This window comes from Hyperoodon ampullatus (assembly GCF_949752795.1).
Source record: "Hyperoodon ampullatus genome assembly, chromosome: 2".
Classification (NCBI taxonomy): Eukaryota; Metazoa; Chordata; class Mammalia; order Artiodactyla; family Ziphiidae; genus Hyperoodon; species Hyperoodon ampullatus.
Window position 1 is genome coordinate 75769948 of NC_136915.1, and position 111135 is coordinate 75881082.

At 39.2% G+C, this 111135-nt stretch overlaps 1 protein-coding gene across 1 annotated transcript; it reads left to right on the plus strand.

Annotated features, from left to right (window-relative positions):
• Positions 1-352: 352 nt before the first annotated feature.
• DNAI3 (dynein axonemal intermediate chain 3) lies at positions 353-87660 on the plus strand (the record flags this gene model as incomplete). The annotated part of the gene is made up of 22 exons (XM_079721235.1): positions 353-455; positions 4660-4698; positions 16596-16777; positions 17372-17476; positions 20034-20183; positions 21239-21438; positions 26536-26652; positions 36496-36686; positions 37444-37568; positions 38980-39069; positions 40920-41006; positions 41879-42007; positions 44445-44518; positions 49525-49672; positions 51043-51130; positions 61447-61574; positions 70532-70595; positions 78276-78406; positions 80070-80274; positions 81771-81862; positions 83346-83468; positions 87517-87660. 22 exons carry the CDS (start codon positions 353-355, stop codon positions 87658-87660), a joined length of 2715 nt encoding a protein of 904 aa, XP_079577361.1.
• Positions 87661-111135: the final 23475 nt, after the last annotated feature.

Here is a 111135-nt window from a genome sequence, read left to right on the forward strand (position 1 = left end):
ATCTAAACTGCCATCATCTCTCTCTTGGATTATTGACTTGTCTCTTAATTGGATTTTCTGCTTCAGCCCTTTCCTTGCTACAGTCTTCGAGACACAGCGGCCATAGTGATCCTTAAAATGTGAGTCAGGTCAAGTAAAGTAACTCCCCAGCTCAAAACCATCCAAAGCTCCCCACCTCGTTCAGAGTAAAACCCAAAGTCCTTATCCAGGACCTAGCTCCCTTGTGGTATATTATATAATTTCCCTTATTACCTACCTTCCTTTTAAGAGGATCACACATTCCGACCCATTCCTATGCAAGTATACATTCTTCTCCCATTATCAGGATTGTCTGTGTGAGTTGCTTGAGCCAATGGAATGTGAGCAGAAAAAAGGACAGTGTGCCAGTGCCAAGGAGAAGATTCAGAAAGCATCACGCGGTTCTATTAGTTCTCACTTTTTCTTCTGCCATGAAAGTAATGTGTGTCAGATAGGCATTGCTCCTTCAGCCTGTGTCCCAGAATACGACTTGAAGCAGCAACTCACCCACAGCCATAATGCAGAATATGGGAAGAAATAAATGTTTGCTGTTGCATGTTACTGAGAGTTAAAGGGCATTTGTAACTACAGCAAAGCTGACTGCAGTGAGTCCCCTACATATGAACCTTCAGGTTGCAAACTTTCAAGGATGCGAACATGCCCCTGTATGCCAGCTGTTGTAGAGTACTACTGTACTTTTCAAGGTACTGTACTGTAAGATTAAAAATTTTTTTATTTTTTGTGTTTGTTTTTTATGTATTATTTGTGTGAAAAGTATTATAAACCTATTACAGTACAGTACTATATAGCCGATTGTGTTAGTTGGATACCTAGGCTAACTCTGTTGGACTTACGAACAAAATTGGACTTAAGAATGCACTCTCGGGACAGAACTCGTTCATGTGTCGGGGCCTTACTGTAATATATACCCCCTTTACCTCTCTGATCAACTTTACCTCCTAGTGTTCCCCTCAGTCACTCCACTCCATCCATCTCATGTTTTCTTAAAAGTGCCAAGCATACTCTTGTCCCAGAACCTTTACACTTACCATTCCCTCTGCCTGGAAATACCCTTTTTTCCCCTAGATATCTGTATTTCTGGCTCTCTCCCTTCTCTTAGGTCTTTGCTCCAACGTTACTTAAGTGAGGTCTTCCCTGATTGTGACCTCCCCACTCCTACACTCCCTCTCCCCTTCCTACTTGATTTTTCTCCTTAATAGTTATCACCATCTGAAGTACCAATTATTTTGCTTCTTTCTTTGCTCTCTCCCCACTAGGGCATAAGCTCTATCAGGGCAGGGGTTTTACCTATTTTTTCACAGCTGTATTCCTAACACCTAGGGAATCATCTGGCACATTATAGTCACTCAATAAATATTTGTGGAATAAATAGTGGTGGTGGGGTGACTGTGTGTGTGTGTGTGTGTGTGTGTGTATGTGCGCGCGCACACATGTAGAGTGGGTTTGGGTGACCTTCACAGTGTTTTTGTGTATTTTAAGTCAACAGCTGAAATAGAGTATGGAGATGGGTATATTGATAAAGAAACTTCTGAGAAAACAGATTAGGTTCAAGGTTTGAAATTACACTAAGTCTGGGAAGTGGGATGAAGGACACTTGACAGGCTCTGAAATGGATCAGAGCCGTCCATTGCACAATGTTTAAAAAGTAGAAATTCCTTAATTGTCAGAATCGTAAAATGCTGATTAAATAATAAAATCATACCTTTCTAGGTAAAGACAATACTTTTAAATAGCTTCATTTGTAATGAAACACAGTAAATATGTATCACTGAAATCCAAGGGATAGTCTCATACAAAGGTTAAGAGCATGGACACTGGAGCCAGACTGCTTGGGATCACACCCTGACTCCACCATCCGCAGTTTACACAACCCCTCAGGCAAATTACCTGACCTCTTGGGGCCTCTGTTTTCACATCATAAAATGATCATGAATATCATAGTATTAATAAAATGCCTATCTAAAAGAGTGGTTAAAATTAAATAAAGAATGCAGGTAAAATAGTTAGAGCTGTGTCAGGCACATAGCAGTATTCCATAAACATGAGAATATTATTACTAAAATCATTATTGCCATTTGAAAAAATACATGTGAAAAATCTGAAGGGAAAAGTGTATATACACAAACACACAGACACATACACCCACACTTAGTCAAGATTTAGTAATCAAGGGACTAGGTATAAAGCAATACGTGTGATATTTTGACTCTGGGCTATGAAATAATACTCCACCTGGGGTTGGCTTATTAAAATGAGGCAAACCAGTCTCAGATGACTGAGTTGATGATGATGCAACTTCTTCTCATTAATTCCTAACACCCTACCCTGTGAGGTAGGTTTTATTATTATCCCCATTAGACAGATGAATACACTGAGGCTTAGAAGGTAAATAATTTGCCTAGGGTCACTAAGCTGGTAAAAAGTAGAGTCTGTTTTTAGCTCATGCAGCTCGCTATCAAAAAAAAACCCAATCAAGAAATGGGCAGAAGACCTAAATAAACACTTCTCCAAAGAAGACATACAGATGGCCAAGAGGCACATGAAAAGATGCTCAGCATCACTAATGATTAGAGAAATGCAAATCAAAACTATAATGAGGTATCACCTCACATGGGTCAGAATGGCCAATATCAAAAAATCTAAAAACAATAAATGTTGGAGAGGATGTAGAGAAAGGGAACCCTCTTGCACTGTGGGAATTTAAATTGATACAGCCACTGTGGAGAACAGTACGAAGTTTCCTTAAAAAACTAAAAATAGAACTACCATATGACCCAGCAATCCCACTTCTGGGCATATACCCGGAGAAAACCATAATTCAAAAAGACACATGTACCCCAGTGTTCATTGCAGCACTATTTACAATAGCCAGGACATGGAAGCAACCTAAATGTCCATCGACAGATGAATGGATAAAGAAGATGTGGTACATATATACAATGGAATATTACTCAGCCATGAAAAGGAATGAAACTGGGTCATTTGTAGAGATGTGGATGGACCTAGAGCCTGTTATACATAGTGAAGTAAGTCAGAAAGAGAAAACAAATATATTAACACATATATGTGGAATCTAGAAAAATGATACAGATGAACCAATTTGCAGAGCAGGAATGGAAATGCAGACATAGAAAATGAATGTGTGGACACAGAGTGGGAGGGGGAGTGGGATGAACTGAGATTAGGATTGACATATATACACTACCATGTGTAAAATAAATAGCTAGTGGGAACCTGCTGTATAGCACAGGGAGGTCAGCTTGGTGGTGATCTAGGTGGGGGGGTTGGGGGGGTGGGGCATGGGAGGGAAGTCCAAGAGGGAGGGGATATGGGGATATATGTATACATATAGCTGATTCCCTTCATTGTACAGCAGAAACTAACACAACTTTGTAAAACAACCATACCCCAATTAAAAAAAAAGTATATTAAAAAAAAGTAGAGTCTGTTTTTAAACCCTGCTGGTCAGACTCCTGAAATCACACTCCTAATCATTTAACAAGATGGGACACAGGTGATCATTGAGGAGATGACAAGGATTTAGTGTCATGGCAGTGATCTTGGCCATACTGTGTCTTGTCAGAATTGATGAGTAATTCCATAGCAAACCTTTAGAGGTATTCTCTGACAGTACAAGTTAGGACACAGTGGTTACATGTACATATGCTAGGACAAAAGTACTATTTAAACTATGTTATTTAAAAATTATGTATGTATGTGTACATGGTGAGTCTGTGTCTGCCCATGGATTTTAAGCCTGTGTTTTTAGCTGGGGCACCTGCCAGGGAGCTGGGCACAAGACAGTGCAAAACAGCTCCCTGGAATGGAAACAAGAGCAGGAGGCAGGGGATCCAGTGTCCTCTCTTGTGGTTCCATGGCAGGGCCCGTGGCGGAAACCTTGAAGTGTTGGCAGGTCACCTCCTTGTGCTTCAGTTGAATGGCTCTGCTGGAATGGCAAGATCTCATTAGGAAGATTGTTGCAATAAACCTGTGGTCACAGAACACCCATTGTGTGAAGATACATGTTGATTTAGCTGAGGGCAAAACTTAGAAAACATATTCTTATGTTTACTAAGTGATAATGCTTACTATTTGGAACTGTAAACCAGAATTTACTAATCATATTCTCTCTTTATGCAGCCTAAGTCAGAGCCATGGCTCCAAAACGTCGAAAACAAAAGAGCTCAAAACGTGGCAAAACTAAAATAACGTTACCTGGTAGGACTGTTTTTTCATCAATGGGATTTTTATGGATTTAGTATTTGTACATATATTAACAGCCAAAACGATCATGGTTTTATGTCTCAAATAAATGTTTTTGCTGTCATAAAGTCAAACACAAGTGGAATTCAAAACACGGGGATTTATTATTATTTTCATTCATTTCATTACAATATCAACTAAATGTCATATAATAAATGTCATAGCAAATATATCACTATGAGATAATTCTGTAAGAAAGACAATTATTCAGTTTCTATTTAATCATAAAATAGCTTAAGTCTTCACTGTGTATTTGCCTTATGTTTTATGTTTTAAGCCTTGGTAGAAGATTGTAGTAAACTAAGATACATATTTGACTCAAAAATGTAAATTTGACATCATTTTATTATATTCTAGTTAGTGAAGAAGCAGAACCTGTGAATATGGAGAGCATGGGTAAGTGGAAATACAATTTAGAATTTATGTCCCCAGTTCTACAACATTTTAATATGCAATGAGCAAATGAGAATATTACAGATTGAAATGATTGATCAAAATGTGCATGGACTAAAGTTGCATCATGTCATTTGGAATATAAAATAAAACTTTTAAAGAAAAAGTAAAAAGTAAGAGTGGAAGAGAGAATTTCAAACTGAGAAATAGACTTGGACCAAGCAGTCCCTTAAAAATCCAACATTGTATAATTATTGAGAGACCTTTTTTAACTGTAAAGTGTGTTGTCTGCAAGTCATTACTTTTATTATAATAGTATTTTTCGAACTCTGATCATGGGCAATATTTATCTGTATGCTATGGTGGGGTTCTGCTATTTCAAGGAAAGAGGCTGATTTTTAAGCAAATAAACTAGAACTTAAACAACCAAACTAATAAGGTTCCTATTTTAGAGGCTAAATAATCTTATTCCAACAACTTTTATTTTTGTTGTTGTTGTTGAAACTTTTTCTCAGAGTTGCTTAGATGATGCACTTCACGTTTAGAAACAGGGGAAACAGTGAGGGTGGGGAAGAGGAATCTCTAAAAGCCTTGCTGGTCATTGTAAAGATTTTGGCTTGTAGGATGGGGAGCTATTGGTATTTAAGCAGAGAGGTAACATGATCTGACTTACGTTTGTCTTTTTTTTAACATCTTTATTGGAGTATAATTGCTTTACAATGGTGTGTTAGTTTCTGCTTTATAACAAAGTGAATCAGTTATACATATACATATGTCCCCATATCTCTTCCCTCTTCCGTCTCCCTCCCTCATACCCTCCGTATCCCACCCCTCAAGGTGGTCACAAAGCACAGAGCTGATCTCCCTGTGCTATGCGGCTGCTTCCCACTAGCTATCTATTTTACATTTGGTAGTGTATATATGTCCATGCCACTCTCTCACTTTGTCCCAGCTTACCCTTCCCCCTCCCTGTATCCTCAAGTTCATTCTCTAGTAGTTCTGTGTCTTTATTCCCATCTTGCCCCTAGGTTCTTCATGACCTTTTTTTTTTTAGATTTCATATATATGTGTTAGCATAAGGTATTTGTTTTTCTCTTTCTGACTTACTTCACTCTGTATGACAGACTCTAGGTCCATCCACCTCACTAAAAATAACTCAATTTCGTTTCTTTTTATGGCTGGGTAATATTCCATTGTCTATATGTGCCACATTTTCTTTATCCATTCATCTGTCGATGAACAGTTAGGTTGCTTCCGTGTCCTGGCTATTGTAAATAGAGCTGCAATGAACATTGTGGTACACGACTCTTTTTCAATTATGGTTTTCTCAGGGTATATGCCCAGTAGTGGGATTGCTGGGTCATATGGTAATTCTATTTGTAGTTTTTTAAGGAACTTCCATACTGTTCTCCATAGTAGCTGTATCAATTTACATTCCCACCAACACTGCAAGAGGGTTCCCTTTTCTCCACACCCTCTCCAGCATTTATTGTCTGTAGATTTTTTGATGATGGCCAATCTGACCGGTGTGAGATGATATCTCATTGTATATATATATATATATTTTTGCGGTACGTGGGCCTCTCACTATTGTGGCCTCTCCCATTGCAGAGCACAGGCTCCGGACGCACAGGCCCAGTGGCCATGGCTCACGGGCCCAGCTGCTCTGCGGCATGTGGGATCTTCCCAGACCGGGGCACGAACCCATGTCCCCTGCATCGGCAGGCAGACTCTCAACCACTGTGCCACCAGGGAAGCCCTCTCATTGTAATTTTGATTTGCATTTCTCTAATGATTAATGATGTTGAGCATTCTTTCATGTGTTTGTTGGCAATCTGTATATCTTCTTTGGAGAAATCTCTATTTAGGACTTCTTCCCATTTTTGGATTGGGTTGTTTGTTTGTTTGATATTGAGCTGCATGAGCTGCCTGTAAATTTTGGAGATTAATCCTTTGTCAGTTGCTTCATTTGTAAATATTTTCTCCCATTCTGAGGGTTATCTTTTCATATTATTTATGGTTTCCTTTGCTGTGCAAAAGCTTTTAAGCTTCATTAGGTCCCATTTGTTTATTTTTGGTTTTATTTCCATTTCTCTAGGAGGTGGGTCTAAAAGGATCTTGCTGTGATTTATGTCATAGAGTGTTCTGTCTATGTTTTCCTGTAAGAGTTTTATAGTGTCTGACCTTACATTAGGTCTTTAATGCATTTTGAGTTTATTTTTCTATATGGTGTTAGGGAGTGTTCTAATTTCATTCTTTTACATGTAGCTGTCCAGTTTTCCAAGCACCACTTATTGAAGAGGCTGTCTTTTCTCCACTGTATATTCCTGCCTCCTTTATCAAAGATAAGGTGACCGTATATGCGTGGGTTTATCTCTGGGCTTTCTATCCTGTTCCATTGATCTATATTTCTGTTTTTGTGCCAGTACCATACTGTCTTGATTACTGTAGCTCTGTAGTATAGTCTGAAGTCAGGGGGCCTGATTCCTCTAGCTCCGTTTTTCTTTCTCAAGTTTGCTTTGTCTATTCGGGGTCCTTTGTGTTTCCATACAAAGTGTGAAATTTTTTGTTCTAGTTCTGTGAAAAACACCAGTGGTAGTTTGATAGGGATTGCATTGAATCTGTAGATTGCTTTGAGTAGTATAGGCATTTTCACAATGTTGATTCTTCCAGTTCAAGATCATGGTATATCTCTCCAGCTATTTGTATCATCTTTAATTTGTTTCAAGGATCTCATTCAGATTTCACGGAGAAATTAAAACCTTAACAGACAAGCAAAAGCTAAGAGAATTCAGCACCACCAAACCAGCTTTACAACAAATGCTAAAGGAACTTCTCTAGGCAAGAAACACAAGAGAAGGAAAAGACCTACAATAACAAACCCAAAACAACTAAGAAAATGGTAATAGAAACATACATATCAATAATTACCTTAAATGTAAATGGACTAAATGCTCCAACCAAAAGACATAGACTGGCTGAATGGATACAGAAACAAGACCCATATATATGTTGTCTACAAGAGACCCACTTCAGACCTAGGGACACACACAGACTGAAAGTGAGGGGATGGAAAAAGATATTCCATTCAAATGGAAATCAAAAGAAAGCTGGAGTAGCAATTCTCATATCAGACAAAATAGACTTTAAAACAAAGACTATTACAAGAGACAAAGAAGGACACTACATAATGATCAAGGGATCAATCCAAGAAAAATGCCTATCTTGATACAGAATAAGCGCTCAATAAATATTTGTTGATTGATTGATTGAATAAATGAATGAATTGCTTTCCCCGTTCTTCCTGTTTAGACAGACCACCAGCACTACCACCCTCCTTAGTTCTATGTTCTATCTCTCACCCTGTTTTCTCCTAGATAGCACTTGTCACCATTTGTCCTTATGTATTTCTGAGTGTATTTATCTATTTAATGTCTGTCTCCCCCTCTAGATTGTATACCCTGGCACTAGCACTATGCTTTTCACATAGTAGCTGTGTAGTAAATATTTCCTGATGAAATAATTAACTGGTAAGCAAATCCATGGACCTGAGAATGGGGCATGGTGGAGAGGTTTCAGCTGAAAGTAAATGGACTGAAAAATAGATGTGAGTATGTTTCTTTAAGGAGAAAAAAAAAGAAAAAGAAATCTCAGCACTTTGTAGTGAGACTTGAGGGTAGGTTTTGACTTAGCATCCCCTTTTTTTACAGCCTCTCTCTCTACCCCCAGACTCCCCTCAGGCAACACCAGGACCCTCTGACTTCCTTGCTGTGGGGTCTGACATTGTCAGCTGTCACTCTGGACTTGTGGCTGTCATGCTGCAGGGGACTAGGTTTCCCTTTCCTACCAAGGAACCAAGGGAGCAACAGACTAGCCAAAAGCTGTCTCCTAATTAAGGCAACGTCTGGAGGTTTCTAGAGAAGAGGTGTGATTTTTACATGTAGTTAACATTTATGGAGCAACAGCTTTGTGCCAGACATACTCCTCTCATCCCTTTACCTCTAGGAAGTAACATTGCTATGGTCATTACAAGATGGAGGTGCTGTGACTCCCAAAAGTTAAATAATTTACCCAAATTATAAGTCACACTTTAATACAGGTTAGAGTATCTGTGGTGTATTAATGGTCTATTGCTGCTATAACAAATTACCACCAGTTTATTATCATACAATTTTAGAAATCAGGAGTCTGAAATTACTTTCACTGGGGTAAAGTCAAGGTGTTGGCAGTGCTGGTTCCTTCTGGAGGCTCTGAAGGGATAATCTGTTTTTTTACATTTTTCAACTAATGGCTCCCTGTGTTCATTGACTCTTGGCCCCTTCCTCTGTCTTCAAAGCCAGCAGCGTAGCATCTTCTAATCTTTCTCTGGCGTAGACCTCTGCCTCCGTGTCACATGTCCTTCCTTGGCATTGACCCTTCTGCCTTCCTCTTATAAGGACCCTTGTGATTACATTGGACCCACCTCAGGAGCCCAGTAACCTTCCCATCTCAAGATCCTGAACTTCATCACACCTGCAAGTCCCTTTTGGCATGTAAGGCAACATATTCACAGGTTTCGGAAATTAGGACATGGATATCTTTGGGGGGATATTATTCTGTTTACCACAAGTGATTAATAGCACAGTTTTTGGAATTAAACACATGTGGTTTGAATCGTAATTCTGCCACTTAATGACTGTGTGACCACAAAAATCTTCACCTCTCTGGGCCTCTGCTTCCTCATCTGAAGAATGAGGTAGTGATACCTACCTCATGAGCTTGTTGCAGAAGTTAAATTAGGTAGTACATGCACATTTCCTTACAGAGGGCTGTCTCAAAGAAGGTTTGCATTTTACTGTTGTTAATATAAAAACAAAATACTATAAAGATAGAGAAATAGGGAATTCCCTGGCGGTCCAGTGGTTAGGACTCCACACTTTCACTGCCAAGGGCCTGGGTTCATTCCCTGGTCAGGGAACTAAGATCCCACAAGCTATAGGCAGTCTACCTGGAAAAGAATTCAGAATAATGATAGTAAAGATGATCCAAAATCTTGGAAATAGAATAGACAAAATGCAAGAAACATTTAACAAGGACCTAGAAGAACTAAAGATGAAACAAGCAACGATGAACAACACAATAAATGAAATTAAAAATACTCTAGATGGGATCAATAGCAGAATAACTGAGGCAGAAGAACGGATAAGTGACCTGGAAGATAAAATAGTGGAAATAACTACTGCACAGCAGAATAAATAAAAAAGAACAAAAAGAACTGAGGACAGTCTTAGAGACCTCTGGGACAACATTAAATGCACCAACATTTGAATTATAGGGGTTCCAGAAGAAGAAGAGAAAAAGAAAGGGACTGAGAAAATATTTGAAGAGATTATAGTTGAAAATTTCCCTAACATGGGAAAGGAAATAGTTAATCAGGTCCAGGAAGCACAGAGAGTCCCATACGGGATAAATCCAAGGAGAAATACGCCAAGACACATATTAATCAAACTGTCAAAAATTAAATACAAAGAAAACATATTAAAAGCAGCAAGGGAAAAACAGCAAATAACACACAAGGGAATCCCCATAAGGTTAACAGCTGATCTTTCAGCAGAAACTCTGCAAGCCAGAAGGGACTGGCAGGACATATTTAAAGTGATGAAGAAGAAAAACCTACAACCAAGATTACTCTATCCAGCAAGGATCTCATTCAGATTTGATGGAGAAATTAAAACATTTACAGACAAGCAAAAGCTGAGAGAGTTCAGCACCACCAAACCAGCTTTACAAAAAATGCTAAAGGATCTTCTCTAGACAGGAAAAACAAGAGAAGGAAAAGACCTACAAACCGAAAACAATTAAGAAAATGGGAATAGGAACATACATATCGATAATTACCTTAAATGTAAATGGACTACATGCTCCCACCAAAAGACACAGACTGGCTGAATGGATACAAAAACAAGACCCATATATATGCTGTCTACAAGAGACCCACTTCAGACCTAGAGACACATACAGACTGAAAGTAAGGGGATGGAAAAAGATATTCCATGCAAATGGAAACCAAAAGAAAGCTGGAGTAGCAATTCTCATATCAGACAAAATAGACTTTAAAATAAAGACTATTAGAAGAGACAAAGAAGGACACTACATAATGATCAAGGGATCGATCCAAGAAGAAGATATAACAATTGTAAATATTTATGCACCCAACATAGGAGCACCTCAATACATAAGGCAAATACTAACAGCCATAAAAGGGGAAATTGACAGTAACACATTCATAGTAGGGGACTTTAACACCCCACTTTCACCATTGGACAGATCATCCAAAATGAAAATAAATAAGGAAACACAAGCTTTAAATGATACATTAAGATCCCACAAGCTGCATGGAGCAGCCAAAAAAAAAGATAGAGAAATAGATCAGTGAATGAGAATAAGGAGTCCAAAACTATATTCACATATATATGGTCAATCGATTTCAACAAAAGTAAGTACGAAGGCAATTCAGTGGAGAAGAGATAGTCTTTTCAACAAATGATGCTGGAACAGTTGGATATTTACATGCAAAAAAGTGAACCTCAATCCATATCGCACATCATATACGAATATTATCTCAAAATGGATCATAGACCTAAATATAAAACCAAATATAAAACTTCTAAAAGAAAACATAGGAGAAAAATCTTTGTGACCTTGGATTAGCAAAGATTTCCAAGATACAGCACCCCAAACTGTAACTCTTAAGAAATCTTTGCCTAATTGATTTTTTCTTTTATGAAATACTAGTCAGAAATATAAAGGAATGAGCTACTGCTATGTGCAGCAACATGAGTGAATATCAAAATAATTGTGCTGAGCAAAAGAAGACAAACAAAAAGTGTTGTGCAAGTTTTAAGGAAATGTGCATGGACTACCTAAATTAACTTCTGCAACAAGCTCATGAGGTAGGTATCACTACCTCATTCCTCAGATGAGGAAGCAGATGCCCAGAGAGGTGAGTTTTATAACTATTCCATAAAAAACTAACTATTAATCTATAGTAATAGAAAGCAGAGCAGTGGTTGTCTGGGAGTGAGGAGGGGTGCTGGGAGAAGGGGCAAGAGGAAACTTTTGGGGATTATAGATGTGTTCTTTATCTCCATTGTGATGATGGTTTCATGGGTAAATGCATATGTTTATCAAATTGTACACTTTAAATATATACAGTTTATTATTTATCAATTATATCTCAATAAAACTTTTTTTAAAGTAAACAACAAGCAAAATGCTAAAAAAAGATATGGATGAAATGCATAGGGCTTATTTACATACTCTGTTTCAATATGCAGTACAACTGATGTGTGGCCTATGATTTATATTGCACCGGGCTCTTCCTTGCGCGCACAGCAAGATTCTGAGCTAGTTAGTTGTGTGGAGCTTGAGTCTGTCTTCAGCTCCTGCTCTACCAGGCTACTAGGTGAATAACTGCCATTCACTGCATCCTATACAGTGTACCTCTCTTACCTCCCTGACTATCTGTGAAGGGGGAGGAGGACCATCTCCTGTGCTCTGCTGTGTTCACACTTTTGAGAGAAAGTATGGCCTGCTAGTTATAGTGCAGGGACCTTGGTTTGGATCCTAGCTCCCCTCTTTCTAACTCCCAGCCCCCAACCTTGGATACCTTACTTGGACTCTGTGGGCCTCAGTTTTCTCAGCTAAAAAATGGAGACAATTATAGGAGCAGCCTCTGAATGTTGTTATGAAGAGTAAATGAATTAATAATCCATGTAATGTGCTTAGAATAGCGTCTGGCAGTAAGTAGGTGCTTCACAGAAACTGCTATAACGAACATGCTGTTATTTACTCACACTGTTATTCATTCACTGCACTGGCCTGGTCCCCTATCCAGTCGGTCTTGCCCTCATGGCAGGCACTCCTGACCTCTGTAAGCTTCAGGAGGCCCTGCAGCCCTTCTCCTCTGCTCCAACATCTTTCTCACCCTCCTGGACCACTCTGCTGGAGGCACAACTGAGCCCAGAGCCCATCTCATTGCTAATCACCAGAGCCTCATTGTTATATACCTACAGTGTTATCTTCAGTGCAGGCCTCCAGGCCTAAATAACAACAATTCTTACACTGAATTTAGCCAAAGACCCTTGGGGTGGCCAGTAGCATCAGGCCTTGCTGTGTTTAGTTTGGCCATTGTTCAGGTAGGGCACGGAGGTACTAGACTCTAGGAGTTCTGTGTAGTCTATTGGCTACTAGTTGCCTGCAGTTATTACTGATTCCCAACACCAGCCAGAAACAGGCTACGACTACTGCTAACTTCTAGATAAAGGAATGTTAGATCCTCTATTAAAGTTGCCTTGGAAAAGCCCAATTAGTGTAAAAGGATTATTTTTATGACAAATATCCAGCCAGTAGGATTTGAAGTATGTTTAGTGGGAGCAGGTGACATAGAACACCATCTTTGTCAGTGTCCTTCCAGTTTCGTGGAGGGTAGGAAGCTTTCTGGCCTTTGTGAGCGCCTCTGTTTATGAAGGGCAGCCACCTCCTTTCCAGCTCCAGCTCAGTGTGGGTCTTACAGTTCCACCTAGTGGTTTTCCAAGACAAAACTCCAAGGGCTCTTATGCATCGGACACTCTACAAATTACGGCTGGCAGTATGATTTTAAAGGATAACTTGCATGTGAATCAAGTCAACAGCTGTTTTGGGGCCGACACCGAGGCTGTGGCTGCCCTGCGTCACCTTCACCTCACCACCAACCAGGATCTGGGCCCTGAGGTCCCCCCGCCCCGAGGGCGTGCTGGGGGCCCTGCTGTGCATGAAGCTCTGGAGACCCCCGCATCCCAGGTGCCAGCACACTGCTTCCTGTCATAAGCACCCCCGGGATCCTGCGTGCCCTCTGGCCCTGGACCATCCCGTACCTGACACCCGGACAGCTCCTGCAGGCACGTCGAGAGCGGCTCATCCCGCCAGCCGCAGTTGCTGTCCTCTAACCCCAAGATCCCCACCCCTAACCCCACAATAAATATGATCTGAAGCAAACAAACAAACAAACAACAACAACAAAAAAAAACAATTGCCTTTGAGCATCCTCTACATGCAGGTGTTAGGGTTAGTATTTTAAGGGGAGATAAAAATGGGCAATTTGTCCCTAATTTATGAACCACTTGTATTCCAAATGTTTGTTTATTATGCCAACTGATTGCAATTTGGAATATATTTCCATACATAATCAGTGTTATGCATAGTCACTAATAATCACCTGAATAATCGTATCATAGAGCTTCCAGGGCGAGGGGTCAATGTTTCTGTGGGAAAATAAGCTCAAAATTCCTACTTGAGAGGCTGCATGCACTTTTCCCCTCGCTGACACACCTGTTGAGCAGTGGGAGGGAGGATGTTGGGACATCCAGGTGTGGGGGGCCTGGAGAGGATGGGAGTGGGTTCTGGGGCTCCCGGAGCATAGAGCTGGGGGAGGGAGTTCTGGGGATAAATGCAGAACTGAACCTGGGGTGGTAGAAGCTGATGGTGATAAAAAGGATAAGAAAATGAGAAGTAGGGTTGAGAGAGAAGATTGAGGCAAAATGATACCTTGTCTTCTTCCATCCGCTGTCCCAGGGCTTGCTGCTGCCCAGGACTGACCTGGGGTGGGGGGCAAAGGGACAGGAAGAACAATAATGGAAGCCTGTTGAACCTCCCCTTCCTCCTCTTTTGAGGGCAATTCTGGGACTGGGGAACCAGAGGAGGGAAGAGGGAGGGGAGGTTCCTCTCCAGTTCCAGGTTTACTAATACAACCTAATTGGAAAGTCAGTAGCTTTAAAGTGTGAAGAACTAGGGCTTCCCTGGTGGCACAGTGATTAGGAATCCGCCTGGCAATGCAGGGAACACGGGTTCGAGCCCGGGTCTAGAATGATCCCACATGCCGCGGAACTACTAAGCACATGCACCACAACTACTGAAGCCCGCTCGCCGTAGAGGCCGTGCTCCTCAGCAAGAGAAGCCACCGCAATGAGAAGCCCGCGCACCGCAATGAAGAGTAGCCTCCGCTCGCCGCAACTAGAGAAAGCCCGTGCACAGCAACGAAGACCAAACGCAGGCAAAAATAAATAAATAAATAATTTTTTTAAAAAAAAGTGTGAAGAACTGAATAACAAGTTTGACTGAAAAAGAGCCCTAGGGAGCAGAGGTACCTATCTAGGGTCAAGGGAAGGTTTCTTTAAAATGGGAGACTATTGAACAAATCAGCATGCTGAGGGCAAACAGCACAGAGGTAGGAAAGGTTGACGGGAGAGGAAGAGTTGATGGGCTGAGAAGGGTGGAGAGGGGCAGGCAAGTCTTCGAACTGGAGGGAAGGGCAGAAAGACGGGGCCTGTGCTGATGAGCTGGTGGGCAGGGCTGCGGGACATCCCAGGATTCTTTGCTGTACAGACACAGAATTTTCTCTGTGAGAGGAAGCAGGGTCATCTGATGAGAGAGAGCAACAGGTGAAGGGGTGAGGGAGGAGGTGTTTTAGGAGAGCAATACAGGTTTGATAGAGCCTAAGATGGTGATAATACCTTTGAACCAATAATTTCACTTTTAAAACCTCTCCTGGGAAAATAATTTGAAAAAGAATAGATATATGTATAACTGAAAAAAAAATATGAACTGCTATTTTCAACTGTCATTTAGGCCATTTCTGTACATTCTCATCATATATAACTGTCTTGGTTCTTATACTTTTGTTATTCATTAGATCTTAAGTATTAGTTTTGAGAATTTGACCTTTGTCTTTCAGATTTAAAATATAATGTTAAACCACACACAAAAAATTTTTTTTTAAACCTAAGAAAATAATTTGAAATGTGATAAAAGTTTATAAACTATATATTTGTTTGTAGAGTTATTTATAATCACTAGAAACAAATGAGAAAAAATGTAATGCTTACCAACAGAACAGTTAAAAATTATGCTATATAATTACATTAATTTAAAATGATGCGGGCTTCCCTGGTGGCGCAGTGGTTGAGAGTCCGCCTGCCGATGCAGGGGACGCGGGTTCGTGCCCCAGTCCGGGAGGATCCCACATGCCGCGGAGCAGCTGGGCCCGTGAGCCAAGGCCACTGAGCCTGCGCGTCCAGAGCCTGCGCGTCCGGAGCCTGTGCTCCGCAACGGGAGAGGCCACAGCAGTGGGAGGCCCGTGTACCACACACAAAAAAACAATAAGAAAAAAATAAATCAAAATAAAATAAAATGATGCATTAGAAAAATTATATAATGTCATAGTAAAATTCTAGTGACATAATAGTAAGTATGAAAGGCAGGATTTAGAATTTCATTTAAGATACTATATATGGAGTGACTGGAAGGAAATAGAGCAAACGATTAATAGAGGTTCTCTCTTGAGAGATAGAATTATGGGTAATTGTTATTTTCATCTTTTTGACATTAAAATTTTTTTTAAATTTTATATTGGAGTATAATTGATTTACAATGCTGTGTTAGTTTCAGGTGTACAGCAAAGTGATTCAGTTATACATATACATATATCCTTTTTCAGATTTTTTTCCCATTGAGGTTATTATAGAATATTGAGTACAGTTCTCTGTGCTATACAGTAGGTGCTTGTTGGTTATTTATTTTAAGTATAGTAGTGTGTATATGTCAATTCCAAACTCCCAGTTTATCCCTCCCTGCTGCCACATTTCCCCTTTTGTAACGATACGTTTGTTTTCTAAGTCTGTGAGTCTGTTTCTGTTTTGTAAATAAGTTCATTTGTTGACATTTTTTATAATGGATAAACTTACTTTAAAAATATGAACAATGATTTTAAAGTCTTTTAAAATTTTAACCAAGGCAATTATTTAAAGCAAACAATTGCATGTTTCCTAGTGTTAATATTTTAAATGGTTATATTTAATGTCCAAATTCCACTTTGCCTTTCCCAGGTCATCCAGAAATTTATCCTTTAGTGTTAACTAACAAGACCCAGGAGATATTTAACTGCAGAATAGATGAAGATGTCACAGATGAACAACCTTATAAACTTATCCAAAAAGAAGATATTTTTGCAGACTTTGAAAACAGAGCTGCAGTATCTGATTTCTACCCAGTCAAAAAAATTATTCAGGTAAGTACAGTATCCCTCTTTATTTTTCAGTTCTACCTCAAGAGGTTCCTGATACATAATCACAAAAATTGGAGAGATTTCTGAGTTCAAATCTGGCATTTCCCATTACTTTGGGCAAATGCTAGCTTGCCCATCCCTCCTTGGGAATCCTTCTTGATGACCCTTTGTGAAAAGCAAACTCCTATCTGTGACATTTTGTCTTACTCCACACCCAGAAAAGCTCATCCTTGCCCAATTTTAACTAGAAAGGGAACCTACCTTTATTTTCCCATACTGCTTTAATTGTTTAATTCATAATTTTAGTCCTGATTTGTCCACAAACATGCTACAGAGCACAATACCAAATAAAATGAATGCTTCCTTTTTTTCCTGTTAGAAATAAAATTACATGGTAAGTTTCCCTGGAAGCGTTGTGTTTTAAGAGCTTTTGTAAGTTAATAAAATAACCTTGCAATTTGGGGTTATTAACCATAGGTTAGCACTGTGGTTATCTTCTATGATTGATTGATTAAAGAAATATTAATTTTGTGTCAGATCTGAATAAACTGAATGACTACTGAACATTAACCTTCTTTTTTGATTATATTTTTGCAGGAATATCCTGGAGATGAGCTTCTCCTTGTTTATGACAAAGACTTCAAATATGGACTTAACTTTTATCTTATTGGAACTGAAGAGGGCAAGGAAAACTATTTAAATGTAAGCACACCCTAAGCAATCTGTTGATTGTCAGAAGGAAGCAGTACCTCTGGGGGAACCCCAGACATGGTCATGATTATTCTTGTTCAGCTCTGATTCCCTGGGGCCTAGAGTAGGTGGGGTAAGGGCGAGCTAACTCATACATCTCAGGGTAGCAGATACTCTACTTATTTGCCCTTCATTTACCCAGTGGGACTGGAAACAACAAATCTGGAGTACCACTGCTATCACCACTCCTTGGCCCATATTCCTGCTTCTCCTCTTGCCATCACCATGACTTTGGGTAAGCTACTGAACCTCTCATCTGCAAAACGGTGGCACCAATAGGGCTGTTGTGAAGATTAAATGGGCCGATGCAGGTAAAGCCCTTTGTATAGTGCCTGGCACAAAGCTAAGTGCTCCATAAATTTTTGCTATGATTATTTAAAAGCAAAATTTTTAAAGGACAACTTGGTCAGTGGGCAGTTGAGGGGAACAGGGTGTCAAAGATAAGCAGAATATAAAAGAATGTTAGTTTCCAAGGAAAGGAAGTCAGTTCACCTTCGGGGTGTTGTGTTCAAAGTGGTCATGAAAGGCAACAGACTTCTGACACTTGCCTTCCGGTCTGGCATCCTCATGGGGAGGTTTGGTCAAACTGAGGGAGACAGAGGGGTTTGTGTGGTTGTCCAATAAGCAAGAAAAATAAAGGAAAGCCATAGCATTTTAAAATATTGAACACTTTTTACATTTGAAATAATTTCTCAGTTAGCCTTAACATTTTCAGTTTTATTTTTATGATTGCTTTTTTCTGTGTTTTAATTTTTTTATTATGGTGAAATATTTCAAGTGTATAGAAAAGCACAGATGATGAAACAAATATCTATACAGTCACCACTCAGAATTAACAAATGTTACTATTTTGTCATATTTACTTCAAATTCTTTTGAAAGGAAATAAAATATAAGAGATAATGTTTCACTGTCTCTTATATCCTCCTTAATTCAATTTTTCTAACTTCTCTCTATAAGGAACTATTATTCTAAGGTTGTTATATAGTCTTCTGTCCATGGTTTCATACTGTTACCATGCATGTATGCTCCACAAATAATACATTTTATTGTTTTATTCATTTAAAATTTACATAAAATTATATTATACAACTTGTTTTGCAACTTTTGTTTTTCACCAAATTGTAAACTTCTAGGATCTATTCATGTTGATACACTTAAAATCATATACATGTAAATTGAGTTTGTTCATTGCAACTGTTTTATGAGATTTTATCTTCTGACTATACCAAACTATATCAACCCTTTTCCCTATTGATATTCATTTTGGTTGCCCATTTTTTCACTATTATGAATAAAGTAGCAGTGAACATCTATATATCTATATCTGTATCTGTATCTATATCTTTATCTGTCTGTATATCTTCTTGTGGACATCTTGGTTTAAAAAACATTTGCTCTTTATAATTTAATGGATATCATATTTATTCATACATATAATCCTCTCATCAGAAAAACATTTCATGAAATCAGAGAAAATTAGTTTTATATTTTATCAAGTTTTAGCATTCCATATTCTTAAAGGCATACAGTAAATGCTTTTTTCTTATCACACATCTTTTCCTTTTTTTCCTCTCCCCTCTTGATTCTTTCATCTTCTTTCTATATCCTTGATCTCTTTCTTTTTTGCCATTCTTCCTTTTTTTTTTGCATAGTTTCCTTCTCATAGTTGAAAAGCATGAACCAACAAAGAAGAAAAATAATAAGGAAGAGCTTAATGAATTTATATAAAAACAAAGTTTATTGCAAAATATACATGTGTAATTATAACCTAAATTTGGTAATATGTATATATATTTGCTGAACTTAACTCTTTTTTTTAATTGAAGTATAGTTGATTTACAATGTTGTGTTAATTTCAGGTGTACAGCAATGTGATTCAGTTTTATATACATATGTATATATATGTATATATATATATTCTTTTTCAGATTCTTTTCCCTTATAGGTTACTACAAAATACTGAGTAGAGTTCCCTGTGCTATACAGTAGGTCCTCGTTGGTTATCTATTTTATATACAGTAGTGTTTATATGTTAATCCCACCTCCTAATTTATCCCCCCCCCCTTTTCCTTTGGTAACCATAGGTTTTCTTCTGGTAATATATTTTATTTTATTATTTTTTTAATATATTATTTTTTAAATTTTATTATTATTTACTTTATTTATTTATTTTTGGCTGCACTGGGTCTTTGTTGCTGCGCACGGGCTTTCTCTAGTTGCAGTGAGCGGGGGCTATGCTTCTTTGCGGTGTGCGGGCTTCTCATTGCGGTGGCTTCTCTTGTTGCGGAGCATGGGCTCTAGGAGTGCGGGCTTCAGTTGTGGCTCACAGGCTCTAGAACGCAGGCTCAGTAGTTGTGGGGCACGGGCTTAGTTGCTCCACGACACATGGGATCTTCTCAGCCCAGGGCTCGAACCTGTGTCCCTGCATTGGCAGGCGGATTCTTCACCACTGCACCACCAGGGAAGCCCTGGTAATATATTTTAGAATCCTATTTATTTTATTGCAGCCTCCAGAAGTTCCAGAAGAACAAGAAGAATATAAAGAGCATATTCCTGAAGATATATATATTTATAAGCCACCTATCTCTAAACCATGGGTTTCTTTGGGCAGTGAAAAAGAAATTGAGGAAGAATCGGTTAAAGAATCCACAAGAGAGGTCAGCAGCTTGAATATGATGTCTAGCCATCACCTCCCTATAGCTGAGCAACACATATCCCCGAGGGATCAGTGTGGTTTGCTGTGTTTGCTGCAGGGATATGGCTTTTTTTTGATAGAAGAATGGTCACTGTCTTAGGGGGGTGTTATGGGCTGGCCTGTGTCTCCCTCCAAAAGATAAGTTGAAGTCCTAAACCCCAGTACCTCAGAAAGGAAGTAAGGGGAGTTTTATCCAATAGGGCAGGCGTCATTATAAGAAGACACTCTTGTGAAAACACAGAGACACAGGGAGAACGCCATGGAAGACGGAGGCAGAAATTGGAGTGATGTATCACAAGCCAAGCAACACCTAGGATTGCTGGCCGTCACAGCAGAAGCTGGGAGCAGGCAGGGAACAGATTCCACCTCAGAAGGAACCAACCCTCCAACACCTTAGTTCAGACTTCCAGCCTCCACAACCAAGAGAGAATAAATTCCTGTTGCTTTAAGCTACCTAGTCTGTGGTATGTGGTTACAGCAGCCCTAGGAAACTAACAAAGTGGCATTCCCAGACCAGCCCCTGAGAGGAGCAATCGTGTGCAAGTGATTTATTATGAAAGGGCCCCATAAGAGAATAGGAAAGCAGCAGGACCGAGACAGAAGCCCTGCAAGGGTGCACTCTCAGGCAAAAGTCTGGCAGAGTGAAGGCTTCAGCCTGGACCTCTAGGGAACTCTGGAGTGTAAATTATACCTCAGAGTTGTCCCAAACAGAAGCAAAAGAGATGGGCTTACATATGTCTCCCACCAGTCCATTGCTGGCCTGGATATAAACTGCCAGTCACTTCCTGTTCTTTGTACCTTCAGGCAAAGTGGTCCTGGTAGCTCTAGAGCATCCTCCACAGAAGAGAGGTAGGTGGCTGGTGGCTGTGGGAACAGAGAGCAAAAGGACCTGGAAAGGTGCACAGAAAGTACACAAAGGGGTCCAAGAGGATGTGGACAGAGCACCCGTATTGTCGGCCACACATCATTTTTCTCCAGAGACTCGATTGTTTCCTGTACTGCTTACATGTGTTGCAGATTACATATATGATTTCTCGAAAACGAAGTGAATTTGGTGCCCCAGTTAAGTTCAGTGACCAGAATGCTTCCAGTGTAAAAGATGCCTATATTGAATGTACAGCCTACCCAGATAAAAATTTTACCCTTAAGCAACTTGAGAGAGATGTTGGCATGCAAGTAGTCCCCAAAATCAAGGACACAAGTACTCAGACAAGATGGTAAGTATGTGATGAATTTATATGTATTTTGAAAGGCAATTGTGGTTAAAATCCAGCAACATCCATGATTACTTTGAGAGATCTGTATAATAAAAACGCAATGACAGTGATGCCAGATCTCCACAGGGTAATTCAGCTCAAGATCTAATTATAGGCAACAATGCCTTTTAACAATCTTACTAGGAAAATGAAATACAAGTATATAAGACTGTAAAGATTATGAAGTGGGAAAATGAGCAATGTTCTTAATAACTATAGTACTGCTCTCAGAGAAGGGGACCTGGTCATCTCATCTGAAATATGACCATCACCTTCTAACTTGTCTATTCTACTGCCTAAGTGATCATTCTTATGTACCAAATCAGATTGTTTTACTTCACTACTGCCCAAATCTCTTCCATGTCTCCCCATCTCATCCAGAGCCATTAGGATGACATATAAGGTCCTCCTTCCTTCATGACAAGGCACTGTCTGCCTGTCCAGCCCTGTTCCTAAGCAAGCCCTCTGTGCTCTAGCCTATGAGCTACTTCCAGCTCCCAGAATACCTGCTCTTCCACGTTTTCCTGCCTTTGCCCTTGCTATTCCTCTGCATAAAATGCCCTTCACTACCTTATCCACCCTTCTTCACCCTTTAAGTTCCAGTTCAGTACCCCCTCCTCTGTGATTTCCTGGAAACTCCAGGTAGAACTTATCACTCTCTCCTCTGGGTTCCCACTAGAGCTTAGAGGTATCTTTATTATAGCACTGATGACCCATATTTTATTCATCTGCTCACCTGTCTGCCTTAGATCCTGAGCACTTGAGGCTACAAATGATTAATTAAATTTGTAATTTAATTAAAATTTATCCAGTGAATGAATTGATGTAAAATTGATGGCTGAGGGAATGCTTTGGGGACTTGAGCTCAGCTTTGAATGTTGTATAAATCTGAAGACATATTTAGCTAACCTATGCATATTTTTTAGGATTAAAAAAAGTTATTTTGAAATAATTTTAGATCTATAAAAGATAAGCTACAAATGTTGAATATGATTTGGAGACATAGAGAAAGGGAAAACATCCCAGATTTTTTTAAATGACCTGACCACCTAGGGGGTGGGATGAACAGAGTCTGCATGGGACCACAAGGAGACCAGCCTGGGTAGCGTGGAGGGAGCAGCAGAGACAAGCAGACTCTCTGTGGCAGACAATAGGGAATTTTGGCAAGGTCTGAAGCAAGGGAGAGGCAAGATTAAAGCTATTAAAGTAAGATGAGCCAGGCAGTATGTATTGGAGTGCAGAGGGAAAAAAAAACCCTGGAGTTGAGATTGGCCAAATGGGAATCTACTGTAACTAAACCAGGTAAAGTAAGGTGGTGTCAGCAAACCAAGAAGAGAGGGTGGAGAGGAGACATGTATAAATACAAAATGCTGTAACTCCCATCATTAAAGCCAACAAACAAAAAACTGTTTCAACCTTTCTGGCTATTAGCTACTTTCTCTGCTTTTTTTTTTTCTTTTTCTTCTTTTTCTTAACAACAAAACTCCTCACAGCAGTTTTCCACATTCTCTAGTTGCACCTTCTCTTCCATTCTGCCTTGAGCCCACTCTAGTCTTAACAAGGTCACCAAAGACCTGCAGTGGTCTGATCGCCTAATCCCATTTTCAGACACCCTCTTTCTCCGCTTCTCAGCGGTATTTAACATGGTTGACTATTTCTCCTTCTTGGCTTATGGGCAATACTCAGTGTATCCCTCCTAACTCACTGGCAGCTCCTTCTCAGTCTCTTTTACTGGATCCTTCTCCTTCCAATTTCTAAATATTAAAGGACCCCAAAGCTAACTCCTTTTGATGTTTTCTCTAACTATGCTTAATCCCTGGGTGAATGTATTCATTCCTGTGGTGTTACCTATTATCTGTTTGCTGGTGGCTCCCAAATCTATACCTTCAATCTCAATCTCTCCCCTGAACTCTACACTCATTTATTGATCTGCTTCCTTAAGTATCTAATAGGTGTCTCAAAGTTAACATGCCCAACAACAAACTTCTGATTTTCTATTTTCAAACCTGAAACTCTCTGAATCTTCCTCATCTCAGTAAATGGCACTCATCTTCTTGTAATTACTCAGACCCCAAACCTTGAATTTTCTTGGGTCTATCTTCAAAACATATTCACTGCTATCACCTTGGATCAAGCCATGATCATCTCTTGCCTGGATTACTGGAATGCACCCTAACTGGGCTTTCTCCATCCATCCTTTCCCTCCTACATTCTGTTCTTCATAGAAGAGCCAGACTAATCCTGTTAAAATGCAAGTCATATCACATCACTGACAAAAACCCTCCTATGGCTTCCCATCCTGAAGGAACCTACAAGGCTTCATGTGATCTAAATTCCATCTGCCCCTCTACCCTCATTTCCCACAATTCCCCTTGTTCATCCATTCCAGCCCCACTGCCCTCCTTGTTCCTTGAATTCACCAAGCATTGTCTCTCTTCTCTCACCTTCGCCTCACCACCACTTAGAACTGAAGCTCCATGAGACTGGAACTTTGTCTATTTTGTTTACTTCTATATCCCCAACTCCTAGGACAGTTCCTGGCACATACTTATTAAATGGAGGGGGAAAAGGAACCAAGGAAGGGAAGGAGGAGGAGAAGGATCAAGTTAAGGAAGAATGTGCAGAGTCACTGACTTGAGTTCAATGTTTAGAGAAGAGCCATGAAATATACAGTGAGAGAGGCTGTGACCAGGAGAATCGTGGGTCCTCAGTGTGGACCATAGTACAAAACATGCTTTTCAGATCTCTGTGAACCAAAGGATCAGGAACCATGAAAACGTAATGTTAAAGTTAGAGCACATGTACATAGATACCAGGGGTCAGGACAAGACACGGGTCAGAAACCAGGGAGGCAGATAGACAGGCCAAACCAAAAGAGATGAAGAGAAAGACAAGGACTGGTAGTCAAGTCTTGGCAGAGAATTAGGACATCAAAGATCATTAAACACCAAGAAGTGAAGGTAAGATGGGAAAGAGAGAGGTGATTCATTAGTACAAAAGAAACTTAGATTTTGAGAAAATTTTCTTAGTCAAGACAACTAGAGATTTCTATTTTTCTACCAGGGTGCAGAAAAGTGAAAAGAATGAGTCAGCCAGGGTAGACACAGGAGGTAGACTCAGAAAAGGAGAGTGAACTTCTAACGACAGGGACCCTAACCACAGGACTCTAGATTTATTAGGCTCTCAATGAATGTTGACTGATAATGATGAACAGTTGTTTCTATGTAGATGGAGGGAATAGATGAGAAATAGCGGCAGGTCTTGACCCACAAAGTGGGGTGGTGGGAGGAGTAAATCAAAGGGAATTCAAATGGTTCAAATCCAGGTGACTTGGGAGAATGCTGGTACCACTTACTAAGATCAGAAATTAGGTGGAAAAGATGGGATATATGATTGTGATGGAAGAAGTAAAAAAACAAAATCAAAGATGAGGATCAAAGAGTAATGACAATGAAAGCAAATGTTTACAGTGTCCTTACCACATACCAGGCATTCTTCTAAGTATCAATACTTTGCACACATCAACTCAATTAATCCTCACAACTGCCCTCTGAGGTAGGCACCATCTCCATTTTACAAATAAGGAAACTAAGGCAAAAAGAGGTTAAAAATGAAAGCTAAATGTTTAGAACATAATTTAAATTTAAAGCAATAATGAATAGATCTGCTGAGGAACAATAAAACAAATCACATTTTAAAAAATAAGAGTGACTCAGTCATATTGCTACTTTGTTGAAACCACCAGGCACCATATAATTTCTTACTTAATCCTACCTGGAGGGTACTACTGTGGGATAGAAAATAAAAGGTGACGCTAAGATCTGAACCCAAGTCTCTGGTTCCAGCACCAACATTCTTTCTTTCCATCACTCTGTCTTCTGCTATGGATACTGATCTAGGCAGGGAAAAAAGAATGAATTGTTCAATTAAATATAAACAAAACTCTCTTTACTGCTCTGTTTGATTACTCTCCATTAATATACTTGCCTCTCAGAGACATTTTCCTGACATTTGCTCAACAACACAGGTTAAATACAACCTAATTTTTGTGAGCACTTAAAATGTCCTAGGCACTGTTTTAAAAGCTTTGCATCTATTAACACATTCAATCCTTACAATGACACTGTGAGCTAGGGACTTTCAGAATTTCTTTTAGGGATGAAAAACCAGGCACAGAGAGGTTAAATTATTAGCTTAGGGTCACATAGCTAGTAAGTGATAGAACCAGGCTTCAAAGCCAGGCAGCCTGTCATCAGAGTGCACTCTCTTAAGGACTTGCCATATGATCTTTCTACAGCCCCACACCCTAAGATCAAGGAGCTCATTCAGTCTAGTGGGTGAGACTGACAAAGCCCAAAGGTACAATACAATGTGTTGTGTTCAAGGGTGGAGGTGAACACTGAGAGCGGACTGGATGGAATAAGCTTTCTCCCAGAGATGGTGCTGCCATTACTGCCAAAATGTAACTTGTTCCAGGTTTTGTATATTTAGAGCAGAGTTTCTCAACCTCAACACTACCGGCTGGATAATTCTCTGTTGTGGGAGAGCTGCCTTATGCACTCTAGCATCCCTGGGCTCTACCCTCTAGATGCCAGGAGCTCTTCCCAGTTGTGACAGCCAACATTGTTTCCAGACATTACCAAGTATTTCTGGATTGAGAAGATGGAACAGGGTCGCACTGGTTGAGAAACACTGATTTAATGAAATGAAGAAAGAATGATACACAAATGTGACAAAATGTTAATAATTAATGAATCTGGGTAAAGAATGTATGGGAATTTCTTATACCCTTCTTACAACTTTTCTGTAAGTTTAAAATGATAGATAAATATTTTTTTACAATAAAGAGCTTGTTGATTATGTCAAAGAGAAATTCAAAAATACTTCAAATGGCAGCCAACATCAGTTGTCTAGGATAAAGAAAAAAATCAATATGTAGAATTTAAGTATAAAATAATATCCTAATATTGTCACAGAGAAAAATATTTGCCCTGTTATGACCTATATTTGCTTGTCTTTGATCTAACTTTTGGTATTCAATGTCTTTCAATCTATTAGGACATATCCCAAAAATGCTACTACACAATATTATCCAAGAGAATTTTCGGAAGAAGAAAAAGAGGCACTGGGACAATCAAAGGCTTTGACTGAGTTTCTCAACAATGTGTCTATAAGGTAAAAATTGTATATTAAATTAAAAGAAAAAACATAAAATGTATATGTTTACTTATAATAATAGGTCTTAAAAAACAACTCTATACCTGGTGTACAGATAGAAAGTATGAAGACAGTTATCAGATACTCATGAGCATGTGACACATTCTACAGATTCTCAGTCTTTCTTTCCCTTCTATTGCTAAGCAACATGGTAGACCTTCTAAGCTAGGACCACACCAAACGGTGTCAGCCTAGAAGGTGTATATAGTTGAACATGTGAGGATGTTTTCCTAATGGAAAATTAACATTTATTTACCATGGTTTCCTTTATTTAAGTCTTTTTCTTTAATCCTCAGTCCCCTTCTTAGCTTCACTGATTTTTACAGGATTACAAAGGTGAGGATGTTGTGGATGTTGAGGATGATCATTACCATGATGATAGGAATTTACAAAAATACCTTTTAAATGAGAATCTGAAGTCAGTTCAGATATCATTTTTGGATATGTCACCCTTATCTCTAATTCCTGTGTTGCTGCCACTCTTACTGGCCCTGAAAGAGAGGTGTTTTTAAAATGCCCCCTACACTCATATTCAGGCCCTAAGCAGACCCTGGGGACTTCTAAACCAGAGAAAGAGTTTGAAGGTCTCATCAAGTTGATATCAGAGTTCAGATAAGTGGAGCCAATGGTGGACATGTCTACCAGTTGTACCAATAGGTTGGTTACCATTTCCTCCCAAAATTAAAGATTTGGTAGACAAGTTCATATACAGCCCAAGTTAAGCTCTTTTATGTTTATTTTTAAGAAAATGTTTTAAGATTAAATGTCTTGAAAATTCCTTGTGATGACCTAGAGGGGTGGGATGGGGAGGGTGGGAGGGAGGCCCAAGAGGGAGGGGGATATAGGTATACATATAGCTGATTCACTTTGTTGTACAGCAGAAACTAATACAACATTGTAAAGCAATTATAATCTAATAAAGATGTTAAAAAAAAAAAGAAAATTTCAACAACTCTCAAAAGTTGTTACCTATGCCTAGGGAGAATCTGGTTCAAAAATTCACTAATTATTCAAAGAGAGCTTATTAACTATTTGCCACTCACTTACAGCATGTGTGCTATAGTTTTTCCTATGTAGACAATTAGAAAGAAACCAGAAAACCTGAGGTTTCTTTTCCTCGTATCAAAATTAAGTAATTATTAAAATTTTTCCTAAGGACATTAAAAATGAGGTCTGTCTATGTACAGTCAATTTCAAAGGAATAAATGGTCTATAGCCAATTCTCAATTATCTACATTGTGTATTATCTTTATTTATTTTTTAAATATTTATTTATTTGGCTTCATTGAGTCTTAGTTGCGGCAAGCCGGATCTTTGTTGCGGCACGCGGGCATGCGGGATCCTTAGTTGCAGCATGCATGTGGAATCTAGTTCCCTCACCAGGGATCCAGCCCAGACCCCCTGCATTGGGAGCATGGACTCTTAGGCAATGGACCACCAGGGAAGTCCCTGTATTATCTTTAGACGTGGGCTTTTATTCTTCCCTTTCAATTGCCAAGCTTATAAGGAGAGGGATGGTGAACAGCTTCATAATTCCCTCCTTGAGATGTGGGAAGGAGGAGCCAGAACTATAAGAAGAAAGAGGAAAATTGATACAGGAATTTTAACAGCATTGGCCAAGAATAAATAAGAAACCACATTTACATCACAACCATGCTTCCCACTCTAGAACTGTTTAAGGTTTACTTAATTTAAGATTAGAATAAGCCTTGTTTTGTTCTGGAAGAGAGCTCTTTTAGAAATGAGTTCTTTCCTTCTCATAGAATTTTGTCCAGAACAAACCTAAGGCAAGCATTATTTGCAAAAGAAGAAAATGATCTGAGAGGAGAGAGAGAAACTTCAAGAGGATTCTCAAAGCAACTAAGAAATGTTCGTTTGGGGGTTAAAAAAACAGTGATACCCATGGGTTTTCACTCAGACAACAAGCTTTGCCAGCCTCCAGTTCATCACTCTCAGGAACCATGTGGTAGAGTGCACCAAAATCAAGAAACAGGAAACCAGAGAAAAGGTGCTGTTTTCACTTCTCCCTTGTGAAGACAGTTCAGGCTGAAACAGAAAGAAATGATTTTGAAAATGCTAACAAATGCTTCTACTTGAAACTGGGCTTAAACCTTGAAGCTCCGGGTTGTTCCTAGGGTTTTTCAGGGTTGTTCAAACACAGGGTTGTTCAAACTAATGTGCGTATGAACCATCTGGGCATCTTGTTAAAATGCAGGTTCTGACTAAGTAGGTCTGGGGTGGAGCCTGCCGCTTTGCATTTCTAACAGCTCCAGGTCATGCTGATGCTGCCGGTCCTAGGAAATGCATCTAGTTTGAAAGATGAAGTACAAGAAGAATTTAGCCCAAAGAGTATTCAATTACGCAGTGAATGGTAGTGTAATGATTAATGACACAGGTATTAAATGGTACCCTTATTTAATATGTTAGGAATATCTATTAGGATACTTACTGCTTATATTTAATTATCTAAATAAAGGGTTTTTTTTCTTATTTTAGGAAATTCATAATTGAAAACCACTTTCAACTTACTATATTTATTAAAAAACCAAGTTGTTTAGACTTTCAGTCATTAGGGTAAAACCTTGGGTGGCATTCTAATTATGGGAAAGCTCCTAGAGGCCTTGGGAGGGGGCTGAGCTTTCAAGCCTAAACATATAAAGGGACAATAAACATTATAGTAACTTATAAAACAGGAACTTGTCAAGCCAAGTTCCCTAGACTAAGAAGAGCACCAAGATTGTTTTTTAAAAGAGCAACGTTGGTATTTTTAGCAGGATAATTCTTCATTTTAGGGGCTGTCTTATGCATTGTGGGAGGTTTAGTAATAGAATTAAACACATTAGCACCTCCCAGACACTGTGACAGCTAAAACCACCACCACCCTCCCCCACACACACACTTCTGAATTCCAAATCTCCCCTTAAGAATGTCTTATTTGTTGTTTTAAATGGTATATAGTATAATTATTATATATATTAATATAATAATTATATATATGTAAATACAATAATTAGTATACATGATCATTTGGTACTGAATATGACTAAGAAAATTGCCTTTTCTATCAGTTTGGAGTTTTCAAAAAGCAAATGAGATCAAGTTCAAAGTAGAAGTTTACTGAGAAGTTCACTGTGAAAAATAAAGGGAAGGGAAGCAAGATTGAACAGGGAGAGCTTCAGACAAACTCTCAGCCAACCCAACAGGGAGCTGCAGAGGAAGACGACCTGTTGGAGGTGTCCTGCCAGGGACAGAACTGGCAGGCCCTTGTGCCCGCAGCGGCCATGCTCAGTCTTTTTAAGTTTTTTTTTTAACATCTTTATTGGAGTATAATTGCTTTACAGTGTATGTTATTTTCTGCTATATAACAAAGTGAATCAGCTATACGTATACATATATCCCCATATCCCCTCCCTCTTGCGTCTCACTCCCACCGTCCCTATCCCACCCCTCTAGGTGGACACAAAGCACGGAGCTGATCTCCCTGTGCTATGAGTCTGCTTCCCACTAGCTATCAATTTTACATTTGGTAGTGTATATATGTCAATACTACTCTCTCACTTCGTCCCAGCTTACCCTTCCCCCTCCCCATGTCCTGAAGTCCATTCTCTACATCTGCGTCTTTATTCCTGTCCTGCCACTAGGTTCTTCAGAACCTTTTTTTTTTTTTAGATTCCTTATATATGTGTTAGCATACAGTATTTGTTTTTCTCTTTCTGTTGTACTTCACTCTGTATGACCAACTCTAGGTCCATACACCTCACTACAAATAACGCAATTTCGCTTCTTTTTATGGCTGAGTAATATTCCATTGTATATATGTGCCACATCTTCTTTATCCATTCATCTGTTGATGGACACTTGGGTTGCTTCCAACTCCTGGCTATTGTAAATAGAGCTGCAATGAACATTGTGGTACATGTCTCTTTTTGAATTATGTCTTTCTCAGGGTATATGCCCAGTAGTGGGATTGCTGGGTCATATGGTAGTTCTATTTTTAGGTTTTGAAGGAACCTCCATACTGTTCTCTATAGGGGCTGTATCAATTTACATTCCCACCAACAGTGCAAGAGGGTTCCCTTTTCTCCACACCCTCTCCAGCATTTATTGTTTGTAGATTTTTTTTTTTTTTTTTTTTTTTGTGGGTACACAGGCCTCTCACTGTTGTGGCCTCTCCCGTTGTGGAGCAAAGGCTCCGGATGCGCAGGCTCAGCAGCCATGGCTCACAGGCTCAGCCGCTCCACAGCATGTGGGATCCTCCCAGACCGGGGCACGAACCCGTGTCCCCTGCATCGGCAGGCGGACTCTCAACCACTGCGCCACCAGGGAAGCCCTGTAGATTTTTTGATGATGGCCATTCTGACTGGTGTGAGGTGAGACCTCATTGTAATTTTGATTTGCATTTCTCCAATGGTTAATGATGTTGAGCATCCTTTCATGTGTTTGTTGGCAATCTGTATATCTTCTTTGGAGAAATGTCGATTTAGGTCTTCTGCCCAAGTTTGGATTGGGTTGTTTGTTTTTTCGATACTGAGCTGCATGAGCTGCTTGTATATTTTGGAGATTAATCCTTTTTCATTTGCTTTGTTTGCAAATACTTTCTCCCATTCTGAGGGTTGTCTTTTCATCTTCTTTATGGTTTCCTTTGCTGTGCAAAAGCTTTTAAGTTTCATTAGGTTCCATTTGTTTATTTTTGTTTTTATTTTCATTTCTCTAGGAGGTGGGTCAAAGAGGATCTTGCTGTGATTTATGTCATAGAGTGTTCTGCCTATGTTTTCCTCTAAGGGTTTTATAGTGTCTGGCCTTACATTTAGGTCTTTAATCCATTTTGAGTTTATTTTTGTGTATGGTGTTAAGGAGCATTCTAATTTCATTCTTTTACATGTAGCTGTCCAGTTTTCCCAGCACCACTTATTGAAAAGGCTGTCTTTTCTACACTGTATATCCTTGCCTCCTTTGTCATAGATTAGTTTACCCTAGGTGCGTGGGTTTTTCTCTGGGCTTTCTATCCTGTTTCATTGGTCTATATTTCTTTTCTTGTGCCAGGACCATACTGTCTTGATTACTGTAGCTTTGCAGTATAGTTTGAAGTCCAGGAGCCTGATTCCTCCAGCTCCGTTTTTCTTTCTCAAGATTGCTTTGGCTATTCAGGGTCTTTTGTGTTTCCACACAAATTGTGAAAATTTTTGTTCTAGTTCTGTGAAAAATGCCATTGGTAGTTTGATAGGGATTGCACTGAATCTGTAGATTGCTTTGAGTAGTATAGTCATTTTCACAATGTTGATTCTTCCAATCCAAGAACGTGCTATATCTCTCCATCTGTTTGTATCACCTTTAATTTCTTTCATCAGTGTCTTATAGTTTTCTGCATACAGGTCTTTTGTCTCCATAGGTAGGTTTATTCCTAGGTATTTATTCATTTTGTTGCAATGGTAAATGGGAGTGTTTCCTTAATTTCTCTTTCAGATTTTTCATCATTAGTGTATAAGAATGCAAGAGATTTCTGTGCATTAATTTTGTATCCTGCTACTTTACCAAATTCATTGATTAGCTCTAGTAGTTTTCTGGTAGCATCTTTAAGATTCTCTTTGTATATTATCATGTCATCTGTAAACAGTGACAATTTTCCTACTTCTTTTCTGATTTGAATTCCTTTAATTTCTTTTTCTTCTCTGATTTCTGCGGCTAAAACTTCCAAAACTATGTTGAATAATAGTGGTGTGAGTGGGAAACCTTGTCTTGTTCCTGATCTTAGTGGAAATGGTTTCAGTTTTTCACCATTGAGAATGATGTTAGCTGTAGGTTTGTCATATGTGGCCTTTATTATGTTGAGGTAAGTTCCCTCAGTGCCTACTTTCTGGAGGGTTTTTATCATAAACGGGTTTTGAATTCTGTCGAAAGCTTTTTCTCCATCTATTGAGATGATCATATGGTTTTTCTCCTTCCATTTGTTAATATGGTTTATCACATTGCTTTGCATATATTGAAGAATCCTTGAATTCCTGGGATAAACCCCACTTGATCATGATGTATGATCCTTTTAATGTGCTGTTGGATTCTGTTTGCTAGTATTTTGTTGAGGATTTTTGCATCTATGTTCATCAGAGATATTGGCCTGTAGTTTTCTTTTTTTGTAACATTCTTGTCTGGTTTTGGTATCAGGGTGATGGTAGCCTCAAGGAATGAGTTTGGGAGTGTTCCTCCCTCTGCTTTTTTTTGGAAGAGTTTGAGAAGGATAGGTGTTAGCTCTTCTCTAAATGTTCGATAGAATTCACCTGTGAAGCCATCTGGTCCTGGGCTTTTGTTTGTTGGAAGATTTTTAATCACAGTTTCAATTTCAGTGCTTGTGATTGGTCTCTTTATATTTTCTATTTCTTCCTGGTTCAGTCTCAGAAGGTTGTGCTTTTCTAAGAATTTGTCCATTTCTTCCAGGTTGTCCATTGTATTGACATATAGTTGCTTGTAGTAATCTCTCATGATCCTTTGTTTTCTCTGCAGTGTCAATTGTTACTTCTTTTTCATTTCTAATTCTGTTGATTTGAGTCTTCTCCCCTTTTTTCTTGATGAGTCTGGCTAATGTTTTATCAATTTTGTTTATCTTCTCAAAGAACCAGCTTTTAATTTTATTGATCTTTGCTATCATTTCCTTCATTTCTTTTTCATTTATTTCTGATCTGATCTTTATGATTTCTTTCCTTCTGCTAGCTTTGAGTATTTTTTTGTTCTTCTTTCTCTAATTGCTTTAGGTGTAAGTTTGGGTTGTTTATTTGAGATGTTTCTTGTTTCTTGAGGTAGGATTGAATTGCTATAAACTTCCCTTTTAGAACTTCTTTTGCTGCATCTCTTAGGTTTTGGGTCATCGGGTTTTCATTGTCTATTGTTTCTAGGTATGTTTTGATTTCCTGTTTGATTTTTTCAGTGATCTCTTGGTTATTTAGTAGTGTATTGTTTAGCCTCCATGTGTTTGTATTTTTTACAGATTTTTTCCTGTAATTGATATCTAGTCTCATAGCATTGTGGTTGGAAAAGATACTTGATACAATTTCAATTTTCTTAAATTTACCAAGGCTTGATTTGTGACCCAAGGTATAATCTATGCTGGAGAATGTTCCATGAGCACTTGAGAAGAAAGTGTGTTCTGTTGTTTTTGGACGGAATGTCCTATAAATATCAATTAAGTCCATCTTGTTTAATGTATCATTTAAAGCTTGTGTTTCCTTATTTATTTTCATTTTGGATGATCTGTCCATTGGTGAAAGTAGGTTGTTAAAGTCCCCTACAATGATTTTGTTACTGTCAGTTTCCCCTTTTATTGCTGTTAGCATTTGCCTTATGTACTGAGGTGCTCCTCTGGTGGGTGCATAAATATTTACCATTGTTATACCTTCTTCTTGGATTGATCCCTTGATCATTATGTAGTGCCCTTCTTTGTCTCTTGTAAAAGTCTTTATTCTAAAGTCTATTTTGTCTGATATGAGAATTGCTACTCCAGCTTTCTTCTGATTTCCATTTGCATGGAATATCTTTTTCCATCCCCTCACTTTCAGTCTGCATGTGTCCCTAGGACTGAAGTGGGTCTCTTGCAGACAGCATATATATGGGTCTTGTTTTTGTATCCAATCAGCCAGTCTGTATCTTTTGGTTGGAGCATTTAATCCATTTCCATTTAAGGTAATTATCCATATGTATGTTCCTATTACCATTTTCTTAATTGTTTTGGGTTTGTTATTGTATATCTTTTTCTTCTCTTGTGTTTCCTGCCTAGAAAAATTCCTTTAGCATTTATTGTAAAGCTGGTTTGGTGATGCTGAATTATCTTAGCTTTTGCTTGTCTGTAAAGGTTTTAATTTCTCAGTTGAATCTGAATGAGATTCTTGTTGCGTAATCTTGGTTGTAGATTTTTCCCTTTCATCACTTTATATATGTCCTGCCACACCCTTCTTTTTTTTTTTTTTTTTTTTTTGCGGTATGTGGGCCTCTCACTGTTGTGGCCTCTCCCGTTGCGGAGCACAGGCTCCGGACGCGCAGGCTCAACGGCCATGGCTCACGGGCCCAGCCGCTCCGCGGCATGTGGGATCTTCCCAGACCGGGGCACGAACCCGTGTCCCCTGCATCGGCAGGCGGACTCTCAACCACTGCGCCACCAGGGAAGCCCCACACCCTTCTTATGGGGATTCCCTTGTATGTTATTTGTTGCTTTTCCCTTGCTGCTTTTAATATTTTTTCTTTGTATTTAATTTTTGATAGTTTGATTAATATGTGTCTTGGCATGTTTCTCCTTGGATTTATCCTGTACGGGACTCTCTGTGCTTTCTGGACTTGATTGACTATTTCCTTTCCCATATTAGGGAAGTTTTCAACTATAATCTCTTCAAATACTTTCTCATTCCCTTTCTTTTTCTCTTCTTCTTCTGAGACTCCTATAATTCGAGTGTTGGTGTGTTTAATGTTGTTCCAGAGGTCTCTGAGAGTGTCCTCAATTCTTTTCATTCTTTTTTCTTTATTCTGCTCTGCAGTAGTTATTTCCACTATTTTATCTTCCAGGTCACGTAACCGTTCTTCTGTCTCAATTATTCTGCTATTGATTCCTTCTAGAGAATTTTTAATTTCATTCATTGTGTTGTTCATCCTTGTTTGTTTGCTCTTTAGTTCTTCTAGGTCCTTGTTAAACGTTTCTTGTATTTTCTCCGTTCGATTTCCAAGGTTTTGGATCATCTTTACTATCATTACTCTGAATTCTTTTTCAGGTAGACTGCCCATTTCCTCTTCATTTGTTTGGTCTGGTGGGTTTTTACCTTGCCCCTTCATCTGCTGCATATTTCTCTGTCTTCTCATTTTGCTTAACTTACTGTGTTTGGGGTCTCCTTTTAGCAGGCTGCTTGTTCGTAGTTCCCATTGTTTTTGGTGTCTACCCCCAGTGGGTAAGGTTTCTTCAGTGGGTTGTGTAGGCTTCCTGGTGGAGGGGACTGGTGCTTGTGTTCTGCTGGATGAGGCTGTATCTTGTCTTTCTGGTGGGCAGAACCACGTCTGGTGGTGTGTTTTGGGGTGTCTGTGAAGTTCGTATGATTTTAGGCAGCCTCTCTGCTAATGGGTTGGGTTGTGTTCCTGTCTTGCTAGTTGTTCGACATGGGGTGTCCAGCACTGTAGCTTGCTGGTCGTTGAGTGGAGCTGGGTCTTAGCATTGAGACAGAGATCTCTGGGAGAGCTCTTCCCAATTGATATTATGTGGGGCTGGGAGGTCTGTGGTACACCAATGTCCTGAACTCAGCTCTCCCACCTCAGAGGCTCAGGCCTGACACCCAGCCGGAGTATCAAGACGCTGTTGGCCACTCGGCCATGTACGTTGTGGGGAGCTTCTAGCCTTTTGGGAAGTCTGAGGTCTTCTGCTGGCATTCAGTAGGTGTTCTGTAGGAGTTGTTCCACATTTAGATGTGTTTTTGATGTATTTGTGGCAAGGAAGGTGATCTCCACGACTTACTCCTCCGCCATCTTGTAGGTCCCCCCACCGTGCTCAGTCATTGACTGGGATAGAGCATGACTGGGAAACTGAGGCAAGTTATGGTGATACTAGAGGCTGTCAGCTAACAGCTTCCTGGCACTAGAAGATGTTCTGCGTAGCACACTATCTTGAATTTTTTTTTCTCTTAAGTCATTTATTTCACACAGGATTAATCATTAGTTACCAAATACAATTGAGAATACTTTTTCTTTCAGTATAAATGAAGCAGGAGGAGCTGCTGAAAGACGTATCACTGAATACTAAAATCCAACGTCTTGATTCCTTTTTTTTCTTTTACAAAATAGTGTTGAAATAGCCCTGCAGCAAAATGAAATCATGAATACATTTATTAATGACTGGAAAAGCCTGGCAGCAGAAGAAGGCACCTTTGGGGACAAGACTGATACCCACCTGAAAGAGTACCAGTCCTTTACTGACCTGCATGACCTAACAGAGAAGATGATCACCTGTGTCTCCTGGCATCCGGTCATCTATGGTGAGGCAGAATCATGACAGGGATTCCATTCTGGGGTGACATTGAAATAATCTGTTGTTTTTATATGTAGAATTGCAAACTAGCTCACTTTCCATGAGACAACTTCCATTCCTGAGTGCAGGCACCTGCCAAGCACTTTCTGCACCTTCTCTCCATCATGTGTCCTCCCAGCTACCTTGTGGGACCACATTGTGGTCTCTACTTTATAAGGAGAGGACCAGAGCTCTCAGGAAAGTGACAGGCTCAGGTCACCCAGCTGGTGCAACGCCAAATCTGGAACTTCATTCCCCCTGACTCTCAACTTACTGGGCAGGATAGGAGATACACCTCCTTTAAAGAGCTCAGCAGCCAAGGGGATAGGAATGTGTGAGGGTGGATCCATGGACAGAGCCATCTGTGCCCTCTTTCTTCCTCCTTTCCTGCCCAACATTGGCCCTCTCCTCACAAAAACAAAAACAAAAAAGAAACACAACACATCTTTTTTTCTTGCTAAGTCTTCAACGTTCACTGTTTATTTTGTGAACATCTCAATTTGGTCCAGCCACAGTTCAAGTGCTAAATAAGCGACACATGGCTACTGGCAACCAACGTATTAGACAGCAGAGCTCTAAAAACACTCTTGGTCTCCTGTAGAATATTTTTACACAAGTTTCATCAAAATGGAAATGAACAGTGACTGTGTAGGAAAACAAAACTTAAAAACACTTCTCCATGCACAGTTGTTGCAGATTTTAATTTCTAGTTGTGTTTCTATCAGGGCTAATAGCTGTGTCGGTGGCTGTACGACTCTCCTTTGAAGAGAGGGTCCACTTTTCTGGTAAACTATTGCTGCAACCATCACTGATTCTTTTCTGGAGTTTCTCCGATCCCATACATCCTCAGGTAATGAAGGAGAGTCATCCACATGTTCTAAAAATTTTAACTACTACTTTCACACATCTTTAGCAGTTTTAATTGCAAAATACTTTATAATCACTTAATGTTGTAAACCCCTATAAAGCTAGGCTTTCTTCAATTCAGAATTTGTCATCATTCAAGTTGAGCAAAATTTAAGTTTACACTTAGTTTATTGAAAAGATATATTGAACAAATCAACATGTTATTAAAAAAAACATTGTAAGAGGAATGTTCAATTGATTTTAAAGAGCAAACTCTTTTATGGACTTTATTTAGGTACTAACTGTTCAAATGCAAAGAGATTTTAGTTTCACATGGATTTCCTTGATTCCAAGGATCACCAGTAGGAGATGGTAATGAGTAAAGATGACTGTGTGGGAGACAGTGGGGAATGGTGGGGACTGTGGCCCTAGAGGGTACCCAGCCCATCCATGGGGACTCTTCTGTTCTCCTTGCCAGGTGGTCCCACTTGTCAAGAGAATCCAGCAATTTTGTGTGTGATCTCCCAATTTTTAAATAGCTCAACTAAAACCAAACCAAAATACGGCAGTCCAAATAAAATAAGGCTAAAGGCTGGGTTTGCCCCCGCAGTGTTCAATTTCCAATATCTGCTCTAGATGAGTTCTGCTTAGGGGCAGGGTGCTTTATAGTGTTAGATTAATAAACCAAGATAATTCACCTCAATTCCAATTTGAAATCTTTAGCTCAGTGGTGGCAAACCAATGGCCTCTGGGGCCTGTATTTTTGGCTGTTATGTTTAAAGAACGGCAACCATGCAAGTGTTTAGCTTGGTGGTAACACAGTAGCTCAGGTGCTAACTATGGTTAGTATATCTATTTCCTCACACTGGTGTATTCCTTGCAGGACTTCCTCCCTACCCTCCAGGCTCTTGATTTTGTTTACCTTATGGGTTCTGAATTATTTTAAAATTTGTAATATTATCGCTGGCAATGCCGCTGTCTTCTCTTTTTCAACGCATTTTATTTTTAAGTGCTCATCTCTGTGCCAGACTAGGTATATACAGCAGGGAAAAAATCATACAAATATCCCCAGAGCCCCCAGAGCTTTCTCTCCACCCTTTTCAGAAACACTGATTTCATAGTCTTTTTATTTATAAAAAATTATAACATGCCCCAGCAATGACCCACAGAGGGGAGAGGAGGGGAGATTGGGTCCCCTTGAGAAACTACTTGCTCTCATATGCATGATCAATGTCCAGAATAAAATTCAGCAAAAGCAGCTTCCAATCCAGAGGTAGAATTCTGAGAATGGAATTCATGTGCATGTTTCTTATAAATAGCTATAAAATTAGACTTTTGACTTTATTAATATTATTTCTAGCCATGATCTTAATAGATTTTCTCATTCTCTCTTGAATTTGGGGGGTTTACCTTAGTTAATGCTGGAAAGCCCAGATGACATCTTCTGCTTCCAGTTCTGTCCAAGTGACCCTAATATCATTGCTGGAGGGTGCATAAATGGGCAGGTACATGTGGCTTTTTTTTTCAGTTCTTTATTAATTTAGACAGCATTCTGTAACACATTTTGACTGGTAGTTTTTTTAACTTAAGGGCTCAACTCAGCAGAGGGAAGGCATGTCAATTGTATGCCAGTCACCATGCCAGGAACTGGGGTATGAAGATGTGTTAGACATGGTATCTGGGCTCAAGATGTCCACAGGGTAACCCAGTTATGATAACTGGAAGAAAACCAGGTCAGATCTATTTGTGTTGCTGGGATAGAACCACGCGTTGTACAAGGTTCCAGGGAAGAACAAAAACCATAAGCATAATACCTCTTGGTCAAGAGCCCTTTTCTGAAATTTCCCTAGAGGTAGGAGTTAGGGAATGATCCAGAATTTAAACAGAATTCTCTGGAAAACATACCTATATCACTGAATTTATGTGTGTATAATTTGGTATCCTATTTGCTTTTTTCTCTTTTAAGTTATCTAATTTATATAAAATTTAGATTCTATCTTCCAATTGCCTGTTTCTCCAACAGAGCAAAACAAAAATCTTATAGCTATTTTATGATCAAAGTTTAAATTCATTGTGACACAGTGAGTTTGACCATTACCAGGGTATAACGATTTTTATCGTGTGGCTAGGAAAACTTCTAGGTAGTTGAAATTTAAATGTCTGCATCATCCATGCCCACTTATCCAGAACCAAAAACATCTAAGAAAACTAATTTTTTTCCTCGGTTTTATTCAACAATAACTGGTGATCTAGTGAGGACTCAGAGCACATCCTCCAAGCCCCACAAATATTGCCGTTTTTACTCATTAAGAAGGTGACACAACTTTGTTTTAGAATATTTTAGAAAAGCAAATGCTGAAAATAAAATTACTCACAATTCTGTGCTCCTGTCATTTTGTTTACATTTTAGTGTACTGAAATGACTTTTAGTCATTGAAAATTATTCTAATTTAGTGTTGCATATTCTGCTTTGTTCTGATTTTTCAAAAAATGACCATCTGTGTATATGCAAATTCAGAGTTGGCCATAATATTCAATTAAATAGAAATCATCATTTCCTAGCCTTTAGAACAATTTTGGGTGTTTGTACTATATTCTGGAGAACAGAGTGCTTTCTCCTGTGTCTAAAGCAGCTGTCCCCACATTCCCTAAAAACAGAGGAAGAACTCTTCCCAAAGCAGAGAGAACTGCATTATGCCTATCTTGGATTTAAAAAAACAGAACAAAAAAACAAAAAAAAACCCACTAGCATTTATTAACACAAGCACAAAAATCAAAGTGCTGAAAATTCTTTTAAAGAGAAGAAAACATTATTAAGAAGAAGGGGAAATTCCTGAATAACAGGATGGAGAAGTAGGGACAAATTAAGAGTAACAAAGTTAATAAATGTATGTGTAGCTCAAAATAAATAAAAAATATATAAAGCCAAAAACATAAATAAAGAGAAGAAAACATTTTTTATATAAACTTTAAAAGTTGCTGACTCACAGGGAGATCAGCTCCCTGCTTTGTGACCACCTAGAGCGGTGGGATAGGGAGGGTGGGAGGGAGGGAGCCGCAAGAGGGAAGAGATATGGAGATATATGTATATTTATAGCTGATTCACTTTGTTATAAAGCAGAAACTAACACACCATTGTAGAGCAGTTATACTCCAATAAAGATGCTAAAATAAATAAATAAAGATAAAAAATAAGAGTTGCTGATTTACTTAAGATGTAGGCTAAATTTGATTATCCTCCCAAGGTAGTTGATTTATCAGAGTGCATGCAATACCAATAGGTTTTTTTAAATGTTCAAGATGCAATTTGCTAGTTCCTGAAAGTATGTTGTAATAACATTTATTTCTGTTTTAGATTGTCATGTGGGATATTACCGCACATGCAGATCGAATAGAAAACATCAAGGCAGGTGGTAGTAGAAGTAAAAATGTCACACTCAAGGTTAGCTTTTTATAACTTTTCACTTGCAAATTTTTTCCGTTCAGGAGTTTATCAAAAAGTACACAACAGGGTTGCCAAGCTAAACAGAGACTCGCTAGAAAAAAAAAAGTGTTATTTCCTAATTCTTCACATCTGCTGTGGATCTGTTTTGAATCACTTTTATGTAGGCCCTTGATTAAAAACACCACTAAACAGGTTGTACTGTCTATCCCAGGGGTTCTTTTTTGTTGTTATTGTTGTTAAATAAAATGAAGGGGCCAAGGGATTGCCTAAAGTGATGTAGTTGAAAGAGCACTGGATAGAAGGCCCATGCATCCAGGCTTTAGATCACAGTCCTGTGAGTTTGGATGTGTCCCCCATCCGCTCAGCAAGCATCAATTTTCTCGTGTATAAAACGAAGGGGCTACAAGCCTTCTGGGTAATAAGACACTATGATTTGTGAAGCTGTGGATTCTGCCAAGAGGTCTGGGAAGAGATTCCTCATCTCCCAACTCAGTACTCACCACCATTTGCACATCTTCACCCCCAGTCCTTCAATCTGAGCATCACGGGTCTCTGACCAAGAAACCATGGGATGTGGTTTTCTGTGCACTCACAGAAATACTCCTTCAAAAATGGAATCTCATTGGTTCTTTAGGGAATGGGTCAGTCATTCTTGTTAAAAGTTTAGAGATAAAATCTTAGACTAAACTGAACTAGAAAGAAGATAATCTTATTATCTAACTATGTAATACATAGAAACACTAATTTGTGTTTTTCCTTGAACTGGTATTTCTCCAAATTATTGATTTTAATTGGAATGATAAGTAAAGTATGAGTTGCTTAATCAGCTCTCTGAAATTAGCACATAACTTTCTTGTAACATTTTACAGCCTATGTTTCTCCTTGAACCAGAGACTAATAAAGAAGCAATGTATATCAGACACTGTGCAGTCTCCTCAATAGAAAATGGACATAGGAAAGTTATTACAGATATACATTGGCTGCCTGACACATTTGAGGTGAGTCTTGATGGCTTCATACTTTTCTCCTGCTGGCTTGTAAGTTTTTAGAAAATTTTATTCAAAGAGGATGTTTGAAGTCAACAATTCATTTGCATTTTAATTGTGAAATAACCAGAAACAACACATCACACAGTTGTGTCACTGTTGACAGACCAAGATCAGACTTAGGGATGAGAATAATGCCAATGTGTCAACTTCAGTGGTTTATAAAAATAAAAAATGTAGGTGGTATTAACACTGATATAATACAACAGTGGAGAAAATGAAGGTTGTAAAAATAGAGTGCAAATATTTTACACCCTTAACCTTTGCAGATTTAAAGTTTATGATTTCAACTATTTAGAGCATATAACCTTGAAGATCTGCGACATGTAGTAATGCATCATTTTGCAAGGCAGTCTTGAATTGAGTGCGTCATGAGGCTGGTAGGTGAAAACTATTTGTGCAGTGAGTGAGCTCAGCTGACTGCCTAGCATCTGCGCTGCAGTGTGGCTTTGTGGTTCTTTACTTGACCCACAACGGCTGGTGTTTGTGAATTTGAAAACTAGTAAGCTTCCCAAATGTTTCCCTCCAGGAACTAAGAGTCTACAGAAATTAAAAGGTCAGAATATCAAAGAATATTCTGAAAACTTAGAGTTATGAAGGGTGATTAGCCCTTCAAGATATTCAAATGGATTACGCAAAAGCACAATTACTTTTCAAAGTTATAATGGACCAAAATAAATACAACAAATCAAAATAAAATATCGTATTTCTGGATTCTGTAGTTTTCTAAGCTAATTAATATTGAAAGAAATTCAAAACATATACATGTAAATTTTTTAATTAAAAAATAAAGAGTAAGTAGCAAAATGAAGAAAAATATTTGCCTTAAATAGGGTAAATACAAATTTTCCAGTAAATAAGCTAAAGACATATACTGAAAAACGATTAGTAGATAAATAGGAAAATTATTCAGACTTTCTAATATCAAATAAATTAATAATAAAGGAACAATAATGTACTATTTTGGACCTATTTGATTTTTTTCTTTTCCATTGGACCTATTTAATTTTTAAATGAAATTTACTAGTAATTTCCCATTACTAGAAAGGATGAAATGGTGAAATCAATAAACTCCAAAATTACTGGTTCCAACATAAAAGTTTTAGAATACAATTTAGTCAATGTAGTTCTTAAATCATCCAAATTTTCAAAGTTTTTGACCAGTAATTCAAATTTGGGAAATTTATGCAAAGAACTAATCCAATTTGTGTCCTAAGACATACAATCGCATGCATACCTTGAAAAATCATGTCAAAGTGTATCCATTAAAAAGATTGGAAAAGAATGTAAGGTAGAATTATATTTGATTTTAAAACTTTCTATTTTCCAAACTCTATAATGATGTGGAGTTTTTTTTTTAATCATTAAAACATAAAACTCCAGAGCAAGCGCAACTCTGGAGTCTTGAACTTCCTACAACAAGGAAGCCTTATTAGAGGGAGAGGAAAGATGGGTTCTGGATTGTTTATCAATCACAGTGGAAGCTGGCAGCTGTTAAGTGATCCTGACTGGGCTCAGGCCACAGCAGTGTCAGCCAGGTTTCTAGGGTCCTAGCTCCCGTGATGCCAACAGGCCTTACCACTGCTGCACCTGTATTCTTCCTCCCACCCCTACTTTTACTGTTTATCTGCTGCTGGAACCCCCACCTTTGTTTGACCTTTTGCTCATCAATCCTACCAAGTAGGTAGGGTATTGGGGAAAGTCATGTTTCGCTATTGATTTGAGAGTAGCAGCTTCATAGGTTGCCACAAAACCTTCCACCTCCTTTGAGAGCTAGCTGGTTGGAATCTTGGACCTTCTAGGACTCTAAGGAGCCACTAACACTCCTTGGACTCCTCTGTTTGCTAGCAGAGTTGTGCCACTAATTACTAAAAGAATACAGGCACCCCAGCATTCACTGTATGCTGTAGGTATCTAATTTAACACCAAGTCTCTTTTCTATTGATCTTACCTGCTTAACAATCTCATAAAAGCTCGCATGTTCAGCTCCACAATTAATAGTGAAAAACAGAGTGCCTACATTTCTAATAATAATGGTAATGAAATTATGATACATCATCTATATATTAAAAAACAGAATGATTTATGACTACATAGGTAAATGTTCAAAGTATATTAACTGAAAGATCTTAGGATGGAAATTTATATGCATACTAACTAAAAGTAATTTTAAAATGTAAAAATGTTTCTGTGAAAAAAAGGCTGGAAAATATGTATAGGAGAAGTATATTTGATTTTGAAACTTTCCAGTTTCCAAATTCTGTTTGTGTTGTTCTTTTTATAAAAATTAAAGCAAAGGAGAAAAAAATCTTTAGCGTAAAAAGCTTTGAGAAAAAAGCCATTACTGTCCTAGGTACACAGAACTTACTTCCAGCATTTTTAAAAATAGATTAACAGATTGGGATCTGTCTTTGAAAATCGAAGTGGAATATCCTGTCAACTTGTCACTTGTTCGGCAGACTGGTATGTCTTATTTTAATCATTACCTAATATGTTTTCAAACAATATATTCTTTTTTTAGATGCTTATAAAATCATTGTCCTCTTCTGTTCCTTAAATAATCTTTGTTGTAACAATTAAACCTAATATAACTAAAGGACAGAATGTTAGATTGTTGCTGGTTTTAAAAAAATATTTTTGTGGATAAGAATATGTTGTAAAAAGAAGAATTAACTAGGTTTCATGGTTGGTAATGTTGTATAACATTATCCATAGTTATTCAGTTTCTTCATATTCACATATTTGTAAATTTTTAATATGTGTTGTTTACATTCAATTTTATCTCACAATTATGAAGATGACAACGTTTAATTGGGAAAGTTTCTTTTAAAAAGTGGAAGAGTTTTACATTTTTTTATTGCATATTTATTACAAGTGTTTTTATAAGTAATTCAGTAACTATGTTGAAGAATGTTTATTTTTAAAAATTGTATCCCCCAATTTATAGAACTGAAAATTCAGAGTGAAGTAGGACATAAGAAGGGTAAGAAGGGCAATACTATTATCTAGCATCCAAATACTGGCAAAACTTTACCACTCCAAGTAGCTTTGACCCCAATAGATATCATGACACCGTAAGTTTTAGACAATGATTGCAGCAGAAGCAGCTGTGGAGTGGCAGGTGAAGGCATAAGTAACATTAGCAGCAGCCATGGGCAGGGGGTTGAGGAGACATGATTAATCCTGTGGGCACGTATTAGGTAAGGTTCTGCGAGTGCAAGCAACAGAAATTAACTATAGTTAACTTAAGGGGATAAAATAAATTTATTGGAAGTTTATGCCAATACTGTACTACGTGCTTTAGCAGGTTAACTATTTTTATATTCTCAACCCTGAAAAATACGTATGGATAGAGGAAATGAGGCTTTGAAGGCAAATACATTGTCACCTATAGCTCACTGTATACCTAGTGAATGGCCAGAATGAATGGCCAGCCCCTACCATCTGAATGGATCGGTTCCAACAATTGTGTCACTGTTCAAGATTCAGAGTGACAGAAGAGAATCCGACTGGCTTCTGTTACATCATGAACTCACGCCTTTGGCCAGGGAAGGAATGGCAGAGCACCTTGAATGACAGTTCCAACCTGACTGCATGCAACGGGGAAGGGGCAGTTCTCAAAAAACCAATTAGAAGGCTCTTGCTAAAAAAAGGAGGGGGGAATTGCTGCCCAGGCAAAATCAACACATAGCACCTACAGGGTCATATGAAATATTATGCAACAATTAAGATTGTATTATTATTTCATGGAAAGATGCTTATGGTATAGTGTTGATTATAAACAACAGAATGGAAAGCTATACTATTCTTCAGTGGCCTTGGAGAACATTCAGAAGCTCTGAACAGACTTAAAATATTACATGTTATATGTTGAAGATACAAGTCCTTGATTGTTGTTTATAATGATGGCCCTTGAATTTGGAAATATTCTGAAATATTCTGGAAATAGTTCCTTCAAAAGTTGTTAAAGTAAAAAGGAAAAGTTTATGCATTTAGAAAGCCCAATTTTTAGCTATCCAGAAAATCCATCAGTTCTAGTCTTTATACTTTAGCCATACTAAGGGTCTTATAATACAGAATAAGATAAAATAGGGTTCTGCTAATTAAGGATGTGTGATTGATTGATGCAGAAATTTCAACTGAAGCTATCTGTATTTAGCAAAACCATTTTACAAATAATGCAAATTAATGCTGTAAATGAGATTTAAGGAGAGCTATGTAATTTGGAAAAACAGGTTTAAACCAACTATAATTATATTTTAAAACATTTTATTATGTCATCTGTGGTATTCTACCAATGATTTATGTTTTGACCATTAATATGATTAATATTTTTATTAATTTTATTTATCCATTATTAAATGAATAAATAATAACTAATTCACATAAATGAATAAAAGTTTTGTTAGTCTCAAGTTACCATCTGTTTATCTAAATACTTTAACTTACACATCTAAATTATTTAATAATATCTTAAATTTATTAATCTGTTTACTCATAACCTAAGTGATAGAAATTATGGAGCTAATGTGGCATATTCTTTGCTGTTCTTATTATGTTTTCACATAATTACTACAAAGACATTATATACTGAAGTACTGAACAAGTATGATTATAAATTTTTATCCAGTTTATTGTGTTAAAAAAAACACTCGGGCTTCCCTGGTGGTGCAGTGGTTGAGAATCTGCCTGCTAATGCAGGGGACACGGGTTCAAGCCCTGGTCTGGGAGGATCCCACATGCCGCGGAGCAACTAAGCCCGTGAGCCACAACTACTGAGCCTGCGCGTCTGGAGCCTGTGCTCCGCAACAAGAGAGGCCACGATAGTGAGAGGCCCGTGCACTGCAATGAAGAGTGGCCCCCACTTGCCACAACTAGAGAAAGCCCTCGCACAGAAACGAAGACCCAACATGGCCAAAAAAAAAAACACTCAAGATATACATTATCTCATTTGATATTTTATTTTATTATTATTTTTTTATTTATTTTTTTGTGGTACGTGGGCCTCTCACTGTTGTGGCCTCTCCCGTTGCGGAGCACAGGCTCCGGACGTGCAGGCTCAGCGTCCACAGCTCACGGGCCCAGCCGCTCCACGGCATGTGGGATCCTCTCGGACCAGGGCATGAACCCGTGTCCCCTGCATCGGCAGGCAGACTCAACCACTGCACCACCAGGGAAGCCCTCATTTGATTTTCGTAATCAACCTGTGAGGAAGGAGAAATAAGAGGAGAAATGACACTTACTGTATGCCTACTATGTACAAAGCACATTAAATCCAACTCTGTGTATGTGTTATATATATATATATATATATATATATATATATATATATATATATACACACACACACACACACACACACACATATAAAACATATATAGACTCTTGTATGACACTAAAACAAGCAATAGGGCTTCCCTGGTGGCGCAGTGCTTGAGAGTCCGCCTGCCGATGCAGGGGACGCGAGTTCGTGCCCCGGTCTGGGAAGATCCCACATGCCACGGAGCTGCTGGGCCCGTGAGCCATGGCCGCTGAGCCTGCGCGTCTGGAGCCTGTGCTCCGCAACGGGAGAGGCCACAACAGTGAGAGGCCCGCATACCGCAAAAAAAAAAAAAAAAACAAGCAATAAAAGAAAAAAGATAAATTGAACTTCATCAAATTCAAAAGTTGATAATGCTTTTGAAGCACTATCAAGAAATTTTAAAGGCAGCACATACAATGGGAGAAAATATTTGCAAATCATATATCTGATAGGAGATTTCTATTAAGAATATATAAAGAACTCTTATAACTCAACAATAAAAAGACAATCTAATTTAAAAATGAGCAAAGATTATCAATAGACATTTCTTAAAAAAAGATAGGCAAATGTCCAATAAGCACAAGAAAAGATGCTCAAAATCATTAGCTGTCAAATCAAAACCACAATGACACAAAATAGCCAAAACAGTCTTGACAGAAAAGAACAAAGTTGGAAGACTCACACTACTTAATCTCTAAACTTTCTGAACAGTTACAGTTGTAGAGACACATACTGAGAATGGCTTAAGGATAGACATATAGATCAATGGAATAGAATTGAGAGTCCAGAAATAAACCCATATATCTGTGGTCAATTGATTTTCAATAAGGGTACCAAGACAATTTAATGGAGAAAGAATAGTCTTTTCAATGAATGGTGCTAGGACAAATGGGTATTCACCTGCAAAATAATTACCTCACACTCTATACAAAAATTAATTGAAAATGAAATAAAGACCTAAATATAAGAGCTAAAACTGTAAAACTTTTAGAAGAAAACATAGGCAAACATAAATGTAAATGTTTATGACCTTGGATTAGGTACTGATTTCCTCGATATTACCCCAAAAGCACAAGGAAATGAAAATCAGAATCACTTTTGATGAGATACAACTTCACACCCACTAGGATAGCTAAAGTTTAAAAAAGACAAAAAATAGTAAATGTTGATGAGAATGTAGAGAAATTGGAATCCTCAAGAAAAAAAAAATAGTACATTTGGTGAGGGTGTAGAGAAATTGGAATCCTCAAAAATGATCCAGTTGCTTTGGAAAACAATCTAGCAGTTCCTCAAAAGATTGAATCTAGGTGTTACCATATAACCCAGCAATTCCACTCCTAAATATATATCCAAGAGAAATGAAAACCTACATCCACACAAACTTACCAACAAATGTTCATAACAGCATTATTCATAATAGCAGAAAGGGGAAATAACCCAAATTTATTCATTCATCAGTCCATCAAATGAGGAATGGGTAAATAAAGTGTAGTATAGTCTATACAATGGAATATTATTTGACAATAAAAAGTAATGATGTATTGATATATACTACATCATGAATGACCTTTAAAAACATGCTAAATGAAAGAAGCCAGTCACAAAAGACCACATACTATATGATTCCATTTATATGAAATGTCCAGAATAGACAAATCTGTAGAGACATGAAGTAGGTTAGTGGTTGCCCAGGGCTAGTCAGAGGGATTGAGGGAAATGGGGACTGACTGGTAATATGTACACGTTTTTTTCTGGGAGTTGATGAAAATCTTCTAAAATCGATTGTGGTAATGCCTTGCACAACTTAATGAATGTATTAAAAACCACTGAATTGAGTACTTTAAATGGGTGAATTTTGTGATATATGGGTTGTATTTCAATAAAACTGTTAGGTTTTAAAAAAAGATTTTGTCAGTCTCCAAACTCAACTCTCATGTATGATAATATTAGTCTCAATACTAGCAAAGTCATTAAATAACTCTGTAAATGGTATAATTCCCCAAAATATTCAATTCAAAACAGTCCTATTTCATAAAAATCTTAAATTCAGAGATATCAAATATAGCCATGATCACATTGGTAATGTGTAGCAGCAAGAATGGTAGTCCTGAGGTTACATCTCTTCTTTGTACTTAGTTAAAAAATAAACTGTAAACTTTTTTTAAAGCACAATATGCTTTTGGGATATCAGACCTCAGAAAGCCTTAACCCCTCAACCACCAACAGAGAAAAAGAAAGAAGAAAGTATTGAAGTTCCTTTTGATGTACCATCCACTTTTTTGCATCTAAATCTCTCCTGGAAACCTCTTTCTAAGGTAAGTAACATGGCATTTAGTCCATTTTATTTGCTTATATACACTATATGGTTTATATGCATAGACATACATACATATACACACACTATAAAAGTAGAACAGCTCAGATTAACACAGGACATTACAATCCATGTATTCATTCAACCAATCAGTTCTTCGGTGAGAGTTATTATAAGGTCTGCCTAGGTCAAGGCAGAAATCGCAGTTATTGTGAACTCAAGGTTGATATTTGTTCATGTATAAGCAAGCCACAACTTACCAATGGTTTGTGTGATAATTATCCATTTGCATAGCAGTTGCTTAAAAATTGGTAGGCTCTTAGGTTAGCCTGGGAAAGCTAATTTTACCCCTCCTGTAGCCAAAATTCTACATATTTTGCATATCAATAGTAGAATTGTATTGTAATACCTATGACCAAATAAAACTGAAAGTAATTGAAAGAGAAATTATTTGTAGTTATCTTCAGTGGCAGAGCTTGAAGAAAAGTAGTTTTAATTTAAGAAAGATAAGGCTGTGGATGGGAAATATGTGAAAATATGAATGAACTTCTGACATTGATGGCTCTTTTTCTTTGGAATGTTTAATTCTAATTCCAAACTTAATATTTTTCTTTTCCTCTGATTTACAAGTATCACTAGAATTACATTATCATGTATTTGCTCCCAGTGGAAGAGAGAGCACAGAGGGGTGAGAATATTCCTGAAGTAACTAGGATTAGAAATTAAATAGAGAGGATTAGAAATTTTCCAGGGTAGGATTTACTGAGCTGTAGATAGTTTTAAAAGAAACAAGCAAACAAAAATTCACCTGAGAATAATTGTATAGCATGTGGACAAACATCCTGTTGGAGAAAAGTGAGGAGGGAGACATGAGGGGAAAATGTTAAGTGTGACAGTTTCCCATTCTGGAGCAGACTCAGGACCATCCTGGAACTCAGGGGCATGTGTGTCCCTGAAGGGGCTTGACAGTTCCAGGGGAATGCAAGGTCCCTGCACAACTTTTTGGAGCTTTGTTTAACTAAAAGATTTAGGGAACAGGGGAATAGGCCATTATTTTATATTAAAACCAACAATGAGATTTTATGGAATAGAAGACAAAACATTTTCAGAAATTTAACAACACATGAGACTTTGGGATTTGGAAATGAGCCCCCAGACAAGCTCCCCTCAGTAGCCTGGTTTTAGAAACTGTGGTTTAGGGGCCTGCCATTGGGGAAAAGCAACCAGAATCTGAGGGAGAATGGAGAAGGGAGAAGGAGAGGGAAGTAGGGACATAGAGATCTGGGGGCAGAAGGGAAAAGCAAGAATAAACCAGCCATGGATAATTTAAGGATATATGGAAATAATCTTTCTTGTATGTTCTCTCAAAAGATAAGGCTGTCTAAAGGTGAAACAACTTTAGACCACTGCCCAACCAAGTTAAACCTGAGTGAAGACAGTCTTCTTTACAGAGCACAAGGTAACTGCCTTTGCTTATTAAAAAGGCATTTAATGAAGTTCGGGTGTTAGTAGTTCCTTATGTCTAAGGTGAGTACTTGCTAGGATAGTCTAATAAAAAAAAAAATATATATATATATATATATACAGAAAAGCAAACCCTCCAATGTGGAACTTTACAAAGGCTGTAATCGCTATAGCAAACACACTAAAACTGCCTATACACACCAAAAGACTTGACAGAACTCAATTCAATTCAGTTTCACAGTTATTGAGCACATTCGTATATTTTTGAAAATTCATTACACTAAAAAATTTAATGAAGCTCACTTAATGAATATGTATGTGGTCAAGAATAATTCTACAGAATGGAATGCATCTCAAGTCTAGCAAACTAAGTTATGAGGTGATCAGAAACAAATTACCATTCTCAATCAGAATAGAATAGAAAAATTAATATTTATACAGCACCATGAGAAAACTGAGGAAAGAAAGAACAAATGACTTTTTTTGTTTGTTTGTTTGGCTTCTCTTGTTGCGGAACACAGGCTCCAGTAATTGCGTCTCACGGGCTCTAAAGCACAGGCTCAGTAGTTGTGGCACATGGGCTTAGCTGCTCTGCGGCATGTGGGATCTTCCTGGACTAGGACTCAAACCCATGTCCCCTGCATTGGCAGACTGATTCTTAACCACTGTGCCACCAGGGAAGCCCCTTGATTTTTAAATATATCTCAACCTATACACCTTTGTTGAAGTAACTGAAGGGTATGCATATGAGCTGTCAAAACTGTTCGAATAAAGTTGTGGATTAATATCCTGCCTGGAGAGCAATGCATAATGAAAATGTATGAGAATCACTAGCAACTGAAGTATTTTCCAAACATTTGCCTTTTCAAAAGGATTTACATTTATAAATTGTTCAATGTTCAGTTAAATAATAGGACATCTAAGAAAAACGTATTATATAACTAATACCCAGCTTGGGCAAAATTCACTTTGAAGCTGTGTGTTTCATAGATACAACCCAAGACCTCATGCTAAAAAAAAATGGAATCACTGAATTTTTATAGACATTTTCAAAGCAATATTAAAACATTCCATGTGTTTTATGTATTCTGACCCCCTTCATTCTAGAGGGTGAGTAAGGAGAGTTCCCTACTTTTCCTACTCCTCCTCTTGTATTTGATTATTGGTTACCATGTATTGAATTCCAACCAAGGGTCAAGTAGTGCTCTAATATTGCACATGCTTTTATTCATTTAACATATTTATGAAGTGTTTATTTTATGCTAGACACTGGGGGTGCAATGGTGAGTAAAATAGACGTTGGTAATCAGAACAGTCCTGCAAGCTGGGAATTTTTGTTATCAATTTGTAATCAAGGAAATCAAGACTGTAACTTGTAAAAAGTTATCAATGTCCTTTTTTAACCTAATGAAAAAAGGGGATCATGAGGGTGTCAGTGCTTTTATCCAATTTATAGTAAGGATACCATTAAATCTTTTAAAGTGTGGGGGGTTTTCCTTACTTTTAACAACTTTATTGAGGTGTAATCGACATACCATAAAATGCACATGTTAAAATGTTCAATTTGATATGTTCTTACATATTAAAAACCCATGAATCCATCACTATAATCAAGATAATGAACATAGATATCACTCTCAAAAGTTAACTCTTATAGGGATTCCCTTTGCAGTCCCTTCCTCCAGGACCTCCCCAACCTCCACCCTCAAGCCACCACTGATTCTGTCACTATATAACAGTTTGCATTTGCTAGAACTTTATGTAAATCACACAGTTACACTTTTTTGTCTGTCTTTCTTTCAATCAACTAATTATTTTGGGATTCATCCATGTTGTTGTGTGTATCAATAGTTTATTCCTTTTTATTCCAGAGTAGTATTTCATTGTATGGATATACCACAGATGTTTATCCATTCCTCTGTTGATGGACATTTGGGTTGTTTTCAGTTTAGGGCTATTATAAGTAAAGCCTCTGTGAGCGTTCATATACAAGCCTAGTATGGACGTATGCTTTCATTTGTCTTGGGTAAATACCTAGGAAAGGACTGATTAGATCATATGACAGGTGTATGTTTAACTTTTTAAAGAAACTGTCAGTGTTTTCCAAAGTGGTTGTACCATTTTACATTCCCCTGGCAGTATATGAGAGTTCTTATTTTTCCACATCCTCGCAAGCAATTGGTGTGACTAGTACTTTTAATTTAACTATTCTAAAATGTGTGTACTGGGACTTCCCTGGCGATCCAGTGGGTAAGACTCCGTGCTTCCACTGCAGAGGGCACAGTTTCAATCCCTGGTCGGGGAATTAAGATCCTGTATGCTACGTGGCGTAGCCAAATAAATAAATAAAATGTGTGTACTGATTATCTTATTCGTGTTTACCTAATGGCTAAAGATGTTGAACATATTTTCATGTATTTGTTTGCCACCTGTATATCTTCCTTGGTGAAGTGTCCAAATCTTTTGTCCATTTTTTACTTGTGTTGTTTGTTTTATTAGTATTATGTCTTAAGAGTTCTTAATATAATCTGCATACTAGTTCTTTATCAAACATATGATTTGCAAATATTTTCTCCCAGTCTGTGATTTACACTGTTTTAAGTTGTTGTGTTATTCTCTTAACATTTCCTTTGAAATGTTAGATCCATAAAAATCAGTGCCCACGTAAGTAGTCACTTTAAGAAGTTCTAAGACTCAAATCAATAGAATTAGAAATGAAAAAGGAGAAGTAACAACTGACACTGCAGAAATACAAAAGATCATGAGAGATTACTACAAGCAACTCTATGCCAATAAAATGGACAACCTGGAAGAAATGGACAAATTCTTAGAAATGCACAACCTGCCAAGACTGAATCAGGAAGAAATAGAAAATATGAACAGACCAATCACAAGCACTGAAATTGAAACTGTGATTAAAAATCTTCCAACAAACAAAAGCCCAGGACCAGATGGCTTCACAGGCGAATTCTATCAAACATTTAGAGAAGAGCTAACACCTATCCTTCTCAAACTCTTCCAAAATATAGCAGAGGGAGGAACACTCCCAAACTCATTCTACGAGGCCACCATCACCTTGATACCAAAACCAGACAAGGATGTCACAAAGAAAGAAAACTACAGGCCAATATCACTGATGAACATAGATGCAAAAATCCTCAACAAAATACTAGCAAACAGAATCCAACAGCACATTAAAAGGATCATACACCATGATCAAGTGGGGTTTATACCAGGAATGCAAGGATTCTTCAATATACGCAAATCAATCAACGTGATACACCATATTAACAAATGGAAGGAGAAAAACCATATGATCATCTCAATAGATGCAGAGAAAGCTTTCGACAAAATTCAACACCCATTTATGATAAAAACCCTGCAGAAAGTAGGCATAGAGGAAACTTTCCTCAACATAATAAAGGCCATATATGACAAACCCACAGCCACCATCGTCCTCAATGGTGAAAAACTGAAAGCATTTCCACTAAGATCAGGAACAAGACAAGGTTGCCCACTCTCACCACTCTTATTCAACATAGTTTTGGAAGTTTTAGCCACACCAATCAGAGAAGAAAAGGAAATAAAAGGAATCGAAATCGGAAAAGAAGAAGTAAAGCTGTCACTGTTTGCAGATGACATGATACTATACATAGAGAATCTTAAAGATGCTACCAGAAAACTACTAGAGCTAATCAATGAATTTGGTAAAGTAGCAGGATACAAAATTAATGCACAGAAATCTCTGGCATTCCTATATACTAATGATGAAAAATCTGAAAGTGAAATCAAGGAAACACTCCCATTTACCACTGCAACAAAAAGAATAAAATATCTAGGAATAAACCTACCTAAGGAGACAAAAGCCCTGTATGCAGAAAATTATAAGACACTGATGAAAGAAATTAAAGATGATACAAATAGATGGAGAGATGTACCATGTTCTTGGATTGGAAGAATCAACATTGTGAAAATGACTCTACTACCCAAAGCAATCTACAGATTCAATGCAATCCCTATGAAACTACCACTGGCATTTTTCACAGAACTAGAACAAAAAATTTCACAATTTGTATGGAAACACAAAAGACCCCGAATAGCCAAAGCAATCTTGAAAATGAAAAATGGAGCTGGAGGAATCAGGCTCCCTGACTTCAGACTATACTACAAAGCTACAGTAATCAGGACAGTATGGTACTAGCACAAAAACAGAAAGATAGATCAATGGAACAGGATAGAAAGCCCAGAGATAAACCCACCGACATATGGTCACCTTATCTTTGATAAAGGAGGCAGGAATGTACAGTGGAGAAAGGACAGTCTCTTCAATAAGTGGTGCTGGGAAAACTGGACAGGGACATGTAAAAGTATAAGATTAGATCACTCCCTAACACCATACACAAAAATAAGCTCAAAATGGATTAAAGACCTAAATGTAAGGCCAGACACTATCAAACTCTTAGAGGAAAACATAGGCAGAACACTCTATGACATAAATCACAACAAGATCCTTTTTGACCCACCTCCTAGAGAAATGGAAATAAAGACATAAATAAACACATGGGACCTAATGAAACTGAAAAGCTTTTGCACAGCAAAGGAAACCATAAACAAGACCAAAAGACAACCCTCAGAATGGGAGAAAATATTTGCAAATGAAGCAACTGACAAAGGATTAATGTCCAAAATTTATAAACAGCTCATGCAGCTCAATAACAAAAAAACAAACAACCCAATCCAAAAATGGGCAGAAGACCTAAATAGACATTTCTCCACAGAAGATATACAGACTGCCAACAAACACATGAAAGGATGCTCAACATTTACTCATTAGAGAAATGCAAATCAAAACTACAATGAGATATCATCTCACACCAGTCAGAATGGCCATCACCAAAAAATCTAGAAACAATAAATGCTGGAGAGGGTGTGGAAAAAAGGGAACACTCTTGCACTGCTGGTGGGAATGTGAATTGGTACAGCCACTATGGAGAACGGTATGGAGGTTCCTTAAAAAACTACAAATAGAACTACCATATGACCCAGCAATCCCACTACTGGGCATATACCCTGAGAAAACCATAATTCAAAAAGAGCCATGTACCAAAATGTTCATAGCAGCCCTATTTACAATAGCCCAGAGATGGAAACAACCTAAGTGTCCATCATCGGATGAATAGATAAAGAAGATGTGGCACATATATACAATGGAATATTACTCAGCCATAAAAAGAAGTGAAATTGAGCTATTTGTAATGAGGTGGATGGACCTAGAGCCTGTCATACAGAGTGAAGTAAGTCAGAAAGAGAAAGACAAATACTGTATGCTGACACATATATATGGAATTTAAGAAAAAAAAATGTCATGAAGAACATAGGGGTAAGACAGGAATAAAGACACAGACCTACTAGAGAATGGACTTGAGGATATGGGGAGGGGGAAGGGTAAGCTGTGACAAAGTGAAAGAGCGGCATGGACATATATACACTACCAAACGTAAGGTAGATAGCTAGTGGGAAGCAGCCGCATAGCACAGGGAGATCAGCTCGGTGCTTTGTGACCACCTGGAGGGGTGGGATAGGGAGGGTGGGAGGGAGTTGCAAAAGGGAGGGGATATGGGAACATATGTATATGTATAACTGATTAAATTTGTTATAAAGCAAAAAAAAAAAATAATAAAGATGACAAAAAAAAAAACCACTACTCAAAATTAAAAAAAAAAAAGAAGTTCTATACTTACTCTTTTTTTTTAATACCTTTATTGAAGTATAATTTCTTTACAATGGTGTGTTAGTTTCTGCTTTATAACAAAGTGAATCAGCTATATATATACATATATCCCCATATCTCCTCTCTTTTGCATCTCCCTCCCATCCTCTCTATCCCACCCCTCTAGGTGGTCACAAAGCCCCGAGCTGATCTCCCTGTGCTATGCAGCTGCTTCCCACTAGCTATCTACTTTACATTTGGTAGTGTATATATGTCCATGCCACTCTCTCACTTCGTCCCAGCTTACCCTTCCCCCTCCACATTTCCTCAACTCCATTCTCTATGTCTGCATCTTTATTCCTGCCCCTAGGTTCTTCAGAACCTTTTTTTTAATTCCATATATATGTGTTAGCATATGGTATTTGTTTTTCTCTTTCTGACTTACTTCACTCTGTATGACAGACTCTAGGTACATCCACCCCACCACAAATAACTCAATTTTGTTTCTTTTTATGGCTGAGTAATATTCCATTGTATATATGTGCCATATCTTCTTTATTCATTCATCTGTTGATGGACACTTAGGTTGCTTCCATGTCCTGGCTATTGCAAATAGAGCTTCAGTGAATATTGTGGTACATGTCTCTTTTTGAATTATGGTTTTCTCAGGGTATATGCCCAGTGCCGGGATTGCTGAGTTGTATGGTAGTTCTATTTTTAGTTTTCTAAGGAAACTCCATACTGTTCTCCATAGTGGCTGTATCAATTTACATTCCCACCAACGGTGCAAGAGGGTTCCCTTTCCTCCACACCCTCTCCAGTGTTTATTGCTTCTAGATTTTTTGATGATGGCCATTCTGACCGGTGTGAGGTGATACCTCATTGCAGTTTTGATTTGCATTTCTCTAATGATCACTGATGTTGAGCATCCTTTCACCTTTTTGTTGGCAATCTGTATATCTTCTTTCGAGAAAGGCCTATTTAGGTCTTCTTCCCATTTTTGGATTGGGTTGTTTGTTTTTTTGATATCGAGCTGCATGAGCTGCTTGTATATTTTGGAGATTAGTCCTTTGTCAGTTGCTTCATTTGCAAATATTTTCTCCCGTTCTGAAGATTGTTTTTTTGTCTAGAGTATGGTTTCCTTTGCTGTGCAAAGACTTTTAAGTTTCATTAGGTCCCATTTGTTTATTTTTGTTTTTATTTCCATTCCTCTAGGAGGTGGGTCAAAAAGAATCTTGCTGTGATTTATGTCATAGAGTGTTCTGCCTAGGTTTTCCTCTAAGAGTTTGATAGTGTCTGGCCTTACATTTAGTTCTTTAATCCATTTTGAGTTTATTTTTGTGTATGGTTTTAAGGAGTGTTCTAACTTCATTCTTTTACATGTAGCTGTCCAGTTTTCCCAGCACCACTTATTGAAGAGGCTGTCTTTTTTCCATTATATATTCTTGCTTCCTTTATCAAAAATAAGGTGACCATATGTGCATGTTTTTATCACTGGGCTTTCTATCCTTTAACACTGATCTATATTTCTGTTTTTGTGCCAGTACCATACTGTCTTGATTACTGTAGCTTTGTTGTATAGTCGGAAGTCCAGGAGCCTAATTCCTCCAGCTCCATTTTTCTTTCTCAAGACTGCTTTGGCTATTCGGGGTCTTTCGTGTTTCCATACAAACCTTTGCTCTAAATGGTTCTGGAATGCCTCTTTGGGAATTTTCTTCAAAGCCTCCATTATATTCTTCTAAGCAATGTGTCAGAATACTTTAGGATGTGGATTCTGTAGTCTGGGTTTAAATCAGAAAGCCACAATTTATTATTTGAACAGATCGAATGGCTTTATCTCTCTGTGCCTTACTTTTTTTCCCCCCACCTGTTTGAAAAGGGAGAGATGAAGACAAGTGGAGTAAATAATAAAGGTAACTACCTCTTAGAGTGTTGTGAAGGTAAAATGAGTTAATACATGTAAAGCTCTAAGAACAGCCCATCATCAACTCACAATAAATGTTAACTACCGTATGTGAGCCCTTGGGCAAGCAACTGCATCTCTCTGAGGCTCAGTTTACTCACCCAGGGAGGAGGATTAATGCTTTACCACCACAGGAGTTATTGTGAGAACTGAATGAAATGTTTTAGCCCACACAGTTTAGTGTCTGACATGTAGTAAGCACCCAGTAAATGTTAGCTGCTATTATTATTACTATCCCTGGTGACGGAAAATCCATGACCCATGAGGATGACATTGAATTGAATAAATATCCAAGTTATTCCAGTCAAGTCTGAGTAAATGCAGTTGATGATAACATTTCTCTCTGGCTTCATCCTCTTTGACCATCACATTAAACTCTATCAACTAAGCCCCTTTTCTTGGAGCTCCCACTTTGGCTTTTGTGATTTTCCTGATCCTCCTTCCGTTTCTTTCCTCTCTCCTGGCTCTGTTTCACCTTACTGCCCTCTCATCATGAATATACCTCAAACTCTAACTTCAGCTGTGTGCTTTCCTTGTTACGCACTCTCCCTTTGGTAACACAGTGTATTCTCTCACATCTGCTGAGAATCCTTAAGTCTCGCCTCTCACCGTCTCTTGGGATTGAACCCAACCTAATCCTACAACATCAGTGTGTCTGGAACAGAACCCATAACGTGAGTCATCCCTGCCTCTCTCCCGAGGCCGCCATGCCCAGTCTCTCACACAGGGTAATTAAGTCTTTGTTTATAATGCATTGAACATTTGCCTTTTCCTTTTTGTTATCAGTAGTGACCCCTGGATCAGGCTCTTGGCTCCCCTTGTTAGACCAGAAGGTTCCAAACCTTTCTATCTTGCACCCCCTCAGGAAACATTTTTGATCATATATCCCCAGTGAACATGTATTTATTTACAAATTATACACATGTTCTACTCTACTAATATATTTATGTACATGATTTTACAAAGAGAAAAACAGACATAAAAATGAGAGTGAAGAATTTGAAATAAATAGTTTAATGATTTTAATTTTATGTATTAAATGGGTATGAAATGCCTTTTTGCTCTTGCTAAATGTATTATGAATAATATCTTTTAGTAAGAACAATGTGATTGAATGTGCCTACTTATTTCTTGAAACGTTGATGATACTTCATAATACAGCTATTTAAAGCTTCCATGTTTGGCTTACTTTGGTACTTGTTTTTAATGTCTTACCCAATATGAAAGGGACTGCTCAAAACGTGTAGATCCCAAACAAAGGAAGTGTTGGTTGACTGTACCTACTAAATCATGATGATTATCCTTTACCTTTGTCTGGAATTACTTTCAAAAGTTTTTTGAAATGCAATGTGTATTTTTAGTATAGCTGAAGTTTTCTTCTATTTTAGTTTTCATGTATATGTTTGTTAGTTGATTTTCCCATGATTGATACAACCCAGAGGATGCATTAAGGAGGTGTGATGAGTAAAGTATTGTGAGCTTATATTTCTTTATGATCTGTCCCAGAAATTTAATATCACATTTAAAAAAAAATAAGTGATTTGGGAAAATGCCCCAGACATATCTTTAAGAGAATAGAAAAGCAGGATAAAAAGCTAGAATACTCACTTAAAAAATAGTCTATATATATTCACCAAAAAGTAATAGAGGGAAAAATATACCAATATTTTAATAGTGGTTACCTCTGGGAAACATGATAATGAAGGATTTTTGTTATTTTATTCATGCTTTTCTCTCTTTTCCAAAACTTCAAATAACATTTATTATTTTCAGATCTCAACAAATAGCATTTATTAATTTTAGATCTCAACAAATAACATTTATTAATTTTAGATAACAAAAGTATCTTTCTGACACCAGATACTTTTAAAAAGAAAGAAGTTCCAGATAACATTTGAGTTTCAGACCCCAGATTAGCTGTGCTCTTACTGTTTGCATGGATAGCTGTAATATACAGCACAATCATTGATGTTCGTAAATAATAAACCTGAACTAATCAGCAAACATTAAATTGTGTTCCGTACACTGTGTTTATAACAAACAAGTAACACATTTTAGATGGATTTATTTTTTAGAAGTTAAAAAGTTTGGGTACTTGAAAGGCTAACCTTGAATTATTTGAAAAATTGTTATATGATGCCAACTGAATAAAAATGCCATGAGTTTCTCATTAGAGAATATCAAGGGTGTTAACAAGTCAAGAGAAATACCAATGACTTATTGAGAAAATCAACGGTGTTATTTAACCCAGAGGATGTATTTTGTGTCCAATATACTGTAAATAATTCTGAAATGACGTAAATGATGTAGAAGTGGTTTTCAAACTGTGCCATGGAAACTTTTAGAGCCCCTGAAAAGTGGACAGGGGAATCTTCCCTTTCCCACCCATGAAACACTTCAACCAGAGCAGTACAGCTTTGATCAGTTTTACAGGCAGGGGAGTCCGCACAAACTTTGGTTTGAAAAAGGCATTCTACTGCTAAATTAGAAGTGTAAAAACGCTTGGACTTATGCCCACCACACTGGGGAGGAAATGGGGCGGATATGTGTCACAAAGGACAGAGAATACAAACTAATTATATTTTAGAAGATCTTTCAGTGTAAATATGTGTTTCTTCTATCCATACACCTCCAAAAGACAAAAACGCCCAAAGCAAAACAATGAAGGCAGGAGAAATGAACCCATACCAGAATCTGGAAAGTGGGTTGCTCAATCATCTCAAGCCAATAGATGACTTCTGCACCAAGTTCTTTGTAGGAACAGAGGTGAGTTGGAACTACCTGCTTATAAATTACATTGAAATATGTGATTATGACCTCTACAGTACGTTTGCCTTTTGAGAACTTACAATATTTTTTGTAGTCTTCTATCTTTTGGCTTACAATATTTATACTGTTTTCATATTTTTATATGCTTGCTTGCATTTAAAAGTTTTAACCTCAGTGCCTCATAGCTTCATATATGAGATGTTCCTGAACAAAAGTGGAAGTCTATAAAATTAGGTATGACTCTTTTTACTAATAATTTTTTGATCAGCCTGCAAATATTTATCAAACACCTGTACCGTACGGAAGAAACCATGCGAAGTGTTAGAGATTTACTAAGAAAATATATTGCTTTGTTAGGCCAGAACAATCTAGTAGGAAACAGAGTGAAAAACTCACTCGATTCAAAAGATAAATAACAACTGAACATAACAATAATGACAAAATATGCATAAACATGAAATTTACCATCTTAACCATTTTTTTTGGCTGCATAATCCATAAGTTTTCTTTCTTATTTTTTTAACATCTTTATTGTAGTATAATTGCTTTACATGGTTGTGTTAGTTGCTGCTATATAACAGAGTGAATCAGCTATACGTATACATATATCCCTTCCCTCTTGCATCTCCCTCCCACCCTCCCTATCCCATCTTTTTTTTTTTTTTTTTTTTTTTGCGGTATGCGGGCCTCTCACTGTTGTGGCCTCTCCCATTGCGGAGCACAGGCTCCGGACGCGCAGGCTCAGCGGCCATGCCTCACGGGCCCAGCCGCTCCGCGGCACGTGGGATCTTCCCAGACCGGGGCACGAACCCGCATCCCCTGCATCGGCAGGCGGACTCCCAACCACTGTGCCACCAGGGAAGCCCCTATCCCATCTTTTTAGGTGGACACAAAGCACCAAGCTGATCTCCCTGTGCTATGTGGCTGCTTCCCACTAGCTATCTAGTTTACATTTGGTAGTGTATATATGCCCATGCCACTCTCTCACTTCGTCCGAGCTTGCCCTTCCCCCTCCCCGTGTCCACAACTCCTTTCTCTACGTCTGCATCTTTATTACTGTCCTACCCCTAGGTTATTCAGAACCTTTTTATTTTTTTTGAGATTGCATATATATGTGTTACCATACGGTATTTGTTTTTCACTTACTTACTTCACTGTGTATGACAGTCTCTAGGTCTATCCACCTCACTACAAATAACTCAATTTCGTTTCTTTTTATGGCTGAGTAATATTCCATTGTATATATGTGCCACATCTTCTTTATCCATTCATCTGTTGATGGACACTTAGGTTGCTTCCATGTCCTGGCTATTGCAAATAGAGCTTCAGTGAATATTGTGGTACGTGTCTCTTTTTGAATTATGGTGTTCTCAGGGTATATGCCCAGTGCCAGGATTGCTGAGTCATACGGTAGTTCTATTTTAAGTTTTCTAAGGAAACTCCATACTGTTCTCCATAGTGGCTGTATTAATTTACATTCCCACCAACAGTGCAAGAGGGTTCCCTTTTCTCCACACCCTCTCCAGTGTTTATTGCTTCTAGATTTTTTGTGATGGCCATTCTGACCGGTGTGAGGTGATACCTCATTGCAGTTTTGATTTGCATTTCTCTAATGATCACTGATGTTGAGCATCCTTTCACCTGTTTGTTGGCAATCTGTATATCTTCTTTCAAGAAAGGTCTATTTAGGTCTTCTTCCCATTTTTGGATTGGGTTGTTTGTTTTTTTGATATTGAGCTGCATGAGCTGCTTGTATATTTTGGAGATTAGTCCTTTGTCAGTTGCTTCATTTGCAAATATTTTCTCCCATTCTGAGGGTTGTCTTTTTGTCTAGTTTATGGTTTCCTTTGCTGTGCAAAAGCTTTTAAATTTCATTAGGTCCCATTTGTTTATTTTTGTTTTTATTTCCATTTCTCTAGGAGGTGGGTCAAAAAGGATTTTGTTGTGATTTATGTCATAGAGTGTTCTGCCTATGTTTTCCTCTAAGAGTTTGATAGTGTCTGGCCTTACATTTAGTTCTTTAACCCATTTTGAGTTTATTTTTGTGTATGGTGTTAAGGAGTGTTCTAATTTCATTCTTTTACATGTAGCTGTCCAGTTTTCCCAGCACCACTTATTGAAGAGGCTGGCTTTTCTCCATTGTATACTCCTGCCTCCTTTATCAAAGATAACGTGACCATATGTGCGTGGTTTTCTCTCTGGGTTTTCTATCCTGTTCCATTGACCTATATATCTGTTTTTGTGTGAGTACCATACTGTCCTGATTACTATAGCTCTGTAGTGTAGTCTGAAGTCAGGGAGCCTAATTCCTCCAGCTCGGTTTTTCTTTCTCAAGATTGCTTTGGCTATTCAGGGTCTTTTGTGTTTCCACACAAATTGTGAAAATTTTTGTTCTAGTTCTGTGAAAAATGCCAGTGGTAGTTTGATAGGGATTGCACTGAATGTGTAGATTGCATTGAGTAGTATAGTCATTTTCACAATGTTGATTCTTCCAATCCAAGAACGTGCTATATCTCTCCATCTGTTTGTATCACCTTTAATTTCTTTCATCAGTGTCTTATAGTTTTCTGCATTCAGGTCTTTTGTCTCCATAGGTACGTTTATTCCTAGTATTTATTCATTTTGTTGCAATGGTAAATAGGAGTGTTTCCTTAATTTCTCTTTCAGATTTTTCATCATTAGTGTATAAGAATGCCAGAGATTTCTGTGCATTAATTTTGTATCCTGCTACTTTACCAAATTCATTGATTAGGTCTAGTAGTTTTCTGGTAGCATCTTTAGGATTCTCTATGTATAGTATGATGTCATCTGCAAACAGTGACAGTTTTACTTCTCCTTTTCCTATTTGGATTCCTTTTATTTCTTTTTCTTCTCTGATTGCTGAGACTAAAATTTCCAAAACTATGTTGAATAATAATGGTGAGAGTGGGCAACCTTGTCTTACTCCTGATCTTAGTGGAAATGATTTCAGCTTTTCACCATTGAGAATGATGTTGGCAGTGGGTTTGTCATATATGGCCTTTATTATGTTGAGGTAGGTTCCCTCTATGCCTACTTTCTGGAGGGTCTTTATCATAAATGGGTGTTGAATTCTGTTGAAAGCTTTTCCTGCATCTATTGAGATGATCATATGGTTTTTCTCCTTCCATTTGTTAATATGGGTTATCACATTGATTGATTTGCATATACTGAAGAATTCTTGTGTTCCTGGGATAAACCCCACTTGATCATGGTGTATGATCCTTTTAATGTGCTGTTGGATTCTGTTTGCTAGTATTTTGTTGAGGATTTTGGCATCTATGTTCATCAGAGGTATTGGCCTGTAGTTTTCTTTTTTGGTGATATCTTTGTCTGGTTTTGGTATCAGGGTGATTGTGGCCTCAACGAATGAGTTTAAGAGTGTTCCTCCCTCTGCTATATTTTGGAAGAGTTTGAGAAGGATAGGTGTTAGCTCTTCTCTAAATGTTTGATAGAATTCGCCTGTGAAGCCATCTGGTCCTGGGCTTTTGTTTGTTGGAAGATTTTAAATTACAGTTTCAATTTCAGTGCTTGTGATTGGTCTGTTTATATTTTCTATTTCTTCCTGGTTCAGTCTCGGAAGGTTTGCCTTTCTAAGAATTTGTCCATTTCTTCCAGGTTGTCCATTTTATTGGCATATAGTTGCTTGTAGTAATCTCACATGATCCTTTGTATTTCTGCAGTGTCAGTTTGTTCTTCTCCTTTTTCATTTCTATTTCTATTGATTTGAATCTTCTCCCTTTTTTCTTGATGAGTCTAGCTAATGTTTTATCAATTTTGTTTATCTTCTCAAAGAATCAGCTTTTAGTTTTATTGATCTTTGCTATCGTTTCATTCATTTCTTTTTCATTTATTTCTTTCTCCTTTCTTTTTCTCTTCACTGTAATGGGCCTCTCACTGTTGGGCCTCCCGCTGCAGAGCACAGGCTCAGGACGCGCAGGCTCAGCGGCCATAGCCCACGGGGCTAGCCGCTCCACGGCATGTGGGATTCTCCCAGACCGGGGCACGAACCCATGTCCCCTGCATCGGCAGGCGGACTCCCAACCACTGCGCCACCAGGGAAGCCCCTTCATTTATTTCTGATCTGATCTTTATGAGTTCTTTCCTTCTGCTAACTTTGGCGTGTTTTTTTTTCTTCTTTCTCTAGTTGCTTTAGGTGTAAGTTTAGGTTGTTTATTTGAGATGTTTCTTGTTTCTTGAGGTAGTATTGTATTGCTATAAACTTCCCTCTTAGAACTGCTTTTGCTGCATCCCATAGATTTTGGGTCATCATGTTTTCATTGTCATTTGTTTCTAGGTACGTTTTGATTTCCTGTTTGATGTCTTCAGTGATCTCTTGGTTATTTCATAAGGTATTCTTTAGCCACCATGTGTTTGTATTCTTTCTAATTTTTTTCCTGTAATTGATATCTAGTCTCATAGTGTTGTGGTTGGAAAAGATACTTGATACAATTTCAATTTTCTTAAATTTACCAAGGCTTGTTTTGTGACCCAAGATATGATCTATCCTGGAGAATGTTCCATGAGCACTTGAGAAGAAAGTGTATTCTGTTGTTTTTGGATGGAATATCCTATAAATATCAATTAAGTCCCTCCTGTTTGATATATCATTTAAAGCTTGAGTTTCTTTATTTATTTTTATTTTGGTTGATCTGTCCCTTGGTGAAAGCGGGGTGTTAAAGTCCCCTACTATGATTGTGTTACTGTCGATTTCCCCTTTTATTGCTGTTAGCATTTGTCTTATGTATTGAGGTGCTCCTATGTTGGGTGCATAAATATTTACAATTGTTATATCTTCTTCTTGGATTGATCCCTTGATCATTATGTAGTGTCCTTCTTTGTCTCTTCTAATAGTCTTTATTTTAAAGTCTATTTTGTCTGATATGAGAATTGCTACTCCAGCTTTCTTTTGGTTTCCATTTGCATGGAATATCTTTTTCCATCCCCTCACTTTCAGTCTGTATGTGTCCCTAGATTTGAAGTGGGTCTCTTGTATACAGCATATATATGTCTTATTTTTGTATCCAATCAGCCAGTCTGTATCTTTTGGTTGGAGCATTTAATCCATTTACATTTAAAGTAATTATCAATATGTCTGTTCCTATTACCATTTCCTTAATTGTTTGGGGTTTTTTATTGTAAGTCTTTTCCTTCTCTTGTGTTTCCTGCCTAGAGAAGTTCCTTTAGCATTTGTTGTAAAGCTGGTTTGGTGGTGCTGAATTCTCTTAGCTTTTGCTTGTTTGTAAAGTTTTTATTTCTCTGTTGAATCTGAATGAGATCCTTGCTGGGTAGAGTAATCTTTATTATACGTTTTTGCCTTTCATCACTTTAAACATGTTCTGCCACTCCCTTCTGTCTTGCAGAGTTTCTGCTGAAAGATCAGCTGTTAACCTTATGGTGATTCCCTTGCCTGTTATTTGTTTCTTTTCCCTTGCTGCTTTTAATATTTTTTCTTTGTATTTAATTTTTGATAGTTTGATTAATATGTGTGTTGGCATGTTTCTTCTTGGAGTTATCACGTATGGCACTCTCTGCACTTCCTGGACTTGATTGACTTTTTCCTTTCTTATATTAGGGACGTTTTCAACTATAATCTCTTCAAATATTTTCTGTGCCTTTTTTTTTTTCTCTTCTTCTTCTGGGACCCCTATAATTCGAGTGTTGGTGCATTTAATGTTGTCCTAGTGATTGCTGGGACTGTCCTCAATTCATTTCATGCTTTTTTCTTTATTCTGCTCTACAGTAGTTATTTCCACTCTTTTATCTTCCAGGTCATGTATCCGTTCTTCTGCCTCAGTTATTCTGCTATTGATTCCTTCTAGAGAATTTTTAATTTCATTTATTGTGTTGTTCATCATTATTTGTTTGCTCTTTAGTTCTTCTAGGTCCTTGTTAAACATTTCTTGTGTTTTCTCCATTCTATTTCCAAGATTTTGGATAATCTTTACTATGATTTCTGAATTCCTTTTCAGGTAGACTGCCTATTTCCTCTTCATTTGTTTGGTCTGGTGGGTTTTTACCTTGCCCCTTCATCTGCTGTGTATTTTTCTGTCTTCTCATTTTGCTTAGCTGACTGTGTTTGGGGTCTCCTTTTCACAGGCTGCAGATACGTATTTCCCGTTGTTTTTTTGTGTCTGACCCCAGTGGGTAAGGTTTCTTCAGTGGGTTTTGTAAGCTTTCTGGTGGAGGGTACTGGTGCCTGTGTTCTGGGGGTTGAGGCTGGATCTTTTCTTTCTGGTGGGCAGTACTACATCTGGTGGTGTGTTTTGGGGTGTCTGTGAACTTATTATGATGTTAGGTAGACTCTCCGCTAATGGGTGGGGTTGTGTTCCTGTCTTGCTAGTTGTTTGGCATAAGATTTCCAGCACTGTAGCTTGCTGGTCGTTTAGTGGAGCTGGATCTTCACATTGAGATGGAGATCTCTGGGGGAGCTTTCACCATTTGATATTATGTGGGTCCAGGAAGTCTCTGGTGATCCAGTGTCCTGAACTCAGCTCTCCCACCTCAGAGGCTCAGGCTTGACACCCGGCTGGAGCACCAAGACCCTTTTGGTTAGTCTGAGATCTTCTGCCAGTGTTCAGTAGGTGTTCTGTAGGAGTTGTTCCCCATGTAGAAGTATTTTTGATGTATTTGTGGGGAGGAAGGTGATCTCCACGTTTTACTCCTCCGCCATCTTGAAGGTCCCCTTTAACCATTTTTAAGTTTACAGTTCAGTAGTATTAAGTACATTCATATCGTTGAGTAGCTATCACCACCATCCATCTTGAGAACTATTTCATTTTCCCAAATTAAACTTCTGTAGCAATTAAAGCAGTAACTCCCCATTCCCTACTGCCTCCCTCTCCTGGCACCACCATTCTACTTTCTGTCTCAATGAATTTCACTGTTCTAGGCACCTCATGTAAGTGGATTCATATAATATTTGTCTCTGTGCACACCAAAGTTTTGTAAGCCAAGGATGATAGCTTTAGAAAGAGAAATGACCACAAAATCTTAAAGCAGAAATTAAAGCATGACACCCTCTGCTTAAACTCCTCTTTAGTGACTACTTAGTGACACATGAAAAATCCAAACTCTTTACACCAAATGATGTAAGATTCTGCATCATTTGGCCCCTTTCTCTCTCTCCACTCCCATCTGCACCAGTCTACTCACTCTCTCTGTCTGCTCTGATTTCTTCTCTCATTCTTCTTACCAAACTCTTTCCTGCCTTTCAAGTCCTTGCATTCCTTGGAATGAATGTCATTCTTTATTCAGCAGATATTTACTGAACATTTAATATATACCAAGCACTATTCTTGGCCCAGGGAATATAGCAGAGAACAGACATCCAAAATTCCCTGCCATTGCGGGGCTAACCACCCAGTGGGACACTCTCCTACCAACCCCTGACATGGCTGACTGATCCTTGTACTTTGGATAGAGAGTTTAAGGGATGCCTCTCTGGTATCTAGGTTGACTGGCTCAGGGCTGAAGCTGGAGGAAGTGGAGCCCTGGAGGCAGGGAGGCCTGGTAGACAGTGAGCTCAGGTGGGCCCACCCAGTGGTGAAGAGGGCCTGAGCAGTGGGGCCGAGAATGTCACACAGGCTTGGGGGCAGTGGAATTGTCAGAACTAGGTAACCAGATGGAGAGGGATGTGAAGGTTTCTAGCCAAGTGGCTGGTGATGTAATCACCACTCAACACATATTTATTAACCTGGTGCAAATTATTCCCTTGACTCGGTTCAGTTTCAGAGTTCCACATACCAGCTGTGAGAGCCAGGAGATATTAACTCTCTTACAGGACTTTGGTGAGGGCTGGGGTCATGTACGTAAAGCTCCTAACAACTCCAGCAGCACTGAGTGCTCAGGAAATGGTAACCCCAAGGGTGATGTGCCACAGGCGATGGGCTAGAGGTGTACAGTAGATGCATCCCAGGCTGTCTGCTCCCTTAGACTGTGTACCAAGAGGGGAGGGAGGGCTTGTCCTCAGACTCTGAACTTCCAGTGCCACACACAGTCCTTGTTTGTTAAATGAGTTGACATGGATGAATGAAAGCACAGATGAGTGAATGAATGAGTGGCCCTGGTCCCATGAGATTGTCCTTCACTTTGCATAAATCAAATGGTTTCCCATCTTCTCTCTCTCACCTATGCATCCCAATCCATCCCTCCCTCTGAGTCCTCTTAATTCATCTTAATATATACCCTTCTTTGTGTTTTCCTCTTATTATTTAGTTAAAAAAACATTGGGATTAGGAGATTGCATCTGGGTTTTACATTTATAAGATGGTGGCCTGGGAATAAATTTTTTCTCTGAACCTCTCCCACCTCTTCATTCACTGGTTCTGTCTGTCTTTCCCCTTTGTGTGGCAATTTCTGCCTCTTGTTTACACCAAGTCCCTCTTCTTTCTCTTCTCCTTAAAACGGCCATAAATAGAACTGGAATACATATTACTTGTTATGTCATTTGGCTAGAACTCTATGTTTCCTCTTCTCAACTTTCAAAGATGATGAGTACCATACATATTCCCTCTTTCTCTCTTATTCCATGAATATTTATTAAATACTGACTTTGTAACATGCTGAGAACAAATCACTGGATAAGATGGACTAGATCCCTCCCCTTCTGGAGCTTTCAGTCTATTGGGACAATTTTTTGTTAACAATGACTTTGGGAACCCAGCAGTTGGAACTTGTGTACCTAGAATAGTTTCGTAATTGCCTGTGTTCTCCCCATCAATGTGTGTAGATTAAAACTCAACAAATTCATTTTTTTGTTTAATATAAAATCACGTAATCATTTTGAGCCTTCCCTCTCCACATTGCACCAAATTATCATTTGATTAAATTGACCTGTTACTTTGCATTTGTTTGGGTCGTGGTCAGTCTTAGCACATGAATAAGAGGACTTTTGTCTTTTAAGTTGTCTCATCAGGAACCTGTAATATTTTTAGGAAGGTGAAGTGATATACACAGATTGGAAAATGGAAAGAGACCCTGAAACTGGCCGATTTATGAGTAAGTTTTGATGATTGCTCTGTTATTAATAATTTATTTCTTTTTTACGAAGTATGAGTAGCCCTGTCCTTGCTAATGGGAGAGAGGGCACCTGAGGTTCTGACTCTACACTTGTTACTCAAAGTGAGGGCTTCAGACAAGCAGCACAGTTGTCACCTGGGAGCTTGTAAGAAAAACAAAATCTTGGATCCTACCCCAGGCCTGCTGAATCTGAATACAGATTTTAATAAAATTCTCCAGGTGATTTGTTTTCACACCGAAATTTGAGGAGCACTGATGTATTGATACTTAAATTACGGAGACCCTTGGACAATTCAATTTTAAAATAACAATGCTCTTTCAATAATTCAACAACCCAGTAGCTCAGCTATGTGGAAATTCTGAGTCAGCATGAAATTATAAGCTAAATTTACCATGATCTTGAAGACCTCAGCCCTGTATAGGAGAAGTTAACTCTAGGGCCCTCTTTTGGGGCTGGGACTGGTCGTGCTCACATGTTCCCCTCCTTCCGGGGCCCAGACTCTGGGCAGATGAACAGAGGTGGGAGGGACACACCCAGGTGTGAGCAAGGATCAGTGTTAATAGATAAGGCTCCCCAATAAGCAAAGTTCTCTATCAAAGCTCAGAGCATTGGGGTGCACTACAGTTACAACAACTTACTTTAAAGCTTTGGATTTTATCATGGCATGAAAAAACTGGACAGCTACATGTAAAAGAATGAAATTAGAACAGTCCCTAACACCATATACAAAAATAAACTAGAATGGAATAAACACCTAAATGTAAGGCCAGACACTATCAAACTCTTAGAAGAAAACAGGCAGAACACTCTATGACATAAATCACAACAAAATCCTTTTTGACCCACCTCCTAGAGAAATGGAAATAAAAACAAAAATAAACAAATGGGACCTAATGAAACTTAAAGTCTTTTGCACAGCAAAGGAAACCATAAACAAGACAAAAAGACAACCCTCAGAATGGGAGAAAATATTTGCAAACGAAGCAACTGACAAAGGACTAATCTCCAAAATATACAAGCAGCACATGCAGCTCAATATCAAAAAAAACAAACAACCCTATCCAAAACTGTGCAGAAAACCTAAATAGACATTTCTCCAAAGAAGATATACAGGTGGCCAACAAACACATGAAAGGATGTTCAACATCACTAATCATTAGAGAAATGCAGATCAAAACTACAATGAGGTATCACCTCACACCAATCAGAATGGCCATCGTCAAAAAATCTACAAACAATAAATGCTGGAGAGGGTGTGGAGAAAAGGGAACCCTCTTGCACTGTTGGTGGGAATGTAAATTAATACAGCCACTGTGGAGAACAGTATGGAGGTTCCTTAAAAAACTAAAAATAGAACTACCATACGACCCAGCAATACCACTACTGGGCATATACCCTGAGAAAACCATAATTCAAAAGGAATCATGTACCACAATATTCACTGAAGCTCTATTTGCAATAGCCAGGACATGGAAGCAACCTAAGTGTCCATCAACAGATGAATGGATAAAGAAGATGTGGCACATATATACAATGGAATATTACTCAGCCATAAAAAGAAACAAAATTGAGTTTTTTGTAGTGAGGTGGATGTACCTAGAGTCTGTCATACAGAGTGAAGTAAGTCAGAAAGAGGAAAACAAATACCACATGCTAACACATATATATATGGAATCTAAAAAAAAAATAGGTTCTGAAGAACCTAGGGGCAGGACAGGAATAAAGATGCAGACTAGAGAATGGACTTGAGGACACGGGGAGTGGGAAGGGTAAACTGGGACGAAGTGAGAGAGTGGCATGGACATATATACACTACCAAATGTAAAATAAATAGCTAGTGGGAAGCAGCCTCATAGCACAGGGAGATCAACTCGGTGCTTTGTGACCACCTAGAGGTGGGATAGGGAGGGTGGGAGGCAGACGCAAGAGGGAGGGGATATGGGAATATATCTATACGTATAGCTGTTTCACCTTGTTATACAGCAGCAACTAACACAACCATGTAAAGCAATTATACTCCAATAAAGATGTTAAAAAAAAAAAAAGAAGGAATACAATTTTCTAAAAAAAAAAAGAAAATGTATTTGAATCACTTTTCAAAGTGTAGACTAACCATGATATAAGGAAGTGGCAGCTCCTGGGACCTCTAGAACACCATGGATCAGTGAGGCGGAGCAGCTAAGCTAGGTTTGCAGAAGGAGATCTGGTCAATCCTGTGGGTGGCTGAGACAAGTGGACGTGTGAATGACTGACAGAAGTCCGGAGGTCAGAGCCACCGCTTGCTGTGGACAGCTGTTGGGGCTCAGATCTCTGCCTTAAACTTCATCTTCGTCACTTCTATCTGCTGAGACTGGTTCTGCAGGCTAGAGTCTGCCTTAGACCTTGGAAGGCTTGTTTTGTCAGCATTGCCTCCAGGGTGGCCATTTTCATCTGGAAACAGAAGCACTCCTACTTTTCTTACATAGGTCTCCAGCCTAGAGACCCAAATGTATGTTATTAATCAGAATGAGGCATTGAGAGAAGATTAGATGTGACCCAAAAAGAGGATCAAGTGCATGTAGAACTGAGACCGATTTTCCATTTTCCAGTCATTTCCAATTCCATAATTTAAAGTTGAACTCAAAATTATATATTGGATGTAATGAATTACATTCAACTACTTTTATACTTATTCATGTTTCTATTTATTCAGTTATTCAAGAATGTTAATTGTGCACGTGCTGCATGCCAGGCACTATAATACATGACAGCAGCCTCCACTACACCCCTGGGACACAAACTGAGACCATGACTCAGCTCGTGATGCCATGACTTGGTTATGCACAGATGGACACTGGTTTCTCCTGGTCTCAGATTTTCTTAGAGCCTTACCCTGGTGCCAGCTTCCTAAACTGCTTTTGAGGCAGCCCATGACAAACAAGTTGAGTTATTTATTTTAAATAGATTTTATTCCATCTATAGTACCAATGACAATAAACTTAAAAACCAAGAACTTTACATTTGTACCTCATTGATGTTTGTTTTTTGTTTCTTTCATTCATTCATCAAATCATTATTGAGAATCAACTATGTGCCAGGCACTGGGAATACAAAGATGAATAAGATATTATCTCCCCCAAAGGGGTTCCATTATCTATTGGAAAAGCCAACCACATAAACAAATGATGACATTGCACTGTCATTAGTGCTATGGTTGGAAAAAAAAGACAAACACAAAATGACATGGAAACCAGGGAGGGACCAACTCTTTTGGGCTGTTAAGAAAAGGCCCCACTGGGCTTCCCTGGTGACGCAGTGGTTGAGAATCTGCTTGCCAATGCAGGGGACACGGGTTCGAGCCCTGGTCTGGGAAGATCCCACATGCTGCAGAGCAACTGGGCCCGTGAGCCACAATTACTGAGCCTGCGCGTCTGAAGCCTGTGCTCTGCAACGAGAGGCCGCGACAGTGAGAGGCCCGTGCACCGTGATGAAGAGTAGCCCCTGCTTGCCACAACTAGAGAAAGCCCTCACACAGAAACGAAGACCCAACGCAGCCAAAAATAAATAAATAAATAAATTTTAAAAAAAAAAGAAAAGAAAGAAAAGGCCCCACTGAAGAGAGATATGGCTGAGCTGGATCTTGAAGTGTGGTTTGCAAGTTTCCAGCTGGAGAAAGGCATTCCAGGTAGAAAGACGAACAAGTGCAAAAACATGGAAGCTCAGAAGAGCAGTGCACAATTAGTAAACAGGGAGATCTTCTGGCCAAAGCATGGTAATAGAGAGGGCAACAGCAGCAGGAGAGGTGCCAGGAAGGACATTTGAGTCCAGATGGCAAAGAGCCTTGAGTGCTTTACTAACCTGTGGACCTTATTCTAGTACCACCAGTATAATCAGAAAATCACTCTGTCAGGAGAGCAGGGGTTAATTAATTGGTGGGAAGTAGGATAGCCAGTTGCAATAGCCTAGATGAGAGATGGAGAGGACTGATGTACAGGGAGGGTGACAAGGATGTCCAGCAGAGGAAATACAAGAGGGAGAGAGAGACATACGAGTCATCATGCCAGGACTTTGTGACCAGTGGGATGTGAGTGGGAAAGAAAAACAGAAGTTGCTGTTAATTTCTTGACATTTAATTCATTCCAAAAAAATGAGAAATAGCTCTAACCACCTACTTAAAGGCTATTTTTAAGTCATCTTAATACTTTAATACTTTAAAATTACCAGTCAAGTATTTTGCAACATGGAAAGCCAAATGACACTGTTACTCCCATTGGATAATGGTTGAAGTTCAGGGAAAGTCAATGTGTAGATATGCTGAACTGTAAATTGCATGCCCTACTTAACATTCTGTGAACTGGCAGTGTTTTCCTTGGAAGCTACCAGCCTGATATCTTTCATAAACACCATGGAGGTTTCCTGGGTAAAGATGAGGCAAATACTGGGAGCCATTTTCTCTTGATCTGCTGGGAGCCCCATGTTCTTATCTCAAATATACAACAAGGCAGGAAGGAGAATTTCCTTTTCTAAGAAGAAGCTTCTGAAAGACAGGTTACCCTGACTGAGCTGTGTGTGATGAAGAAGTCCAAATCCAACAGATGATCTAAGTGACAAGCTAAGAAATACAGGCTGATGTATTTGATGATGATGACAGTTAGCATAATCATCTCATGTACTCAACTCACAAATTGGCACACGTCATATGTTAGGCGCTCAATTCTCTCCATGGATTAATCCTCACAGCAACACTGTGGATTTGAACCCAGGGGGTCTGTGCTCTTAACCACATCAGTATACTAAATCCTTCATTAGATAATGACTCTGGAAAACTACTGTTTTGTTTATTGTAAGTTTCTTATAATAACCTGGCTGGGGGCTCTGGCATTTCATTTAATAACTTAAAGACAGCTCCATTTACTGCTGAATGGCTCTAAGGTCTTCCAAAGGACAAAAGGAAGAAAAAGTTATATGGGCTGAGAACCTCTAACATGTTAAAAGTACAAATCTTGATGGTTATCTATATTCCTATCACTGTTGGTCATTACATTTTGCAGAGGGCCTCTAGACTCCTGGATAGCCCTGCTCACCAGAGTGAGGTGGTATAGGAAAGCCCGGCTCACCAAGGACAAAACCAGGATCTGAGGGACACAAGCAGCAGCAAGAAGAAAGCTGCTGACTTCCAGGGGTCTCCTGCCTTCCCAGAAATCTTCCAGATCACTTCAAGGTGCCCTTAGAAATAAGGCTCCTGGGGCTTCCCTGGTGGCGCAGTGGTTGAGAGTCCGCCTGCCGATGCAGGGGACACGGGTTCGTGCCCCGGTCTGGGAAGATCCCACATGCCGCGGAGTGGCTGGACCCATGAGCCATGGCCGCTGAGCCTGCGTGTCCGGAGCCTGTGCTCCGCAACGGGAGAGGCCACAACAGTGAGAGGCCCGCATACCACAAAAAAAAAAAAAAGTCTTCTGTGCTGTCTTCAGGATGGAGCTTTGGTTAGAGGAAGAGTGGTCTTTTTTAACCTCGAAGAACTATGTTTAAATTTATTTATTTTTATTATATACACTTTTTTCAAATAATTTTTACATTGAGATAAAAATATACATAAACAAGAAATTTGACATCTTAACCATTTTTTAAGTACAGCTCAGGGGAATTAAGTACATTCACATTGTTGTGCAACCAATCTCCAGAACTCTTTTCATCTTGTGAAACTGAGACTCTGTACCTGTTAAACACTAGCTCCCCACTACTCTTTCCCCTCAGCTCCTGGCCACCACCATTCTACTTTCTATCTCTATGAATGTACCTGTTGTAAGTACCTCATATAAGTGGAGTCATACAGTATTTGCCTTTTTTCTTAAGTTTTTGGCCACACCACACGGCATGTGGGATCTTAGTTCCCCAACAAGGGATCAAACCCCTGCCTCCTGCATCGGAAGGTAGAGTCTTAACCACTGGACTGCCGGGGAAGTCCCAGCATTTGCCTTTTTGTGACTGGCTTATTTCCCTTAAAATAATATACTCAATTTTCATTCCTGTTGTAGCGTATGTCAGAACTCCCTTCCTTTTGAAGGATGAATAATATTCCATTGTATGGATATACCACATTTTGTTTATCCATTCATCCATTGATGGACACTTGGGTTACTTCTGTCTTTTGGGTATTGCAAATAATGCTGCTATGAACAGGGGTGGACAAGTATCTCTTTGACACTGTATCAGCTTTTTACAAGATTATGGTAGCTTTTTTTTCTGCTTAATGTTACATTGTTGTTCTGAGAAAAAAAAACCTACCTTCACATAGCTGTTAATATGATAAGTTTCAGAGTAAATTCGTGGTTTTAGTATAAAATAGCCACACATTGTGGTTTGGCCTGGACAGGCACATATTTTTATGGCCATCCCTGGGGCTTGTGGGTATGGGCAGCAAGGAATGAGGAGCAGCCAGCTCCAAAGCCAGGACTGGGGAGAGGAAACCCAAGCCATGGTGAAGTAGGCAGACCAGGGGAGCAGAAGGACCCTGGTGCCTGGGGCAGAGACAGCGGGGAAGCCTTCATCTTAATATCTAAATCTGCTTGTCCTCTAGTCTTCCCAGTGCAATAAATGGAAAGTACAGAGAGCCTGTTGCTCTTACCAGAAACCTGGCTGCCATTCTCAGCACTCATCTCTCTCACCCCTCCTGTCAACTCTAGCTTGCAAATGTTTCTTGATTATCCACTCCTCCACTGCACCTTCATCCAAGTCATCATCCTCTCTCACTAGAACTACAGCAACAACCTCCCATGGTGTCCCCTCTTTGCTTTTACCTGCTTCTGATCCATTCTCGCCACAGCAACCAGAGAATCCTTTCATATGTCAATCAGATAGTCTTCTAGGCCTAAAGGGCTCATTAAAAAAACATTACACTTAGAATGTAATCTAAATGTTTTTCCTAACAAGGCTTTGCAAGGTCTGGACTCTCCTGGTCTCCACTGTTTCCTGTGTCTCACCCTGGGATTATCAGACTCTAGCCCTATTGCCTTCCTCAAAATAATAAATGCACTAAACACTTCTCAGGACTTTGGCGTGTATTTTTCCTCTGTCTGGAATGCTACTCCACACCAAAATCTTCCCGTGCCGAACTCAAGCCTAAATGACTCATCTTCAGAGAAACCTGTTCTGACCATTCAGCCTAAATTACGAATGTCCCTTGTTATTCTTTCTTGTGATATTTTTTACTTCATAATACTTTTCACATTTTTTTTATTATATACCTTGGGATTTGTTTGTTGAGTATCTGTCTTTCCACTGGACTGTAAGGTCCAAGAGGACAGATCATGTTTGTTTATTAACCATTGTTTACCCATCCATCTACAGTACCTGGTACATACAAACAATCCACAATTATTTATTGACTAACAATATATACTATTGACTAACTGATAGACTAATAAATGAGTGAATGAATAAGAACAGGAAGTGTTCCTTTGAGCTTGAAAAGTAGCCTTGATGGGAATTTCCCTGGACTTGCCTTAAAAAAAAGGAGGAGCCGTCCCTTGACTGATTCATTCACCCCAACTGACCTCTGGTTCTCCACTCTTGGACCTCATTAATTGGGACTTATCTGTCCATCGGAGGTCTGCCCATTCTTCATTGCAGGAATGTAAACAGTGTTATAACATGTGAAATGGCCTTTTCCACTCCAACAGCAAAGAAGCCCGTGAGCCTCTACACAGTCCATGATGGAGGTGTCCATACCGTTCAGAGATCACCTTTTTACAAGGACATTATCCTCACTGTTGGGGGTTGGAACATGGCCATCTGGAAAGAAGGTATTATGGTAAGTTGCCTGCAAAATGGAGGAATGGGTGTGTGGTCCTTTGTTATTGAGAAAAACAATAGGAACAACAGACTGTTCTGACATAACAATGCCTTTGGGACACTTTTTAGAGAAATTGGAACAGATGGCCTGGGCCCCAGCATGTCAGCAGAACCACTACAAGCCTTTGGAAAACACAACCATTTGCTTTTCTTTCCTGAGGGAAGGAAACATTAACAAGTCTTTTGTTCTCTGAAACCAAACAGTCTTTTCTTCGAAATACCGTGTATATCATGGGCAGTTCCCTTGATTTATGTTTTTCCCTCTGCTTAAAATACAAGATGGGATGCTGATTATGGCACAAAGTCCAAGGAGAAGCAATGGGTCTGTCACTGCTCTTGCACCGGGCAATTTGTCAGCAGGTTCAGAAAGTGGGACTAGGAAAGCTAAGGGGTCCGTCACCAGGCAGGCAGAGATGTGCATGGGTCAAGGTGAGGCAGTGCCAAGAATCCAGTGGTCCGGATTAGGGCAGGGCCTGGGTCCAGGCAGACAGAAGCTAAACTGCCAAAAACTAGAAAGACTGGTAAAATCTAGTGAAACAAGGGCATGGGAAAATCAGTATGATATATCCCTCTCATGAGCTACTTAAGAAAATTATCAAAATCTGTAAAAAAGTATGTGTATATATATATATGTGTGTGTGTGTGTGTGTATTTCAGAGCTGTAATATATGTATTCTTCGACCTGACACTTTTTTTTCCTTTTATTTCTGGGACTCTAACTTACAGGAATACTCAAAAAAATAATGTGTGTGAATATATGTACAAGTTTGTCATTGAAAAAAGTTGAAAACTCCTTAAGTGTCCATCCACAAAAGGACTTCTACTTTATAACAATGTACTTTTGTATGCTTATTTTTATTTTACAACAAGCAAGCATTAGTTTTGCAGTTAAAGAGAAAGACAAAAGAAATTTAGGCAAGATTGTCCAAAGACCATGCAGGGGTCAGGAACCTGGTTACCCACCAAAGCTGAAGGAGCTGAGGAAGAACAGGTTTGACCTGTTGCCTCTAAGGAGTCCGTGAATTGGTGACCTTCTTTGTTCCCTGTAGGAAGGTTTTGTCTGCATGTATGGGAGGGTGGAAGGCAGCTCCATGACTTAGTTTAGTCCCGAAGATGTAAGTAGGTGAACGAGCCCAGGCGGAGCATGACGGTAGGAAGAGAGCACATTCTGATCTTCAGTCTCTATGAAAACCTCCCAAAGGAGGCAAATTACCCCAAAATAGAGAAAAGATAAGATGATCTTATGTTGCTTTGGTGGTCCAGAATCTCTCCCAAATAATATTAATAAGCCATTGGATGCAACTCACAGATAGAATTGACTTTTCATTCCCTTTTCCTGCCCATCAGAGCTATTTCCATGGTGAGCAGGCACCTGACAGGAAAATAAAGATATAGGCAAAATTTGCTTATAATCTTTACTTATCCAGTGTCCATCAATCTCCATAGAAATAGTAATGGGATTTAGCAGCAGTTGGATTATTAGAACCATAAATAGCTCGATTGGAAGGTTTGATCTTTTATATTATCATAGCCATCTGAGTTTTACTTTTAAAAAATCATTGTGAATATCTCTCAGATAATAACAAAAGCTTTTAATTTGTTTTTTTTTAATTTATTTTTAGACTGGACCCCTCCTTCAGTCATCTTGTGCACCAACAAGGTACACCTCAGGGCACTGGTCCCTGACAAGGCCTGGAGTCTTTTACATTGGCCGAGAAGATGGATACATCGATATCTGGGACCTTCTGGAGAAAACCCACGAACCAGCCCAGTCACAAAACATCTGTATAACTATGATCACGTACATCAAACCCTGGACCTTTTCTGGTATGTTAATTCTGATTGAATGAGCTAAGTCATTTTGCCTTTTGGGGCTAGCTTAGGAACATTTTGACCTCCAACTGGAAAGCCTCTGATGTTTCTTCTCAAGATTTTTCTTCCCATTCCATCTCTTCCCTTCCTTTCTCTTTCCTTCCCATCATTCACCTTCCTTTCCCTTTTCAAATTTTGGATACAACCTGAGTTTCTCTCACTCTTTTCTTCATCAACAGTTATTTCTGAGACACATTTTAGTATGTCAAGCAGAGGCTGATTTTAAACCACACAATAAAAAGCATCCTTCTCACCCTCTCCAGGTCCCTAAATCACAGGGTGAACCCTAAATCTTTGCTACTTTTTGCTGCTTCTTTTCCAAATAGAATAAGTTCTGTACCTTTAATTTTTCATTATGTCACAAATTTTCAATATTTTGTCACTTTATGGCCCTCCACTGGACAATATCAAGCAGTTTCCTTCTTGAGATCAAATGACTCTGCGGGGTCCTATATCTCTTTAAACTATAACTTTTAAACTCATTAAGAGGAAAAAGATAATGTATAACAGAGCAAGCAGAAACTTAAGAATGTGTCGATGGAAAACTAATTTATATCCTTTGTCCCAATTTCTCTTTTTCACCCAAGTAATACTTTCTACCTAAATTCAGTGTATATTTGCTTCACTTCAAAGAAGTTCCCCTTTGTTTCCAAAGATGTGCAGGCATAAAATTGTCTTTCTATTCATTTCTTTCTCAGAAGAAGCATTACATTTAGAAACACAGTCTTCAGAATCTCTAAGAGTGTCAGAGTCTGACTACTACTACTTGGCCGTATGTGTCACCAAATTGTGTTTTCCAGTCTTTGCTACAAAACATTGCTTTTGTATACCTCCAGGAATTACCAGTCTAGGATTTAGCAATTGGAACCAGACCTGCTGAAAATGAGAAGAATATAGTTGATGAGAGAGAAAATTAAAATTTTCAAACACATTTGTGTTTTATATCCATTTTAAATGATCAAAGGAAGGAATTTGTCTTTATAATAAGAAAACTGGTTCTGGCTGTGTCTTTGAAATTCATCTGGATAATGGCATCCTTTAGCCCTTACTATGTCTTTGGTGAAAACTGGCATCATGATTTTTTTTTGAAAATCTTCCATGTATTGTCCCTGCTTTCTTTTCAAATCTGCCCAGTGGATCCCGTCAGAGAGGGTCAATCTCAGCTAGGAGCCACACTCCTTATATAGAGGCTGAGAAAACATGATTGGGGGTGAGCAGGGTGGCTGACAAAGACTCAGGGTCTCAGCCTTCATTTCACCAACTGGAAAAATGGCTTTTACATGTTAATATGGTCTCTAGTCATGAAGGTCTGATGAAGATGCCAAGATCATTGTAACCACAACAGGTCCTTTGGGAAATCACAAAAAAAAAAAACACAGTACCTGTTTAACCTCTAAAGTGGCTTTCTGATTGCAGAGTTGTTTTTCTCCCACATTTTTTTAATCTTTCAGCTAAGCAGCAATTTATAGCCATAGCTGACTATTATGGAACATTGCGTATATTGGAAATTCCTTGGACGCTAAGTCGCCCTTCCACCAATGAGGTTAGTAACTTTTGGCTTTGAGGATTTACGTGATCAGATACTGCTGAGGCATGTTTTAGAAGCATGTTCAGAAATGACAGCATTTTTGCTCTTTAAGAGAACAAAAGAATCATGCAGTCAAATATAAGGGGATATTGGGCTTCCCTGGTGGCTCAGTGGTTGAGAATCCGCCTGCCGATGCAGGGGACACGGGTTCGTGCCCCAGTCCGGGAAGATCCCACATACCGCAGAATGGCAGGGTGCGTGAGCCATGGCTGCTGAGCCTGTGCGTCCGGAGCCTGTGCTCCACAACAGGAGAGGCCACAACAGTGAGAGGCCCGTGTACCGCAAAAATAAATAAATAAATAAATAAATAAATAAATAAATAAAAATAAGAGGATGTTAACCTAAATGGGAAAAGAATTTGAAAGAAAATAGATACAAGTATATGTATAACTGAATCACTTTGCTATACCCCTGAAACTAGCACAACATTGTTAATCAACTATGCTCCAATATAAAATAAAAATTTTTTAAAAAGGGGATGTATTTCTGTTTTATGAGATAAATGGTTTAAAGCTAGAGGAAAAATAAACAAGCATGCAGCAAAAGAAAGGCCAAGTAAATGAAGCCCAGATTCAGAGAGGAATTGATTTGGGGATTCATAATCATAAGATGTTATTTTCATGTTGTAACCTAAGCGTGGGACCCTTATTTCAGTGATATCCTTCCCAGAGGGCCCAGCTGACATTTTTATGCATCTCTCCATTGCCAGCCTCCACCCATCTTTCCCCAACTTGGTGTGCTGCAGGCAGCAGGTCTGAAGTGGCAGTATTCTGCCGCTCCATGCACACCACCCAAGGGTTTCAAGCAGTGATAACAATTAGGTTATAAAAGGAAGATCAATATGTAGAAATACATAAATATGTATATAACCAACATTAAACATATAGATTGCAATCTGTCACAAGTCCCAACAGCATCACCCTAGTTACTGGTAGGCAAAAAACTTTCCTTCCCTTGGTGGCCTTGCCCAAGGTCTCTGCTGACTTCCCTGCTTCTATTCTTACGTCCACATGCTAAACTGTCCAGGGGACCAGGAACTCAGCTGTGCTTCCAGTCCCTTTAGGGTTTCCATTGACATCCTCATCTGGGTTTTCCAATTTTGTTTGATGATGTGAAACTTCCCTTAGTCTTAAAAGTGAGAAGGAAAGAAAGGGGGTGGGAGCAATCCCTGAATATTTCTCCTACAAAATTGCAATTTTTTGCAGCTCTCTCCTTCCAATCCCACTCCTTTCCTGCCATCCCCCAATTCGCAGGCCCCTAAACCTTAGCCCAGTAGCCCCCAAATTAGTTAGTTCCTCTGATAGTGGGCCTGTGGGCATTATCCCAAAACAGGTAATCTAGCTAATAACTTACAAGCAGCAGAAATTCTTCAGAGCCTCATGAAGAACATGGGGGCTTCCATGTGGGTCCCCCTCTCATGGGCCTGTGCTTCTAACAGGTATCAAGTATAAGCCACTATTTTGAAAGAGAAGTCAAGAATCTGGAATATGTAGAACAGCGCAAAAAAATTCGGGAAGAAGAAAAGAAAGAAATGGAGCTGGAAATGGAGAAGAAAAAAGTTGTAAGTTAAATTTCAGAAACAAAAATTGCTTTCCTCTAATGCCATTGAGAATATATTTGTTTGGCTTATTCTACAATTTTAATAGAAAAATTGTGCCTTTTTACATTCTTCTCTTGTTCTGATGGGAGTCAAGGGGGCATTTCTCTGATTTTCTAGCTTACTATGAGTCAGAACAACCAGTTGGACACACCTAGTGAGATTCTACCCTATTTAAGTTTCTGAAATTTTCTATATTTCAAAGGCCTTTAGATACAGTGGTATCTAAATACCAATTATAGATTCAGAGATTCAAATTCGAAGGCTTTCATTTCATAGAATTTTGACATCTAGTGAATAATGCATTAAAACAGTGCAGGGCTTCCCTGGTGGCGCAGTGGTTGAGAGTCCGCCTGCCGATGCAGGGGACACGGGTTCGTGCCCCGGTCCAGGAAGATCCCACATGCCGCGGAGCGGCTGGGCCTGTGAGCCATGGCCGCTGAGCCTGCATGTCCGGAGCCTGTGCTCCGCAACGGGAGAGGCCACAACAGTGAGAGGCCCGCGTAACGCAAAAAAAAAAAGTGCACAAAAGAGAGGACTATGAATTGACGCGTGGGCACTCATCCCGTCTCTACTGCTTACGAGCTATGAGATCTACAGCAAGGTTTGTGTCTTTGCTGAGCTTTGGTTCTCTTGCTTTTAAAATAGGAATACTACTAACAACCTTTTAGGATTACTGTAAGGATTTCAGTTAGGTAACTTGACAAATAGTAAATTGTCATTAAGTGGGAGCTAGTGTGTAGAGACAGACAGACAAATAGATATAAATTTTACTGTAATAAACTAGAACTGTGAAATTTGCAATAGAGGAGGATTTGGTACAGGACACATCCATCTTAAAATCTACCAAAAAGGAACCTAAATCTCTGAAGCCCCCATCCTCTTCCTCAGCCTCTCTGTTTGATGTGAATTCCATCACTCTGTTGGTCTTCCTTTGACCACTGGAATTTGGGGCCTTGAAATATTCTGTGAATTCAGCTCTTCTTTCTTTCTCACATGAGGTCATCTCAGTCCATATTTCTGCTTGTCTCTTGCTCATTCCCTTCCTTGCCCCTTTGTCACCAACAATTTCATCACCGCCTATTGTTTCCTTATAGTCAAATATATAGCCTCCTCCAATGTAATTACTCATGTAAGACCCTAGGTCTCAATTAAAAGCACAAGCATGTGGAAATATTTTAATGTACTGCATTAGCAAATAGATTAACATTATCACATTGATATATACGAATTAGTGGAACAAAAACAGAGGGAGCATCATTTCAAAATATTGTTTAGTGGTGACAAGGTATAAAAGAACACCAATTAATTAACTTTTCTTTGTTTTCTTTTGCTACAAGAAAAAAATTGGTCTTGCTCTGTTCTTTTGCACAACCACAAACACTGGGTGAAATTCTGCCATGGGAGGTAATCTGCCACCCTTTCCTACACCAGCAATCATCGATTACTAGGAGTGTTTAAATAACATAGTGACAGCTAATTATCCACATAGAATTGTGTATAATCCAAAAATAATTTACAATGTGAAGTACTTTTAAAAAACTTGAATATTATAATAATCATATCTTGGAATTGTATGATGCTTTTGAGTTTCCAAAACTTTTCCACCTTCTTGAAACTTCATTTCCATTTGACATAGTACCCTCCTTAAAGTAGAGCTACCACTTGTCAAGTTTTCTCTGGAACTAGACTGTGGATAAGTGAATACATTTAAAAGGGCTCCTCTGTTACATTTAGAAAATGAAAAGGGTCACCAAGGAAAAATAACTAATGTTAGTCAGAAGTATCTCCTTACAAGCAACTGCTGATAATAGGGGAAATGGGAACAAACTAACAACCTCAGAGAATTACAGTGGGGATGAAATGAGTTGAAATATTTACAGCACTTAGCCAGTAACTGGCAGATAGGAAGTGTCCACTATTAGTATTATTACTGAGGGCAGGGGACGATCACACATCCATCCAGCAAGGCTGGTTTTCATGAGCACCCCCCGACTGGCAGGGATTAGGCTGTGCACTTCAACCCACACATCTGAGGGAAATCATATACCCATCTCTTTGCAAACATTGAATCTGGATACCGCTCACTTATTGAAAAGTAATAGTAAGTACAGCTCTAACAGCACACAAAATGGGAATTTTCCTAACTGGAATTTCAGCTGGAGACCCGAAACTGAGAAAAGTAGCAGTTTCCATATGATTCATTATGTCATCTCTGTGGGACAGAGAAGACAGAAGAATTCAAAAGAATTCTGCAACCCCTAGTCAATGACCCACACTCCAGGCTACACAAGGGAGGCAAGAATTATGGGGAAGAAGGTTGGAAAAGGGGATTTTTTTTTTAGAGAGAGGTGTTGGAGCGCTGTGTATTCCCCATTCCCACTTCTGCAACACCACCCAGACTCTGGGAGGAGACCTTCAAGAGAAGCACTGCTAGAGATAGGTTGCTGGTCAGGATGGACCATTGGCCTCGTACACCTGGCAGGAGGCTTCCTCAGCCACAGAAATCCAAGGGCTAGGAGTTACCAAGGGACCAGAGCAGAATGTCCAGGGAGAATTTAGGAAGCTCAGGGACAGGGTCCTGACTCCTATGGCTGGAAAGTCTGCAGGCAAAAGATTGGCTTAAACTGCTCTGACAGATGGGTGGGGAGAGGACCGGGGCAATGAACTTGTAGTGATGGCAGAGTGAGGGTGGTGAGTTTTCCTGGGGCCAGGTGGAAACCTGAAAGTAGCTAGGCTCAAATCAGGTGCCCCAAAGGACTTTCTAAGTGGGGTGAGGCAATCTACAGAAAGAGCCTGGAGGTGCACAGCGGGGCATTGCTGTGGGGGCCACAAGGGGCAGCCTTCACTTGGATATTAGACTGGCCTGGGTCTTCAAATACCTGAAAATGACACTATTTCTAATACCTAAAAATAATAGGAAATGCTACGGAATCTGTCACATATGTTGTAAAGGACAAAGGTTAGAAGAATAACATTTTTTCTACTCTCACCTTATCCAGTCGTGCTCTTTTTGTGAATTGGTTATTGTAGCTAACAAGTGCTTACTGGGTGCATGCACCATTCTGAGGACCTGCCATATTTAATAATTCATTTAATCCTCACAGTGCTATGAAGCACTTATAATGATTAGACATGAGGAATCTGAGAAAGCAGAGATATTAAGAGAGGGGGAAAAGCAAACATACGGAAAGAATATGGCAGAGGAAGGGGAAGAGAACATCAGTCATTGTGAATATTCAAAAGAGGAAAATACTTCTTGCAAATTATTCTCTAAAGAAACAAGAATAAAATACAGTTCTGGTCCCTTTGATGGAATCCACAAAGACAGGGCTTTGTGACAAGGGATCAGAAGGCACAGGAAGACATTAGGATGGGGACAGGACAAGAGGAGAAAAAACAAAAGCAACACAGGATGACACACCAAGATGAAGTGACCCTAAAGTTCATCTGAAAGAAGACACAAATGAGAAAAAACAAAATCTTAAAAATCGTAATGACTGCCCTAAGCAGATATTACAATAAATTAAAATGTCACAATAATTAAACCAGAGCAGTACTCAGGCGAACACTGACAGATCACAGCACAAAACAGATGACTCAGATTATTCAGCAAGTGGTGTTGGGCAAATTAGCTGAATAAATGCCCTTCATTGTTATTCTCTCCCCTCTCAGTGTGCTCCTCCCTCCATCAGTGGCAGGAGTTTGTAGGCCAGCCTGGATTGCCCTGCCCCCGAGAGCCCACATCCAGTCCATCAGCAGACTGGGTCAGCCCCACCGCCAGGAGATGCCTTGAGTCTGCACACACCGCTCCGCTCATCTCTGCCCCTCCCCTTCAGAGCCAGCAGCTTCTCTCCCTGACTGTGCAAGAGATGCCCTCCTGCCCTCCGCCCCTCACAGCCCTTCCAGAGAACAGCAGCCAGGCCAGCCTTTCAGAAATAGCCCCTTCCCAGCCTTTGGTATCTCTAGTTGCCAGAGTTTTATACAAATGACTTGCTTTTTTCCCCCCTAGAAAACGTATCAGAAGTCAAAAGAACAATTGGAAGCCGAATTGAAAATGGACTACGAGAGTTATTTGGAACTGGAAAAGAACGTCCTCATCAATCTTGGTCTAATCAAAGTGAAAGAGACAATGTCAGACATGGAAATGATATAGAAAAGCTTTCTGTAGGGGTGTTTTGAGGGCTCTGTGAGGCTTCTCTTTACTCATCATTTTTTATGTAAGGTGAACTAGCAAAACTAAACATGAATAAGGTTTACTTACGCATACATATCAAGCATTAATTTCACTGCTATTAAAACTTTTGAATTAAACAATAAGATCTGTTTCCATTTTTGGACTGAATATGTACTAAACTTTGTACTGAGTATAAAAGCTATTAATAATGAAATTTTCATTTTCCTGTAATAACACAGAGCTTCAGACATCCACCCTCAGTCCTCAACTGACATCCATTCAGAGCCCCTAATCCCAGACAGAAGTGGAGCTCAAGCTTTGCTCCTAATTATCAGGTTGCTTTTGGTCACCTCACCAAAAAGTGCTCCCACTGGGCCACTGCACAGATCATCAGGCCATGTGCTCAACAAAATATTAACAGATGGAATCCAGAAATATATGCATAGAAATGGATAACACATGAAGATCATGTTGGATTTATCCAGGAAATATAAGGTAAATTTAACAGTAGAAAATAAATCGATGTTTGATTAAAGGAGGGAATTTATGATACCAAAAAAATGCAGAAAAACATTCCCTAAAATTCAACATCCACTCATGATAAAACAATAAATTCCTTGCAATTACAAAAAGAAGGAAACTTCCTTAATTGGATGCAGGGTAGCTAAAACAATCCTACAACAAACGTTATACTTAATGGTGAAAAGCTGAAAGTTTTCCTCAGAAGTGTGGAACGAGATGTTGCCCACTGTCGTGTCTTCTAGTCAATATTGTACTGAAGGTTTAACCAGTGTGGGCACAAAAAGGAAAGAGCATATGACACTGAGCTGTGAAATAGCTTGATGTATCTCAATAACAGATTCAACGTCACAGGAAAGTGACTAGCGTGAGAGGTGGGTTGCAGGGAGAGTGGCAAGAGATGAGACTGGAGAAGCAGTTTGGAGCCAGATGGTGAAGGCTCCTGTAAACCAAACTAAAGAAGCTGGATTAGAGCTTGCAGATACTGGGGAATTAATGGAAGGGCTAAGCAGGAAGGTGACATGATCAGCTTTATACTCAGGAAGATAAGGAACGGATTAGAGTGGGAGAGTCTCAAGGCAGGAAATCCTATTAGGAGACAGTTGTAATAGTTCAAGGTAAATGATTAGGGCACCCTGTCCTGAAGCTTAATGTGAAAATAAAAATGAAAGGCTGATTGGGTGGGGAAGGGAAGACAAAGGATTATGCCAAGGTTTATAAGTTAAGTTGCTAGAGGAGGTAAAATGTGGTCCAGTGACTAAGACTCCACCTCCCAGTGCAGGGGGCCCAGGTTCGATCCCTGGTCAGGGAACTAGAGCCCACATGCCGCAACGAAGTCTTCACATGCCGTAACTGAAGATCCTGCATGCAGCAAAGAAGATCCCACGTGCCGCAACTAAGACCCGGCGCAGCCAAATAAATAAGTAAATATTAAAAAAAAAAAAAACTATGTACACAAAAGTCAGGTAGGTAGTAGCACTTAACCATCTGTGTGCCTTGGGGCAGATGACGTATAGCTGTGAAACATTCCCCGTCTATGGAGTCAGGTTGAGAGTGTTTACCTTGTAACATTTTATAAGGGCAAATGAGCACCTGCATGTAAGGTCGTGGTGCCTCGCACATGTCACTGTCATTACTGGAATGTCCCAGGGCTCATCCTTGTATTTGAACTTTTTTTTTCTTTCCTTTTGTTTTTTTTTAAATCCACACCCATGGCTTAGGTGAATCCATCCAGTCTCATAGCTTTATATACTGCCTCTATCCCTGGCCTGGACTTTTCCCGTAAAATCAAGCACTGTATATTCATATGAGTACTTAATGTCTCTCCTTGGGTGTATAATACGTATCTCATATTTAAACACTTCCAAAATTGAGTACCTGAATTTCCCTTCAAAACCCATGCTTCCTGCAGTCCTCCCAATCACCTTGCTTCTAGTTGCTTGAGCAAAAACCTTGATGTCGGGCTTCCCTGGTGGCGCAGTGGTTGAGAGACCGCCTGCCGATGCAGGGGACACGGGTTCGTGCCCTGGTCCAGAAAGATCCCACATGCCGCGGAGTGGCTGGGCCCGTGAGCCATGGCCGCTGAGCCTGCGCGTCCACAGCCTGTGCTCTGCAAGGGGAGAGGCCACAACAGTGAGAGGCCCGCGTACCGCAAAAAAAAAACCTTGACGTCATCCTTCATTTCTCTCTTTCTCTCACAATCCATGCCCAATCTGTGAGCCAATTCTGTTGACTACATCTTCAAAATACACCCAGAACCTGATCATGTCTCTCCTTCCTTACTGTTACCACTGTGGTCCAAGCCACCATCATCGCCAGCTGGGATTTTCACAGTGGCCTGACGGTTCTCCCTTCAGTCTCTCTCAACAGCAGCCAGGTGGTGGTTTTAAATGAAAGCCAGAGGCTGTCATTCTGCTCAGAGCTCCTCCTCGGCTTCCCAGCTCACTAGGAGTAAGAGTAGGAGCCAAAAGCTTTCCCGGGCCTGCAAGCCCTCGTGTGGGCAGGCTCTCCGCTGTCATCCTGGTTTCATCTTCCCTTCTCCTCCCCTCATCACACCACCCATCATGCCAGACTCCTATGCACCCAACATGCCAGGCATGTTCCTGTCCCAGGGCGTTTGTGCTTGGTCTGTGCTTTCTCCAGCAATTTTCCCTGTTTTATTTTCACGTGTTCCCTCAAAGGTAAAGAGAAAAAATGTTTTGAGTACCTGCTATGTACCAGGCTCTATAGTTTTTTAAATTTATTTATTTTTATTGAAGTATATAGTTGAACAGAGTGTTCAGGGTAGGTCGTACTGGGAAGGTGACATTGGAGCAAAGACCTGAAGAAGGTGAGGGGTTTTGCCCTGTCTTCTTCTAGGAGAAGCATGTTTCCTAACCCAGCCCCCCACCTCCCAACCCCAGCCGACTTCTGCTTCAGTCTCCTGGACAGAGGTGTGGCCACCTCTTAGTGCAAAAGAAGGTGGGACTACAGAGAACAGGAGTTACCTAGGGCTGGTGCATTGTTGTCTCAAACAAAAGCAAGGTTTTCTTAGCACAGAAGATATTGAATAAGCGTCTCCCTTAGGGTTATCAAGTAAAGAACTTAGCATGGTCTGGCATATAGCAAGCAGTAAATATGTTTTGCTACTATTTTAACTAATTTATAAATACAATATTATTATAATATTCTTGCTATAGAAACTAAACGTAAGGTTCATCTTGCCTATGATAGCAGTTATTATCAGTTCAGTGTGATATTTTTATTGTGTGTTTATAACCTCAGTTTTTCCAGGTCTCTTCATCTCACCAGCCTATGGCCCCCAATCGAGTCACATAGCCATAGCCCACATTTCATGGGATCTTGCCCCACCTGCTTAACAGGTATCTCATCCTTCTGCAAAGCCCCTCCAGGTATGTCCTGTAGTCCCAGGAATGAAGGTACAGTCATATGTTTAAAAACAAGCCCACAACCACCAGGCACTCAAGACTCCCTTTTCCCATTAGTTAGTGCTAGAGATGCTAATGGCCTGTGACATGGAGGAAGGTTCTGGGTCAGTGCCTCTGTGTTAGTTAAGTTCCAGCAAGAAGCAAACACCAAGGCAGGACTAGATGTGTGAGAGATTTATTGGGAGACAGATCAGGAGATGCCAGGGAGAGCCTTCAGACCTCAGTGCAGGTCTGTTACCGATGGAAGGAGAGAGGGGAGGAAAGAGAACCAGGTAGGGTGAGTCTCAGGCCACCCAGCACGCTCACTGAGGCTTTGGAATTTGGGCACACTCACTGTGCTGCCTCTTCCTTCCCTAGGATGAGTTCTCTCCAAGGCTCTTCAGCTCCTCCAACAAAAGGCTTTTTCTCTGGCTTGGATCCTCCATTTGGCAGACAAGGTCAGACCTGCTGAATCCCAGCAGAGAACACAGTTGAGACTCAAGCTGGGAAGCTCTGGCTGAAAGTGTAGGAATATTGGGTGTGAATGAAAACAGAGCTTGGTGTTGTGTCTCCTTTCAATTCCCACGGCTCTAGCCCTTTCCCCTACTGCGCTGTGGGTCAACCCCGTCTTCTTTGTCTGCACTTAGGTCTTTTGGTCTGGTGTACAGTATAGTGAAAAGAAAGGGGTCTTGAGATCGTAGCAGAACTGAGTGCTAATACCAGCTTCTTCACCCTAAGCGAACTGTTCTGTCCCCCAAGTCTTGGTTACATTATCTGTAAAATGGAGATAATAATCATACCTATTTCCTACAACAAAAATGTATGTAGGGCTTCCCTGGTGGCACAGTGGTTGAGAGTCCTCCTGCCGATGCAGGGGACACGGGTTGGTGCCCCGGTCCAGGAAGATCCCACGTGCCACCGAGCGGCTAGGCCCGTGAGCCATGGCCACTGAGCCTGCACATCCGGAGCCTGTGCTCCACAATGGGAGAGGCCACAACAGTGAGAGGCCCGCATACCACAAAAAATAAATAAATAAATAAATAAAATTAAAATGTATGTAAAACAACTGGCATATAGTTGGTGCTCAATAAATGGTGCCTCTTTTTCTTGCTTGGTGTCAGGTGTACACACTCACACACCAGAGAAACCATAGTGTTTCCTCTTTGTCCTATGTAATAATCTCTCATTTTCACATTTTTGTTATTATTATCATTATTATTATTATTTTACCTTTTGGCCACACAGCGCAGCATGTGGGATCTTAGTTCCCCTACCAGCGATCGATCCCTTGCCCCTTGCAGTGGAAGTGCAGAGTCTTAACCACTGGACCACAGGGAAGTCCCCATTTTTGTTATTATTAACCATAATGAGAATGTCTCTCACTCCCAAACATGACCTAAGCAGGGGCTCTGCCCACCTCGTTTAATATTAGCCTATGATCATTTTAGCACAAGACATGTTAGACATAGCATTTAAAATCTGAATGGTAGCTTTCTTTTTTGTAGAACTAAAATGCTTATGGCTATTCTGAAAATTAATCATTCTAATAAGACTTGATTTATTTAGCCTAAATTTAATTATAATTCAGCTGTACAAACTGCTTTTTACCCACCAAGAAACGTTGCATAATTAAACCAGTGTATTTTCAGGCCCTCAGATAAACACATTGTGTGTGTGTGCTTTGGAGGAAAAGGCCATTGACTCTAGCACACGTTGGCCCCAGCACACTTCCACAGCCTCACTAATCCACCACTGTAAATAATTAACATCTCCCTGTGCCCTGCACCCCAGAGCCTGCTTGGGGTAGCTTCTCTGCACCCAGTTGCTAGGCTGCCATTGCCAGGTCAGATACTATGTGACTGAGCAAGGCCCCCGAAACGGAAATTAAATGTCTCAGTGAAGGGCAAATTAAACCCTGTGTGATGAATTCACTCCTTCCATGGCCGGTGAATTGTTTGAGGGTCACAGGCTCATGTAAAACAAGTTCGCACCATCAGAGTAGAATCCCAAACATCAAAGAAACCAGCCATGGAAATCTACTGGGCAATTGATGGTTTAAAAAAATTGTGTAATTGCTTCCAAATGCTTTCTTGTTCACAAATATGACACTAAAAATATATGCAGCGAGTATGGTAAATAATATACGTTGTGTTTCTCTGCAATCATGCCAACATTCTAAACTTAAAAGGACAGAAAATAAGGTTTCTCTAAGTCACCTGTACATGTGATATTCTAGACTGTTTTTATACTTTTATTAAAGAGGAGAAGGAAAGAAGATATGAAATAGATTTCATATTCTTCCCTGTCAACTAAAGATACATCTTCCAGTCCTTTTTAGAAGCCATATTTTTAAGAAGAATAATTCTCTTTTAAAAAACCACTGTAAAAAAAGAAAACAACTCTAAATTGAATCTAACATATGGCAGGTGTCTGCTTTATTTCAGCCTGAATAAACAAGCTAAATTAACCACTGAAATGGATAATAGTTTTTCACTTTTAATGAAGTTTCTTGAATGTATGGATCTAAATATAACAAATTTAAAAAAAAAGAGAATACATTATCTCAATTATCCAGAAACCTAACCAGTAACTAGAACTTAAATGTGTTCTAGTTTGGCAATGAACACTTTTGACAACAAAACACAAAAAAAGTCTTATTATTAGGTATTTTTTTATTAGCGACCAGTTTCAGGATCCATCCAAATATCAGTAGGATTCAGACAGTCATGTTTGCAGGACGGAACAATAATTTTTTTTAATATATATTTTTAAACTTTATTCTAGTTTCTTGGCTTCGTCGGGTCTTAGCTGTGGCATACGGGATCATCGTTGAGGCATGCGGGTCTTCCATTGGGTGCACGGGCTCTTCGCGCAGGCTTCTCCCTAGCTGTGGCATGCCGGTTTTCTCTCTCTAGTTGTGGCACGCAGGCTCCAGAGTGTGTGGAATCTGTAGTTTACGGCACGCGGGCTCTCTAGTTGAGGTGCGTGAGATCAGTTGTCGTGGCGTGCGGGCTTAGCTGCCCGCCCCTCCACCCCCATGTGGAAATCTAGTTCCCCGACCAGGGATTAAACCCGCATCGCCTGCATTGGAAGATGGATTCTTTACCACTGGACCACCAGCGAAGTCCCCTGAACAATCATTTCTGATGATCATTAGTATAGAGACAGCCAAGTAGAGTTTAAGCTCAGCTGCTCTCAACCTTTGTAATGTTGGGCAAATAACCTTCCTGATCCTCCATTTCTTCATCTAGTAAATAAGGATAATAATTCCCACTGCATAGAATTATCATGAAGATTATAGTCAGATAAAACATATGAAAGTTCCTTGTAAAATCTAATTGCTTTAAACATAAATATGTACAATAATAATAATAATAGATGGTGAACTATTTCAGAATTGTAAGGTGATTTTTTGAATCATCAAACAAGTTTACTTATGTTTACTGTAGTATATTTTTATTACATTATAATTCCTGATAGTGTTTAATTAATATTCAGCTAACCAAGATGTTCCATTCTCTTACCCCACCAAATATAAACAATTTATCTGTATTAGTAGCCAATTGATTTGGTTTAAAAATTAAATGGGGGCTTCCCTGGTGGCACAGTGGTTGAGAGTCCGCCTGCCGATGCAGGGGACACAGGTTCGTGCCCCGGTCCGAGAGGATCCCACATGCCGCGGAGCGGCTGGGCCCGTGAGCCATGGCTGCTGAGCGTGTGCGTCCAGAGCCTGTGCTCCACAACGGGAGAGGCCACAACAGTGAGAGGCCCGCGTACTGAAAAAAAAAAAAAATTAAATGGGTCTTAAAGTCTGAAACTTAGGGGAAAATTAGGCATTATCTTAGGAAAGAGAGCTACCTGTTTAAGAGGTCAGAAGACATTTTGTATGTGCCTCTCAACCCCATCCACGTCAACCAGAGAGCCATGTCGCCAATCACTCAATTGCATGGGTTTTATTTTTTGAGACTATCAGAATTTTCTTTGTCTGCCCTTCTCCAGCCTCAGGAGTGAGCAAACCCCAGAAAAACACCTGGGCTCTAACTAGGGAGCCCTGGTGATGTGGCTGTGCATCCAGAGGTGTCTAGTCCCCAGAAATGACACACTGAAGACAGAGTTTGAAACAAATAGATTCTGCACCAGTTCATTATGAGAATCTTAATTTTAATTGATTCATAGTCATCTGGGCAGGAAGGGGGTGACAGATACCACCAGTGCTTGTCAAACAACCACATGCACCTTTATATTTTCCAGCTTCCTTTGCAGTTAGGTTGGGGCTATGACTGAATTCTGGGCAACAGGATGTGGGTAGAAATGGTAGAAGCCACTTCCAGGCTTTGCTTTAACTCATCTCATGAAATCCTCTGACTGTACCTTCCACTGTTACGTGTTTCAGATGCCATATTTATAAAATAGAGAAAAGTCTCTCAACCTGTTTCGGACTTCCCACAGGCAGGAAATAAACCTTTCTTGTATTAAACCACCAAGACATCAGGGTTTATTTGTTACCCCTTCATAGCCTAGCCCATCCTGATGAAGTCAGATGAATGAGAGGACAGTCTCATTAGCATACATGTGCATAACTGTTAGTTGGAAATCAGGAATTGGACTTAAATCTGTGCACATTTAATAAGACACTAGGAAAATTTAAAAAGCCATAACTAAAGATATCAAAAGAAGAAAAAACTTTCTTAAATTGGAAATTACTTGTGCCTATGGGTTGAAAGAGTACACTATATTCCAAGCAAAGTCCAACTTATTCAGTAAGTGGGTGAATTGGGATTTACATATTACTCCAAATCTCATGTTTTAAATACTCAACACTAAAGCCAAAGTGGTCATTTAAAAATCAGATCTGAACCCCATCACTTCCCCACTTTAAACCTTTCAATGGCTGGCCCTCATTGGCTTCAGGATAGGGTCTAAGTTCTTTGCCTGCTTATGACACAGCCTGCTTGCTTTTTAAGTCTTACAGGTTTGCCTTCCCTCACTTCCCCTCCAGACATTGCAATCCATGCTCTTCTCCACAAGTGCTGTGCTCTCTTACCTCTGCTTCCTGGAAAATGCTATTCCCCTTCCATGGATAAAAAGCTACCAAGAATTCAAAAATGCTCTAAAATGAATTAGTATCTAATGCAGCAGAATAGTACCTACGCACCTTTTAAAAATAATAATTCATGTGTGGTCCTTCTATGGAAAAATGAACAGTGCTCACAAGAACTTGTTTTAGAGACTAAAAATGGAATTGACATGTGATATTAATAGTTTTCAAAGTTACAAAGTAAGAGAAGTATCTGGATCAGAATCAGGGCTTTGGAGTCAGAGAATTCTGAGCCACTTACAAGCTTTAGAGATTTAACCATGACAAGCTTCTGCTGTGGCTGAATGAATTCTCAGAAATGGCTGCAGCAATATTTCTGGTCCCATAAGCTCTTTAAAACCCTTGCACACCCCCATCAAAAGATAGACTCTAGGGCTTCCCTGGTGGCGCAGTGGTTGAGAGTCTGCCTGCCGATGCAGGGGACACGGGTTCGTGCCCCAGTCCGGGAGGATCCAGTATGCCGTGGAGCGGCTGGGCCCATGAGCCATGGCCGCTGAGCCTGAGTGTCCGGAGCCTGTGCTCCGCAACGGGAGAGGCCACAACAGTGAGAGGCCCGCGTACCGCAAAAAAAAAAAAAAAAAAAAAAAAAAGATGGACTCTATTTCCCCTCCCCTTGAAATTGGTTGGGGCTTTGTGGTTGCCTCAAAGAATAGAATGCAGCAGAAATGATACTGCATGACTTCTGAGGCCAGGCCATACAGGGCAACACAGATATAGCTTCCATCTGGCCCACTCTCACTGGACACTCACTCTTAGAACCCAGCCACCATGTTGTGAGGAAGTCCAGGCTACATGGAGAAGACACATGTAAGTGTTCTAGTCAACAACCCCAGGTAAAGTTTCACCCAAAGGCCAGCGTCAACCACCATGCATGTGAATGAATGAGACTTCAGATGATTCCATCCCTGAGCCGACGAGCTACCCCAGCTGATGCTGCATGGAAGAGAGAGGAGCTATCCCTGCCAAGATCTGCCAGAGACCAGATTTTTGAGCAAAGTAAACGCTGTCACTATGTTAAGCTGTTAAGTTTTGGTGTGGTTTGTTACGTAGCTACAGGTCACTGGAAAAACCACCTTCTATGGATCTTGTGATGATTAAATGAGATAGAACATAAAAAATTCCTAGTACATTGTCCAAAACATAGTAGGTCCTCAATAATGTTAGTTTCCTATAATGTGTCAATAATTATGGAAATTATTCCAAAATAGTATATTTATTTATTTCTATCCCTACTTTGTTCAAGGAAGGGTTATAAGAAGCATAGCATTAGTGTCTCTGCTTTTAATACATATAATCTAGTAAGACTATTAACTATATAATCAAATGACTACAATAGAAAACAGAATGAAATAAGTGCTATGCACCTTAAAATTTGATAAATGTCCTTAATAAATATCGAGCTATAAGTAGTGCAAACCTCTGGTGAGTAGGATTACTTTTAAGCAAGTAAAGAGGGGAAAGAGGTGCATAAAAGAATATTCTTTCAACTGCATACTCCTCTGTATTGTTGGAATTACTACAGGAAACATGCATTTCTTTACTTATTATCCTCTTTTACTGAAGTGTTACAAACAGTAGAGTGCACAAATTGTAAGCATGCAGCTGACTTAGTTTTTAGTTGTGTATACTCCCATGTAAGCATGTAACAATTACCCAAGCATGCATTAGTTCAATAAGAATTTTTTAATTTGAAAAATTATTTGCAACACAAACTAGACAGTGGATCAGTACCTCTAAAACACAAATAACTTATAAATTCATAAGAAAACAATGTCTAAGTAGAAAATTGGCAATTTATAAATGTAGAAATACAAATGGCCAAAAAACAAATAAAAGAAGTACATTTTTTTAAAATTTTGGGTTTAAATGTAAAAATTTTGTTTTTAAATGTACTTCTTTGCCTGTACATTGGTTAGGAAAGAAAGATTAATAATTCCCAGTATTGGTGAAGTTTTAGAGAAAGGAGCACAGCAGAGGAGTGGAAAGCAATTTGACAGGATGTATTTTTAAATGACTTCCATTTACAATTGCTCTCTAATGTGGCGATCTCTATGCTGAAAATTACAAAGCACTGATTAAATAAATCAAAGAAGACAAACAGAGACTTATGTTTATAAATTGGAAGACCCTGCATAATAAAGATGTCAGTTCTCCCCCAAATGATATATAGATTTAATGCAATTCCTATCAAAATTCCAGCTAGCTTCTTTGTAGACATAGACAAGCTTATTCTAAAGTTTATATCATAAGGGAAAGACTCTGGGATAGTGTATTAATTATACTTTTAACTTCTGTAAATTGATGCTTTGACATCTACAAAATGGCTACCAGTTGTTCCCAGGTAAACCCTGGTCCACCCAAAAATATCTGGAGACTTGAGATAGCTCCGAACAATAGGCTCTAACAGTAAGAGTGAACACAAATTTTGCAGAGTGCCACTTTCAAATGCACCTAGCCAGTCCTAAGCCAGCCTACCCCAACTCACCCACTCCTCCAGCAGGAATCACAATAAAGGCTCTTGCCCACGGGTCTCACAACCTACCCCAGTGCTTCCCCTGAGCGGCCTTGCGTGGTAGCTGCATCCCCCAGCCTCGCCCCTCACCCCCCAGAACTGTGAGCATAACAACCGTGAAACTCTTTCTGCTTTTTCTCTCTTGATCTGTGTCTGCCCTCACCGTACCTCACCCATGCTAATATGGTTAAAACAGCTAGCCCAAACAATTTTGTAAAAGAAGAGGAAAGTGGAGGAACCACTCTTCTCGATGTTGAGATGATGTATAACTATATTTATCGACCAGGAAATATACACAGAATATGACACTGAGTTAAAAAATACGTATAGAACAGTACATATATGGTCCCATTTTTGTAAGATGTCATATATGTCACTACATAAATATTACATGGACTCTGAGTTGTCTGAAAGTATAGTCACCGACATGTAACCAATCCATTTTTTGGATGTTCAGAGTTCTGATGATTTTTACTTTCATCTTTGTACTTTTCATATTGTCTGAATTTTTAAAGACAAACTGTTCTTATTAAAAAGAAACAAAGCCAGCTTTTAAAAAATCTATTAGCTTTAAATAGATATCATGCAAGAATAAAAGATATTAGAGAAATATTTCTGATGACTTTGAATATTTTATTTTGTAGTATCAAAACTCTTGCTCAAGCAAATGTGCCTTAGAAAGGAATGAAGACCTGCAGGCATTTGCAAAACAGCATTCTAAGCTTGGACATGCCCAGGTTGCTTTATTTTTGCCACCAACTAGCCCGAAGGACCCAAGCTTAGAGCAGGGGTTCTCAGCCTGGCTTGCAAGTGAAAATGACCTGCAGTGACTATAAAAGGACAGTTGCTCAGGCAGAGTTAAGAATCACTGGTCAAAAGCAGCAGACATAGGAGAACAAGCAATCACAGGAAAGCATCTATTCTAGCTGCTTCTGAGGAAGCTCCTTCTGAATTTAGGCCTGAAGAATTAGGCAGGTGAAGGCAAGCTGGGATGGAGGAGCTAAACAGGGTTTCTCAATCTTGGCACTGTTGTCATCTGGGGTTGAATAATTCCTTGCTGTGAGGGGCTGTCATCTGTATTATGGGAGACTTGGCAGTATCCCTGGCCTCTACTCACTAGATGCAAATGACATTTCTTCAGTTGTGACAACAAAAATGTCTCCAGTTATTGCAACTGTCCCTGTGAGGAAGTGCGGGCAAAACTGGCACCTCTCATCCCAAGAACCACTGGGCTAGAAGGGAAGCAGGGAGTTCTCTGGAGCAGGAACTTCACTGCAGAGATGTAGGACCGAAGTCAAGCAACGCCCCAGCAGCTTGGTGCAGGGAGAGTGGGGACGGGGAAGGCAAGAAGCAGGTGAGTTTAGGAGGTAAGGGAGCCACTACCTACGTCATAAAACGCCATGATAAACTCATATTTTCATCACATTTTCAACATACAATTTTGCTCTGAAGTCTGCAAATCATTCATTGAGAGAAAAACAGCTAACCAAAACAATTAACAAGTAACAAATTTTAAAAATAGCAAAAATTAATCGCCAAAGACTGTGAAGTAGACTTCTGTGTTAGTTTCCTAACAAATTACCACAAACTTAGAAGCTTAAAGCAATAGAAATTTGTTATGTTACGGTTCTAGAGGCCAGAAGTCCGAACTGGGTCTCGCAGGACGGCTTTCTTCTGAGGCAGTGGAGACCCTGCTTCTCCTCCTCCTGGCATCCCTCCTTCACAGCTCGTCACTCAGCTCCGCTTCCACCTTCACTGCCCTTCACCTCTTCTGTGGTCAGACCTCCCTTGGCCTTTTATAAGGACACTTGTGTTTAGATTTAGGGCGCATCTGGATAATCCATGGACATCTCCCCATCCCAAATCTTTCTCAGGGGTGGAACAGGAGACGAGGAGAAGTGGGCGAGCATTCTGCTTTAATGAAGACAGCTAATCTTCATTAATGGCTACATGGCTCATCTCCTTGAATCCATTATACCCGTCACTCGAGATCTTTTGAAGCAAAGGGAGCAAAGGGACATTTTTTAAGAGGTCTGTATCACTTGAGTATTTTATAACGGGCCTTTATGATTTGACAGTGGTTGTCTTTACTGCTGAAAACTGTTGATTGATGCCACCCTACTAATAACAATAGCTAACGTCTCATGAACCCTTACTAAACGCTCCTAAATGCTTTTTTTTAAATAAACACCATTGAATTGTACACTTTATTTTTATTTTTTTATTTTTTATTTTTTATTTATTTATGGCTGCGTTGGGTCCTTGTTGCTGTGCACAGGCCCCCTCTAGTTGCAGCGAGCGGGGGCCACTGTTCCCCGCGGCGCGTGGGCCCCTCATCGCCATGGCCTCTCTTGTTGCAGAGCACGGGCTCCAGGCGCACAGGCCTCAGCAGCTGTGGTGCACGGGCTTAGTTGCTCTGCGGCATGTGGGATCCCCCCGGACCAGGGCTCGAACGCGTGTCACCTGCATTGGCAGGTGGACTCCCAACCACTGCGTCACCCGGGAAGCCCCAAATGCTTTAATATATTTTAATCCCCTCAAGGATTCTGTGAGGTAGTGGGTAGCATCCCCATTTTACAGTCAAGAACACTGAGACATAGAAAAATCAAGTTACTGTTCCAAGATATATGAGACACAAACCAAGACTGGCTCCAGAGATCCTGCTCTCACAGGCCATATTATGCTATGAATCTCAGAATATTGTGCTACTTGAATCTCATATGTACAATACACAAATATACACATGTACACACTTTTAACAGTGTTACTAAGGTATAATTTACATGAAACACACTGTATATATTTAAAATATACAACTGGTTAGGTTTTGACTTATGTATACACGCATGAAATTATCACCAAAATCAAGAAATAAACATATCCATCAACCCAAAAGTTTCCTCATGCTCCTTTTTAATAGCTCCCTCTAACACCTTCCCCTCAGTTCCCAGGTTATTGCTGATCTGCTATTTCTATTACTATAGATTAACTTGTATTTTTCTAGAATTTTATATAAATGGAATTGTATGGTATATACTTATTTTGTCTTATTCTTTCACTTTTGAGATTCATCCATGTTGTGTGTATCAATAGTTCATTACTTTTCATTGTTGAATTGTATTCTATTATATGGATATACCAAAATTTGTTTGATGAACATTTGGATTGGTTGTTTCCTCTTTGGGTTCATTACAAATTATTCTCCTACAGTCATTCTTGTCCAAGCCTTTTTATGGACATATGCTTTTTTTTTCTCTTAGATAAATATCCAGGAGTAGAATGTCTGGATCATATGGTGTGGATAGATATAACTTTTTAAGATATTGCCAAATGTTTCCAAACAATTTTACACTGCCACCAGCAGTGATGGGAGTTCTAGTTCCTGTACATTCTAACCAGTGTGGTCAGTCTTTTAAAATTAGCCATTCTAATTAGGATGTAGTGGTATCTTACTGTAGTTTTAATTTGCATTTCCCTAATGACTAATGCTGTTGAGCTTATTTTCATGTGTTTATTTTCTGTCCACATATCTTCTTTCATGAAATGTTTGTTCACATAGTTTGCTCATTCTTTTCTTTTACTATTAAGGTTTGGGAGTTTTCTGTATACAAGTCCTTTACCAAATATATGCAAACATTTACTCCCACTCTGGTTTATCTTATCATTCTAACAGTGTTTTTCAAAGGGCAGAAGTTTTAAATTTTGATGAATTTCAGTTGAGCAATTTGGTTTTTTTTCAATGGATCATGTTTTTGGTGACCTGAGAAATTTTTGCATAACCCAAGATTTTTTTCTAGAAGTTTTATACTTTTAGGCTTTACATTTAGATAAATGATACTTTCTAGCTGATTTTTATATATGATATAAGATATATTATTGAAGGTGGGTTTTTTTTTTTTTTGCATATGAATATCCAATTGTTTCAACAACACTTGTTGAAAAACCTATCCTTTCTCCCCTGGATTTCTTTTGCCAAAAATCAGTCATCCATATACGTATGAGTCTGTTTCTGAACTCTCTATTATGTTTCATGGATTTATTCATCTACCCTGATGCCAATACCATACTGTCTTAATTACTATCACTTTATAAGTCATCTTAAATTCAGGTAGTATTGGTTCTCCAACATTGTTCTTTTTTTTTTCAATGTTGTTTTGGCTAGCCTAGGCCTTCATATGTTAATTTACATATGCAATTCTGACTTTCATAAAATTTCCATAAAATGATTTGCTAGAAACCCAAGCCCTTTGTGACTTGGGCCCTGTATAAATACATTAAGGATAGAGTTGATAATGGCTTAAGTACTGTTCTGTGATGGCTGAGGATGTAAGTAGATATGGGAAAGGGAGACGGCTCATACAAAAGCTGACAATCTTCCAGAAGTGAATGTGACATTGGAAGGGTAACAGCAGCAGCAAGGGAGCCCACAGTCAACAGGGCTCGAGGCTCCAGAGCTGTCACACAGCCTCAGGGCCTTGAGGAGAAAAGGACTGATCAAGAGAGGACAGAATATGCCAAATTTCGGCCACTGTGCAGATTAACCAGAGTGCCGAATGGCAGCAATTTCCTAGCGATTACCCGGAAGATCTTTACATGTTGTTTTTGGCTGCTAACATGCAGTGCGGCGTTTCAATTTCCTGCTCCATTTGACCAAGGGTCCCCAAGTTCATCCTGTGACATTTGGTCACTGGAGGAGGAAGCAATAGGAGGTAATTGTTGGGCGATAACATCCTGTTCTTCTCCTGTTTCCGTAAAAGGGAGGGAACTTCCCCACCTCTCAAGGGGAAAGAGTATGGGAGGAACTCTTCAGCTTCTCTCTGCCCCTCATTTACTATTCCCAAAGTCACAAGAAGATGGACTTATCTGAGTGGGGAGTGGAGCAAGACTTGAGCCTGCTTGGCTGGGTGCTTCTCTGTTCCCTCATGCTCAGAGCCAGCCTGTCGGTAATATGCACTAGTTTTTATATCTCTGACAGGCTCTACCTCTGCCAGGGAAGGCTTGATTTTAACCAATGCTGCCAGTGACTGGTGGGGACAATCAGATCACAGGGATGTAGAAAGAAGCCCAGTTCACCATAGACCCAAGTCACATTCTCCAGCTTACCTTTATCAGTAGTGAATCTGATTGGCTCTAATTTCAGGAGGGAAAGATAGGCGTGTTGCCAGTCTCCTACCTCACCTATGTTAGCAGAGGTAGTTGAGAGGAAGATGTGCTGGCAGGAGAGGGCTAAAAGTGTAAGAAGAAACAAAATGGAAAATGTGGTCAGGGCCACAGCGCTGAGAAGTCCCCAAAGTAGGAACTCAGGCTGCAAGGATTGGGCTTTGGCTCTGTTCCTGCTGGTGCGGGGACTGTTGGACCACTGGGGTTGACAGCATAGGGCTCATGAAGAATGGACCATGCTTGGGACATATGTCAGACAGGCTGCAGACAGATCCTTCCTAGCCCCGCTAGGAAATCCTTCACCTCTCTCCATTGCCAGCTCAAGGTGAGATTCGGGCAAATCTGCATGTGGTGTTTTGTCCCTCAAAAAGAGAACAGCCTGGTGTCATCTGTGTGTCCAACTTCCAATTCAGCTTTGACTTTTCGTATCCCAATCTTTGTGGTAGGAAAATCGGATAGAACAGAGACTATAATTCAGTATTGCCCTAAGTGTGGGATGCATGCCAAAGTGTACATTATGAATTTGTTTTAGTGTATTGAAAAAAATATATGTAGTTAACTTGTTTATGACAAATGATACTGGTTTTCCATTTATGGTAGCAATATGAAGTTTTACTTTAATAATAAATTTAATTGAAAAAAATTTTAGAGAAAATTAGAAAATAATATTACCCATGGTACTTGAATATGGCAGAAATTATAGAGGTTTTCTGTGAATGATGGAAGTCTGGGATAGCTAAAAGCAATGTGGAAAGGAACACAAGACATCCAAAGTACGCATTACTTTTTAGAGGATTTTCATAGCAATTGATCTTTCTAATGATGATGAAACCTAGGATTTGCAGTGAATTCACATATTCCATGACTCTTTTAGAGGTTAATTATAATCACACAAAGTTGATCTCTGATTCAATTTTCTGTGGCGTCCAAAATGACACATTGTGACATGTACAGGAATTCTGTGACTTACTTTAAAATGTACCAAAAATTAAGAGAGATAATGGTGGATACATGGATATTTGATCAAGCAAATACATCAAAATGCTTACAATTATAGACTCTAGATGATAGATATGTGAGTGTTCACTGTATAATTTTTAACTTTTCTTTATACTTTAAATGTTCATAATAAAATGTTGATGGAAAAAGACATTAACGTGCCTTCTTTTATGCATAGATTGATTGACTTTACAGGTGACTTTTGACATCATGTACAGATCAAACACAGATTCATAACCTAGGACAGATGGCACTTTATGCTCTGACATTTCTCATCTACCCGGTTTAGACAAGCTGTTTTCACTTACCTAATGATTCAAACTTGCTCTTGGGTTAAAATGTGGCCTTTACACTGGCGACAGGGGGGAAAGTCAGGCAAGAAGAGATGCAAAGAGATCCCTTTTCTTGAACAAAGGTCAGGAACAAGGGGTCACTGTTCAGTATCTGGTTGCTGTGAAAAAATGTGAGCTGCAGGCTCATCACTTTCACATAAACATCTTGAATGCAAAGAACTTTCCCTTTTCTTGATTTAATATCCATTGTACTTTTCTAAAGTTGGAATTTTAAACTCTCGTTGAAAGAGTTTATTTTGAAGGGTAGAATTTCCAGTCAAAGAAATATGTAGAATATTGAGGCCAACACCAAATCTTCTCTACATAATACTTCCATTAAGCCAAAAAAGAAAGATTAACTCAACTGACTTAAAAGCATGCCAATGGCCTTATCAAACAAATAAGGATTAGGTTAACCCAACTCAGGGGCAATATTTAGGCATTTTTTCACTTCGTTAAAACAAACACTTGTTTGAGAAAAATAAAAACATTAAATGTAGTGCCTGGCTCCCACAGTGGTCTCTGCTATTCTCTCTAATTAAAAAAAAAAAAGGAATTCTAAATATTTATAGGGTCCATTCAACTTTATGAAAATATTTTTTAATAAAATGAAAAATAGGTTTTTCTAGTTCTAGTAAAAAGTGCACAAAAATTAAGAGGATATTCTTCATCACGATTTCTGTAAAGAAATAAATGATGCATTTTAACAAAAGCTTTCTTAGAAACCTTCCTTTCTTATGGTGAGATGTACTTTTTCACACATCATTTAAATAATTGGTTCTACTGAGCTCTGCAGCAAAAAATTACTACAAAAAATTACCCCAAATTACCAATCCACTAACTTTTTTTTTTTTTTTTTTTTTTTTTTTTTTTTTTTGCGGTACGTGGGCCTCCCACTGTTGTGGCTTCTCCCGTTGCGGAGCACAGGCTCCGGACACGCAGGCTCAGCGGCCATGGCTCACAGGCCCAGCCGCTCTGCGGTATGTGGGATCTTCCCGGACCGGGGCACGAACCCGTGTCCCCTGCATCGGCAGGCGGACTCTCAACCACTGCGCCACCAGGGAAGCCCCTCCACTAACGTTTTAAGTCACTAATTTTCCCAGTGCCACTCTAGTTCCAAAAGGAACATAAATTATTTTAAAAAGAGAGAGACGAAAGAAAGAAGAAAGAAAGAAAGAAAAAGAAAGAAAGAAAGAAAGAAAGGAAGGAAGGAAGAAAGAAAGAGAGAGAAGGCATTACTTTCTTAACCACAAAATGATTTATTGCTCAGGAGTGAATATTTGAAATATTACAGAGACATTGCATCACATAGTCCTTCGTCTTTTCCTGACAAAAGATAAGCATCCTCGGGGCTTCCCTGGTGGCACAGTGGTTAAGAATCTGCCTGCCAATGCAGGAGACACAGGTTCAAGCCCTGGTCTGGGAAGTTCCTACATGCTGCGGAACAACTAAGCCCATGTGCCACAACTATTGAAGCCCGTGAGCCTAGAGCCTGTGCTCCGCAACAAGAGAAGCCACTGCAATGAGAAGCCCTTGCACTGCAACGAAGAGCAGCCTGTGCTCGCCACAACTAGAGAAAGCCTGCGCACAGCAACAAAGACCCAACACAGACAAAAATAAATAAATAAAATAAATAAATTTTATAAAAAAGATAAGCATTTTCTAAGCATTCTCTAAGAATCCCTGTTTATTCATTCATTTATTAATAATTAACTGAACATCTTCTATGTTAAAAGTCCTAGGCCTATGGCAATGAACTAGATATACAAGGTCCCCACCGCCACGGAAATTACATTCAAGAAGGGTGGACACAGAAAATAATCAAATAAACAAGGTAATTTCAGATATTGATACACGTCTTGATAAAAATAAGGCAGGAAACATTTTCCAAAATTATAAATGTCTATAGTTTAGTCATTTAATAGCATAATTATTTTGTACTTGTTACAAGAAACAGAAATCTCCATCTTCTTCCTCCCCAATTCTCAAAGCAGTTACTGATTGGGTTGACATCTAAGCAGAGATGTGAGATGCCAAAAACCCACCCAAGTAAGATCTAGATAAGGAGCTTTCCAGACACTGGGAATGGTAAGTGCAAAGATCCTAAGACAGAAATGAGGTCTGCAGTGTTGCTGAAGCACAGAGAGCAAGGGAAAAAGCCCAGGAAAGGATGTGGTTTATCTTTTTTAAAGATTACTCTAGCTTCAATGGATGGAATGGATTGCGGGTGTGGAGAGCAGAGAGTGATAGCAAAGAGATGAAATAGGAAGCGATTGAGAGATGATGGTGGCTTGGACTAGGGTGTTAGTAGTGACAAACTTAAGTGCACAGTTTCAGGAGATATCGTAGTCAGAACTGCTGACAGGTTGTGTATGAAGGGTAAGAGAAAGACTCCAAGTTTGGGGCAACAGGGCGAGATGAAGCCTAGGGAACTGTTGTGGACATTTGTCACTGCTCAGCCTGCTCAGCATCTAAATCTCTTTTTTATTTTCATAGAATTTACCTTTGTGTAAGTTTCAGAGAAACGATGCTGACTAATTGCTCTCTGACTCCTGGAAGCTGGGGCACAATCTGATGTTTCTGTCACAGACTTTGAATCAGGAATGATAGCACTTCAATGTTTAATCATGTATGAGCCTTACTGAATTCAAAGTGAACATTGGACAGGGAAAAGAGAAATCTTTGTACCAGATTCCTCAGGTCAGCAAGACTCAAATTAGGACTTGTTATTGATTATTAAACATACTACAACTTTATCACTCTCCAAGTAGCTAAAAATTGATGTTTTTAAATTATAAAATCCTAAGCCTCAAAGTCATTCTGTGGTTTGGAACTAAATTCTTTCCAGGAACCGTATCACTCCCAAACCTGTTTCTTTAGGATCCCTAATATAAAGCTACACAATCTGAAAATTTCCAAAGACAGTTATGATGTGGGACTTTGCTTAGATATATATGAAGTCTTCTTGCTTTTTTATTCTTGAAGTGACTCTATGGGCATCATCACCAGGTACAGAAGCATTAGTACTTATAGTTAACAGGACTTTATAAGGCATTTCGATAACCACTGTATTAATAATAGCAACATCCATTACAAGGAACTCATTTAAAAAAATACAGTAGAGTCATCTCAGTCCCATTTGATAGCAACTCCATCCTTCAGTTGCTCAGGTTTTACTCTTTTCTCTCACAGTCCACTGGCAGGTTTCTTTGGTTCCTACTTCAAAAAGTATTGAAAATACAATCACTTCTATTGTTTCCTCCCTGGTCTGAATCACCTTCTTTCTTTCCTGGATTACTGCAAAGCTGGAGGCTAGAAGATAATAGAGAGATGTCTTCAAAGTATTAAAGGTAAATGAGTCTGAACCCAGAACTGTAAGTCCAATCAAAGTGAAGTATGGGGAAGAAATAAAGGCCTTGTCAGACAGGTAAGGACTCAAAGTTTATCTCCCATGCGCCCTGTTTTGGGAGGTTCGTGTGTGTGTGTGGCGGGGGGTTACTTATAAATATACTTCAGCAAACAAATCAAAAAACAAAAAAAAATGAAAACAAGAAAGAATAGGAGGGACTTCCCTGGAGGACCAATGGGTAAGACTACATGCTTCCACAGCAGGGGGCACGGGTTCGATCCCTGGTCAGGGAACTAAGATCCCGCATGCCATGCGGCAAGGCCAAAAGAAAAAAAAAGTCATGAAAGAATAGGAAACAAAAAAAGTAGCACATAGGAGTGCAAAGAAAATACATCCCAAGATAACAGCTAAAAATCACTTTGCCCAAGTGTGATAAAGCTGATTAAGAAGCTTAAAATGATCTCAGGGTTTATAGTAAAAAAAATATTTTTCTTCTGTCAAAGAAAAATAAAGGCAATAATACACTTCAGGATGAGAGCTAAAAGCACTCTGAACAAATTTGGTAATTCAGTGATAAAGCAAGTATTATAGTAATGGAAGTATTTTTCTTCTGTCCAAAAAAAAGGTAATTTCTTACTCCAGGAAAAATGAACATTTTCAAAAGCCATGACCCAATTATGAAGCAAGTAACACACAGTACGATTTGGAGAAATTGATGGCTATAAGATAAAATAATCCATTTGACCTTTAGTTTGTATTCTGCTTAAATCAGTATATAGACTTAAGAATATAAGATTAGAGATATTGTAGAATCACCTGGTTTACCCATGAATATTTCTGCACAATCTAGCACAACTGCTAGTTATTGATTTATAGTTTTTAGCATCAATATATAAAGGAAAAACATACATCAAGTATAGTTCTCCAGAACAATACACATCTATTAATGATTGATTATATAAACTAATAGTATAACTTACGGAAGTTGAAGGTAAAGGGCAGTAATGATTTGGAAAGTAAGTACAGAGTTGGTCATTTCCACAATGGTATGGAGTCAAGAGATACTGTTTAAAACTGATGGATCAAGGAATAACAAAGTTATAGAGGAAACCAAAAGAAAAACTAAAAAAATAAATGGGGAGGAGGAATGGAGTGAGATAAATTGCTTATCACTCATAATGGACAACCAACAGATATCGCTTAAATAACAAATCAAGAAACAGCAGCAGTAAACCTAGAGTGACAGAGGAAGCCACCTAAAGAATAAAGTGATTGTTTCCTCTAAGAAGTGGGATTGACGTGGATGTCAGAGAGGAACACTTTTAGTTTCTATTTTCCATCTACCTGAATTGTTTAAAGTTTTTGTTCAGGTACATGCACTAAAACTAAAATTGTTTTTAATCCTAAAAACCATTAGGGCTGGCAGGCTTAGTCGGGAATGAGAGTTGACTGTCTAACAGTGCAGGAAGATCCCAGATTACAAAAAGCAGGTATAGAAGCTCAAAATAGATTTGAAGTAAAAGGCCATATTAAATAAAGCCATAGGGCTTCCCTGGTGGCACAAAGGTTGAGAGTCCGCCTGCCGATACAGGGGACACGGATTCATGCCCCGGTCTGGGAGGATCCCACATGCTGCGGAGTGGCTGGGCCCGTGAGCCATGGCCGCTGAGCCTGTGCTCCGCAATGGGAGAAGCCACAACAGTGAGAGGCCCGCGTACAGAAAATAAATAAATAAATAAATAAAGGCATATACCTATTGAGCACTTCTGAATACAGCAGAGTCAATAAAAGAGGTTTATTGGGCTTCCCTGGTGGCGCAGTGGTTAAGAATCTGCCTGCCAATGCAGGGGACGCAGGTTCCAGCCCTGGCCCAGGAAGATCACACATGCTGTGGAGAAACTAAGCCCGTGTGCCACAACTACTGAGCCTGAGCTCTAGAGGCCACAAGCCACAACTATTGAGCCCACGTGCCACAACTACTGAAGCCCACGTGCCTAGAGCCCGTGCTCTGCAACAAGAGAAGCCACAATGAGAAGCCCGCGCACAACAATGAAGACCCAACACAGCCAAAAATAAATTAATTAATTTAAAAAATAAAAAAATAAAAGAGGTTTATTATGACAGTGATTTAAACAACAAATGTTTAGTATTTTCTACTTAAGATGGCAGAGATCAACTTTAAAACTATTCCCATTCAAAATAACGTTAACAAAATAAGTGTGGCCCTTAAAGTACTGCAGATTCTGGAAAACTCAATTTTGGACAAAAAAAAGTTATTACATATATTTATGGATAATATATGATGGTCCAATACTTTAACATGTTCGCTTTAAAAGAATGACTTTAAAATAAGTGACCCTTAAAAATCATTATAATAATTAATAGCGTGACACCAAGGTTATATATTTTAATAAAGCTTTTACATTTCTGGAACAACTGAGTAATTCATACAATATGCGTGATATAGCAAACAAAAGGAAGAAGACTGACACAGTCTTCTTACAAAATATTTAGGTACATTTCTATTGACTGTTTACTTAATATATATATATCTGTCACATATTATTTTGGGATTCTTC